A 144179-nucleotide genomic window follows, 5' to 3' on the forward strand; every position below is an offset into this window, starting at 1 on the left:
TATACCCAATTATAACATAAACAGCTTAGTGCCTACACAACAGTCATTCCCCATTCCCTTTCAAAAAGAAGTCTATTTATTATTACTACTATTATTATTATCACCATACTATTCTTCATAAGCAGGTAATTTAGGAGAGGCTGACTCAATCCCAGATGTAGGTTCTGACTAGACCAAGCTACCATGTTTACCCATTCCTCTTGCTGGGGAGTGGCTGAAGCTTGAAAATATGACAGAACTTCGGCCAATAAAAGAAAGTTTTCTAAGTGGTTTCCAGAAACAGTGGAAACTCTTACAAAGAGATAGTGGTGTTATGGTACATCTCTTTTTTGCCTAGATGTCTGCATATGGCTCCTAAAACTGGGGCAGCCATTTTGTATCCATGAGGGAGCTAGTCATAGAAAATGCCAACATTTGGAGACTAGCCAGGGAAGTTGAATGAGCTTTGGTTACTATAAACCACTGATTTAATGGACCCTGGACCAATGCAATGTTGAGACTTTTTTATTGAGAAAATAAATCTTCCTTACTGGTTTATTTGGGATTTTGTCGTTTGTGGTCAAAAATATTCTGAGAAACCTGAAATAATAACTATTAAGTAATCAACATACCTGGTTTTCCTTTCAAATTATGATCAATAACTTTGAATAGACATTACGTACCACTGAGCACTGAGCAATCCCATATCATTCTTAGTAATTTTGCTTTTCTACTGGCTCAAATTGCTATTTTATACCATCTCGCCCCTGCCTTTTTTAAAAAGATTTCCTTATTTTCTTAGCTCTGTTCTTACTGATTATGTTATCAAAATCAAATGTGCAATCTCTCATTTTTTCATGACTAATTTTTCAATCCTATCAGTGTCTGTGTTCAACTTCCCCTTCCCTCTTGTTGCATCTAAAGAAAATTTTGTGCTCCTATAAAATATCAAGCCTCCCCCATTGAATTCAAGATCCCCATAATCCTTTCTTTCTAAAGGACTTTGGTTCCTTCTCTAGGTTCCATTTCTTCACTCTTGTTTTCTATATTGTAACTACTTGATCTCAAACTCAGGATTAAACTTACTTTTTCTGGCTTAAGTCTCCATCATTTAATTGATAGGAATCTAGTAAAGCCACCAATAAATTTCATGTTCCTAAACTCATTATATACTTCTATGTCATGTTATTAAAACTTTCAGAAGTATCTGATTCAGTTAACCACTCCATCTCTCCTAAAGTATTTTCCATTTTCCTTTCTCAGCCATCGTGTCACTAACTTATGGTTTTTCCCTTTTACAAAAATTCTTTTGTGTATCCTTCTCCACTAAACCTTTGAAAGTTGAAGTTTCTCTGAGCTCAGTCTGGGGCCCTCTACTCTTCTAAATCTATACACTCTCCCTAGGTGACTGGTGACCTCATCCATCTCTAAGACTTTTTCAAAATCAAATATTACTTGCACAGAAACATACCGACTCTTTTTCTGCAGTCTGTAATCTAAGAACATGCATAACAGAATTCTTTACAAACTTTGTACATTGAGGTTCCTTGGACTGTGATCTTATGACTTTTATTCTCTAAATTTATATAATCTCCCTAGGTAATTTCATTTTCCACCCCAAAATAAGTATTTTCTTTATGTTGATAATGCACAACATTTTTATCTCCAACCAAGAGTCATGGATTTAGATATCATTGCATTTTGGCAATACTCAAATTCCTATTTTACTACCTCTGTGTTCCTGACCCAGACCCAACTGTCTACTTGAGATCCTTACTTGCCCATCTCATTGAAATCTTAAGGTCAACATGAGCAAAATGAAAATATTGATTTGGTCAATATTGGTCACCTCCCCCTCCCCCACAAAATACTTACTTCAAACCTAATCTTCTGTTAATTTTCCGGATCTCAGTTACAATACTACAACTGACACAATTACTAAGGCAAAAAACCTGGGATTCGTTTTGACTTCTCCTTTTTTTATCTCCCCCTCCAATCTATCAATAGGTCCAGTTGGTTTATATGTCTAAATCGTATCAAGTATCCTTTACTTAATCCATTTCATTTCTCACCACCTTAGTCCCATACACCACCTACTTATTTCAAAAGCCTCCTAACTAGTTTCTCCAATTTTCTCTTACTTCACTCCAGTCTAGTTTCTATCTAACAGCCAGAGGGATCTTTTTAAACACAAATTAGATGAGACAACTTCTCTACTTTAAAAACCTTTCCATAGCTTCCCATTTGCATTGCAGTTATAATAAAATCCAAACTTCTTGCCAGGCCTTTATAACTCTGCATAATCCGGCCCATGTTGGCTTTCTAACTTTGCACTAGTCTCTTCTAACTCGTTAAACCCCAGGCAGCCTGGTATTCTCTCAGTTTCTATAATGGTTCGAATTAGTTTCCATTTAGGGAACTTGACATTGTAATTCCCTGGAATGCTTTCCCACCATTTTTTCACACATCTGTCTCTTTTCATTCCTTTAGGTCTCATTTTAAATGTACCCTCTTTGGGATGCATTTCTTAAATTCCATGCTAAGTAGCTTACCCTGCCCCTACCAACACTTGTCTAACATAGCAACTAGGTATTTCTTTCACAGGACTTATCAAAATCAGTAATCGTTTTACCCATGTTTGTCTACTGGTATATTGTCTGTCTCCCTTATTGGAATAAAAACTCTATGTGAGTGGAGATCTTGTCAGTCTTTTCACCTTTAGGCAAAGTGACTAGCACATAGTAAGTGCTTAACAAAATTTTGTGGAATTAGTGACTAAATATTGACTCAATAGACTCAATAAAGTTATCCATGGCCCAAAGAGAAATGTGAGCTGATAAACTTGTTTACATAAGACCTTTATAGCTCTCCCAGAAAAATCCTGAGATACTTTCTAACTGCTAAGTCTTAAATTTTCATGCAACTTTAAAAATATTTTAATACTCAGAATTATTTATATTTAAGCCATATCTCATTTCAAAAAGAAACTTCAAATCCCTGAAGTACCTTTTCAAAATAAATACAGAAAAACTTCAAATTGAATAAAAACTTGGGAGATTGCTTCAAAGTGAAAATAATCTATAAGAGCAATAAGTATTACTATTCTTGAGAATTACAACTATTAGTGAGAATTGGTTTCATGTAGATACTATGCAAATAACTAGTACTTGTACTATTCCTATATGGTTGTCACAGTAAGCTTATGATGTGGTATTATTATCCCAGTTTTTCAAAATAGGGATACTAAAGTTTATAAAAATTAAGTAATACCCAGGGGCACACAGCCTGTGGCATATGAACTCTGACTACTGAACCTACTGTGTTGCATTTGCCACTCTGCTATGTTGCTTAACCAGGAAGGAAAATACAATAAAAAACAGGTGTGGCAGGGCTTCCCTGGTGGCACAGTGGTTAAGAATCTGCCTGCCAATGCAGGGGACATGGGTTCCAGGAAGATCCCACATGCCGCGAAGCAACTAAGCCCGTGTGCCACAACCACTGAGCCTGCGCTCTGGAGCCTGCGAGCCACAACTACTGAAGCCAGTGAGCCACAACTACTGCAGCCCACGTGCCTAGAGCCAGTGCTCCGCAACAAGAGACGCCACCGCAATGAGAAGCCCGCGCGCAGCAACGAAGACCCAACGCAGCCAAAAATAAAACAAAACAAACAGGTGTGGCAGATTCTACACATCCACTTGCATCCTTTTTAGCTTGCTTTTCTGTAAAATAGAGGCTGTAAAGCTAAAAACTACAATCCCCAGACTGCTTTGCGATACCAAGCAGAAGTTTGGCAATAGAATGAAGCAAAATGAGTCAGCCTTCGGGCAGGGAGATCCGATCTTCTGGCATGTATAATCAGAGGTATGTTTTTCTGGGGCAGCTGGAGAAGTTTCTGTTATCAAGTTCCTAGTGTTATAAGTGTTAGGTGACAAGCCATGGTAGCAGTAATGTTTCTCTGTGAACAGGTTTTTCTCTGGCTCTTCTGGGGATTTTATGAACTAACTATTGCTAATTATATTATTTAAAATGCATTGTTCTGCACACAAGCACTGCGACTGATTCAGTAATTGTTACTACAAATAAGTAACAGGGACTAAAATATGGACTTGACTTAATGGAGAAAGTGGAAAGATGAAACGTCAACTCTTAGATACTTGACACTGGAAAATTGGTCACACTTCAGATACAATGGAAAATATTTGGTCAAATTGTTATCTGATGAACTTTGTTGAATCAAACTATACACTGACTGAGGCTGTACTGTTGGGAAGAGTGAGGACTGATTGGAATGTTGGCTAGTGCTAGCTCTATTGCCACCTTTAAGAAAATTCTACAAGAGCTAGATGAACCCAGGTGAGAGGTAGATAGCTTGGAAGCACAGATGGGAGGAAAGGCCACTTTCGTAAGAGAAACACTCTCTTCCTACAGTCTAACATCTATATTGGCAGAGAATCCCCTAACTTGGGGCCTAGAAACAAACAAACAAACATATTTCACACCCTAAATAGAAGCCATCGCAATGGCAGCAAAGCAGCAACCTTAGCAAGAGATAAAACTGGTAGGCAGCCAGGCAAATGCAACTAGTATGAAGGCAAAAATGCGATTAAGGATTTGGCCTTACCCCATATACATTATTTTAAATTACTCCAAGGCAATGACCATTAAGTTAAGGGAGGGGGAATGGGCAGAATGTAAAGGCTATTCAGTAAAGAGAATATTCAAGATTAAAAACCTTCACTAGGTAAGATCTTTAGCTACAGTTACATCTACAGGATACTGACTGGACACAGGTAATCTCCTAACTTTCGGACAAAACAGTAGGTGACCAAACACCCAGTCTAGATTGCAAAATCTTGTGACTGTCATTGCTCCACTAAAAAAGGTATGAAACAATTCCCAGTCTCCCCCAACACACAATAATAGGCAATTGCTTTTGAAAAGTACAACAGCCTGAAGTATCAGATCTGTGCAGCATCTCAGCAGAGCCAGGGACCATAAAAACGGAATGAGTACAAGATTGGCTGACCCAGAGCTTACTCTGCCACTAGTTCAGGGAGTCCTTGCTATTCTTATCAGCAGAATTTGAAAATGTCTATGGATGTTACTTCTCTGTATTTTCTTAATCCTATCTTTTTCCAAATGGAAGGTTTCATAATTGTTAATCTATACTTTCTCCAACATTGTGCCTATTTTGGGGACAATTTACCTTTTAGTTAATAAATTGCCAGACAGCCAGGAACTACACATGGCCCTGCTGGTGAAATTACCTATCATCAAGATTACATATCTTAAACTTTGATTTGGATGCAGCAACTAGAAGAGAGTTTGAGATGTCTTCATTGGAAAAGAGGTGGCTCTATTCAAGATAGCAAATGTTGTTAGTTCCCTACCAAATACCCATTCCCTTCTTCCTCATTATAACTCCTATTTTTTGTGTGACTGATTTGACTGATAGGATATAGCAGGAGTGACGGTCAGGAATTTTTGAAACCAGGTCATATGAAACCTTTTAGTTAGACAAAGTTTAGTAACGACATGCTCCAGTAATATAGAAAATAGAAAATGGTCCTAATGAACTGATATATCAGGCAAAGGAGATTTCCAGGAAGAATGTTGAAAGTGCCAATTGTTTTCTGTTAGATGAATAGGATAAGATACAGATAGAGAAAGAATGAGCTAAAAAAGACAATATTCAGTGTTTTATAGAAGAATTTAGAGAGAAAAGAAAAGAGATAGGATTTATTGGGCTCAGAAATAGAACTGTTTATCATCTCCAGTCTTTGTAGGCAGCAAGAGGTTTCTCAAAACAAGAAATGTCTTCAGGGCAAAACTCAAACCCAGAATATTTCTAATAACACGTAACAGGAGAATAAATTTCAGTTCAATGGTGCCTTTACTGACACCTCAGAAACATTTCTGGTAGGGCCTTAACCAAAACAAAAAAGCTTCTATGAATATCACAGAGTGTCTTACAGAAAATAGGGCTCCTAAGAATATTAAGGATATAATTCCACACTATTGAGTCTTTCAGCCTAAAATAAAAGAAAAAGAATTGTGGGGATGGCTTTTGTCTAATAGAGTGAACCCTATTAAAACTGGACTGAAAGGAATAGAAGCAATTCACAATAAAAAAGAGCCCTTGGGGACTCCAACCTTCTAAAAGCAGCAAGTAGGCTGAGAAAGCTACTCAGCAGCAAACATAGGCCAGTTCTAAATGAAAAGAAGGGAAGTGCTAGAGAGCATAGCCAGAAAACTAGAAGGCAGACCCAAGTGTCAGACTCATTCTCAGGAAGCAGGACTCAGCCTCAATCAAGGAACTGGTGACATGTGCTCAGCTAGATTTCAGACTTCTTGTGGATGAGTGACTGCTATGTGCCTCCTGTCAGACAGACCCCGCTCCCTTTTAAAATCGGAGTTGTTGGTTGCTTTGCAAATTTCATACCCTTGTATCACCATTGTAATACTGTGTTGAGTAGATAACTTACTGAGTTTACTGAGCAGATAACTTGTCTCTTTAGTTCCAAGATCTTCCATTAGAGAAAAATCATGCTTGAGAAACTGCATTTGAGAAACTGGACCCTCACCATCCCCTGAACATCATTTAAATGACAGATCCTACACTTTAAACCAATGTCATAATGGAATACAACTTGGGAGATATTGTAGAGGAATAAGTCTATTTTGCATGTGGAATGAACGAACATGAATACTGGTAGCAAGAGAACAGACTGTGGTAGGTAGTCTTCAGAAATGGTCTCCACTGATCCCTTGTCTCCATGCCCACACATGCTGCTCCTCACATGACAGGGGAGGCTGTAATTTCCTCCCCTTGAATCTGAGGACACTTTAGTTATTTTCTTGACCAGAATATGTGTCAGAGCAATATTCAAAAACACCTGAGACCAGGTCATTAAAAGTCTTGCAGCTTTCATTTTTAACACTTACTCTTGGGATGTTCGCTCTCAGAACCCAGCTGCCAGGCTATGAGAAGCCAAAGCCATATGTAGGCATTTCAGCTGAGTTCCTGGCCAACAGTCAGCATCAACTCAGCCACGTGAGCGAGTCACCTTGGACTCTGAGCCCAGTTAAGCCTTCAGATGCCTCCAGCACCAGCCACAGTCTGACTGCAATCACATGAGATATCCCAAGTAAGGACAGTCAGTTGAGCCTAGTCAATACACAGAAGCGTATGTGATGATGATAAATTGTTTTAAGCTACTAAGTTTTGAGGAGGTTTGATGTGAAATAATAGACGGTAGGAACACCTCTTATCAGGACCAGCCATGTTTCTTCTGGTCTTTTCCTCCTTCCTTTTGCAAACAAAGGAATGATGCCTACAGCTGGAACAATCATCTTAAGCCCATGAAGGAAATACCAAAACATTTTTAGAGACCTTGACCCTGAATTCCTTGAGCTATAAATGAAGCACTATCAACCACAAACTTCCTGACTTCAACACATTAGGAAAAAGAATCTCCTATTTGGGCTTTTGGTTACACACAGCCATGTACACAAACATACTCCAGGGATGAGGTGAATACACAAAATGGTACCATAACGTGTTGTACTTCGCTAAACAGAGGCTGCTGGTTCAGCTTTGAGTTTTGTGGGCAAAGAAAAAGAATCAGTCACACAGCTACAAAATTGCCAGAGTATATAAAATAAAAAATCAAACTAGCTGTTCAATGGGAACCCAAACATTTCTGATACTGAATTGAAGTAAATATCTCTCATAGATCCTTGTAAAAAAAAGATATGGTGTGATGCAGTATACAATTTACTCATTGTTAACAAGTTAAATATGACATATCTTTCACAGCTATATATTTTTATAACATCTCTCTCATAATGCCAGACAGTCCAAAGCAATTCTACAAAGTGAAAAACAATGAAGTTTTACAGTTGTTGGCGGTCCAAATTAATCTAAGAATAAAATTCAGAATATAGAGAAAGTGGTGGCCAGTGATTTCTACTATCAATCTTTATAAAAACCTTCTTGCTACTAAGCTGTTGATAAATCAGTCTGATAAAATCCAGCAGTATAAGTATTGCATATAATTAAAGATAGACACAAATGCTGATGTGGAGATAGAGTTAGCATTTTCTTAAGAAAACTGAAGAGCCTAGTTAGGATATGTACCTAGATAGGAGACTCTAATTCAATCTGGAGATTGGCTGAGATAGTAAGCAGTAACAAAATAAGGGTTTTCTCTTAGAACATTTCTGTTCATTTCACAACAAAAATGGCAAACTAATATACTAATGATCAAGCCCATAGAGTATATGTCCAATAATTTTAACTTGGAAAAAAATTAGATTGGGTACTGCCAAGTGTCCTCTTGGACTGTATGTATATATGAACATGGTGTTGATTTGGATACAGGAGGTGAGGGAAATGCTAAGGCTGACTTTCCCTCTGGTCTCTGTACTAGCAACAGAGTGACACTGAGTGACATTTATGACACCTTTATAACAAATGTATGGAATTTCAGAGCATAGATGTGAGGCAATAAAATCATAGTATGACCTTATTTTCCTACTGTTTGTCTCCCTGTGCCTCAATTTCCTCAACTCCTCAACTTTATTTTATCTTTTTATTGTATATACATTTATAAACAACCTTATCCTTTCTTTGGAAACTGAGATTTACATTAGTAAAAATAAATTTCTTAAACTCATATTCAGTAGGCCATTCTGCTACTTTATAGCTGTTTGATTTGGAGCAAAGTCTTCAAATTTTCTGAGCCTCAGTATATTTGTCTGCAAAATGAAAATAATAATCTGAAAGAGCTATTGTGAGGACTGAATGAATTAACAAGTCTAAAGCATTTAGCACACTTGTGTTGTTAGTCTGAACTGTTAGTTATATGTGGAGAATAAGAGACTGTGGAAAACGAAATCTGGAAGACAACTAAGTTGAGGAAAATGATGGAGCCAGAATACAGTACAAATCTGTTAGTCTCTGAAGCTCTGCTCTTAATCGTGATGTGGTTAATCTTCAGATTGGTAGAGGATCTCAATCTGAGATTACAACAGAATCTTTTATGGAGCTTTCTAATTGTACAGATACTTAGGCCACTCCCTATGCTGATATAACATGAATTCTTGAGTGTGGGATCAGCACATGTATATAGTTTTTAAAATTTCCATAGGCTAGGAACCATCATACTTTCTGCAGAAAAGAAATCTCACTCTTTAACACTTCTATAAAGAGTCCCTTTGGTCCTGCTAATAGTTTTGACTTTCAGGTCCCCAGATATATTTGTTTTTTATACTGTGTACATCATAAAGGAGTTAAAAGTAAATAAAACTGCGAACAGATATCCAGAGTGGGTTTTTTTCTAGGAATAATGTTAAGTACCTTGATAGGCAACTAATTCAGGAACAGTAAACGGTGGACCTTTATGGATGCTAAAAATAAGTTTGATTGATCTACCCCTCAAAGTCTATTTTACCAGAAAGTTGAAAAAAGAGAAAAACTCAAAACTATGGGATATTGTGAAATTAAATTCACTTATCCATATCTTGAAAACAGAATATTGAAATCCATTAGAAAGATGAGCCAGAGAATTGGGATGATTACTTTTTGAAGCCCAGCTTGCCATATTCCAAGAAAGAAATAATTATCAACAGAAATGATATAGAGTTTATCTTCTCTGAAAGCCTACAACTTTACCTTAGATCTTAGGATTTGTTAAATCCATAGCTCTGGGCATGGTGTAATGCAAATCTGACAAGCCAAGGGCATCTAATTAAAGGTCACATGTTTGTTGCTTAGAAACAAGTAAATCTGCAGGCTTCTTGGACCTCCTTGACTACACTGGTGCTTGTCTACCTAAAATTTAGGTCATTTATCCACAAGAAGCTATTAGCCCACATGAAGCCTACTGGGTAAAATACAGTTGGAATTTTAGGAAGGGAGATTAGACCATGCACAGATGAAGAGTAACAACAGAGTCAGTGGGAAATATACGTAAAACAAAGAGATAAGAGCTAAAGTCGGAAGCTTAAAGATTGCCATCCTTCCTGTTTTGGAGATAAAGGATTAAAAAACAAAACAAAAAAAACAGCCTAATCACCCTATGTAAAGAACTTTCTTCAGGCTAGTGGGTGAACCGAGTCAAAGGATAAAATATATTCCTAATCCTTTTTAAGTAATGAAAATAGGTATGGGGCCAGGTTGCCCTAAAAAGGACCCTGGCAGATTAAGAGGAATAACTATCAGAGATGTTTGCTTACTTTGCTTCAAATGTCTATTTGAGAAAAACTCCCTAATTTTGCCTCATCCCTGATGACATGAGTATTGAAGGAACCTGTATAATTAGAATGGAGAGAAATCCAAGTAAAAACACATATATTTAGAGTCAGATGAAAAATAGAGCCAGAAACCTGGCTAGAGATCCTATACTATGCTCTATAATAGGATCTTTTAATGAAATACGCAGCATCCATTGTTTCTTAACCAGCCAGACATGAAAGTTTTGGGGAAGGTCCCTCTTCTATCTTCTTCCCTTCTGCCTTTACCTCTTGCCTTGTAACATGCTATTGATACAGGCAGGCAAAATATATTATAGACTGTGGATTTAAAAATGTTCAACTTCTGATGTAGGGACTGATGTGAAATTACAGGGACTATCAAACATCTATCTTAGTAAGTCAAGCATAGCATCTATACTGAGAATAATTTTTGCTGGATTTTTATAAGTCACTGAGGATAAAGCTGTTTATGAAAGCCATCCTTGAAAGTGCTGGGATAGGCTGAGGAGTATTGGGGAAATAAGTATTCCAATCACACATGTTTATGAAATGGATTATTTTAACTACACTCATCCCTTCAATAATTTTTCTTACAAGTTCTTTTACCTTACAACATGAAACAATTTTTCCTTTATTGCTTCACTTTAGATAGTAAATTAGGTAAAACTATATTGAATAAGCAAATATGAATAAAACTAAAATTAAAAGAGAAAAAAAAAAGAAAGAAAAAAAAAGAGGATAGTTGATTAAAGGTAATAGATTATATCCTTGGTAAACAACTAAACTCCAGAACCAGCAAGAAGCTGATAAGGTGTAGGTTGAGTACCCAACCCAAGGATTTGATTTCACAGTAGTAGTTACTTACCTAATAATTATAATTATGAGAAATTAGGCAGAAAGAAGTGACTTGATTTTCTAGCCACATGCAGTGGTTGGTCAGGCTTCCAGATCAAGTGTAGAACAGCTATATACTCCAAACCTATTCTTTCCCTCCATTTACTCCCCTCCTGAGCTGTGAATGCAATTACACTAGTTTCCATTGATCTCTAATTTTGGTTAGACTCTTACTAATAAAACAGCCAAAAGGAGGTACAAAAGGGAAAGGAGAATAGTTAACATGTTTTCAAACATCAAGATATCAGCAGCTATTTTATAATGTGTATTTAGCTTTGTAGGTGAAAATCCTAACCATTTTATCAGCATGCTTGTTACACATCTAATGAAAATTTATTTACATAGCTAAATAAAATTTTGTGTACTATCTGGCACTTTAATCAAAGTGTGACTTATGATGATGATTAAAATAGATTTGCAGTTCAGGAATGACTACACGAACATAATGAAATAAGAGCGTTTTTAACCAACATGTCAGAATTTCACATTCAGTTAAAAGATATTCTTTTTAAAGTAGTAACCTAGAGAAACTATATATTTCTTATAAAGTTGCCAGTTAGCATGTAGGTAAAATGCCAACTAAGTTGGCATTTTAAGTGGCCAAATACTCCAACTTACCTCATTGCTAGAGGATTACCTAACCTTGCCTTGCTGAACTCTAGAGTGGCTCCAGGGTTTGTTTTGGCCAATAAAATGTAGATGGAAATGAAATATATCACTTTAGGGCAGAAGCTTGTGAACTAGCATGCAGTTCACCACATCTGGACATTTAGCTACGAGGCAGTATTCCAGGCAGAGGTTTCTCCATCAGCCTTGGCCCTGGAGAAAAGACAATGAAGAGCAGAATCACAGTCCATAACAAATGGGCAGGGTAATGAGAAATAAATCTTTGCTGTTAGTCCACTGTGATTTGGGGACCATCTGTTACTACTATATGACTAGCCTATCCTGACACACACATTTAAATTACCTCCATGGCCCCTCTTGGCAAAGGAGTTTGTGACCCATACTTTTAAGTTCTCCTCTAATTTTTAGAATGTGAAAAACTGAAGCTCAATAGTGTTAAATACATGTTCAGAAGATAATGAAGTCAGTCTCTGTATCTAGGTCTGTCTGACTCCAAGGTGTATACACATACTTTAATTCCTTACTCTCCTATGTCATAATGTGATGGGAATGTTTTCACCGTTACTTTTCTCTCTCTCACAATACTGTAAATATATTAAATATATATTAAATATAATTAATATATATTATATATATATATATATAAATTAATATATATTAAATATATTAAATGGCTTTGAAATTCACTGGTTTCAAAGTAGTATCATAATTTAACAAGGAAGTTGCTAAAATACAATAACTCTTTTTGACAGATTTTTCTAGAAATCAAATAAAATACATATGTTAATATGTAATTCTATAGTGTTGTGTTTATCTTGTAAACACATTCTGTACCACTTTAAAAGTATTTTAAATCATATTTATTGTTTTGCATACAACTCAGACATTTTTAATATTCAAAAAACCCAAATGCAAAGTAATAAATTTGGCTTCTTTTCCCCACAAAAATGGGAAATACATCTTGGTAAAGAAATTTTTAAATTGTTTTTACACACCAGTTGTTTGTTGGGAATTATAGTTCCAGGAAAAAAAACAAAACAAAACCAAACCTTAACTGGCCAAAAAAAAAAAAAAAAAACTGATTAGTATGTAAACAGTTTACAATAATAAGGTAAGCAAGAAAGAAAAACTGATCAGAAAATACCCTGCTTTAAAGTAATTTTCAAATTTCTATTATGGTACAATTTATTCCCAACAACTCTGAGCCCATTAAGAGCACTTCTACACAGAGAAATACATAACAAAATGATACAGTATTTATTGCAACAAGAAATTAATTAAAGGTTATCATAATATATGTAACTTAAATACCCCCCCATTGATAAAGTGGCTTTTTATTCTTTAAACATAGAAATTCTGCTCTTCATTGTAGAAAGATGAAGTCCTCTCATCAAAAGGCACATTTTTATCTGCAAGGAAAATAAAAATACTATAAATGCCCATCCTGGAACAAATTTAAACACATGTAAAAATATTCCCAAAGATTTGAAATGACAGAAGATAATGAAAGTATTTAAGGAAATGATAATGAATGGCACCAATAAAACACATGATTACTTTGTCTATATTAATTATATCAGATAATATTCTTCAAATTATAATTCTAACTTTTTCAAAGGAATTTCATATATAATTATTGTGGGTAATTAAAGGCTATTTCATAGTCATACTAAAGTTATATCCTTATATAATATTCATAAACAACTTTAGTTGACTTAAGTATACAATGTAGTTATTTATGTATAGTTTCTATAAACACAATTCTTAACTGATCCTATGTCTAAACCTTCAGAAATGAGGATTAATTGAAGTTGCAGGCCTGGAAGTATATTCAATGAAACAAATAAAAAATGCTTTTAATATTTATACAGAAGATAAGGTTTTCTCTAAACTATATAATGGGCAAATTTGCCCATTTTCTTACCTTATTGACTAGTTTATGGTAATATGAGGCTATATTTTCATCACATATTTTTATAGACTTTAATTCTAATTATACATCAGGCTTTACTGCTACTTAATCCAAACCATAGATTCCAAGAAACTTCTGCTAATAAGAGCCATTACAACCAAAAGCACGTAGTCCAACCAAAGCCAAAGGTGTGCAGATTTTACTAACTTAATAAAGCGTCCTTTATAATCATCATTAACACATAGAACTTCACTGGAGATACCTATGAGAATGAGTACTACTCTCTTCCAACTTATTGTTTTGTCTGAATCTTTAGTAAGCAATCTATAATAGACCTCTAAATGATTAGATTATTACAAGCTAATGAGATTCTAATAAATTTTAATTTGAGGGTAAATTTAAGCTTTTTAAAAATATATATTGAAGGTCATTAAAAAACCTGCTACTCATGAACAATAAATAATTCCTCGGAATTCATGCCTATATTTAGTGACCCCCAACTCCAAACCCAACATTTCTCTTTTGCCAGTTGCCAAATTTAACCTTCAGAAAATACTCTGAATAGCCAGAGTGACATATTATAAGCTGTCTGCTCAATATTTATTATCTCCTTTTCGTTTGCTAATAAAAATACTGATTTTTTTGTGAGCAAAGTAGGGTGGCGGTCTGTTGGGGGGAAGGGGAGAGTTCTGAGAAATTTTGATTTCCTGATAAAGAGACAGATGTGGCTTGGGTTCTTGCCTCTCACTATTTTGTTTTCTGGAATACAGATGTGATGGCTAAAATGGAAGCAGCCATATAACCACGATAAAACACATCAGAAAAGATTTGGGAAAACTGCATAGATGTAGAGATCCTGTAATCAAACTGCCATTGAATAGATGCCAGGAGTCAACTCCTGCATACTTCTTATGATAGGAAAAGACTTTCGAGTCTCTGTAATTCTAGGTTCTCTACTACTTGTAGCAAGAAATAGTCAATCTAACAGAAGCAGAAAGTAGAATGGTGGTTACCAGGGACTGAGGGGAAAGGGAAATGGGGAATTGCTACTCTAAAGTGTATGAAGTTTCAGTTATGCAAGATGAATAAGTTCTAGAGACCTGTTAAATAACATTACACCTAAGGTTAACAATAGTGTATTATGTAACTAAAAATTTGAGAGGGTAAATCTCATGTTAAATATTTTTACCACATGTTTTTCTATGAGGTAAAGCAAGTCTGTAGTATCAATACATTTTATGGAAACCTCAGTGTGAGTATTTTTCAAGCTTCAAGAATGTTCTGTCTCTACACATTATGCAATGATACAATAAAAAAAGACATTTTCAAGGACAAACTAAGAGCTCACTGGGAAAATCTTAAACTATCAAAATGGCTATTAAACCAAATCAAGTTTGAAAGGAAAAACTGTCCTAGTGTAGTCAAGAGTATTGTTATTCTTTGTTCATTTAAATACATTTGCAAATATTAGATTACTGGAGTTTTTTTTCCTCCCTGGTCCTTTTAAAGAAGAGATAATATCTTTGGATTTTAAAGAATGAACACTATCTGAGAATGATGGGAAAGGTTAATGCCTTAATAATTGTGTTTAGGACTTTTTCTGTCCATAAACTTGAGGTCCTTGTCCCTGTACTGTCCTGCAACCCCATTCACATAAATCAACCTTACAGGTGGCTATGCTCTGCGTCCCACGCCCAACTATCCCACTATATACCTCAGAGAGTCTGCAATCCAGACTATCACGGCAGAATATAAATCCTGAACCAAAGCAGTAAGTAAACATTTTATTAAATAGATCAACTGCTATATGAACAGAAACTTGTGATTCAACTGTTCTGTAAGTTTCCATTTGACAGAATTAGTTTAGACCAGATCAGTCAAACACTTTTGCCCTAGGTCTGTACTGTCCAACACAATAGCAATCTGGCAATTTAAATTAAAATTTCAATTAGTTAAAACCCAATAAAATTAAACATTCAGTTCCTCAGTCACACTAGTCAAATTTCAAATGTTGAAGAGCCACATATGGCTAGCGGCTATCATATTAGACAGGGCAACTCTAGACCATGTGCTGAGATGAGAAAACAGCATTACCAAACAGAATTTAATGTTACATATCATTTGCTGAAATAATATACAAATTATGTTCTTAACCAATAAGGACACTGTGATGATGAATGGAGCAAGGCATTTTCTTCTAAGGCTCAATGTCCACAAAAAAGTAAAACATACAAAAAACCCCAAAACCCTACATGAAGGTTCTCTTTTATTACCTGTTTAAATAATGACAAAGACAGCATAGTTCCCTTTAAATGGGTAAACTACAGACTATCCTACTAGTAACACACACTGGACATCCTTAAATACCAGTTTCTATCTAAAATAAGCATTAGTACTTTGACATATTCCTATACATATTCTATTTACTTTGAATAACCTTAGTGTTTATTCTGATAAAATGTTATGCTCCACATTGAAAGTAGTGATTTAGAAATTAGAACTATTTTCAAATTGATAACTGTTTGAATAAGATCTTCTTAATGAGAGTTTCTGGTTAACACACTTATATCAAATCTGCTTCCTGACTGTGATATGCTGATGTTAATAACCAGAAAATACTTTGTAGCCAAGTAACATTGAGCACAAATGTAATGAACACATACAATACAATACTAAATTTAATGAAGCAGAATGGAAGTAGCTAAAAAGCAAATATAGAGTTTTTAAAATTACATACTTGGCAGAAATCACTAGAATAGCCTTGAAGTGATAGCAGTACTAGCTTTTAGAAGCTGCTACCAAGATTGCCAAAATGTCCTTTAGTGTACATCAATATAAAATAATAATAATAACTTTACTGTTCAGCAGAAATCAAACAGAATAACAAGGTATTTTTGCCACTTGTTTTGTGTTGTAAAGCACTGTTTTAAACTGCATTTTTGAGACTGCTTATGAGTATTTACTTCCAACATTTTTTTAAAGAAAAATGAAGGTAATTTTTAGTTAATATACAGCTGTCTCTGATTACTCATCGGTTTTTCTATCTGAGAGAGCTAAAACGTCCTACACAATTGTTAAAGAATTGATATTTGGTTTTCAGTTTTATAATTCCTTTGCACAAAATGTTTCAGTAACCAAACAAAAGAAATTACCTCTAATATACAAAATTAGGATATCAATAGCAAATTCAAGAGAAGTCATATTAACTAAACTGCTTGAGCTATTTTTTTCCACATACCTACAAATTTTCCCAATTTGACTGTATTAACCTCAATGCTTAAATCTAGTGGTAAGGATGGTTAACTCCTCAATATCCATTCAACCCCAGATAATAATTCTGAACTAATCATGGTACTTCCATTTTTCTTGCAAGTGTTTAGTTTAGGAATGATCACATAACCAATGATATGAAAAACAAAAACAAAACTCTGTTAAACAGAGTTTCTGGGGAAACTATTCTCATTCCTAAGGAGGAGACACAAGATAGCTGGTCCGTAACTTCCACTGAAAATTACTATTCTGGGCATGATTATAGGAACTGCTGGCACCATCCTATTATTGGCCTCAGAATGAAGCCCGCACTTGAAGATGGTCAGAGTCAAAGGGATCACAAAGAACAGAAGCCAAGAGCCCTGATGTACTGTGCCTGGAGTTGGCCCTACCTGTTATAACTTATTACATGAAATAATAAACTTCCTTCAGGAAATTTAGGTTAAACCATATACTAGCAGTTTCATATGGTTCAATCTAATGCAAAGAAAGTTAAAAATAAGTACTCCAAATTCTAGCCACCAACAATTACTATTAAAATTTTTATGTATTAAAAGCCACATTAAAAATACCCCTCTCAGAGCTGACTACAAAAGGATAGTTTTATACTGTGATGAAATTTTAAGCAAGGAAATTAATTTACCTCTCTGGAAATGACTTGCTTCCCGTTATTTTGTGGATAGAATTTGGAAAATGAAGATGAACTAATTTTAGAAAGCACTTTTAAACAATGAAAGAACCATCAGTAAGACATGATCCAACAAGAATCACCAGCAGTTATACTGTAGACTAATATGATTCTGCACTGCAGTTGGCAAGGCAGGCAAATAATAATATTTATATTCCTAATTTTGGGGGTCCCATTTGAAAAATGAACAATAGCGAGTGCTTGTACAGAAGACAGAATGAACAGACTTTAGAATTATTCTTTTTATGGGTATAAATCAAATAAATATTTGAAAAATGAAATGAGATTTCAGCAGGAAGAGAAGCCTAGATTACTTAAACTCTCTGAGCCTCAGTTTTCCTATCTTTTCCCCTGCAGAGCACAGGCTCCGGATGCGCAGGCTCAGTGGCCTGGCCCATGGGCCCAGCCGCTCCGCGGCATGTGGGATCTTCCCGGACCGGGGCACGAACCCGTGTCCCCTGCATCGGCAGGCGGACTCTCAACCACTGCGCCACCTGGGAAGCCCCAGTTTTCCTATCTTTAAAGTGAGAGCAATAGAAACTACCCTGCAAGATGGTCTTGATGATTTCATTGTTAAGGAGCCTAGCACAGTGTCTGGTACATCCTGCACTAAGGCAGGTATTACTATTAAGTGATTATTATAATTACACCTATTATAGTTCTGTTACCCAACTCTGTCCAGGTTTCCCCCTGGCTCAGTGATAGGACCCCTGCCTGATTTTATCCCTCTAAAGACATTCTCTCTACCACTGTCATACATTCCTTTGCTTTTTTCTACCATTTATATGACTGCTCTGGGAAGCCTTTCCTGAAAATCCTCTTTCAGGGCCTACGAAGACCTTGTGATACACTCTCCATATAAGTATTGATTTTTCCCTTTTATTGAGAGCAACAAATGGCATTAACCATGATTATCAGCTGTTATTAAAGTGAGTTACAATAGGATCTATACAGATAGTCCCCAACTTATGATGGTTTGACTTAACAATTTTTTTTTGACTTTATCATGGTGTGAAAATAATATGCATTCAGTTGAAACCATACTTCAAATTTTGAATTAGATCTTTTCTCAGACTAGTATTATCTTTCCTCTTTTGTGATGCGGGGCAGTGGCAGGGAACCATGGTTCCCAATCAGCCATGTGATCACAAGGGTAAACAAATGATACACTTAAAACCATTTTGTACTCATACAACCAATCTGGTTTTCACTTTCAGTGTGGTACTCAATAAATTACATGAGATATTCAACACTTTATTATAAAACAGGCTTTGTGTTAGATGATTTTGCCCAACTATAGGCTGATATAAGTGCTCTGAGCACATTTAAGGTAGGCCAGGCTAAGCTATGATGTTCAGTTAAGTTTGGTTTATTAAATGCATTTCCGACTTATGATATCATCAGTTTACACTGGCTTTATCAGGACATGTCCCCATTGTAAGCTGAGGAAGATCTGTGCATCTTTCCCATAAGATAAATTTGAAATGTTGAATAAATTGATGGCATAATGCATGTTTAATATCTAATACCAACATTGGAAGATCAGAGAAAGTCCTGCCCATTGAATCTACTTCAAATGAAGTAATAGAGTTTGGACTGTATATCTCAACAGAAAATAATCTCTAAGTTACAGAAGGTAATAGGAATACAAACACACCTCTATCCACACTTCTCTGAAACTTCTGTCCATTACTAGAAAAGAAATGAGTCTACCTTCCTCAAAGTGAGAGACAGAAAAAGAGGTCGATGTGTGCATAGACCTTGAAAAAAAATCACAGTAGAGATCTAAAATCAGTGTAGGTGTTATTTAATGCTGTTTGAAGAAGAAAATAAAAGGGGAATAGAAAAACTGGTCTTTGCTTCTTGGCACCCTGAAATATCCATCTTATTGCTCATTTTAAAAGGTGCAAAAGTAGGTCGGGCTTAGAGAAGAGCAGTACCTCTGGTTTTAGCAAGGTCAAAAAACAATAATTGGGAATCCTAAGTCTAGCTCAGACTTCTTTGTTCTGTATTTCTGGCCTATGTATGTATATCTATTGTTAATGACATGAGGCTGGGCATTTTGTCCATTTTTGTTCACCACTGTATCCCCAGAGCTTAGTAGAGTGCCTGGGGATACATGGCAGATAGTCTATCATTGCTCTTAGTGAAAAAATGAATCCATCCAATTTGCTATGTCCTCTGGGATATCATAGGCACCTCCAATATTCATGGTTAAAACTGACCTCACACCCTTTGATAATAATCCCACTCCTATAAATTTACCCTGAGCATACACCTCCAATAATATAAAAATATGTATGTGCAGGTTTATTCATTGCAGTATAATTTGTAATTGCAAAATCATTGAAAACTACCTAAACATCAGAGCATAGGCAACTGATTCAATAAATCATGATACATACACAACATGGAGTACTATGTAGCTGTGAAAATAAAATCTCTATGAACTTACGTAGCATGACTTACAAGAGATACTATTAAGTGCAACCAAAAAATATAAAAGAATATACACTATATGCTACCTCTTGTGTAAGAAAGAAGAGAAACATAAGAAATAACATATTCCAACCAACTTTCATCAAAAGAACCACAGGAGGACAAACAAGAAAATAATGAAGTTGATTATCTACAATGGGTGAGATGGGAAGAATGGAGTGGAAGGGATATGAGGGAGTGCTACTTCTCTGAGTGTGCCAGAGAGTGAGTGGGTGTATATTCTTAAAATTTTTTGGCATAGTTTTTACTTTTGGAAGCATGTTAGTGTTTTTCATATTTAAAAAAAACAATAAAAATGGGAAGGACAGAATAAATCTAAAACAGAAGCAAGCAAATGACTTAAATTATATTTCAAATGACTATTACAACCACATAGAAGAGGGGAGAAAAAAAAGAACTAAGCCAAATTACTTGCTGTATCTGACTACCCTCAGTCCTGGGCAGGATGAGGCTCTGAGGAGAAAACTGCAAACAAATCCTAAACTCTTCTTGGTAGATTTGATTATTGTAGTGCTCTAGGCAAAGCAATTCTGAAACTATATTAGTTTTATTATAAGATTGAGCAAAGAAGTAAACATATTGATGTTGCTGGGAGCCAGGATGTTGCTGGGAGACATTCTTAACACAATGAACAAGAAAAATGCCACTATGGAAAAGGAAGAAGGCAAGAAAGAACCCAGTGGGGATGGACTGGAATGGCAGAATGGGAGGTGTGAAGTAATAATATCTAAAGTATGCACATATATGCAAATATGCATGTATAAGTGTGCACGAGTGTGTGTGTGTGTGTGTGTGTGTGTGTGTGTGTGAGCGCGCATGTGCGTTTATGTATACATTTCATAAGCTTGTCTGCTGACAGGGCCAAGAAGAAAGGACGCCCAGTAACAAAGAGCTCACCTAGTACCCAAAGGAACTAAGCCTCCTTGGAGAAATGGTTGATTCCATGGCTGTAGCAGGGTAGGTACAAAATGAGCCTGGAACACCTTGTTAGGCCAAAATGTAAGGAAGTGCTTAAAAAAAAAAAGGGAGCAAATCACAAGTGCACAGAAGCCAGCTTGAAGAGGCTCTCACTGGCAAGTACATCAGTGAATTATAAACCTTTGAAAAAAGAGAAAATCATGATTCCATAATGTCAATAAGTAGATAGATAGGTAAGTAGGTAGATAGATAGATAGATAGATAGATAGATAGATAGATAGTTAGATAGGCACACGGATAGGTAGAAAAAGAAGAAATGAGGGTAAGCTCTTGCTTACAGTACAGTGTCCATGCTGAATGGTAAATATGGAGGAAATGTTGTGGTTGGAAAATCATTATTTTGCAACTATCATAGTGAAGATTAGATCAGGCAAGAATCATGACAAATGGGTACTAAACCTAGGGGGAAATGTTGATGATAAGCAAAATATTTTCATGATTTTAAAATGTCTATTTATTAGTTGCAAAGGGGAAAAAAACAGTGCATACTAGAGAAATTAGACAAAACCTTGAAGAGGTACATCACAATTACCACTGCTACTGAAGGACAGATGGACACTATGTGTCTCCAGATACAATATCCTGAGAAGGATGTAGAAAGATCTATGTAGTATTTCCACCAAGAATGCATACTCTGAATCTAATTATAAGGAAATACCAGAACATCAGTTAAATATAAAATGAGAGGGATGCAATCTTCCAGATCTATATTATGTGAGGAAAGAGAGAACACAAGAGAACAAATAAAGTAAAATGTTAAGGAAAGGTGATTCTAGATAAAAAGTTTAGGATACTCTTTGTACTATTTTTATTCCTATAACTTTTCTGTAGATTTGAAATTATTCCCAGACAGAAAGTTTTTTCTTTTTAAGTAATGTATGAACATATGCTCTTTGAAGAAAAAAAATCAAATAACATAGAAGTATATAGAATGAAAAGTAAAAATGAAAATGAACTGTCAACCCCCCAATCTCACCTCTTCCCCACTAGAAGCTAAGCTTCACAAAGTCAGGATTTAAAAAATTTGTCTTTTCTATTCTGTTGCTTTAATGTGTTCCAAGCACCTAGACTAGTGCCAGGCATTAAATAGTTGCTGTATAAACTAGCTGCTACATCATTCATTTATTGGATGAATGAATGAATGAATAGGTAAGTACACTTAACAGTGTGCTGTTCTCCTCACTTAATCTAGACATATGTACGTTAAAGTTTATTCTAAGTTTTTTAAGTAAATGGTATCATAATACTAAAAAATTCAAGCTGATTTCACTATCAATTATCACTGATAATTATCATTATCATTACTCCCAAAACTGCTTCTCCATTATTACCATTTCTCTCTCTTTCACCCCCCAAACACAATACCTAAATCTTGTTGATAATACCTTTCAAAGCCTCTTGAATAATTCACTCCTCTCTACTTCTCTTGCTATCACCTAGCACAGGCCACCCCATGTACGTGTACCATCTAACGGGTCTTCTTCCTGGTCACCTTACTTCTTATCTTACTCTTCTCCAATTTATGCACAGTAATCTTCCAACTATAGCTTTGATTGTTTTCCCTGTCTTAAAATTTTCCAAGTGTCTCTTTGTAACCTGTAGAATAACTTCTAACTGATTAACATGGATCACAGCCTGCCTTCTGATTCTTTGTTCTGCCTTACCCTCTTCCTTTTGCATTCAAAGCTCAAAAATCATTCATCCACCCATTCATTTATTTCACACATATTAATATAGCATATATTTAACTTCTTTGAGTTTCTTGAATACACTATACTATACTCTTTTGCTTCTGGTACTTTGTGACTGCAGTTCTGTCTCCAACTCCTGCCCCTGTATCCACCTTTCATTTAGCTAATTTTTACTCATGTCTCAAGTCTCAGTTTACATGTCACTTCCAAGAGGCTTTTCTGGACCATGTGTTTTTGGTTAAGTGTTCTGTGCCCCCACTATTGGTTCTCACACCACCCTATTCTTATTCTTTCTCTGTTTATGTAACTCTGATTAATGTCTAGCTGCCTAATGGAATGCAAGATTCATGAGAAGCAGGGCATAAGAGAGAGATAAATATGGGAGAAAGGTCTGTGATGAAGCAAAATACAGAATAAAAGATGGCTACAGGTAACTATATCTCATGGAAACTGTCCCCTTCTTTATGCCCCTCCTACCTTCCCTAGTTCTGTCCCTCTTCATCACTCCTAGGCCACTTTCCCCACTACTACAACACAGATCTCGTTATCTGATTACATATATTTCAGTCAAGCGGCATCAATAGTTCTCCAATGATAGCAGGGCACTACCAAACTCCTTAAAAGACTACAAAATTCTTCCGGGCTTCCCTGGTGGCGCAGTGGTTGAGAGTCCGCCTGCCGATGCAGGGGACACAGGTTCGTGCCCTGGTCCGGGAAGATCCCACATGCCGCAGAGCGGCTGGGCCCGTGAGCCACGGCCACTGAGCCTGTACGTCTGGAGCCTGTGCTCCGCAACAGGAGATGCCACAACAGTGAGAGGCCCGCGTACCGCAAAAAAAAAAAAAAAAAACTTCCTATTTTGCTAAAAAAAAAAAGACCTTGCCCATCCCCATGACTTGTCACAGCTGATCCCCAGGTATAACACCTTTCATGTATAAATACATGTGCACACAAAACAGGCTGCATTCCAGACATTTTCTGCTGCTTACATTCTGAACAGCTATCATTTTTCACAACTACTAAGCTCTGGGTGGTTGCTTCTGACTGTCAAGCACACTTAAAATAGACAAACTGGGCTTCAAATTCAGTTCCTCTTTGGAAACAACCCCGACTTCCTAAGTCAACAGCTTCCTTTTTTGTGTTCCCTTTCTGTGTGTGTACAGAAGACGTACCTCGTATGCATTTAGCTTTTTAAAATACTACAAATACCACACTCTTTAAATACTATAAAAACTTTGCTGAAAATTAAAGGAAAATAATTATATAAAAAGTGAGACTTCACCCCCCATCCTCCTCAATGAGCACCTTCTGTAGGGTGAGCCCAAGATGAGAGAAATGGTGAGGTGTTCCTTCAGTCAGTTTCAGTTCCCAACTGTATTTCACAATTACTGTCATTCTAGTGTGTAAAGATAAGTATCTATTACACACAGTGGCTCCTAAATGCATGCAAGCAACTTCATCAGGTTCACACCTAAAGAAGCAGTCAACAACTGGCAATATTAGACTTAATGGGCATTGTACAATACTTTATAGGCAATTTAAGGTCTTTCAGGGGGTATATTTGAATGTTCTAAATAAACTTTAGAATATTCTAAATAAAAACATTTTTATGTATTCTATTCATGTTTATTTTCACTAAGAGACTGAATCCCTAATGAACAAATACAGTTGTTTTGTTCATGTTTATATATCAGGTCTCTAATACTATTTTATGGCATTTCATGAATGTATTTTTATTAAATGAATGAATTACAAGCAACTAAAAGCTCATATGTATTTGATTTAATAGCCCAATTTTTGTTGAGTCTTTTTTTTAACCCCCAGATTTCTGTACTCTTTCTATATGCACCTGATTCTGGACTCCAGTTTTCCTTCATCCAACTAATTTCCTCCTCTATTTCAACATGTCTTTCCCTATTGAGTGGAACCTTTATTGCCTCCTTTCCTCATTCTATTTGCATTGAAACTAGTCTATATCCATATAACTTTGTTTATCCAAACCTTTTAGGAAAGGTCTTAACACTCAGTGAGAATAGATCTGAGAATAGACGTTATAGCCACACTGTCAGACCACTGACTATTAGTCCCACAATTCTGCCAAAAACACTGTTTACAAATAGAATAACCCAGACTAAAACCAAAATATTTTCAGAATGCAAAAAGAAAATCAAGTTTACTAATCTCCCTCCCTCCCTCCCTCCCTCCCTCTCCCTCTCCCTCTCCCTCTCTCTCTCTCTCTCTCTCTCTCTCTCTCTCCCACACACACACACACACACACAGAATTATTATGATGCAGCAGTTAAAAGGACCAAGCTCTTCAAGGAGATTTACAATAATGATTTCTTTGGGGGATGATATTCTATTGTTTACATCTCTTTTAGCAAAGCAATGTGAATGTGAGCTATTTGTTGGGTATCACAAAGAACTTCATTAAATAGAACTGAAAATAATCATTTAGGATACAAACTGTTAAATGAAATTCTACTTTATTTTTTCAGTTTACTTGTCAAAGTACCTCCTGACTCATGGAATTAAACTGCTCAACACTTACCTTCGAGGATGATTGACATCAAACAATGTGTTATCATCATCCTCATCATCTTGTTCTAAAGGTGTCAATTCCATGTTTTCTATGTTAGTGTCCAAAACTCCGTATCTCCTAGTCTTTCGGTTTCTTCTTCTCATCCTATTAAATAGAACATATTAATGAATAAAAATTATTTGAATATGGTATACATGATCTTTATACTTACTTGTAAACTAAAAATAAATTATCCCAGTTTCTGACATTGGAGGCATTCAATATCAGAATGGTTACATTTCAGAAACGAAACCAATTTACCACCTAGGATTATCAATTAAACAAAAGCTACTCCTGTATGTTTGTGTGCCATCACCATTTCTTCCGTCTGACATACCTCCTTCTCTTTCTGTCAACGTATAATGTTGACAGATAATCCCTCAAGTCTTAGTTCTGGTACAATATTTTTACTGAAGGCTTATGTTCCAGCCTTTTCCCCATCTCCTCCATGCCTTACCACTGTGCAGCGTTAGGTACTTTCTGCCCCACTATGAAACTGTATGTATATATGCACTCAAATTCTAGACTAGGTAGCGTACACTCCTGGCTGCATATCAGAATCACCTAGGGTATTTTAAAAAGCTCCTTACTCGGGCCGTATCGCCATACAATTAAATTATAATTTCCAGGGATAGGAACTAGACATCAATAGCTTATTAACGTTCTACAAGTGTCTCCAATGTACTGAAAGCCACTATCCTAGATCAATGGTTCTTGAAGTGTGGTTCTCTGGATCAGCAGAATCACAGTCATCTACAGCCTTATTAGAAATGCAAATCCTCATGCCCACCCGGACCTAGTGAGTAAGAAACTTTGAATTTGGGGCCCAGAAACCAGTGTTTGAACAACCACTCCTTGTGAGTTTGATGCAAACTAAAGATTGAGAACTACTGCTCTAGAGGAGAGAAAATATTTTAATATTTAACTATTATCTGTATATATATGAAGGCGTCTCATGATTTAGAACCCTACTGTCTGCTTCTCTCTCAAATAACTTGTTCTTTTCCTTCTAATTATTTATCTCAGTTTGCATTTATGTGTGCTACGTATGTATTTATTTGAGTGTTTATTTGCCTGTCTCTCCCACTAAGTTGTATGAGGGGAGAAGCCATGCCTATCATGTTCAGCACTGTATTACTACTTTGTAGCACAGTGTCTGATTAAGATTCTCCTTAAATATTTGTTGAGGGTCTGAGTGACATCATATTCTAGTTCAGTGATCCAAATCTGACCCTGAAATCAATGCCTATATCACCTCCAACGTAACAACCTCAACTCTATACACACAGAAAAATGTTTCACACAAGTATCTACGGGAGTTTAAAAACAAAACAGAAGATAGCAAGTAATAACAAATAAGTTTACTTAAATTCTGATTCACTTTGTATGAGGTAATAAGTGTGATAAGAAATACTACAACTATAGCACCAAGTATAGAGCAATACGAGCCTCTGTAAAAATGATAGTGGGGACCCCTAGGAGACAAACTGTCCCGTGTGTGTATATATATTTGAGCCTTACTAAGAAATATTTGAGTCTTACTAAGATAAGCATCAGGCATTGTGCTAGCTTCTGGGTATAAAGTACCTGGCTGAGTGATCAAAATTTACAAAGTATTACTAACTTTAGGTAAAAACCGAGATAATTTCCACTAATTACTGCCTAAAAAATCTATTCTATATGCCCACCCAAAGATGGTAGAAAAGGAAACCGAGGTTTAAGTATAGTATTTAGAGCTACAAATATAACCAGTGAAAGAGTTAATACTAATAACTGGCAAAAATGAGGTAGAACTGGTGATGGTATGAAGTATAAGCCTGTCTTTATATAGTGAAAAATTACATGTGTTTAGGTTGTTAAATTTACAAGTATATATATGTGTGCATGTTTCTATGCATTGAATATGTGTGTATGCTGATAAACATACACACACACACATACCTTATGTAGACCAGAAATCTAAACTTTTTTCTGTAAAGGATCAGACAGTAAATATTTTAGGCACTGTACATCACATATGGTCTCTGTCACACATTCATCTTAACTTCTTCAGTTATTATTTTGATTTTTTACAACGCTTTAAAAATGTAAGACACATTCTTGGCTCATAGGCCTTAGAAAAACAGGTCAGCAGACTGGATATGGCCTATGGGTCAGTTTGCCAATCTCTGATTTAGACTTATGAAAGTAATTCACAGAAGAACTAAGAACAGAAATGAAAGAAGTACTGACACTGGAAGTAGGAATAGAAAGGTACAGGGGAATTATAATTCACTATTGGTCTTTTTGAACCACATGATTTAATAACATTTGCACGCATTGCTTTGATTTTAAAAAGTGAATACATAAGAATGAGTGAAGCCACTTGGCAGCTTAAGTTAAGAATATTCAGAGTCATAATTTCTTCTCTTCCCTTTTGCCAGTCTGTTGCTCAACTTTCTAAACCATATGGCTTCCAAACATTCTGGCATTTCAGTCATGTGAAATTATTTTTGGAAATAAACTAGATTCTTTCAAGTCACATATTACATATCAAATAGTCAATATGTTAATAACCAGGTCATTGTCAGTCACAGGATACCTTGCCAAGTCTTTAAAAAGGAAATGATATGAACATAGAGTTTAAGGACTTTTGACATCTCAGCTGACACTCTTCTCCACTTCCAAGGTCATCATCATACCTTGAATGATTTTCCAATCTTTCAATGAGTGGCTAATCTAATCTGCCCAATAACACTGTTTTCTCTTTCTGTTTAAACATTTGACTGCATTGGTGTGAGCATTATCATTTATTTCAGCTTCTACTGTCTTTTAACGTGTATATAAATACCACTTTCTGAATCCAAACTCTTTAATAAGAACCTACTTCATATGCAAAGACTGTGTACTCTCAGGCACCAAATAAATAGGGGAATGCAGTTCAGTTAAAATGAATTTAGTATTTTAGTAAACATCACTAATTCATACAAGAATAAGTCAAATAAAAAACTATATATTGTTAAACAGAATTTAAACTTGAAACGCAACTTCCCTAAGAATGTCTCTAAGTCCAAGGATATAGGCGGTGATGGCTGCATGGTCATGACAGCTTTATGGCCATAAAAACATCAAATATAATAAAACACATCCATATGCAGTGATTTTTCTCAGGGAAAGCCAGAAACACTTACAAAGCTTTACAATTATTGGGCTGATTCAATGAACCGCCTACTTAAAATACTTAAAAATAAATACTTAAATAAATAAAATAAATAAATAAAATACTTAAATATAATACTTAAATAAATAAATAAATAAATAAATAAATAAAATACTTAAAAATAAATATGAAGTGAAAAATACAATACACATAAAAATATACTTAAAATACTTAAAAATAAAAATTAAATAATAAATAAATAATAAATAATAATAATAATAATAATAATAAATAAATAATAAATAAATAAATAATAAATAATAATAAATAAATAAAATACTTAAAAATAAAAATAAAAATTAAAATACTTAAAAATAAATAAATAAATAAAATACTTAAAAATAAATACTTAAATAAATAAAATAAATAAATAAAATACTTAAATATAATAAATAAATAAATAAAATAAATAAATAAAATACTTAAAAATAAATATGAAGTGAAAAATACAATACACATAAAAATATACTGAAACTTTAAGTAAAAAGGCTACTTCCATTTTTTAATATGCAGTGTACATTATTTTTAAACAAAAGAGAGGAGGATTTAAAATTCATGCAATTTTAACAGCTATGGCTCTTATCCTACAAATTAATGTTTTCATTAAGCTCATGATGCCCAATTTGTCCAAGTATGTTAATAACTACATACATATAATCATAGATATGCACAGTTTTCTACCAGACATAGTAAACGCATAACTGCAACATGAAAAAATATTTTGTTGGCTCTTCAGTTAACAAAAAAATTGGGACTTTATCTATAAATGTGTAGAGAGGAAAATATGGAAGCCTAAGAAGGCAAAAGAAAATAGCAATATGGTTTATTATTATATTGAATTATATTCATTCATCACATGGCGATCACAGGTAAATGATCTTGATTAGATACCTTCCAGGTATTCAAGTTATTATTCAAATAGCTATCTAAAATAGATGCAGATTCCTCTATGTTCCATTATACTCAGGTCGGTAAGAATTATTTCTGTTTAAATAACATGTAAAAGCTACAGCAGAAAAATAAAACTAAACTACTAAGTAAGGTTGATAAAATTTTATGTAAAAATGTATGGTGCCACATAAAATAAACACAACAGAATAAAACTCCATTTCATTTTACTACTCTGTGAAAGGGAGAAAACCAATCAATGTAACCTGCTGTAACTTGCTGTACCGATCTGATTTTCTTGTTTTAACTGAATGCCTGTAGGGTATTATTAAGTAAGGAATTATATAAGTAATATTATTTCTTAATTTCTTCTATTACGCATTCAAAACTGAGGAATATAGTATTTAGTGTATATTTTATAGACATACACTCTCCTATATGATTAGGCACAATGATAAAGCAGAGTAAATCTTAATAAAGGTACGACTAATGATACAGAATTTGTCTGCCTTGACTTTTTTTGGCAAGAAAAGTGAATTACTGATCAAGAATGGTTTTGGAACTCATTTTCTTTGCACTGAGACATAACTAAATAAAAATTGGTGAGCCACAATTTTAGTTATCTATGATATTCATAAAGAAATTCAACCCAATATATAACACACAGTAAAAATTATTTTATCTGAAATCTCTCTCATCTTCATCTCCCATTCACCAAACCTAATCACGTTTTTCAAGAAGCAGACACCAGTAAGAGATGAGTATGTTATGAGTTGAATTGTGTCCCCTGAAAATTCATATGTTTAAATCCTAATCCTTAGTTGCTCAGAATGTGGTGATGTTTGAAAACAGGGTCTTCACAGAGTCAGTCAAGTTAAAATGAAGTCATCAGAATGAGCCCTACTCCAACATGACCAGTGTCCTTATAAAAAGATGAAATTTGGAGACAGATATGGATACAGAGAGAACACCAAGTGATCATGAAGCTGGCCCATCTAAAAGCCAAGGAGAGAGACCCGGAACAGAACCTTCTCTGTATTAGTCTGCTCAGTTTGTCATAACAAAATACCATAGTCTTGATGGCTTAAACAACAGAAATTTATTCATCACCATTCTTGCGGCTGGGAAGTCTAAGATAAAGGTACCTGCAAGATAGGTTTCATTCTGAGGCGTCTTCCCTTGGCTTGTAGGCAGCTGTCATTTCACTGTGTGCTCACATGATCTCTTCTTCGGGTGTAAAGGAAGAGAAAGAGCAATCTGGAGTCTTTTCCTTTCCTTATAAGGGATCAGCTCTATTAGAGAGGGCCCCTCCCCTATGACCTCACTGAACCTTTTTTGCCTCCTCACAGGCTTTATCTTCAAGTACAGTCACATATGAATTTGGTGGGGGGCGGGGAACGTAAACATTCAGTCACTCCCTCATAATTCTCAGAAGAAACCGACACTGCCAATACCTTGATTTCGAATGTCTAGCCTCCAAAACTGTGACGTGATAAAATTTTGTTAAGTTCACCTAGTTTGTGGTACTTTGTTATAGCAGCCCTGGCAAACTAATACAGTATGCAGAAGATTTATCAGGGGAAAGGCTTCTGAAGGATAAAGAGGGAGGAAGCTGGAGACGAGGAGGAAATCCTACAGAGGGTGATACAGGTCTGACACCTGTGAGAGTAGAAAGGAAGGATGACAGGATAGGAACAGCAGTACCAGTGCAATGCAATTCTGAGTAAGTTTTGACCAGACCAATGGTATGTCCTTAAGCAAAGGTTGCCTATTAGAGAAGGGAGTCCTCTTTCAGTCACGATGACCAGATTTGGCTACATTCAATCATTGGCTGGAAGCAGGTTTAGGAATCATGGCACTGGCATGGATGTTGTGACAGATCCAAAGCTGTGGAAACTAGAGGCTATCCCCACAGCAGGGTCTCTTAAAGGGAGGTTTGATCAGTGTACTTCCACGGCTGCCACAATCACAAAGTCCAGTTGACTGAACTTCCTAAGAATCACTGAAGTTCACTTATAGTGCTTACCACTGCTACTATCTATGGCCTTAATTATTAAAATAGCTTTATAACTGTCTACCTCTGTCTACTCTGGTCACTCAGCAATCTCCCCTCTAAAATTACCAGTGGTTTCCTACTGCTTGGCAGTAAATGATTCTGTAATAAGGCCTATAAAGTTCAACACAGGATGGCTCATACTTTTCTCTCTAGCCTCACCTTGCTCTTGACTCTACATTCTACTTCACTTTCTATACTCCATTGACAAAGCCTTCCCTCATTCCCTCATAATAGCTATGCTTTCTCTGACATTGGCACCACAATATTGCTGTGGTACTGCCTATTCATTTTACAAGGAAGCCTTCCCTAATCTACCCAGCTAGGTCACAAGCACCTATTATTGGCTTCCATACCACCCATACACATATCCTTTGAAGAACTTATCAAAGATGTACTTGCACACTTATTTTTGTAACTTTTTATCTTCTCTATTAGACCATTAATTTCATGGGAACAGGAAATAGATCTGTTCTTATCCCTCTGCCTACAGCACACAAGGACTGGCATAAAGCATATGCCTAGGGCTTCCCTGGTGGCGCAGTGGTTGGGAGTCTGCCTGGCGATGCAGGGGACGCGGGTTTGTGCCCTGTTCTGGGAGGATCCTGCATGCCGTGGAGCGGCTGGGCCTGTGGGCCATGGCCGCTGAGCCTGCACATCCGGGAGAGGCCGCAGCGGTGAGAGGCCCGCGTACCGCAAAAAAAAAAAAAAAGCATATGCCTAATAAATATCTGTTAAATTATTTAACTGAAAATATTCAGATTCACAATAGGTCTTGCATTTTCTCTGTATAACAAAGACACCTACAATTTTATATGCAAATCATCACCTCTGGTATAAGAGAAGCCAGAAAGAACACCATCTCCAGAACCATACCACAGCAAAACCTAAGGGATCTAGCCAATTTTTATATTGTAATTTGGATAATAGCCCCCTGGCTCAGGACACACACACACACACACACACACACACACACACACACACACACACACACAGTGCTAGAATAATTAAGCATATTAAACATGCATTCACTCCAGGACCTCTAAGATACTCATTTAGGATGTTTTAGGTAGATTAGCCTACCTGCTTTAGCCCAGGTGATTCTCATATGCTACCTCAATTAGAACCAGCAATATTCAACTTGTATCCTGTGCTGTGGAGTTTCATTTTTATCTTTTGGGTATGTAAATTTACCATATTATAACATGTAGTTATTCTTCATTTACACACTAAATAATTGAAGTTTATCCTTTCAAAAGCCAAACTATTGTTTTTCTTTTAAAATCTCAGCATTCTACAGGGAGCCATATCCAACACTAGAGCTATCCATGCCTTAATATATAGGATAAAATGAGGTAATTCTACTCTTTTTGATCTCTCAAGGATCATTGTAATTATACCACTTTAGTGTAAAGCAATGGTGCTGTCATAAGTTATTGACTCCAAGTTGATAGACTACAGAACTTTTGAATCTTTTTGGCTTCTTTTCATAATTATTCTTGGGTCCTCTCTTTTGGCTTATAAGTTACCAGGCTCTGTCACTATCACAAGCTTGACCAAGTGCAGCACTAAATAGAAGATTCCCCAGCAAGGTATCCTGCCACTCTTCATCTCCCGTAACATGTTCACTGCTAATACCTAAAAGTTAAAAAAGAAAAGATCAAATGCATGTTTATCTATGTTTAGGTTATTGGAATGTTGCTTTCTCTGATAGACCCCTTTTCTAAACAAGCTCCCTGTAATTCAGCATGTACGATCAGTTCTTGTGTTTAGATCTGTCTCCCATTTGATGGTATTCTGGTAGACACCCCCAGGTGAAGTAAACCTTAAGTAAATGTCATATAGCTTAGCTATGAAGTATCCTACATGAAGGTGCACAGCACATAGCTCCCTTGTCATCTTTCCTCTTTGTCTTTATATAGATTTCCTAGCGTTCTCTTTTAGGCCCTAGAATTTGGGATGTGAAGACTGATAATTCTCCTGACCTCCACCTCTAACAGTTCAGCATGGGTTTATTCCCCAACTGACTTTAAAGTCTTATTTACAAACCAGCGCCTCTAAGATTCATCCTGCCTCACCTTTGACTGGCTCTATGACCAACATTCTAGCAGATTTCTCTTACAACCTCCTTTTTTCTCCTTGCTCCCACCCCATCTCTAGCCTTGTCAGACCTAACCTCTTGCTGATTATAGTTTAAGAGGTCAAACACCACAGAGTATGGTATGGGGGAAATACATTTTTTTTACAGAAAATACTGTAAAAAAACCCCAAATATATTACAATAGCAATTCTAGATACAGAAAAATTTCACTAAGAATATTACTATTTACCGAGTGTGCACATATGTCAGGCATTGAGCTAAGCAGCTTGCAAGCATTACCTGATGTAATCCTCACAACAATCCTATAAGTATCCTCATTCTAAACATAGAAAGTCAAAGCTCAGGAAAAATTAAATTTGGGACAGTAAATGGTAGAGCTAGGATCCAAATACAAGCAGGTTGATTCTCAAGTCTAGGTTCTTAAACATTAAGCTATATTGTCTTCCTAATGATTCAAAGTAATTCTAACCAACGTCCAAAATTAGCTACCAAACAGTCTTCTGATCCCTTATACAATGATCTTACATTATACCAGTCTGGATATATTGTTTTAAGTGAATTGCATTTTCGGGTTCATCCTTTCATGGTAAAAAGTAATGACTTGGTAGCTACTTACAATAATAAGTACATTTATGATGTTCTGGTTAGGCCATCTCTTAGTTTTGATCACTGTAACAGTATCTGCTTTTTGTTTATCCTAAAGGAAACTCTCTTCTGCCTTAACAGTACCATGATTTTGGTTAGACAGCAATTGAGCCCAGCCCTAAGAGATATATAATGATCATAATAATTGGTGCAACCAATCATGAAAATATAATTTCCCTTTTGCCAGTCATTGTCTAGGGCTAAGTAGATGAAGCAGTTCAGACAAATGAGACAGAAGGGGTTAACTCAAGTAGTGGGGTTTCTGGGAAAGATTTTTCTCCTTGATAAAAAAAGAACATAGGAAGAGAAGGCCTCTTTTCAGGCCCCCTTCCCTCTTTCCTATTTGAGATACTATTGTGTGGGAACATAATGCTTAAAGCTGAGGTAGCCAACCCATGGTGAGACAAGGAAAGAAAAAGCCAGAATCCTTGATAATCTCACAAAGTCACTGAACTAAGCCTAAGCCTGCTCATATTCATGATAAGAATCAACTACAAAACATGTCCTTATGTTAAAGTCACGTTTAATTGGATATTCTATTACTCACAGGTAAAAACCTCCTAACTGATAAGGGCGTTGAGCATCCTAGCTTCTCTGAGTTAGGTTACCAGTGTTCCATCACCCACTTGTATGTTTCCATATGATTCTCTTCATTTTAAGAATCTGGATTTAAAGGTGGCCCATATGATAACTTGTCCAACTACTTCTTTACATAGTCCATATTCAGCACCATTCTATAAACACTTCCCAACGACTGTGTCATACACGCAAATGGTTTACTGATGTGCCAAAACAAAGATCTCCTTAGCCCTTTGGAGTAGCTAACAGGGTCCAACGTAGACAGAGATCAGGGCAAATAGTCTCAAGCATTTACCCTACATGAATATCAATTTCTAAGTGTGGCATGGCACGAAAAAGGTGGGGGAGCACTACCCTGGCCCAAATTCCCCAACAAATTCACCTCATTACTTTTATCTCCCAGAACTGCACATGATAAATATTGTTTAAATACAGAAAACCCCATTATCATATGTAGAAGAACAGACTAAAGAGATAGCTTTAGAAGCACGAAATCATCTGTGTGAAACTTCTGAAAATTGTAAATCACTATAGAATTTAAGGACTCTTTCATTCAATTACAAATAAATAAATAAAAAGAAGCACTCTCAGAAGCCTAGATTTCTGTCCTTATTATAAGAGAAAATGGAAAAGATCCATGGAAAAGACCAGAAAAGAGTGATAAGAAAAATAATAATCATTATCACTAGTAAAATTCATTGAGCAGTTATTATGTGCCAGGAACTGTGCTAAGTACTTGGTATAGGTCCTTGAAACAATCCGTTCTGGTAAATACTATCATTTTCTCTATTTTACAAAACCTGAGCTGAACTTTAGAGCTGCTGTGTAACTTACTCAAGAGTACACAGCTCTTGGGATTAGAACTCAGAAAGTCTGACTTCCCATAAGACTATACTGAAATGGGGTTAAAATAGTAAAAAGGATCAGAAGCCAATAGAGGAAAATTACTCAAGAATTAAATGATTGGTAACAAATGCAGTAGAGCTATTCAGAATAAAGACCCTTCTGGTATAATAAAGAACATTTGGTAGCTTGGAGGTGATTAGTGACCTTACAGACTGCTGGTCAAATTGCATGACACTTTTTGAGCCACTCATAGGGACTGGCATTTTAAACCGCTAGGCTAAAAAATATCTAGCAAGGTGGGTATGAATAGTTCATATTCCTCCTTGATTCCTAGAGCAAAGATGGATCAGGGAGGTGTAAATATGTTGTTTCGGTGATAGTATTCTTTTCTTTTTGCACCCATATTCCTTTATTGGTAGTATCTCTACCACAATAAACTGTCTGGTGAGATGATAATTAAGATTCCCACCACCTCTGCCAATAGAGAGACTTAATTTATTTCTCCTTCCATGGAATTTGATTCCTAAGCTGAGGGACAAAGAAACTGAAAACTACTGCATATCTATACAATGGTATGTTCCTGCAAAGAAACCTGTGTGGTATTTTGATGTCTTGTCTCCTAAGCTGACTTAGATTCTGCCTGTTCCCAGAACCGATTCTTCAGTTTCTCTTTAACTTTCTGAGATCTCAACATTCTTCCAGTAAATCCCCATTAGTTTAAGTTAGCCAGGCTTGTTCTGTTTAACTAAAATAGTAACTGATATAAGCAGTAATCTAATATTCCTTTAATATTAGAATGAAGCATGAAAGGAAAAGTGTACAGGAGGAGAAAGATGGGGAATGTTATTTCTTTTGAAAAACGTAATAAAATAATTGTTTTCCCTACCCAAACATTTATTTTCTCAGTCTAATCAAACTTAGTTCATTTACTAAATGTCTGAGTGCAAACACTGTACTTAGCCTTGGATAAAAAATGATAAGTAGGGCTTCCCTGGTGGCGCAGTGGTTGGAAGTCCGCCTGCCGATGCAGGGGACACGAGTTTGTGCCCCCGTCTGGGAAGATCCCACATGCTGCAGAGCGGCTGGGCCTGTGAGCCATGGCTGCTGGGCCTGCACGTCCGGAGCCTGTGCTTCGCAACGAGAGAGGCCACAACAGTGAAAGGCCCGCATACCGCAAAAAAAAAAAAAAAAAAAAGAAAAGATAAGTAAATAGCCTTTGTTCTCATGTTTTTGAGTCTTCCCCAGACTCACACTGATCCCCGACAAGAACTAAGAACGCTCATTCATTAGGCAACTACTGACTCAGTGCCTACCCTATTTTGTACATAACGTTCAGCACTGGGGATATAATAGAGAATGAGACAGCCTCTTCTCATAAAGACTATGTATTAATCTTAGGAAGCCTACTCTGTTCCTTCTCTCTATATATATTTCAATTTCTACAGAGAGAATCTAATTGTTATTTGGAATATTTCCAGACTCAAAGTGAAAGTTATCTCTAGTTACACATTCATTATAACTGAATTAGACTAAAGTAAAACAATATGGACGTTTCATGGACTTCAACTACTTTACAAGTAAAATATTCTGTGTTTTCACATATCAGTTAATGAAATGATGATTTTGGTCCATTCTTCCCCCTTGGCACAAATAAATAATGCTGCTTTGTTGTCACAACTATTTTGGAAGTTGGGGGGTCAAAATGGGCATTCACCAAAATGAATAGTTTTCATCCTATAATCTGGAAGCAAAAAGCATAAGTTCTGAACATTGCCCAGACATTGTAAGCATCAGTCAAGCTTTGGACATCAGGTGGCCAACTAAATTTAGGACTTGGACTAAATGAATGTACTAGATGCTGGTTAAAGAGTCCAGTTTTTCTTAGCCATAGGTTCAGGATTTGGCTGTTAACACACAATATTAGTGAGTCATCCAACAGAATCAGACTGAAAAGACTGTACCCTTCTGAGCTTTACAGAAATAAAGATAGAAAATCAATGGCGATAAACAATTATATATAAGATTATACATAAGGCGGAAGCAAAATGAAAAAAGATCATCCCCAAAAAGTTATCATCAGCCCCATTATTTATATGTATATGAAACATAACACTTAGGATACTCTGGATATTTATAGAAAATATACAGACACCATTAACTAACAATTATATAGTGGGAAAAGTAATTACTGCTTCAATTTTCTTCTAATATTTCTTTATATCAAGAAGAAAGTCTCAGTTTAGTGGTAATATGTCTGTAACACCTCATTTTCTAACTTCCTCTTTAATAGAAAGTGGGCCTGGATTTGCTGGGTTTTGTGAACCAACAGTATATAACTCAAATAATATTGTTTCCACCAGTGGTTCTCAAATGTTTTGATCTTAAAATTCCTTTCTGTTCTTAAAAATTATTCAGGACCCCAAAGAGCTTATAAATATGTGGATTATATATATATCAATTATGTGGATTATTAATATGTTAATTAAACCTAAGAAAACTTTAAAATATCATTTGCTTTTTAAAATTAGAATAAATCCACTACATATTAACATAGTTTTTTGTGAAAAATACATTATCAAAAAGAAAACAGAAAAATGAAAATTGGCATAGATTTAGATTTTTTCAAATCCCTTTAATGTCTGGCTTAAATGGATAGAACTAGATAGAAAATGAAAAGAGAGAAAATAGAAAACAGCTAGATTTTCATATCTGCTTCTGCCTTCAATCATTTGCAATGTGTTGTTTGGTTGAAGGATATAAAGAAAATCCAGGTTCATGTAGATATGAGCTTGGAAAAGGGAGGTGCATTTTAATAGTGTTTTCAGATACTGGTGTTTATGCTATTTTGATAGTACACCAAAACTCAACAAGAAGTAGTTTCTTAAAAGCTAGTTGCAATGTGCAGTTTGAAACTGTATCAATGAACTTCTTGTGCCCTATAAACTTAGAATGTATTATTTTGAAAATAGTTTTGATCTTGCAGATCCCCTGAAGAGGTCTCAGGGAACCCTCCCACCCTCCAGGGTACCCTGGACCACATGTCTACCACTGGCTTACATTGTACTTCTTCAATCAGTTATTTAAGCCAAGGGATGTTGGTTTTCTGTTCACAAAATAATAAATAGATATGTTTAAAAGGAAACTTTCAGTTTAAATAAATCCACTTAAAGAAATATATGAAATAGTAGAGGGTAGGCAGTTACAGGAAAAAATGTGAAATAGTTTAGAAAACAAACCAGTGCATTCCTATAAACCTACCCTCTACTGTATTTATACAGGAGGAAACTACACAGTGCTTCCTCAGCTCTTCTCTTGGCTGGCTCCTTTTAACAGTGACGTCTTGGCTCTGCATGTCAGCTCTTCAGAGAGGTGGTACACAACTAACCCAGTTAAAGAGGCTTTATTATAGATTTCCAAATCAGTCTTACTACATAGTTGAAATATTTTAATATCATGATTGATGCCATAAAATAACTTTACTTCAGTAACAGTGGAATGTATCAAGTGGAAGTTACTTACAACAGTAACAAGTGTCACTAATTGAATTATATAATTCCTTTTCTACTTGATAAGGCATTAAGAGGAGTAGAAAAATAAGTGACAGTCTTCTACTTTTACTCATAACCTGGTACAACATAAAGACCTGGTCTACTTCATCTAAAGGTTGATCATAGTCTTAGGACACAGACATCACGTTAATGGGAAAAAAAGTCAAACAAAGCAAACAATGGATTTTACAATCATAGATGGTCATTAGACTCCATGGGACACAAATTAAACTACTTTAGTCTTCTAGGTCAGTTTCATCATATATAAAGTGAAAGATGTCATTTACATGCCCATATCTGTACCAAATCTGAAATTTAAGTAATTCTATAATCTAACATTCTGTAGTAAGAATAGGCTAAAAAAACTATTCATTTGTAAGTTTCAACTTTTGAATGACTTAGATTTATAGATGAATTCACTTTGCAAAGGTTTTTTGTGTGTAAGATATCAAATTTATCCATTTACTAATTCAAAGTTTTGTAAATTTAAAATCAGGATAGGATAGTTAGGATATTAAACATATGTACCAATATTAAAACAGGATCATATTTATGATATCCCCCCCTGATATCTTAGGAATCAGTTTTCCATCTAATCATGCAACTGGTAACACTTCGCATTGAAATATTTAGTGGCATGCAAAAGAATGCTAGATGTTTCTAATAGGGGCTATGACAAAGAGTGAATCATACAAAATTGTCAGTATTCCCGGTTAAAAGAGGTGGAATGTAAGAAATTTCATATGGTACAACTGAATTACTAAGGTGGTGGAGGGGGAAGATGGCAGAAGAGTAAGATGTGGAGATCACCTTCCTCCCCACAGATATATCAGAAATACATTTACACCTGGAACAACTCCTACAGAACACCTACTGAATGCTGGCAGAAGACTTCAGACCTCCCAAAAGGCAAGAAACTCCCCACGTACCTGGATAGGGCAAAAGAAAAAAGAATAAACAGAGACAAAAGAATAGGGACAGGACCTGCACCAGTGGGAGGGAGCTGTGAAGGAGGAAAGGTTTCCACACACTAGGAAGCCCCTTCGTGGGCGGAGACTGTGGGTGGCAGAGGGGGGAAGCTTCGGAGCCGCGGAGGAGAGCATGGCAACAGGGGTGCGGAGGGCAAAGCGGAGAGAGTCCCGCACAGAGGATCAGTGCCGACTGGCACTCACTAGCCCCAGAGGCCCAGAGGCTTGTCTGCTCACCCGCCGGGGCGGGCGGGGCTGGGAGCTGAGGCTCGGGCTTCAGGGAGAGGTCGGAGCTCAGGGAGACGACTGGGGTTGGCGGCGTGAACACAGCCTGCAGGGGGTTAGTGCACCACGGCTAGCCGAGAGGGAGTTCGGGGAAAAGTCTGGACCTACCGAAGAGGCAAGAGACTTTTTCTTCCCTCTTTGTTTCCTGGTGTGCGAGGAGAGGGGATTAAGAGCCTTGCTTAAAGGAGCTCCAGAGACTGGCGCGAGCCACGGCTAACAGTGCGGACCCCAGAGACGGGCACGAGACGCTAAGGCTGCTGCTGCCGCTGCCGCCACCAAGAAACCTGTGTGCAACCACAGGTCACTATCCACACCCCCCTCCTGGGAGCCTGTGCAGTCCGCCACTCCCAGGGTCCCGGGTTCCAGGGACAACTTCCCCAGGAGAATGCATGGCGCGCCTCAGGCTGATGCAACATCACGCCGGCCTCTGCCAGCGCAGGCTCGCCCCGCATCGTGCCCCTCCCTCCCCCCTGGCCTGAGTGAGCCAGAGCCCCTGAATCAGCAGCTCCCTTAACCCCGTCCTGTCTGAGCGAAGAACAGACGCCCTCCAGTGACCTACACGCAGAGGCGGGTCCATATCCAAAGCTGAGCCTCGGGATCTGTGCGAACAAAGAAGAGAAAGGGAAATCTCTCCCAGCAGTGTCAGAGCAGCGGATTAAAGCTCCACAATCAACCTGATGTACCCTGCATCTGTGGAATACCTGAATAGACAACGAATCATCCCAAATTGAGGAGGTGGACTTTGAGAGCAAGATTTATTATTTTTTCCCTTTTTCCTCTTTTTGTGAGTGTGTATGTGTATGCTTCTGTGTGAGATTTCGCCTGTATAGCTTTGCTTTCACCACTTGTCCTAGGGTTCTTTCTGTCCGTATTTTTATTTACTTTTTGAAAAAAAATTTTTCTTAATAATTATTTTACTAAAATATTTCTTTTAAATAAAATATTTTTTATTTTATCTTACTTTATTTTATTATCTTGTGTCTCCATCTTTCCTTCCTTCCTTTCTTTCTTTCTTTGTTTCTTTGTTTCTTTCTACTTTTTCTCCCTTTTATTCTGAGCCATGTGGATGAAAGGCTCTTGGTGCTGCAGCCTCCCAGCTCCATGTAATATCAAATGGCGAAAATCTCCCAGAGATCTCCATCTCAACACCAACACCCAGCTTCTTCAATGACCAGCAAGCTACAGTGCTGGACACCCTATGCCAAACAACTAGCAAGACAGGAACACAACCCCACCCATTAGCAGAGAGGCTGCCTAAAATAATAATAAGTCCACAGACACCCCAAAACACACCACCAGAAGTGGACCTGCTCACCATAAAGACAGGATCCAGCCTCATCCACCAGAACACAGGCACTAGTCCCCTCCACCAGGAAGCCTACACAACCCACTGAACCACCTTTACCCACTGGGGACAGACACCAAAAACAATGGGAACGACGAACCTGCAGCCCACAAAAAGGAGACCTCAAACACAGTAAGATAAGCAAAATGAGAAGACAGAAAAACACACAGCAGAAGAAGGAGCAAGATAAAAACCCACCAGACCTAACAAATGAAGAGGAAATAGGCAGTCTACCTGAAAAAGAATTCAGAATAATGATAGTAAAGATGATCCAAAATCTTGGAAATAGAATAGAGAAAATGCAAGAAACATTTAACAAGGACCTAGAAAAACTAAAGAGGAAACAAGCAATGATGAACAACAAAATAAATGAAATGAAAAATACTCTAGAAGGGATCAATAGCAGAATAACTGAGGCAGAAGAACGGATAAGTGACCTGGAAGATAAAAGAGTGGAAATAACTACTGCAGAGCAGAATAAAGAAAAAACAATGAAAAGAAGTTAGGACAGTCTCAGAAAACTCTGGGACAACATTAAACGCACAAACATTCGAATTATAGGGGTTCCAGAGAAAGAAGAGGAAAAGAAAGGGACTGAGAAAATATTTGAAGAGATTATAGTTGAAAACTTCCCTAACATGGGAAAGGAAATAGTAAATCAAGTCCCGGAAGCACAGAGAGTCCCGTACGGGATAAATCCAAGGAGAAACACGCCAAGACATATATTAATCAAACTGTCAAAAATTAAATACAAAGAAAACATATTAAAAGCAGCAAGGGAAAAACAACAAATAACACACAAGGGAACCCCCATAAGGTTAACAGCTGATGTTTCAGCAGAAACTCTGCAAGCCAGAAGGGACTGGCAGGACACATTTAAAGTGATGAAGGAGAAAAACCTACAACCAAGATTACTCTACCCAGCAAGGATCTCATTCAGATTTGATGGAGAAAATAAAGCCTTTACAGACAAGCAAAAGCTGAGAGAGTTCAGCACCACCAAACCAGCTTTACAAGAAATGCTAAAGGAACTTCTCTAGGCAGGAAACACAAGAGAACGAAAAGACCTACAATAACAAACCCAAAACAATTAAGAAAATGGGAATAGGAACATACATATCGATAATTACCTTCAATGTAAATGGATTAAATGCTCCAACAAAAATACATAGACAAGACAAGACAAGAGACCCATTTCAGACCTAGAGACACATACAGACTGAAAGTGAGGGGATGGAAAAAGATATTCAATGCGAATGGAAACCAAAAGAAAGCTGGAGTAGCAATTCTCATATAAGACAGAATAGACTTTAAAATAAAGACTATTAGAAGAGACAAAGAAGGACACTACATAATGATCAAGGGATCAATCCAAGAAGAAGATATAATAATTGTAAATATTTATTTATTTATTATTTATTATTATTTATATATTAATAATAAATAATATATAAATATATATTATTTATATATATTATAAATTTATTATTTATATAACAAATTATTATTTATTTATTATATTTATTATATATATAAATAAATAAATATAAATTATATTTTTATATATATAATATAATTTTACAATTATAAAAATTGTAAATATTTACCTAACATAGGAGCACCTCAATACATAAGGCAAATACTAACAGCCATAAAAGGGGAAATCGACAGTAACACATTCATTGTAGGGGACTTTAACACCCCTCTTTCACCAATGGCCAGATCATCCAAAATGAAAATAAATAAGGAAACACAAGCTTTAAATGATACATTAAACAAGATGGACTTAACTGATATTTATAGGACCCTCCATCCAAAAACAACAGAATACACATTTTTCTCAAGAGCTCATGGAACATTCTCCAGGATAGATCATCTCTTGGGTCACAAATCAAGCTTTGGTAAATTTAAGAAAATTGAAATTGTATCAAGTATGTTTTCTGATCACAATGCTATGAGAGTAGCTATCAATTACAGGAAAAGATCTGTAAAAAATATAAACACATGGAGGCTAAATAATACACTACTTAATAACGAAGAGATCACTGAAGAAATCAAAGAGGAAATAAAAAAATACCTAGAAACAAATGACCATGGAGACACGACGACCCAAAACCTATGGGATGCAGCAAAACAGTTCTAAGAGGGAAGTAGTAATACAAGCCTACCTTAAGAAACAGGAAACATCTCGAATAAACAACCCAACCTTGCACCTAAAGCAATTAGAGAAAGAAGAACAAAAAATCCCCAAAGTTAGCAGAAGGAAAGAAATCATAAAGATCAGATCAGAAATAAATGAAAAAGAAATGAAGGAAACGACAGCAAAGATCAAAAAATCTAAAAGCTGGTTCTTTGAGAAGATAAACAAGATTGATAAACCATTAGACAGACTCATCAAGAAAAAAAGGGAGAAGACTCAAATCAATAGAATTAGAAATGAAAAAGGAGACGTAACAACTGACACTGCAGAAATACAAAAGATCATGAGAGATTACTACAAGCAACTCTATGCCAATAAAATGGACAACCTGGAAGAAATGGACAAATTCTTAGAAATGCACAATCTGCCAAGACTGAATCAGGAAGAAATAGAAAATATGAACACACCAATCACAAGCACTGAAATTGAAACTGATTAAAAATCTTCCAAAAAACAAAAGCCCAGGACCAGATGGCTTCACAGGTGAATTCTATCAAACATTTAGAGAAGAGCTAACACCTATCTTTCTCAAAGTCTTTCAAAATATAGCAGAGGGAGGAACATCCCAAACTCATTCTACGAGGCCACCATCACCCTGATACCAAAACCATACAAGGATGTCACAAAGAAAGAAAACTACAGGCCAATATCACTGATGAACATAGATGCCAAAATCCTCAACAAAATACTAGCAAACAGAATCCAGCAGCACATTAAGAGGATCATACACCATGATCAAGTGGTGTTTATTCCAGGAATTCAAGGATTCTTCGATATAAGCAAATCAATCAATGTGATATACCATATTAACAAACTGAAGGAGAAAAACCATATGGTCATCTCAATAGATGCAGAGAAAGCTTTCGACAAAATTCAACACCGATTTATGATAAAAACCCTGCAGAAAGTAGGCATAGAGGGAACTTTCCTCAACATAAAAAAGGCCATATATGACAAACCCACAGCCAACATCGTCCTCAGTGGTGAAAAACTGAAAGCATTTCCAGTAAGATCAGGAACAAGAGAAGGTTGCCCCCTCTCACCACTCTTATTCAACATAGTTTTGTAAGTTTTAGCCACAGCAATCAGAGAAGAAAAGGAAATAAAAGGAATCCAAATTGGAAAAGAAGAAGTAAAGTTGTCACTGTTTTCAGATGACATGATACTATACATAGAGAATCCTAAAGATGCTACCAGAAAACTACTAGAGCTAATCAATGAATTTGGTAAAGTAGCAGGATACAAAATTAATGCACAGAAATCTCTGGCATTCCTATACACTAATAATGAAAAATCTGAATGTGAAATCAAGAAAAGACTCCCATTCACCACTGCAACAAAAAGAATAAAATATCTAGGAATAAACCTACCTAAGGAGACAAAAGACCTGTATGCAGAAAATTATAAGACACTGATGAAAGAAATTAAAGATGATACAAATAGATGGAGAGATATACCATGTTCTTGGATTGGAAGAATCAACTTTGTGAAAATGACTCTACTACCCAAAGCAATCTACAGATTCAATGCAATCCCTATCAAACTACCACTGGCATTTTTCACAGAACTGGAACAAAAAATTTCACAATTTGTATGGAAACACAAAAGACCCTGAATAGCCAAAGCAATCTTGAGAAAGAAAAACAGAGGTGGAGGAATCAGGCTCCCTGACTTCAGACTGTACTACAAAGCTACAGTAATCAAGACAGTATGGTACTGGCACAAAAGTAGAAATACAGATCAATGGAACAGGATAGAAAGCCCAGAGATAAACCCATGCACATATGGTCACCTTATCTTTGATAAAGGAGGCAGGAATGTACAGTGGAGAAAAGACAGCCTCTTCAGTAAGTGGTCTGGGAAAACTGGACAGGTACATGTAAAAGTATGAGATTAGAACACTCCCTAACACCATACACAAATATAAGCTCAAAATGGATTAAAGACCTAAATGTAAGGCCAGACACTATAAAACTCTTAGAGGAAAACACAGGCAGAACACTCTATGACATAAACCACAGCAAGATCCTTTTTGATCCACCTCCTAGAGAAATGGAAATAAAAACAAAAATAAAAATATGGGATGTAATGAAACTTCCAAGCTTTTGCACAACAAAGGAAACCATAAACAATACGAAAAGACAACCCTCAGAATGGGAGACAATACTTGCTAATGAAGCAACTGACAAAGGATTAATCTCCAAAATTTACAAGCAGTTCATGCAGCTCAACAACAGAAAAACAAACAACCCAATCCAAAAATGGGCAGAAGACCTAAATAGACATTTCTCCAAAGAAGATATACAGAGTGCCAACAAACACATGAAAGAATGCTCAACATCCTTAATCATTAGAGAAATGCAAATCAAAACTACAATGAGATATCATCTCACACCGGTCAGAATGGCCATCATCAAAAAATCTAGAAACAATAAATGCTGGAGAGGGTGTGGAGAAAAGGGAACACTCTTGCACTGCTGCTGGGAATGTGAATTGGTACAGCCACTATGGAGAACAGTATGGAGGTTCCTTAAAAAACTACAAATAGAACTACCATATGACCCAGCAATCCCACTACTGGGCATATATCCTGAGAAAACCATAATTCTAAAAGAGTCATGTACCAAAATGTTCATTGCAGCTCTATTTACAATAGCCAGGAGATGGAAACAACCTAAGTGTCTATCGACAGATGAATGGATAAAGAAGATGTGGCACATATATACAATGGAATATTACTCAGCCATAAAAAGAAACGAAATTGAGTTATTTGTAGTGAGGTGGATGGACCTAGAGTCTGTCATACAGAGTGAAGTAAGTCAGAAAGAGACAAATACCATATGCTATCACATATATATGGAATCTAAAAAAAAAAATGTCATGAAGAACCTAGGGGTAAGAGAGGAATAGACAGAGACCTACTAGAGAATGGATTTGAGGATATGGGGAGCGGGAAAGGTAAGCTGTGACAACGTGAGAGAGTAGTGTAAAATAGCTAGTGGGAAGGAGCCGCATAGCACAGTGAGATCAGCTTGATGCTTTGTGACCACCTAGAGGAGTGGGCTAGGGAGGGTGGGAGGGAGGGAGACACAAGAGGGAAGAGATATGGGAACATATGTATATGTATAACTGATTCACTTTGTTATAAGCAGAAACTAACACACCATTGTAAAGCAATTATACTCCAATAAAGATGTAAAAAAAAAAACTACTGCTAAAAGAACTTTTCTTCTTTTACATTTTATAAAATAAAGTACCCATATAATAAGGTCATTCTGCATTAGTATTAATTTACTCAAATAAAGATTGATTTAGAGGTTTGGTACTAATTTATAACTTATAAATGAAAGGGAGCAAGTACTTGGTGGTTTAAATACTCCCAAAGGTACCACAGGCTTTTAAGACATTCATCCTCACAGCCTTTCACTCAGGCAGGCACCCATGATACTGGGGGTGGGAAGAGGGCAACGCCAGGTCAAAAGATAGCCCATTTCAGGCCTGCTAGGGAGGCTCATCGAGGCTTCGCCTCACCTGACCGTTCTGACGACGAAGTACACCAGCACCGCGCCACTCACCACCATCAACACGGTCAGGGCTCGTTGGGTCATGGGCTTGTCGCCGGGGTTGGGGCTCACAGCGAGGACGCCACCCACCGGGCCTTCTTCCCCCGCTTTCCCGCCTGGGTCTTCGGCTGCAAGCCCCGCACTGGGAGTGCTGCTATTGACGCCCTCGGCGCCCCGTGGTCCCTCGGCTTCGGCCGGAGCGCGGCCCGGGGACTGGGCAGCTGTGGGGCCGGACGGCAGAGGTGGCAGGGTTCGCGGCCCACGGTCCGGAGGCATGGGATCCGGCACGGCCTCGGCCGCCTGCAGCAGTACCTCCAAGGGCCCTCTCAACTCAGGCAGCAGTAGCAACAGCAGGAGGGCGGAGGCGAGCAGGTGGCTGAGGCAGCAGCTACAGTGCGTCGCCTTCATTTTCCCCGGACCGCCCTCTCACCACGTGGGAGCTGCCGGGCCCGCCGCCCTGGCTCCAGGTGGGACCATGGGCGCAGTGAAGAACGAAGGGTGACCAAATCCCGGGCTAAGACCCGGCCACAGCAGGTGGCAGAAGCGTCAGCGGCTGCAGCTGCCGGGATAACCGGAAGTTCGTACATCTCAGCAGCCACTGCTACCAGGGACGCTTTCGGTTGCTAACATGCCGGGGCTGGCGCGTTCCGTGACGTCAGGCGCGCAAGACCATCTGCGCACGCGCCCTGCCAGAGGCGCGGGGAAGAGATCCGTGGTTGGCTCACAAGTAAGAAAGTAAGCAAAAAAAAAGGTGTTTAAAGTGTGCAGCAGCTCTTTGCATGAAGAAAACATGAGAGATTGGAAGCTCGTAATTTGAGTTCGTTGGTGCAGAACTGCAGAAACACAGCTAATCATTTATTAAGCCCTCCTTGACGTTTCCCTCAGCTCAGGTACAAATTTTAGACAGGTTTCTTCCTGCCTCTAGGTCCTTGACCTCTCTTTCCTTAGGGCATTTACGTTAGAAAACTTGTAACTGTACATTGATTCTCTGCATTTTTGAAATATAAATCTTTAAAAAAATTCTTGCCGGTGTTACAACCCAGGGCTGTCTTTCTTAAGGAACAAGGAGCCATCCTTTTGAAAAATGTCAACAAAGAAGATATCCCTATTCCCCAGTCTCTTTGGAAGGGTAGGAGCCTAACTTAGGCAGGCATCTTGTTTCAATTTGTAAAACTACCTCCTGCCACGAAGCTACGAGAAAATTTTACTTTTTCTTTGGGTAAGGCTAATTAGTAAACAGAATTGGCCTAAGAGCCTCCCTACTCTTAAAATCTCATAAGCTTTTTGTTATTTTCTGGTGAGTTGAGCTCAGAGTCCTGGCCCCTCTTCTCTATTGCAGTAATCTTGGATAAGTCTTCCTTGCCTGGTTAACTTTTTTTTTTTTTTTTTTTTTTGCGGTACGCGGACCTCTCCCTGTTGTGGCCTCTCCCATTGCGGAGCACAGGCTCCGGACGCGCAGGCTCAGCGGCCATGGCTCCCGGGCCCAGCCGCTCCGCGGCATGTGGGATCTTCCTGGACCGGGGCACGAACCCGTGTCCCCTGAATCGGCAGGTGGACTCTCAACCACTGCGCCACCAGGGAAGCCCTGCCTGTTTAACTTTGACATCAGTAACATGGAACTTTGGTTTGAGCAGATACAAACACACACCAGACCAGAAGTCAAAGTTAGTATTTGTTCTTTTAAAAACTTATTCATTCAACAAGTTGTTTAGACTTTCTACTTTCTTAGCACTGGGTCTGAGTATTGAATAGTAGGCAAGTAAGATATGATCCTTGCTCTCTTAGCACTTAGGTTCAAATGGAGATAACAGAATAAACACTTGCATTCATTCTGATTCTGAAGTGTGTGTTATAAATGACAAGTACAGAGTCCACAGTAAAAATTGTGTAAAGGACTATTGTAGGTAAGGTGGAGAGGATAGTGTCTTCTAGCTGCTTGGGGGTAGCAGAGCAATGCAGTTGCTCCTGCCACGTAGAATTGCAGGGACTAGGCCTCTTAATGCTGGGTTCCAGTGTGAGGAAGACCATCGGTGACACACCCTAATTTTAGCTTCCAACCTGGGCATTTATCAGTAATGAAGTGGCTCCTTGGGTTTCTTCTCTCCCTTATTCACAACCTTATTCAGAGTCATATGTGGAAGAGAGTTAGTATGTAATGCCACTCCCTTCCACTCCTCAAAAAAGTCCAATATTCAACAATCAAAAAACAAAAAAAGTTCATCATCATCTTTCTTTCTTTACAGTATCTCATTTTTACCATTTTGTTCTTTGTCTTGATTAATGGCATTATTCTTCACTCAGGTGTTCAGGCATAAAATCTTGGAGTCATCCTTTATCCTTGGCTTTCCACTGGCATCATTGCTTGCCAGTAACTGCAAAGTGCTAAATAATTCTGAAATAGCAGAGTTAAACTAGTGATTCCAAATAGTTAGAGCATATCATGTTCTAGTGTTTCTCCAAATGTGATTCTTAGCTACCTGAATCAGAATCAGAAATGGGATTTGTTAAAAATGCAGGTTCTAGGTCACTATTCCAGAAATTCTAAGCCAGAATTTTGGGGATTGGGGACATGGACTCTCTATGCATTTTTATTAAGCTCTCAGGGTAATTTTTATTTGCACTAAAGTTTAAGAATCTCTTCTCTCTCTCACCACCTATGTCCAAATGTTGTCAAATTTTCTCCATTTTCCTAATGTCTCTGTCACTAATCAACTCTTTTCTGTTCCCTGCCTCTGACAAGGGATTATTTTTATATTGCTAGAGATCTTAAACCTGCAGATTATTGTGTTTTTTGCATAATACTGTATTATTTGTAAAGTGTCATGAAACAGTATTTTCAATTCAATCACAGGAACTAGGAGCAAGTTTCCTGGGAGAAAATATTGTATTTTGCTTGTATAATATAAAGTGACAAGACATGTCTATTTAAAAGACAGATTGTCAAACTAAGTATAATTGGTGTTTCTGAATTTTTTCTATTAATAATAATGATATTTGTTCATTTACATGTTTTAATTTGTCTCACAAACAAGTTGTGCCAATCACCAGAGATTTAAAAACATATAGGGGAGAAAAATTATTAGAACAAGTAATTTATATCAATTTACTTAAATTAATCTGCATACTAGGAAAAGACCACCATTATTCTAATTTATCAGGGAACACTCCAGCTGACAGAACAACAGTCTTCCATGGAAATCTGTAAGATACCACTGGCCTGATAAGTAAAATCTAACCCTCCCTCCCTGCTCTAGTATTGAATAATAATTTTGAATATTAATTAAGCATCTATTGTGTACCAGATATCATTTTATCAAATGTTAAATGATAATCTTTGTTTAGTCCTTACCAGAAAAAAAGAAACTAAAACTAAACCATTATTCTATTTTACAATTAAGGAAACTGAGATCAAGGATAATCAAACTGGTAAAAATCAACATGAGTAAAAACAATAGAGCTGGGCAGTGAACCCAGGCAGTCTAGCAACAGAGGTGGGCTATTGCGTGCTGCATTTTATCTTCTCCTAGTTCTAGGTTTCCATGATTTGAGTCTAGCTTATTGTCTCAATCAGCTATTGCTAGATTAATGCTGCATAGCCAGTAACTATAAAGATATCAGTGGCATACAGCAAATAAACATTTATTTTTTCTCCTGTGTTTTGGTAAAGGTGGGATTGACTAATTTAAGTTGACCTTGTGAGTAAGTGGAAAGGGGATGGGGAATGGGCATAAGGAGAAATGAGGAGCCATGTATGTCTTTTTTTTTTTAAACAGTGAAAACAACTGGTTACCCAAAGTCCCACCTGATGCCCTTGACACACATCTCACTGGAGAGAGAAGGTATGTCACATGGCCACTTCTAGCTTCTGGGAATCTTGGAACTTTAATGTTAAAATGGGCATATTCTAGTCCCTGACAAAATTTGTTTATGTTAGCAACAAAAAAGAAGACAATTTATATTGATAGGCATTTCATTTTCAGTTCTATCTAATAGAGAACAAGGCTCAAATGAGTGTTCTCTGGTGTCAGAATTCCCTACCTTCCCTCTTCCCCTCCCATTAAGGAAGAGGGAAGGTAGGAGGTTGGCTCAACTGGAATGGTCATTCATAGCGACATCTGATAGATTGAGTCTCTTATACTTTAAGTGGCAGTTTATTTCCACATCAGGTGGGACTGTCTATACCCTGAAGTCCAAAAAGAAAAAGAGTTCAATATGAAAAGAGAATACAAACTGATCACAAAACCAGGAAGTCAAGAGAATGTACTAAAGAGCTCAAACGTGAAGGCAGAATTGGAATGTCAGAGGACAACTAAAGAGCAACAGTTCAAGAATAAGAATAAGAATAAGTGTTGTTGGGGTAGGTACCACATAACCAAGTAGGAATATGAATAAATATTAGGGTTAAATATCTAAAAGAAAATGACCATGTAAATGGGCTATGGTTCCTGAGAGGAAAGAAACAAGGTGAGCCCCACAGTTTCCCTGGATCTCTGCCTGGGGAAAATTTCCCAGCTATAGTGCATCAACCTGGAGTTCAATCAGAATGTGCAAGTCTCTCTTATCTGAAGAGGCAGAGGTCAGAGTTCTGGGCTTTTGAAGTGGTTGGGATCTGTGGACCAGGGCATTAAGAGAAAGAGTCTGTGGAGGTCATGAAGTTCATGTGGTGGTTTCCCACACACCCTTGACTGAGAGCTGGGCAGTACCACCAAACACAGCCACACAAAGTTAATAAGAGACTGGCTGTTACAGAGGTAAGAGCAGAACAGAGAGATTAGACATTAAGCAGTGCTGGTGACTTCGAACTTAGGGCCCAGACTTCCTGAATAGACCCTTTAACACCTCCTAACAAAGTGGGAATCAAGCTGAATCACTGCTTTATGATAAAAGCCACACCCAGAGAAAGGCCCTGTTTACACCCACTTTAACAAAGCTTAAAACCAAGCCCTAACGAGATTCTTAGAGGAGACAGTTTTGAGATTGGATCTCACCAATTTACAGGGACTTGGAAAACAGATAAACAGAAATTATACAGTCTCAAGAACAGAGATCTAAAAAGAGTCAAGAAAAAATGAACAAACCCCCTTGAACTTATGGACCAATACTACACAGTTCAATATATATGCATTGGAGCTCCAAAAGAAAAAACATTATAATGAGGCAATAAATATTTTTGAAAAATGATTGAAAAACTTTCACTTACAGTTCCAAGAAGGTCAGAGAGCAGTTAGCAAGATAAATACCAAGAAAACTGCATATAGGCATATCAGAGTCACACAGAGAGTCACAGATATCAGAGTCCAAATTAGAACGTCTTGAAAGGAGCCGTAGAAAAAAGATGCATTCATTACAGAAGAACAATAATATATATGAAGGCAGAGTTCTCATCGGAAACAATGAAGACCAGGAGCGGTAGCATCTTTAAGGTGCTAAAAAGAAATTAAAAAGTTATCCATCTTGAATTATATATCCAGTAAAATTGTCTTCCAAAAAATATGGCAAAATAAAGATATTTTCAGGCAAGTGAAAGCTGAGGAAACTCATTTCAAACAGACGGCACTACAGGATGTTTTTCAGGCTGGATGGAAGTGATACAAGATGGAAATTTCAATTTACAGGAAGGAGAGAATGGCAAGTGGAAATGGAAAATCACTGTGTAAATGCAAAGACCAATTTTTTAATTCTCTTCTAATTTTCTTAAAAAGAATTTAATGCTTTGCATAAGGCAACGTTTATGATGCATGTACATGTAAAAACATGGCAATAGAGCATAAAGGTAAAGGACAAGGGAGGTGAACTAAATGGAAATATACTTTCCCATTTGTGAAGTATGACATGTGACATGTGAAGTTTGAAATGTCAGTTGTGAAGTGGGATTATGAAGTAGGAAACTCCTAAGGTTAGAAGTGGAATGTTTATAAGTAGAATCATGCTGTTGTAAGGCTATAACATTTGTGAAATATGAGGTGGGAAATGTCAGGTGTGAAGTGGGGTTTATGAAGTAGGAAGCTCCTATGATTAGAAGTGAAAATTGAAGTGACACAATATTGATGCTAAATAGGCATTGTTAAAATAATAATAAGGAGAAATATCGTTAGACTTACAGCAACCAGCCAAAAATAATGAATCGAGTTATATCTATGGAAAGATAATATAAATATATAGCTACAAATAAAAATATATCTTTGTCAAGTATTTCTTACAGTGGATCATGAAGATGGCATTTTTTCTAATAATAAAAGTGATACGTTGATACTATAGAAGTTTAGAAACTTACAGTTTAAAGAAGCAATAATTCTACCACCCTGAGAATTTCCTTTATTCCAATATTATATATGTGCCTGTATGTATGTATATGTATATATACATATATAATTTTTTCTTGTATATTTAGTCCAATAAGTATATATAATTTTTATTCTATTTTTATATTTATGTCATAAATAATATTTTGTCTCAAATATCTTTGTAAACATGAATTTTAATGATTTATTATATGTAATCACTACGTTGGACAGTTTCCCTTTAGCTGGAGCACTGTTATGAAAAATATCACTAAAATATTATTTTATTTAAATATTTACTGCATCTCTGCCAGTGAATTATTTCTTAAGGGAATATATGCCAGTGACCTCATTTTAGGGTTTTAGGTAGACAGAGTCTCTCTGTCTTAAAGATTTAAAAAATAAATTTGTTGTGTCAGTTGTTTGAAAAGCAGAAGTGGATAGAGCTGAGGCAATACTAAATGGTGAATGGTCTCATAAGCTGTAACTGAGCACCCAATCCAGTGAATAATAACTGTGGTAAGTAAACCCAAGACTGTGGTCTAAGTACAGGCAAGAATACAGGAGGGTGATGTCTGTGAGTGGAGCCAGTATGGAGTAGGGTGATAACACCTTTGCCTCCCATTCATTGCCATCATCACTTGGGAGAAGGTAAGGCCTCATTGAGGAGGGTTATATTAATTAACATTTCAACCTGTGCAGCAGTTTAGTGTTCCTAAGGTGAGGGATAGTCTATTGGCAATGAACCTAAAAGGAGAAGTCAGTGTCAGGCTTGAGGGGAAAATAGAGATTATTTTGTGAGACAAGGCAGTTATGACTGGCTTTATATGTGCACAGTATAATCTTCCTTAGCACGAGTGTCACCAAGTGGGTTAAAAACTGCATTTATGGGGCAGTGGGAATTTACTGAGGCATGAAGAGACATTGGGATCATAGGGTCATGAAGTTTATAATCTGTAACAGATATGTCTGCAACTGTCTTCTCTAGGGCCTCTTCAGTGCAATATAGGGTGGTGGTTGATATTAGTAGGGCAGGGGAGGAGGTGCAGTTTATGTCTTAAAGCTGAGAAACAGGGCAGGCACCTCAGAAAATAACCAAATTCACCAAGGCAATTAAATATGCAAGCCTTTGTGAACAGATCTTGCCATTCTTTGATAGAGCTGAAGCCAGATTTAGAATTTGTTGGAGACAATATACTTGTGTTTTTCATTCCAGGAAGAGCATATGATATTGGGATAGTAAGCATTATATCTTAAAATGGCTCATTAATTTGGAAGGATATACTTGATGCCATGTAAGAGAGAGAAGTGCTTCCTAATGATCAGTTGCTTCTGTATGATGAAAACTGACTAGTTTTTAAATATTTTTATTTAAATACTTTAAAAATATTTTTAAATTTTTAAGAAATATTTTAAAATTTTAAAATATTTTTATTTGAACAGATATTAAATTTATATGGTTCAAAATTCAAAATGTACAAAAGAATATTTACTGAAAAACTGTCTTCCATCCCTATTTACCAGATAAACAGTTCCTCTCTCAGAGCCTAAATATTTTCAGTTTCTCATGCATTTTCCAGTGATAAACATATGTATACAAGTTATATAAAAGTGTCCTTTTTAACACAAATGAAATGGTAGTATTCTTTACATACAGTTTGGTACTTTGCTTTTCCGTTGGTGTTATTTTTTAAAATACCTTGGAGATCTTTCCATATCAGTACATCATGAGATTTGTCATACTGTTTTATTCAGGGCTGAATTGTGATTTTTGTGAGCCCTAGGTTCTTTTGCCTTCTTTGACCCCTTTCTCCATAAATAATAGTAATACTAACAGTAATGGTAATAGTAATAATAATAATGTTCTATTTTATGACTGTGTTGGTATAAAGATGAATATAATCAAGGTTGGGTTCATTATTATTTATTATTATTATATTTATTTTTTCTGATTTTAAAAGAAATTTAAATTAGCACATTTTCATGGGTCCCTAAAAGTACTGGTGAGCCTTAGGCACTATGTCTATTGTGACTAACTGAAAGATAAATCAGCTCTGGCTGATTTTATTATTACAAAGTTTTCCATAATAAGGACATTATTTTAATCAAGTCCTTGTTGATGAACAGTTAGGTTGTTTCCAAACTTTTTGATTTTTTTTTAATAGTAAGGAGTTTAAAAACTGTAAGCTAAACAGAAAGATGCAGCCAAACATAATAAGTATTTACATACTAATTTAGAATGCTACTACCTTGTAAACTAAAATTATTATTTTATTTTATTTTCCTGCATTTTTTAGCTGGCAGTAAACCAAATAGTCACCAAGTGCTAGTGGGGCATGTGAAATAGCACTTTTTGTTTCTCTGTCATGATTTTTATTTTCTTTTTCTTTCTACATACACCATCCCCTTCTCTTTGCCTCCTCCTCCTTTGATTCAGATTAATATTACTATTCTCTTTACAGTTCTTCCTTCTTTCCTATTGGTTCTTTAAGTTTGTCCTAAAGGCTTATTTATATTTAAACACTTTGGTAGAATTCAACGGTGAGGAAATGGCCAGTATTGTTAATATTTGAAATGTGCCTGCATAGAATTTCCCTGGGCTGAATTCATTGATAAATAGCCTAACACAAAAATTAATTCATATGCTGTGAAATGTCTTATAAACTAAATGATCAAATTGTCTTATATCCTTGATTCTCACAAGTTTATTAACTGTATTATGTCTTTCTCTTTATCCCATCCTTTATGCCTATCTCTTGACAAAATCATTTCTTAGGTATATATATTGGCTATCTTAGCATTAACATGAAACTCTTACAGCATACTTAGCTGGCTCAGTATGGCTTCTCTCAGTGAGATATTTTCCCAATTAATTTTATGTTTGTAGATCAGCGGTTAAACCTAAATGAGGCTGGGGGTGGGTAGGTAAATGCATATATAATCAACTAGGGATTGATGGTCCTGTCTAAAAGTAGATGTCATTTACTTTTAGTCAGTTTTCATCATACAAGACAAGAAAGCATAAGTTGATTTTTTTCTCAAAATAAACCATAAATTCATATATTTATGTGACATCACTTTTTAATTAGCAAGTAAAATAAATAAAAATATCAAAAAAACACTGTGCAGTCAACACTGCACACCAAATCAAATATATGTGTAAGCTGTAGAACTCATTGGTCGGCAGTATGAAACTTTTGTGTAAACTCTTCAAGGACAGGAATTTTTCACTGCCTTTGTATTTAACAAGTATGCCTGCATGTGGTTGGTGTTCAGTAAATATAGGTTAATATACAGAATGAATAAAAAGTAAGATTTCTAATTTTGAATAGTAGTAATAATGTTTCTTTTATTCATATACCACAGCTCTCTAGATAGAAAGATATAGTGAAAATTCTTCAGGTTAATCAAATTCCATTACTTGAAGGAAAAAAAATTAACACTAAATAGATTTTCATATATCTGTAGAGTCTTAGAATTCTTACATACTATATAGAAGTAAATGTAATCCTCTAAATTTTGTTGAAGAGAAGAGGAATGTCTAGAGAGGTTCTATAAATTTTTTAGTGGACAAAAATACTGAAGGCATGACTAAGCTTAAACCTCCTGATTTTTAAAATTGGGCCCTTTTGTACCACACAATGTTTTCTACTCTGTCACTAGTGCTATCCGTCAGCAAACAGTTGGATAATAAAAGGACTTACTTCCTACATCTATAAGGCGTTTAGATTTTTAAAAATTGAACCTTTTGTTAGTAAGGAAAAAAGTTTAAAATTAAAAGTAACTGTTTTTTCTTATTCTAAATGGAGTTAATATAACTACCAGATTTATGCAGCAAAGATCGATTTTATGAGTACGATACCATTAAAAATTATTTAAGCCATAATGAAATTTGTAACTGGTCTGAAAACTAGTTTTGCCATGGTTAATCATTCACAGTAGTGAATGATTCTTCCTGTTATATCAAGTAAACCCATCTAATTTAAAGTTGAAAATGATGTAGCATATCCATAACGCTCATCTCAAAGGATGACAAGAATCATTGAGCAAATATGTAAATCTGCAGCTTAAAAAAATTAGGAATTTTCCTTTAAAAATCATCATCAGATATATTTGCTATATAAATATTTTGTTGCAGTCCTAACAAGGATTCCTTATTATGCTAATAAAGATACCCAAGTAATTAATTAATTATTTATTAATCTTATAATTAAATACCCTAGTAAGGATATGCTAATCAGGCTTCCATGCTCATGATCACTACCAGCAATCAGCATAGGCATACTAAGAAGCGGAATATGGGAGATAGTCAAAGAAGTATTTCCTTCCCATGAACGCTATTGCAATTTCCAATTTTGATTTTGTAGGAAGGGTACAGTAAAATAAAACTATGATGGCAACCTACCTGTAACCTCAGGAATGCCCCAGAGTGTGTATAAATCTGCTGAGTGGGTCCTAAAGGTGGGGGAGGAGGAGATTAGCCTGTGCCTAAAACTTCTAAATGGAACCAGGTGGTACATCCACCCACCTTGGCATATCAAATAAATGATCACAAGCCACAAGCTCATGATGTAGCTCAGATATTTATCCAGCATCACTCTCCTGCTTATGCACTCTACTTATTCATTTACTTCTTGGCATACTTCTTGGTTTGGTTTTACTTATGTTTCTTTTGAAGACATTTACCCTACACTTGGCCTGCATCCTGGCTTAGTGCACTGCAGCTTCAAGAAAAACCTCTGAAAAATTATAGAATATGTATAGAACTATTAATTAAAATTTTCATACATCTTATTGGGTCTGTGCGAGAAAACTTCACTAAATTAGGTAAAGGCAGTTAAGGGAAGTAGAAACTAGGAATTCCATTATTTAATATCTGCACTGTTCCTATGTTTTTTAAACAAACAACTCTGTTTGGTGTGCATCACTGGAGGATACTAATAAATATAGCAGTTCTAAAAACATACACTGAACATCGTGTCACGTGAAAACTACATATTCTCTCACAACAGAAGAAACAATGATGAAAAGCCAATTCTGTACTTTAAAGTCAAGACAAATACAGCAGAGGGAAAAGAAAGGAAAACAAGTATCCAAGAATGATGTCAATCTCTGATGATGCTTTAATTATTATCTTGCTTATCACCAGGGGAAAAATACTTTCCATTCCTGGATATATCAGACCTTATTGATGAGAACTTTTAAAATAGATTTTATGCTTTAGTGTGATTCATTCATTCATTCATCCTTTGAATTTATCAAACCTGTATGAGCACTGCATGAACATCTTCAGTACCTCCTCTTTGGAAGATGCTTCACACTCACACTTCCATGGTCACTGGGCAGTCTGACCCCACTTTTGATCCACATCTGGCAAGTTCTAGGTGGGCACCTGACCCAAGGTAGGCCATTCATAATTCATTACAATGAATTTGGAACTGGCACTAAGATTGGTCTCATACCTGGGAATGTTTATTGAATGGTTAAAATGTAAAATCTCAGCCAAGCTTTCTGCGATGTGAGCTAGGGTGTAGCCAAAGCTGATATGAATATTGAAAAAAAAGTGACATGATAGGAACAAACAAGATGAGGAGTGGATAGTGACTGTAAGTTTGTTTGCTTTTGTAGGTTTGTTTGCTTTTGTTCATTTTGTTGTTTTGTTGTTTTTATTTTGAAACCTTAGCTTAACTTGAAGCTGCATTTACTCTCACATTCTTGTATGCATCTCATTTAAACAATTTATCTTTCAATGTAAAACTCTTAAGAGCAGAGAATTTTAGAAACACAAAAATCTCACTCATACAATACTGTCCCGTTTTGTTAAACGTATTTTGTGAGGGCAATATTTTTGTGTAAAATTATCTAAAACTCTGATTTGTCAATACATAATACAACTCAAACCCTCAAATTAGATAGTTCTGTAACACATCCTATCTAATATATTTCTAAATAATTTTAAACTGTGCAAAAAAATCGATTCATATATTTAAGAGCAACTTTCTTTGAACTTTAAACAGATGTATTTCAGAAAAATATTTAATTAGATGTCCTTAAGGAGAAAGGTAGAAAAAGAGGATAGTTGAAGGCAAGGAGCAGAAAAAAAAAACAAAAACATTTCAAGTTTCTAACCCACTAAGTTTAAATTCAGTAAAATGGTTTGCTTTAACTGGAGAGTTTTCATTATCATTTTTGGACTGCCTTCTATGAAAGCAAGATTCTCAGCAGTGTAATGCTACATACCTACATGTTAGGCTTCCATGTAAGAATGACTTACGTGCAGAATTCCTCTTTGAAAAATGGAAGTTGTATAGACTGTAGCTTTGAAGCTTCTGCCTCACATAGCTTAGAAACATAAAAAGTACATCATTAGGCAGTGGGGCAGTAGTCACATCTAAAATATTTAATTATTATTAACAATTTTAAAACTTTTAGCTATAAACTATAATATGCAGTGTTAAAGTGCAACACACAAATCTATATCATATGATCTGAAACTATCAATTACATAAATCAATTTATGGTTTAGCATTATTAGAATTATGTGATCTAATAGAACAAAAAACTATTATCCTATATCTCCAAGGTGGTTTAATAAACTCTCAGTATAAGTTGTTCCAGGAGTAATCCTCATAAAAAATTCTCCGAAGCAATTATTTTATTGGGTTTATGTAATGCAGACAAATCAAAAGATAATAGCTCAAACTCTCCTTTGATTATTACAACGTTTAACATTATATTTCACTGGAACCTGTTAAGAAATGATGTATTCAAGGTTTTATTTTTCAAGTGCTAAGAAAATTAAGAATATTTATAGAAAAACTTTAAGGTCACTACAGAGGTTACTGATTTTATTTATAATTTCCAAGTTTTCAGGTCAGAACAGTAACTTCCAATGTGAGTTTTTCAGCATTCTAGGATTTTTCTGCTTAATTGGAGTGCCCCAAAGTTTCAAGCAGTTTTCTTTTAAAAAATCAATTTTAATTCATTTAAATTAAATTAAAATTATTTTTACTGAATTGTTCATGCTGTTTTTACTGCTTAAATAACTTTATTTAAAAAGTGAAAAACAGTTACCAGAAACATATTAATGTACATTTTATAAATTAAGCATGTGTATAAATATCAACAGTAGAACAGTTGTTCTCTTAGAGAATGAGGCCCATCGCATAAGCATCACTTGGGGATGTGTTAGAAGTGAAAATTCTCAGGTACCAGTCCAAGCTATTGAGTCAGAAACTTTGGGCTGGACCCAGGAATCTGAGATTTTCCAAGCCCACTATGTGATTTGGAAGCATACTGTGTTTTAAGAACCACTACAGGAGGGTATTGCTACTAGGAAAAGATTAAAACAGATTAACAATTGGTTGTTTTCTGTAAGTTGAATCTTCCGATTGTAAAACTAGTTTCAGTCTTGGCTACACATTAGAACTGGGGAACTTTAAGAAATTCTCATGCCAGGGCCACAACTAAAACCAAGTAAGTGAGATTCTCTGGGGTTTGGGACTCAGGCATATTTTGTAAAGCACCCCAGGTTATTATAATGTGCAGTCAAATTTGAGAACCACTACATTTTGGAGTAAGCTCTTGTAAGAGTAGTGCCCTGCGAGAGCTATAAAGATATTTCCTAAATATTAATGCCACCTTTTGAGGGTGCTTAAATGCTGAGATATCACAGGTACCCTCTGCCTTGGGCATTCTGCATCCTTCAAACCATCTGGAATGGCCAAAGTTAATGCATCCCTAGATTTTTCTCCACCTCCCAGAATTTACTGGAAGAAAAAAAACAACAACAGAAATTGAAGATCACAGCTATAAAAGAAAAATAACACACTATGACCTAGACAAACCAGAATTAATAGAGCAGGTAGTTCAATAATTTAAAATAAACATAATAAATATCCTCAGAAAACAGAGAATGTTGGTAGCATGAAGGAGGAACAAGAAATTATAAAGAAGAATCAAGCAGAAATACTAAGTATTAAAAAAAAGAACTCTTGCCTCATTCTCTCTTTCCCATCACTGCCTATATTCCTCTGGAAAGTTATAATGAATCAGTTTTAGTTCTACCGTATTTAGAAATTGCCTTCCTCCCTCCCTCCCCCCTCCCTCTCTCCTTCCCTCCCTTCCTTCCCTCTTTCTATTTCCAATTTTGATGTTTGCTTTGTAGACACTAATAGATTTAATTAAATTAATTATTCACCATTGCTTCTTATATATCTGTCCAATGTAATGCACAAAAAAGAAAAGACAATATCTAATAGGCAGTATCTCTGCCCTTTAATCCTAGATGGCAATAGCAACCCCTCCCTCTGTATTGACAATAAAGAATGTCTTTGGAGATTGTCAGATGTCCCATGGGGGACAAAATCATCCCCAGTTGAGAACCACTGGTAAACAATATTCTGGCTTCTCTCACCATAGAATAATTTTGCCTGTTGCTAAATATCACATGATTGGAATTAGATGGTATGCATTTTGGTCTATCTTATCTAATCAACCCATCACTGTCCTAGAGTGTAGATCTATTTGTGCTGTTAGAGTGGATGTTTTAACCATAGTTCTGAGATTGATCTCTATTGTTGTGTTTGGCTGAATTTTGTTTTTTTTATAAATGCAGCTTTCCATTGTATGAATATACTACAACTTATTTAACCCATTCTCTTATTGATGGGCATTTGGTTTCTAAATTTGACTATTATGAATAAAGCTAATGTGACCATTTTTGTACATGTCATTCTGTGGATATGCATTCGTTTCTGTTGATGTTCTGTTGATGTTGCTGTTCATTAAATCTAAGAACTTCTATTATGAAAAGACACCACTGAGAGAGTGAAAAGGCACTCTGAGAGGAGATATTTCAATTCATATTTTCATCAAGGAACTCATATCTAAATATATAGAGAGAGCGCCTATAGATCTATAAGGAAAAGACAATCAAACTGGAAAAATGAGTAAAAAACTTGAACAAGTTCTTCACAAAAGAGAATATGCAATAAATGTATGAAAGGGAGCTCAATCCAATAGCCATAAAAGATATGTAAGTTAAAACAGTAATTGGATAACCCTACACAGCTACCAAAATGGCTAAACTTAGAGACTGACATTACAAAGTATTGGGAAGAATATAAAAAAAAAACCTGGATCTTTCACATTGCTTACTCTATGAGACATTCTCACTATGAAATATACAAAATGCTCTGACATATGTTTGGGTTGTTCTTAATATTTTGTCATTAGAAACAATACAGTAATATTCTTGTGCTTTCGTCTTTGCACTTCATTTGAGAATTGGTTCTAGATTTCTAGAAGAATCTGTTTCACTGTGACTTTGTAGGACTTTTTAATATATCATGGATATTAACTCTTTGCGGTACGCAGGCCTCTCACTGTTGTGGCCTCTCCCGTTGTGGAGCACAGGCTCCGGACACGCAGGCTCAGTGGCCATGGCTCACGGGCCCAGCCTCAACGCGGCATGTGGGATCCTCCTGGACCGCGGCACAAACCCGTGTCCCCTCCATTGGCAGGTGGACTCTCAACCACTGCGCCACCAGGGAAGCCCCTATGGATATTAACTCTTTAATGTTATATATGTTGAAAATATTTTTCTTCTTATATCACTTCTTTTAACTTTGTTTTAAGCTCTGGTAATATATAGAACTTTAAAATTTTACTGTCATATCTATCACATTTCTTTTATGACATGTTCATATCTTGGTTAGAAAAGTGTTTTATCTCAGGAATATTCAAAAATATTTTTCTAATACTATATTTTACATAAAATTCTTATTTGTTAAATCATTTATAGTTTATTTTTCATTATGATATACGGCCGGAATGATCCTCATATTATTATTATTATTATTTTTATTTTTTTGCGGTACGCGGGCCTCTCACTGTTGTGGCCTCTCCCGTTGCGGAGCACAGGCTCCGGACGTGCAGGCTCAGCAGCCATGGCTCACGGGTCCAGCTGCTCCGCGGCATGTGGGATCCTCCTGGACCGCGGCACGAACCCGTGTCCCCTGCATCGGCAGGCGGACTCTCAACCACTGCACCACCAGGGAAGCCCCATCCTCATATTATTTATTCCCTGTTGAAACGAAATTTTCTCTTTTCCACATACTAATTCCCCATATATGTATGTGCCCTTTTCTTAACTCCTCAGTTACTTTTTTCATCCGTTTGTCCATTATTGCATAATATCACATTTATTTTTATTTTCTTCCTTTTCAAAAATTTCCTGGCTATTCTTGAGCATTTGCTCATCCAGATAAGCTGTTGAATAAATTTGTTTTTCTCCCCCTAACCCCATAAAAACCCTCTGAGAATTTGATTGAGTTTGGCATTTACTCTGAGTCATTTTATATTTTTATGATATGGAATCTTCTCATCTAAAAGTACAGTATGTATTTCCCTTAACTTTTATATTTGTAACAAAAGATTTACAGTTATTTTCAGAGATCTTACACATTTCTTGTTTGGTTTATTCCTATGTCTTTTATAGTTTTTGCTGCTATTATGGATTTCAATTATTTTCTTACTTTCAAAACAATTTTTTGATAGTTTATGAAAAAGACATTAATTTCAGTATATTGATATTGGGCCTGCCACTAGTTACTAAGCTCCCCTAGAATATCTCATAGCATTTTTTTCTTAGTGTAATTTTATTTTTCCAATTTAGTATTATATTTTTGGAAATAATGAAATTTGCCTCATTTTAAAAAAGTTTTAATTCTTATTTATTTCAGTTGAAATATTGCTTCAATCATGAACGCCAGTGCAATGCCAAACTCTGGAATTCTCCTGATGTTAATGGATGTCATTGCTTCTGTCTTTTCCTTTTCTTTTCTTTTTTTCACTTAAATGATATTGGTTCTAGTGTACTACATATAAGTACACAGAGTTTTGCATTTGTTTTCTGGGTATGGGTTTATCATGATAAGTAAGTTTCCTTCAAGTGCAAAATTACTAAATGCTAAATCTTAACTAGTATGGTCAATTCTTTCTGCCATTCCATTCAGTGCATACATTCTCTGAAATTAGCTTTATGAGGGAAGATAGGAATCTCTCTATTCAGATGAATTCAGTTCCTGTTTGCCTCTCATTGTGGAAGACTTTTCTAAGATAAATTTTTGTTCTGGTGTTTAAGCGTATGTATTTTTCAATGACCAGGGCCCCTAAATGCAAAGCAAATATTTACTAAGCTATAATCTGCTGTACATACTGAGATATAGTATTGACAAGGTTTACAAACACAAAGAAACATGTTGTTATGAGCATTTTAAGGGGGTCTTCAGGGTAATTTCAAATATTAAAAAACAGATTTTTACCTTAGAGACTGAGTTCAGAACCTAATCCTCTTGTAAAATGCAAAGCCACTGCACCTTTGTGAATCAAATGAGTCTATGATTTTTTTTTTTTTGCTATGTTTGTTAGCATTAGGTGTCAGAGTTCAAATAGATTTCTAAAATACATTGGAGAGCAATTATTTTTTATTTATGTTCTTAAATATTTTAAATAACTTGGAATAAGTCAAGGTAGATCATTTGTTAACTTTTCCATTTATTTTATATAATTTGGTTTATTTACCTTTTCTACGGTTTTCAATCAGCTCTGGTAGTTTATGTTACTATATATTTCTTATATAACTATTTCTAAATTTAACATCCTAATACAATTTTATTCCCATATATTTTTTAATCTTATTCATATCTGTCATTATGTCCCTGTTATAATTGATAGTGTTTACTTTTCATTTCTCTTTGATTTTTTTCTTTGCTCACTAAGAGTTTGTCTATTTTGTTGGTCATTTCAGAATTCCAGCTCTTAGTCTTATTAACCGTGCTTTTAAAAAAAATGTGGTAAAAATACTTAACTTGAGATTTTTCATTTTAACAAATTTTAAGTGTACAATACACTGTTGTTGACTATAGGTACAGTGTTGTGCACAGCTCTCTAACATTTATTCATCTCGCTTAACTGAAACTTTGTACCTATTGATTAATTACTCCCTATTTCCTACTCCTCTCAGCTCCTGGTAACCATCATTCCAATCTTTGATTTTATGCATTTGACTATTTTAGGTACCTCATGTAAGTAGAATCATGAAATATTTATCTATGTCTGGCTTATTTCACTTAGCATAATTTCCTCAAAGTCCATCAATGTCATCACAAATTGCAGAATTTCCTTCTTCTTTTATATTTTAAAGTTGAGTAGTATCCCATTGTGTGTATAATACCACATTTTCTTTACCCATTCATCTGTCCATGGACATTTAGTTTGTTTCCATACCTTACCTGTTGTGAATAGTGCTGTAATGAATATGGGGGTGCTATTATCTCTTTGATATCAATTCTTTTGGACATATATACAGATGTGGGGGTGCTAGATCATATGGTAGCTCTATTTTTTAATTTTTAGGAACTTCATACTGTTTTCCATAGTGACTGCACCACTTTGCATTCCCACCAACAGTGTACAAGGGTTCCCATTGTTCCATATGCTCACCAGCACTTGTCTTTTTTTTTTTTTGATAATAGCTATCCTGACAGATGTAAGGTGATATCTCACTGTGATTTTGACTTGCATTTCCCTGATGATTTCTCATATATCTGTTGGCCATTTGTATGCTATCTTCTTTGGAGAAATGTCTATTCAAGTCTTTAGCCCATTTTTAAATTGAATTATTAGTTTTGTGGTTATTGAGTTATAGGGGTTCCTTATATATTTGGGAGGTTAACCCCTCTCAGATAAATGATTTGAAAATATTTTCTCCCAATCAGTAGGTACCTTTTCACTCCCTTGATTGTTTGCTTTGCAATGCAGAGATTTTTATGTTTGATGTAGTCAAAGTCCCAAAGTCATTTTTTTGCAGAATTAGAAAAAAACAATTCTACAATTCATATGGAACCACAAAAGACTATGAATAACCAAATTGATCCTGAGAAATAGCAAGGCTGTAGGTATCCGAGTTCCTGATTTCAAAATATATTATCAAGCTACAGTAATCAAAACAGTATGGTACTGGCATTAGAAACAGATTTATAGACCAATAGAACAGAATAGAGAATCAAGAAGTAAATCCATGCATATATGGTCACTTGATCTTTGACAGGAGCACCAAGAATACACAAGGAGGGAAGGGTAGTCTCGTCAACAAATGGTTTGGGGAAAAATGGGTATTCGCATGTAAAAGAATGAAATTGGACCCTTATTTTACATGATATGCAAAAATCAACTCAAAATGGATTAAATATTTAAAACCTGAAAATGTAACACTTCTTGAAGAAAATGTAGGGGAAAAGCTTCATGACATTGATCTTGGCAATGATTTTACGGTATGACATCAAAAGGACAGGCAACAAAAATGAAAATAAACAAGTGGACTACACATTAACTTTTTTGAGGGGTTTTACTTTTAAAATCCACCTTAATGTCATCCACCTAAATTCATCCAATGTATTTTATTGCTTTTTATCTACCTTCTTAAGGGCATAATTCATTTATTTTCAACATCTCTTTCTAATTAAATGAGTTACTGTGCACATTTTTTACTACATTGAGCTTTGGCTGAATCCTATAGGTATTCCATATAAAGTTTTCATCAATATTAATTTCAAGCAGATTTTTTAAAATTTAGTTTTCTCTTTTAGGAAAATTTATTTAGAGGATTGATTTTTTAAAATTCTCTGTTTTATATTAATTTTAAAAATATGTTTTATTATATACATTGAAATAAGGGAATGTTGACTTTATAGTTATTACTTGGAAATTTTGAGATTTTTTTTGTGGCAAAAGACATAACTGATTTTATAAATAATATTTGTCAATTTTAAAAGAATATATATTCAGGGTATGATATAGAATTCTAGGGATATTAAGGATGATACTTAAATTTCTTGTATCATTTGTCTCCTCAGCCTATTGAATTCTGAGGTAAATAAGTTATTGTCTCCTAACATGAATTCTTTTTGGATGGAGGGAGGAAGGGTGACAAACAGTCATTGTTTCTAATACTTTTGCTTTGTATATTTTGCTGCTATATTAAAAGAATTTATGTTTGTAATTGTTTATAATATTGTAGCTTTTCCCATTTTGAAAGCTTCACATTTGTTCCATTACTGCAAAATAAAATTTTTTTCTTGAGTACTGTGTCATCTAATATAAAACTGCCATCTTACAATATTTTTTGTTTACATTTATCTGTTATATTTTTGCCTATGTATTTATTTATTTGCTCATTTTTTGTTTTTCTAGTATAAATTACATTTACGTAGGTTTATTGATACTTTCCTCTTTTTCTTTAATAATATATAAAAGTTTAAAAATCTTATTTACACTTATTTTAATAACCTTTTATTTGTATTATTTATCCTAGTTGATTTTACATTTCATGTTTATTAGGCTTTCTTATGGGTTCTTGTCTTTTATTAATTTTGCTAAAATAAAACATCTTTTCATTTTTCCCTTTCATGATTTGAATGTTTTTGTGTCAAATTTGTATTTTCCTTGTGGTGTCCTTAATTTTTAGAAAACATAAATAGCTATAGATTTTGAGAAGTGTGATGCATTTCTGATCTCCCATCCTTTGTGTATAATCTGTTTTTCTATATCTAAAAATTTTTAAGATCAATTTCACGTTATATGTGTTCTGAAATGTTACTGTATGGTACAATGGTGGGATTTTTGTGTATGTCATTGTCACATTGTAATTTATTAAAAAGGTAGTTATTACGATTATTCTCACTTTTATAGTCTTCCCAGGATCTCAAAACTTCATATATGAATGTTGAAAATTTCTCTTATTATCCCACTGTAGCCGTGAAACAATGATTTCAGTCTGAGCTTTCATGTGCAAGAAGTTCTAGATGACAGGGTCTACAGGGGAAAAAGAGGAGAGTTGTGAAAATGAATACCTTACTCATGCCCTTGAAAACCCGTCAGTTTATTTTGGGAGATAGGCACGTAACTGACCTATTCAAATCCAAACGTATCAGTGATGAATAGTGATGAGCTGGATTTCTAGTCAGGAAAGAAAATAAGGACAGAAGGAAGAACATGAGCAAAAGAATAAGGGAAGGTGTGAAAGTGACTGGCATATTCACATACCAAACAATGATGGAGTGAATGCAAAGCCAAAAAGGCATGGAACTGAGTGGCAAGGGGTACAACTAGAAATAATAATAGATACGTGAATGAGAGGATTGGGAGTATGGGCTTTATCCGGTCTGCAGTTAAAATAATTTAAAGATTTTGTTCAAGGAACTAATATGAAAAGGTTTATGTTAACGAATGATAATTCAGGAAGTGAGTAAAAGATGATTTAGAGAGAGCTGAGATAAGAAAGTGTTGAGCAAGTGGTACTAGAAGAGAAAATGGAAGCAGGGAGTTTATTTAAACACAGTTTTGGTACCCATTTATCAAAAACCGTAAACAAGTTGAAGGTGGGTATTGTTAGAGATGGAGTGGTCAGAGCAGTCTCTTAGATTTCAAGTATGAGTGATTGGTGGATGCTGAAGTCATTACCTGAGTTTTAAACAAAGTGGAAAGACAGGTTTCATTGTATATAAAATTTGTTTGCGGAAGCAGTGGAATTTAGCAGTTAGATAGACTTGAATTATAATCACTGTACTTACCTTTACTGGTTTTTTTTTGACATTGTGCATGTTACTTAACCTGATTGTTAGTTTTATTCATGGTAAAACATGTAGAGTAATTCCTCTCAAGGGGTTTTTATGGAGATTAAAACAGCTAACATATGTGAAATGGATTACTATTTCTATCATAATATTATTATTACTATTATTACTGTTACTATTTTTGTGAATAATATACTTGAATTTTCTATTGGAGAACTATATAGATGTTCAGAATTCGGTAGGTGAATTAAAATGAACTTTGCACTCAGGAGAAAGTTTAATATTGGAGAAATAATTTTTGTAGTTGCTATCATGGAAGGGACTGTAGACAGACCATAACAGGAACAAAGATATTGTTCATCTCTGGGGAAGGGAGCAGATGAAAAACTAATGCTAAACCAGCCAGGTAAATAATAGTGATAAGAAGGAAAATCAAAATAGTACTGGCAGTTAAGCTAAAAGAAGACAGAATGTCCAATAAGACAGATATGACAAAGAAAACAAGGCAGGTGAAAAATAAAGTCTATTTGATCATCCAGAGGTCAATTTCATAGAGTTTCTCTGGAGTGCTAGAGGAAAAGAAATAGCAGTGCAGTGGATTCAAGACACTGGAAGGCATAAGCATGAAAAAAGTGGGTAGAGATTGTTCTTGAGAGTCTATATCAGAAGAGGAGGAAGAATGGAAACTGAAAAACACGAATTATTTCCTCCATTTTCTGAGTGGAAAGGACTGACCATGTTTGAAGGCCAAGGTGAGGGTGACAGTCAAGAGGCAGGTTAGGGATTCAAGGAGAGTGGTAAAGGTATAGTAAAAACCTGAGGAGAATGAGAAAGGAAGTCAATAAGAAAATGTTGATTTACCTCATTTATATAAATGATTATGTAGTTATATGCTCAAGCCAAGAAAGAAAAAGGTTTGTAACCGATAATTTGAATAAAATCTTAACACATGGTTTTGCATCTTATATTTCCTGTAGTCCCTACTAGTGTGTCCTGTTATAAGATGTATACATCTTTCTGAGGCTCTCATAATTGTGAACAAAAACCATAGAATACTCTTGGATTTTTAGATTTTGTTTTAGCTGCTTCTCTCTTATCATTTCTTATGCCTCACCCATCCTATATCTGACTATCCATGTTTCTAAACCATGCACATTTCACAAAGGTTATATTTTTATTTTCTGCTACAGGCATATATTCTGTAGAATATGTTATAATTCAAATGCAACCTTTGGGAAAAAAGGAATCAGTAACTCCTGTAGGTCACAGAAACAGGTTAGAGAACAGTCAGTGTAATTATCTGTTTTCTGCTGCTCAATACTGACAGAGTGGGCTAAATAACAATTACTGTCCTTGAGAACATTGGTCTTGTCAAATGCAGCATCTAAAAAAGAAAAAACATAGACAAAAATCAGTGTTTTCCTTGGTTTGTTTATTCAGCGGCCAATAGTTACGATACAGGATTAATTTTATTTTTGCGGTTCTTTTACCAAGTACAATAAAAATCCCAGTGAATAAACATAGATAATAGATATTCATTAAGTACAGTGATGTTTGTGGAAGCTTCACTTAATTCTAGATAAGCAAAATTATTGTACCATATAGTATTAGGAGAGATCTAAACTGTGATTGTATTGTTGGACATTTTTATTATGATTTTGTCCTCGCTGGTCCCTACTGCAAACAACAGAGCTAATTTGGATGGTATAAAACTGCATTTACCAATATTGAGCTATAATGATGTAACAATTTTCGATTCAGTGGTCGTGTCATATTTGGTCAATAGCCAGCAATTGCCATTAGTGAGAATTGAAGCACCTACACAAAGTGCCAGGTCAGTAAGAGAAACAAATCAAAGGAAGATGAAGTGATCCATAATGAGCAGGGAAAAATCAGTAAGATAAAAAAAGAGCCTATCTCTTAAAATGAATAAAGAAACTGGCTGATGTTTGAACTACATTTATGCCATGTAGTCACTCTGAGCAGTAAAGCTTAGCACAAAAATACTTCTTGCTTGCTGTAGTTCTCCCTGATTGTGATCCTATTCTAAAACTGTATATAGTGATTGTACCTGGTAATACATTGAAAAAATGTTACATTTATGCCATGTAGTCACTCTGAGCAGTAAAGCTTAGCACAAAAATACTTCTTGCTTGCTGTAGTTCTCCCTGATTGTGATCCTATTCTAAAACTGTATATAGTGATTGTACCTGGTAATACATTGAAAAAATGTATGTCTTATTAAAAAATCATGTTTAAAGAAGCAAACTTAAAATAAGGTCTACACTATGCAAAACCCTCTCTCTATAATAGTAAGCCACACACCTGATTGTCATCCTAGACATATCACTCCTAGTAGCTTAATTCAGATTGACTAAAGAGCAGCATGTGAATAGTGTGTAGGTTGGCCTTGAGGCTAACTTAATTCAATGTTTTGTCTTGAAGCATGTAGAAAACTTCTCAGGAAAACATCAAAGAGGAATTCATGAGTCCTTGAAAAGCTAAACTATTTCATGGATCCTAGGAGGATAAATGGAAACTTTGACAAGAATGGAGAATGTGGTACTTCAAAGGTGTAAGTACAATTGCTTTGCTACTCTGTTCAGCTTCTCCTGTTAAGAAAACTGCCTCAGCTTCTGATTAACAGTAAGCTTTTCTAGTAAATCCATTGCTTTAACTGGAGAATACACCAAAGCAAGGGAATTCAGGATTTTACGGGGGCATTCAGTACATCACTTCACTGCTCGAATACACTATTGCTTTATGTCTCCCATGGATGAGACAAAATCAGGAGGATATTCAGTGCCTCTAAAATCAAAAGGCAAGGGGCATCTTTTCTAATCATGGAGCTTCTGGGAAGGATAACGAAAGAGTGGGTTTTCATCTTCCTCTACTACCCAGATGACTTTATTAACTCAAATCTTTGGATTCCAAGTCAAGAGCTCTGTGGTAACCAGCCTTAAAAATTGCCCCTGATGCCTCCTGATATCCAACCCCTTTCTGTTAAATGACTAGGGTTAGGTTATTTGATGAATCAGATATGGCAGAAGTGATGGGATATCACTTCTGAGCTTAAGTTATAAGACAGCTTCCAATTTGGATTCTCTCTCTCTCTCTCTCTCTCTCTCCCCCCGTCTCCCTCTCCCTCTCCCTCTCCCTCTCACCCCCGCCCCCACTTCCCTCCCTCCCTCTCCCTCTCTCTCTTTCTCTCCCCTTTTCTGTCTCTATCTTATCGCCTGATTTGGGGGAAGATTTATGGAGAGTCCCTCATGGTGAGGAACTGAAACCTCTTACTAATATACTAATAGCCATGTGACTGAGCTTGGAAAGAGATTCTCCAGGCCCCATGAATCCATAGAGATGCAGACCAGCCAGCCAACAGCTTGACTGCAACCTCGAGAGAGACTCTGAGCCAAAAACACATGGCTAAGGATTCCTGACCCTCAGAAACTATGACATAATAAGTTTTTTGTCTTAAGGCACTAAATTTTGCAGCAATAGATAGTGTAGGCTCTTTCCGTCTACACTGGGACACAACCTTTTCATTTGTGAAATGATTTTTTTAAAAAATAAGTGATGTCAAAAATTCTTTCACTTTATGAATGTCACTGATTGAGTGGAGCCACACCCTTTCAGTAACCATGATCCAGGAGATTTAAAAGAAAAGGTTCTCTTCTTGTTTTCAGAATTTTAGTTGTCTTATTTATTTAGTTCATGGTGTCTGGCACACATGGCAGGCACTAAAGTTAGGGAATATCTCTATAAAAATTGTAAAGGTCTACATTCTGCAATTATGCATATTTATTATCATTCTTCGAGTAATTCTTCTTGCACTAGTCCATATGTATAAGTTGAAGATAATAATAGTACTGGTTTGTTGGAGAGATAAAATGAGTAAATATATATAAATTACTTCAGTGTCTGAAATTTTTGTAATTACTATACATGTGCCCCTTCCTGTGTTATCTCCTTCTCTTCATCCTGACAAATAGGGATATTATTAAAGAGACCTCGACCTGTAACTGTGATCCTCACTTCTAATCCAGAGTATATTGGCCAAGAATGTGTTCCCCTGAATGCCTATCATGATCTTGCTTCTTAAGATATTCAGCTGAACACGCAAGATTTTGGGCCTGTCCTTTGGCCAAGATCAATTTGGAAAATATTCAAATTTAAATATAGCCTACCTATTAACTAAGATCATTTAAAAAGCATTTTAACCACAAAAAGGAAATGTCAATAATTGTCAGTCCTTTTATGAGAAAAGGAAGCACTGGTTGATTTAAGGTGTACAGTGTCGATTAACCCAAAAGAGTGATAGAAAAGAAACATTAGCAAACTAGATTTGAATGCAGACTCTGCCATGTAAGAAAGAAGTCCAGAATATACCTTCAGTACACATTTTGGCTTAATATATATCCTTTTTTAAAAAAATAGATTTTTCTTATTGTAAAAATTACTTTAACAGTACTTTAACATTACAATAATTTAATCAGAAAGAATTAAGGAAGTAAAGTTATAAAGGAACTAAAGTCTTACAAATCCCTATATTGAACTTGGAAATAATCTTCCTACTGCTTGGTCTGTACATATGTTATATTTCATCCAATCTAAGGTACCATCAATTGTAGGATGCTCCATTATGGTATGATCCATTAAGAAAGAAAAAAGTATACACTGCCAATTAAAACTATGATAAAATGCTTGCCTATGACATATTGTTTTTATTTTTGTGTATTGAAAGGGCTTGTTTAGACATTTTAGCAAATACTTTAATCATATATCACACTTGTACATGCAGAAGAAAGAAAATATGAGCAAAACAAATTGGTTAAGATACTCCTAAACTGTCTTACATGAAATTGTATCTTTTATTTTTTTTGTCTCAGAGTGGTCAATGTACATGTTTTTCCACATTATATCTGCTGCAACTTCAAAAGTATAGATTATGCAGTGTTTCTTAAAACTTTTCTATTATCTTCTCTGAGATTTTCTTTTAAGCTACTGACACTCATTCTGCAAAATTTGATGCACATACACAGGCAATTGTAAATAAGTCAGTTTTGCTATCTCATCAAAAAAATAACAAGATCCATTCTAATATCAGAGATTTTAGGACAAAAAAATAATGAATCAATTAGTGTCCAGTCAGGAAACAGAACTAATGCCAAGAAATTCAGTAGAAAGAATTTAATACAGAACTGACCAAGATGGCAGAGTAGAAGGACGTGCTGTCACTCCCTCTTGTGAGAACACCAGAATCACAGCTAGCTGCTGGACAGTCATCGACAGGAAGACCCTAGAACTTGCCAAAAAAGATACCCCACATCCAAAGACAAAGGAGAAGCCACAGTGAGACGGTAGGAGGGGCACAATCACAGTAAAATCAAATCCCATAACTGCTGGGTGTGTGACGCACAGACTGGAGAACACTTATACCACAGAAGTCCACCCACTGGAGTGAAGGTTCTGAGCCCCACGTCAGGCTTCCAAACATGGGGGTCCAGCAATGGGAGGAGGAATTCCTAGAGAATCAGACTTTGAAGGCTAGTGGGATTTGATTGCAGGACTTTGACAGGACTGGGGGAAACAGAGACTCCACTCTTGGAAGGCACACACAAAGTAGTGTGTGCATTGGGACCCAGGGGAAGGAGCAGTGACCCCAGGGGAGACTGAACCAGACCTACCTGCTAGTGTTGGAGGGTCTTCTAGAGAGGCAGGGGGTGGCTGTGGCTCACAGTGGGGACAAGGACACTGACAGCAAAAATTCTGGAAAGTACTCCTTGGCATGAGCCCTCCCAGAGTCTGCCATCAGCCCCACCAAAGAGCCCTGGTAGGCTCCAGTATTGGGTTGCCTCAGGCCAAAAAACCAACAGGAAGGGAACCCAGGCCCACCCTCTTACATAGCCTCATCCACCAGAGGGCAGACAGCAGAAACAAGAAGAACTACAGTCCTGCAGCCTGTGGAACAAAAACCACATTCAGAGAAAGACAAGATGAAAAGGCAGAGGGCTACATACCAGATGAAGGAACCAGATAAAAACCCCAGAAAAACAACTAAATGAAGTAGAGATAGGCAACCTTCCAGAAAAAGAATTCAGAATAATGATAGTGAAGATGATCCAGGACCTCAGAAAAAGAATGGAGGCAAAATTCGAGAAGATGCAAGAAATGTTTAACAAAGACCTAGAAGAATTAAAGAACAAACAAACAGATGAACAATACAATGACTGAAATGAAAACTAGACTAGAAGGAATCAATAGCAGAATAACTGAGGCAGAAGAACGGATAAGTGACCTGGAAGAGAGAATGGTGGAATTCACTGCTGTGGAACAGAATAAAGAGAAAAGAAAGAAAAGAAATGAAGACAGCCTAAGAGACCTATGGGACAACATTAAAAGCAACAACATTCGCATTATAGGGGTCCCAGACAAGAAGGAGCATAGAGAGAGAAAGGACCAGAGAAAATCTTTGAAGAGATTATAATCGAAAACTTCCGTAACATGTGAAAGGAAATAACCACCCAAGTCCAGGAAGTGCAGGGAGTCCCATACAGGATAAACCCAAGGAGAAACAGGCCGAGACACATAGTAATCAAATTGGCAAAAATTAAGGACAAAGAAAAATTATTGAAAGCAGCAAGGGAAAAACGACAAATAACATACAAGGGAACTCCCATAAGGTAAACAGCTAATTTCTCAGCAGAAACTCTACAAGCCAGAAGGGAGTGGCATGATATACTTAAAGTGATAAAAGGGAAGAACCTACAACCAAGATTACTCTACCCGGCAAGGATCTCATTCAGATTCTATGGGGAAATCAAAAGCTTTACAGATAAGCAAAAGCTAAGAGAATTCAGCACCACCAAACCAGCTCTACAACAAATGCTAAAAGAACTTCTCTAAGTGGGAAATAGAAGAGAAAAGGCCCTAAAAAAACAAACCCAAAACAATTAAGAAAATGGTCATAGGAGCATACATGTCAATAATTACCTTAAACATGAATGGATTAAATGCTCCAACCAAAAGACACAGTCTTGCTGAATGGATACAAAAACAAGACCCATATATATGCCATCTACAAGAGACCCACTTCAGACCTAGGGACACATACAGACTGAAAGTGAGGGGATGGAAAAAGATATTCCATGCAAATGGAAATCAAAAGAAAGCTGGAGTAGCAATGCTCATACTAGATAAAATAGACTTTAAAATAAAGAATGTTACAAGAGACAAGGACACTGCATAATGATCAAGGGATCAATCCAAGAAGAAGATATAACAATTATAAGTATATATGCACCAAATATAGGAGCACCCCAATAGATAAGGCAAGTGCTAACAGCTATAAAAGAGGAAATCGACAGTAACACAATAATATTGGGGGACTTTAACACCTCACTTACACCAATGGACAGATCATCCAAAATGAAAATAGGAAAACAGAAGCTTTAAGTGACACAATAGACAAGATAGATTTAATTGATATTTATAGGACATTCCATCCAGAAACAGCAGATGACACTTTCTTAAGTGGGCATGGAACATTCTCCAGGATAGATCACATCTTGGGTCAAAAATCAAGCCTCAGTAAATTTAAGAAAATTGAAATCATATCAAGCTTCTTTTCTGACCACAATGCTATGAGATTGGAAATGAATTACAGAGGAAAAAACGTAAAAAACACAAACACGTGGAGGCTAAACAATATGTTACTCAATAACCAAGAGATCACTGAAGAAATCAAAGAGGAAATCAAAAAATAACTAGAAAAAAGTGACAATGAAAACACGACGATCCAAAACCTATGGGATGCAGCAAAAGCAGTTCTAAGAGGGAAGTTTATAGCTATACAGGCCTACCTCAGGAAACAAGAAAAATCTCAAAAAAACAATCCAACCTTACACCTAAAGGAACTAGAGAAATAAGAACAAACAAAACCCAAAGTTAGCAGAAGGAAAGAGAACATAAAGATCAGAGCAGAAATAAATGAAATAGAAACAAATAAAACAATAGCAAAGATCAATAAAACTAAAAGCTGGTTCTTTGAGAAGATAAACAAAATTGATAAACCATTAGCCAGTCTCACCAAGAAAAAGAGGGAGAGGACTCAAATCAATAAAATTAGAAATGAAAAAGGAGAAGTTACAAAAGAGACTGCAGAAATACCAACCATCCAAAGAGACTACTACAAGCAACTCTATGCCAGTAAAATGGACAACCTGGAAGAAATGGACAAATTCTTAGAAAAGTATAACCTTCCAAGACTGAACCAGGAAGAAATAGAAAATATGAACAGACCAATCACAAGTAATGAAATTAAAACTGTGATTAAAAATCTTCCAACAAACAAAAGTCCAGGACAGATGGCTTCACAGGTGAATTCTATCAAACATTTAGAGAAGAGCTAACACCCATCCTTCTCAAACTCTTCCAAAAAATTGCAGAGGAAGAACACTCCCAAACTCATTCTATGAGGCCACCGTCACCCTGATACCAAAAACAGACAAAGATACTACAAAAAAGAAAATTACAGACCAATATCACTGATGAAATTAGATGCAAAAATCCTCAACAAAATAATATCAAACAGAATCCAACAACACATTAAAAGGATCATACACCATGATCAAGTGGGATTTATCCCAGGTATGCAACGATTCTTCAATATATGCAAATCAATCAATGTGATGCACCATATTAACTAATTGAAGAAGAAAAAGCATATGATCATCTCAATAGATGCAGAAAAAGCTTTTGAGAAAATTCAACATCAATTTATGATAAAAGCTCTCCAGAAAGTGGGCATAGAGGGAAACTACCTCTATATAATAGGGGCCATATGTGACAAACCCACAGCAAACTTCATTCTCAATGGTGAAAAACTGAAAGCATTTCCTCTAAAATCAGGAAGAAGACAAGGATGTCCCCGCTCCCCACTCTTATTCAAAATAGTTTTGGAAGTCCTAGCCACAGCAATCAGAGAAGAGAAAGAAATAAAAGGCATACAAATCAGAAGTGAAGAAGTAAAACTGTCACTGTTCACAGGTGACATGCTACTATACATAGAGAATCCTAAAGATGCCACCAGAAAATTACTAGAGATAAACATGAATTCGGTAAAGTTGCAGGACACAAAATTAATGCACAGAAATCTCTTCTGTTCCTATAGACTAATGATGAAGAATCTGGAAGAGAAATTAAGGAAACACTCCCATTTACCATTACAACAAAAAGAATAAAATACCTAGAAATAAACTTACCTAAGGACACAAAAGACGTGTATGCAGAAAACTGTAAGATACTGATGAAAGAAATTAAACGTGATACAAATAGATGGAGAGATATACCATGTTTTTCGACTGCAAGAATGAATATTGAGCAAATGACTATACTACCCAAAGCAATCCACAGATTTAATGCAATCCCTATCAAACTACCAATGGCATTTTTTACGGAACTAGAACAAAAAAATCTTAAAATTTGTATGGAGACACAAAAGACCTCGAATATCCAAAGCAGTCTTGAGGGAAAAAAACGGAGCTGGAAGAATCAGACTCCCTGACTTCAGACTATACTACAAAGCTACAGTGATCAAGACAATATGGTACTAGCACAAAAACAGAAAAATAGATCAATAGAACAAGATAGAAAGCCCAGAGATAAAACCATGCACCTATGGTCAACTAATCTATGACAAAGTAGGCAAGGATATACAATGGAGAAAAGGCAGTCTCTTCCATAAGTGGTGCTGGGAAAACTGGACAGCTACATGTAAAAGAATGAAAGTAGAACACTCCCTAACACCACACACAAAAATAAACTCAAAATGGATTAGAGACCTAGATGTAAGACCAGACACTATAAAACTCTTAGAGGAAAACATAGGAAGAACACTCTTTGACATAAATCACAGCAAGATCTTTTTTGATCCACCTCCTAGAGTAATGGAAATAAAACCAAAAATAAATGGGACCTAATGAAACTTCTAAGCTTTTGCACAGCAAAGAAAACCATAAACAAGACAAAAAGACAACGCTCAGAATGGGAGAAAATATTTGCAAACGAATCAGTGGACAAAGGATTAATCTCCAAAATATATAAACAGCTCATGCAGCTCAATATTACAGAAACAAACAACTGAATCAAAAAATGGGTAGAACACCTAAATAGACATTTCTCCAAAGTTGATATACAGATGGCCTAGAAGCACATGAAAAGTGGCTCAATATCACTAATTATTAGAGAAATGCAAATCAAAACTACAATGAGATATCACCTCACACCAGTTAGAATGGGCATCATCAGAAAATCTGCAAACAACCAATGCTGGAGAGGGTGTGGAGAAAAAGGAACCCTCTTGCTGTTGGTGGGAGTGTAACTTGATACAGCCACTATGGAGAACAGTATGGAGGTTCTTTAGGAAACTAAAAATAGAATTACCATATGATCCAGCAATCCCACTACTGGGCATATACCCAGAGAAAACCATAATTCAAAAAGACACATGCACCCCAACGTTCATGGCAGCACTATTTACAATAGCCAGGTCATGGAAGCAACCTGAATGCCCATTGAGAGACGAATGGATAAAGAAGATGTGGTACATATATATAATGGAATATTACTCAGCCATAAAATGGAACGAAATTGGGTCGTTTGTTGGGATGTGTATGGATCTAGAGACTGTCACACAGAGTGAAGTCAGAAGGAGAAAAACAAATATCGTATACTAATGCATATATGTGGAACCTAGAAAAATGGTACAGATGAACCGGTTTGCACGGCAGAAATTGAGACATAGAACAAACGTATGGACAGCAAGGGGGGAATTCCGTGGGGCAGTGGTGGTGTGTGTGATGAATTGGGCGATTGGGATTGACATGTATACACTGATGTATATAAAATTGATGACTACTAAGAACCTGCTGTATAAAAAAATAAATAAAATTGAAAAATTAAAAGAAAAATGGAAAGGAAATAGGAAAGATTTCCAGAGAAGCAAAGAGTTAACTTGGAAGCCTAGGGGGAAAATAAAATGCAGGGTTTAATAGAGAACGACTTAGAAAAATGTTAGCGAGCTGAAAAGCAAATAGACGTAGGTAAGACATATAAAATATTTCATAAACTCTATTCTTGACAGTTAGTAATCTGGGCTCTTATATCTACTTTTCTATTTGAAGAGTAGGCTAGCTTAAAGTATGATGGTTTTATTATCAAACTCTGTATTATTCATTACTTTGTTGAAATATTTGTTAATGTTAATATTAGTTAATGTGGAACTTTTGTTGACCTTGTCTTTTATCACTGTGAGTTGGACTCAATCACGGTTACATATGCCTGTACTCTTTGGTTAAAAGTGACCAAAACTCAAAATAGATTAATTAAAAACGAACTTATTGGCCCAAGTAAGTCAAAACTCTATTTTTATTTATTTATTTTTAATGAATATTTATTGAAGTATAGTTGATTTACAATGTTGTGTTAGTTTCTGCTGTACAACAAAGCAAATCAGTTATACATACACATATATCCGCTCTTTCTTAGATTCTTTTCCCATATAGGTCATTACAGAGTATTGAGTAGAGTTACCTGTGCTATGCAGTGGGTCCTTGATGGTTAACTATTTTTTTTGTTTGTTTGTTTGCGGTACACGGGCCTCTCACTGTTGTGGCCTCTCCTGTTGTGGAGCACAGGCTCTGGATGCGCAGGCTCAGCGGCCATGGTTCACGGGCTCAGCCGCTCTGCGGCATGTGGGATCTTCCCGGACCAGGGCACGAACCTGTGTCTCCTGCATCGGCAGGCGGACTCTCAACCACTGTGCCACCAGGGAAGCCCAACTATTTTTTTTCTTAAACATCTTTATGGGAGTGTAATTGCTTTACAATGGTGTGTTAGTTTCTGCTTTATAACAAAGTGAATCAGCTATACATATACATATATCCCCATATCTCCTCCCTCATGTGTCTCCCTCCCACCCTCCATATCCCACCACTCTAGGTGGTCATAAGCACCGAGCTGATCTCCCTGCGCTATGTGGCTGCCTGCTACTAGCTCTCGGTTTCACATTTGGTAGTGTATATATGTCCATGCCAGTCTCTCACTTTGTCTCACCTTACACTTCCCCCTCCCCATGTCCTCAGGTCCTTTCTTTACGTCTTCATCTTCATTCCTGTCCTGCCCATAGGTTTTTCAGAACCAATTTTCTTTCTTAGATTCCATATGTATGTGTTTACATACGGTATTTGTTTTTCTCTTTCTGACTTACTTCACTCTGTATGACAGACTCTCGGTCCATCCACCTCACTACAAATAACTCAGTTTCGTTTCTTTTTATGGCTGAGTGATATTGCATTGTATATATGTGCCACATCTTCTTTTTCCATTCATCTGTTGATGGACACTTAGGTTGCTTCCATGTCCTGGCTATTGTAAATAGAGCTGCAAGGAACATTTTGGTACATGACTCTTTTTGAATTATGGTTTTCTCAGGGTATATGCCCAATAGTGGGATTGCTGGGTAGTATGGTAGTTCTATTTTTACTTTTCTAAGGAACCTCTGTACTGTTATCCATAGTGGCTGTATCAAGTTACATTCCCACCAACAGTGCAAGAGGGTTCCCTATTCTCCACACCCTCTCCAGCATTTATGGCTTTTAGATTTTTTGATGATGGCCATTCTGAATGGTGTGAGGTGATACCTCACTGTAGTTTTATTTGCATTCCTCTAATGATTAGTGATGTTGAACATCCTTTCATGTGTTTGTGACCATCTGTATATCTTCTTTGAAGAAATGTCTATTTTGGTCTTCTGACCATTTTTGTATTTGGTTGTTTGTTTTTTTGATATTGAGCTGCATGTGCTCCTTGTAAATTTTGCAGATTAATCCTTTGTCAGTTGCTTCATTTGCTAATATTTACTCCCATTCTGAGGGTTGCATTTTCATCTTGTTTATGGTTTCCTTTGCTGTGCAAAAGCTTTTAAGTGTCATTAGGTCACATTTCTTTATGTTTTTCTTTCCATTTCTCTAGGAGGTGGGTCTAAAAGGATCGTGCTGTGATTTATGTCATACAGTGTTTTCCCTATATTTTTCACTATGAGTTTTATCGTGTCTGGACTTATATTTTGGTCTTTAATCCATTTTGAGCTTATTTTTGTGTATGGTGTTAGGGAATGTTCTAATTTCATTCTTTTACATGTAGCTGTCCAGTTTTCCTAGCACCACTTACTGAAGAGGCTATCTTTTCTGCATTGTATATTCTTGCCTCCTTTATCAAAAATAAGGTGACCATATGTGCATGGGTTTATTGTGGGGCTTTCTATCCTGTTACATTGATCTATATTTCTGTTTTTGTGCTAGTACCATACTGACTTGATTACTGTAGCTTTGTAGTATAGTCTAAAGTCAGGGAGTCTGATTCCTTGAAGCTCCGTTTTTCTTTCTCAAGATTGCTTTGGCTATTCAGGGTCTTTTGTGTTTCCATACACATTGTGAAATTCTTTGTTCTAGTTCTGTGAAAAATGCCATTGGTAGTTTGATAGGGATTGCATTAAATCTGTGGATTGCTTTGGGTAGTATAGTCATTTGCTCAATATTCATTCTTGCAGTCGAAAAACATGGTATATCTCTCCATCTATTTGTATCACGTTTAATTTCTTTCATCAGTATCTTACAGTTTTCTGCATACACGTCTTTTGTGTCCTTAGGTAAGTTTATTTCTAGGTATTTTATTCTTTTTGTTGTAATGGTAAATGGGAGTGTTTCATTAATTTCTCTTTCATATTTTTCATCATTAGTCTATAGGAATGGAAGAGATTCCTGTGCATTAATTTTGTATCCTGCTACTTTAACCAAATTCATTAATTAGCTCTAGTATTTTTCTGGTAGCATCTTTTGGATTCTCCATGTATAGTATCATGTCATCTGCAAAGAGTGACAGCTTTACTTCTATTCCAATTTGGATTCCTTTAATTTCTTTTTCTTCTCTGATTTCTTTGACTGAAAGTTCCAAAAATATGTTGAATAATAATTGTGAGAGTGGACAACCTTGTCTTCTTCCTGATCTCAGAGGAAATGGTTTCAGTTTATCACCACTGAGAACGATGTTGGCTGTCCGATTGTCATAGATGACCTTTTTTATGTTGAGGTAAGTTCCCTCTGTGACTACTTTCTGGAGGGTTTTTATCATAAATGGATGTTGAATTTTCTCAAAAGCTTTTTCTGCATTTATTTAGATAATTTTATGGTTTTTCTCCTTCAACTTGTTAATATGGTTTAATCACATCGATTGCTTTGCATATATTGAAGAATTCTTGCATTCCTAAGATAAACCCCACTTGATCATGGTGTGTGATCCTCTTAATGTGCTGTTGGATTCTGTTGGCTCGTATTTTGTTGAGGATTTTTGCATCTATGTTCATCAGTGATATTGCCCTGTAGTTTTCTTTCTTTGTGACATCATTGTCTGGTTTTGGTATCAGGGCGATGGTGGCCTCATAGAATGAGTTTGGGAGTGTTCCTCCCTCTGCTATATTTTGGAAGAGTCTGAGAAGGATAGGTGTTAGTTCTTCTCTAAATGTTTGATAGAATTCGCCTGTGAAGCCATCTGGTCCTGGAATTTTTTTTGTTGGAAGATTTTTAATCCCATCTTCAGTTTCAGTGCTTGTGAGTGGTCTGTTCATATTCTCTATTTCGTCCTGGTTGTGTCTCAGAAGGTTGTGCATTTCTAAGAATTTGTCCATTTCTTCCAGGTTGTTCATTTTATTGGCACAGAGTTGCTTGTAGCAATCTCTCATGATCCTTTGTATTTCTGCAGTGTCAGTTGTTTCTTCTTTTTCATTTCTAATCTGTTGATTTGAGTTTTCTCCCTTTTTTGCTTAATGCATCTGGCTAATGGTTTATCAGTTTTGCTTATCTTCTCAAGAACCAGCTTTTAGTTTTATTGATCTTTGCTATTGTTTTCTTCATTTCTTTTTCATTTTTTTCTGATCTGATCTTTATGATGTCTTTCCTTCTGCTAACTTTGGGGTTTTTTTGTTTTCCTTTCTTTAATTAATTTAGGTGTAAGGGTAGGTTGTTTATTTGAGATGTTTCTTGTTTCCTGAGGTAGGATTGTATTGCTGTAAACTTCCCTCTTAGAACTGCTTTTTCTGCATCCCATAGGTTTTGGGTCATTGTGTTTTCATTGTCATTTTTTTCTAGGTATTTTTTAATTTCCCCTTGATTTCTTCAGTGATCTCTTGGTTTTTTAGTAGTGTATTGTTTAGCCTCCATGTGTTTATATTTTTTACAAATTTTTTCCTGTAGTTGATATCTAGTCTCGTGAGTTGTCATCAGAAAAGATACTTGATAATCATATCAGTTTTCTTAAATTTGCTAAGGCTTGATTTGTGACCCAAGATATGATCTATCCTGGAGAATGTTCCATGAACACTTGAGGAGAACGTGTATTCTGTTGTTCTTGAATGGAATGTCCAATAAATATCAGTTAAGTCCATCTTGTTTAATGTATCATTTAAAGCTTGTGTTTCCGTCTTTGGATGAGCTGTCCATTGGTGAAAGTGTGGTGTTAATGTCCCCTAGTATGATTGTGTTACTGTCGATTTCCCCTTTTTTGGCTGTTAGCATTTGCCTTTTGAATTGAGGTGCTCCTATGTTGGGTCCATAAATATTTACATTTGTTATATCTTTTGTTTGGATTGATCCCGTGATCATTATGTAGTGTCCTTCTTTGTCTCTTGTAATAGACTGTATTTTAAAGTCTATTTTGTCTGTTATGAGATTTGCTACTCCAGCTTTCTTTTGATTTCCATGTGCATGGAATATCTTTTTCCATCCCCTTACTTTCAGTCTGTATGTTTCCCTAGGTCTGAAGTGGGTGTCTTGTATACAGTATATATACGGGTCTTGTTTTTGTATCTATTCAGCCAGTCTTGTCTTTTCATTGTAGTATTTAATCCATTTACATTTAAGATACTTATCAATATGTTTGTTCCTATGACAATTTTCTTAATTGTTTGAGGTTTGTTTTTGTAGGTCTTTTCCTTTTCTTGTGTTTCCTGCCTAGAGAAGTTCCTTTAGCATTTGTTGTAAAGCTGGTTTGGTGGTGCTGAATTCTCTTAGTTTTTGCTTGTGTGTAAAGGTTTTAATTTCTCCCTCGAAGCTGAATGAGATCCTTGCTGGGCAGAGTATTCTTGGCTGTAGGTTTTTCCCATTCATCACTTTAAATATGTCCTGCCCCTCCCTTCTGGCTTGCAGAATTTCTGCTGAAAGGTCAGCTGTTACCCTTATGGGGATTCCCCTGTATGTTATTTGTTGTTCTTCCCTTGCTGCTTTTAGTATTTTTTTCTTTGTATTTAATTTTTTTATAGTTTGATTAATATATGTCTTGACGTGTTTCTCCTTGGGTTTATCCTGTATGGGACTGTCTGCGCTTCCTGAACTTGATTGACTATTTCCTTTCCCATATTAAGGAAGTTTTCAACTGTAATTTGTTCAAATATTTTCTCAGATTCATTCTTTTTCTCTTATTCTTCTGGGACCTCTATAATTCAAATGTTAGTACATTTAATGTTGTCCCAGTCATCTCTGAGACTGTCCTCAATTCTTTTCTTTCTTTCTTCTTTATCCTGCTGTGTGGTAGTTATTTCCACTATTTTATCTTGCAGGTCACTTTTCCATTCTTCTGCCTCAGTTATTGTGCTATTGATTCCCCTAGAGAATTTTTAATTTCATTTTTGGTGTTGTTCATCACTGTTTGTTTGCTCTTTAGTTCTTCTGGGTCCTTGTTAAATGTTTCTTGTATTTTCTCAATTCTTTTACCAAGATTTTGGATTATCTTTACTATCATTACTCTGAATTCTTTTTCAGGTAGACTGCCTATTTCCTCTTCATTTTTTGGTCTGGTGAGTTTTTACCTTGCTCCTTCATCTGCTGTGTTTTTCTGTCTTCTCATTATGCTTAACTTACTGTGTTTGGGGTTTCCTTTTTGCAGGCTGCAGGTTCATAGTTCCCATTGTTTTTGGTGTCTGCCCCCAGTGGCTAAGGTTGGTTCAGTGAGCTGTGTAGGTTTCCTTGTGGAGGGGACTGGTGCCTGTGTTCTGTTGGATGAGGCTGGATCTTGTGTTTCTGGTGGGCAGGGCTGTGTCCAGTGGTGTGTTTTGGGGTGTCTGTGACCTTGTTATGATTTTAGGCAGCCTTTCTGCTAATGGATGGGGTTGTGTTCCTGTCTTGCTAGTTGTTTGGCATAGGGTGTCCAGCACTGTAGCTTGCTGGTCGTTGAGTGTAGCTGGGTCTTAGCATTAAGATGGAGGTCTCTGGGAGAGCTCCCACCGATTGATATTACATGGGTCAGGAGGTTTCTGGTGGACCAGTGTCCTGAACTCGGCTCTCCCACCTCAGAGGCACAGACCTGACACCCGGCCAGAGCACCACAACCCAGTCAGCCACATGACTCAGAAGAAAAGGGAGAAAAAAAGAAAGAAAGAAGGAAAACAAATAAATAAACTAAATAAATAAAATATAGTTATTGAAGTAAAAAATAAAAAAATTTAAAGATAAAAACAATTTTAAAGTGTTAAAAAAGGAAAAAATATCACACAAAGAAGTATACACATACACAGTCACAAAAAGAGAAAAAGGAAAAATATATGTATATATATATATAAACATAAAGGAAGAGACTAACCAAATCAATAAACATATCAATGATAATAAACTAAATAGTAAAGTAAGTTAAACATAAAACCAGAAACAAATTAGATGCAGAAAGCAAACCCCAAGTCTATAGTTGCTCCCAAAGTCCACCTCCTCAATTTGGGATGATTCGTTGTCTCTTCAGGTATTGCAGAGATGCAGGGTACATCAAGTTGATTGAGGAGATTTAATCTGCTGCTCCTGAGGCTGCTGGGAGAGATTTCCCTTTCTCTTCTTTGTTCGCACAGCTCCTGGTGTTCTGCTTTGGGTTTGGCCCCGCCTCTGCATGTAGGTCACCTGAGAGCGTTTCTGCTTTGCTCAGACAGGACAGTGTTAAAGGAGCAGCTGATTAGTGGGCTTTGGCTCACTGAGCCTTGGGGGAGGGAGGGATACGGATGCAGGGCGAGCCTGCGGCGGCAGAGGCTGGCGTGACGTTGCACCAGCCTGAGGCACGCTATGTGTTCTTCTGGGGAAGTTGTCCCTGGATCACGGGACCCTCGCAGTGGTGGACTGCACAGGCTCCCGGGAATGGAGGTGTGGATGGTGACCTGTGCTCGCACACAGGCTTCTTGGTGGCTGTAGCAGCAGCCTTAGTGTCTCATGCCTGTCTCTGGTGTCCATGCTGATAGCCGTGGATTGCGCCCGTTTCTGGAGTTCGTTTAGGTGGTGCTCTGAATCCCCTCTCCTCACGCATGCTGAAACAATGATCTCTTGCCTCTTAGGCAGCTCCAGACTTTTTCTTGGACTACCTCCCGGCTAGCTGTGGCACACTATCCCCCTTCAGGCTGTGTTCACCCAGTCCTCTCCCTGGGGTCTGACCTCCGAAGCCTGAGCCTTAGCTCCCAGCCCCCATGTGCCCCGGCGGGTGAGCAGAGGAGCCTCTCGGACTGGTGAGCGCTGGTCAGCACCGATCCTCTGTGCGGGAATCTCTCCGCTTTGCCCTCCCCACTACTGTTGCTGTGCTCTTCTCCGCGGCTTCGTAGTTTCCCCACCCCCACCCCCCATCTCCGCCTGCTTAGGGGCTTCCTAGTGTGTGGAAAGTTTTCCTCCTACACAGCTCCCTCCCACTGGTGCAGGTCCCGTCCCTATTCTTTTGTCTCTGTTTTCCCTTTTTTCTTTTGCCCTACCCAGGTACATGGGGAGTTTCTTGCCTTTTGGGAAGTCTGAGGTCTTCTGCCAGCATTCAGTAGGTGTTCTGTAGGAGTTGTTCCACATGCAGATGTATTTCTGATGTATTTGTTGGAAGGAAGGTGATCTCCACGTGTTACTCCTCCGCCATGTTGAAGGTCTCTCTCCAAAAGTCTATTTTTAGATATAATTCATCACTGGTTGCATCTAGGTACTTACAATGTTAGTGGAATACTCTCTAAATTTATCTCACACTTATACAATACCTGAGATGAGAGCTATTTGGAATCAATTTAGACACCTCATTATTGATTTTTATACAGTACTCATATTTTAATACTTTTTTAATGCCTAAGTTTGCAAGGAAAAACCTTGACTTGCTGCTACTTTCACTTGAACTGGAAACGTGTTCTTCATAGAAAGGATAGAAAGGTACACACTCTCTTCTATGCAATTGACAGAAATGTATTTTCTTAAGTTTGGAGACAACTGAATTGATTATGTAATCAATAGTAAGAAAAATGACTTCAGAGCGGCTATTCCATAACCAAGGCATATTTTGGTTTTTGGTACCTGTCTTCCAATAATTTACTGCTTTGTATCCAGCAATTGACATGTAGTTTGGAACATGCACTTTGATCTTTTACTATTATATATTTGTGTGTGCTTTACTGGAGAATACATACATACACAGATATACCCTTTTTTACAAATCAGGAAGTATTACTAAAATGAGCTGCACATATTTTCTAGACTAATTTTCTTGTTGCCATCGTTTTTTGCTACACTATCTATGCACTCCTTTGATGGTATGATTTCCTCTGGAAATCCCTGTGGAGACCCTTTCAGGAATTCTTTTATATCCTATCTCTGTGCAGAGGAAGAAAGACCTTCTATTAAATTAGGCGTTTGTGTGTGTATCATTTTAATTTTCTTTCTCTCTTTTGTAAAGTGGTGTCCGTTCTACCCCCTGCCTAACCTATTAACTCCTGCTTGGTTTTGGTTTAAGCCACAGCACAGAATACGTGCACTAGAAACTTATTAGGGAGAATGACCTCAAACTCAGTACTGCTCAGTGTCTCAAAATCTTTGTGGAAATAAATAATATTTACAAAGGATTTTCTGAAAATCAAGTAGTCCATCCATTTTTCTTGCTCAGAGTTTCTTAACTTTGGATAAGGGAAGATCTAAGAGCACCTTAAAATTGCACATAAATTCTATGCATATGAATTTTAATGGGCTGTCTGTTATTTTCACCAGGTATTCAAAATGGTCTATAACTAAGAATTGGTTAAGAATCATCTCAGTTCATATTTTCAAAGCTATATTTGGATTAATACAAAAGACCGGAAGGCTACAGCCTACATACCTGGACTTCAGTTTTCCAGAACTACTGCATATGATTAATTATCCCTAAGTCAACTGTTAAAATTATATATATATTTTAAAAACAATAACAGAAACATACCACTTTGTCTAGTGAAGGTATTTATCTTTAGTGTCCGTGTAAGCAATGAATGTTCTTCTTTGAGAAACTGGCCTATCTTCATATTTTGGAATCTATGCCTCAAAGAACCATTTGTGTTTCCTCTGGCTTTACTATTATAGTGTACTGCCAAATTAGAGGCTCAATGTTAGCTACTGTACTCCAGGGCATGAATTTTTATAACTCTTGAATTTATTCTGTTGTCTTTACCATTATTTACCTTTGCCACAAATTCTTTACTTTTTTGATAAGCATTTTGTTGTAGTACGTATTTTTATAAGTTGCCCTAAATCATTTCCAAAATCACTGAGTGTACAAGTACAGATGAATAAATAAATAATAGTGACTGAGGCAGCACATAAATCTTTTTGTTTATTTCATATATTTTTTTCACATGGTCCACAGTTTTAAATTGCTTTCAGAAATGGCTTCTTTAATAACATACTTTTGGGGGGAAGCGGGGGAGTGCGATGAATTTTGGGAGATTGGGATTGACATATATATGCTACTATGTATAAAATAGATAACTAATGAGAACCTACTGTATAGCACAGGGAACTCTACTCACTGCTCTGTGGTGACCTAAATGGGAAGGAAATCCAAAAAAGAGGGCATATATGTATATGTATAGCTGATTTACTTTGATGTACTGCAGAAACTAACACAACATTGTAAAACAACTATACTCCAAAAAAATTAATTAAAAAAACACATACTTTTGTAGTTTTTGTTGTAAATATTTATTATTAAAGTTTAAAACCTACTAATGTATCCTTAATAAAGGAAGAAGAGCTAAGGGGCCAACAACGAAAAATGAATCCAAAGTATTTTAACCTGAATGGTAAAGGAGGGAAGCTCTTTTTTCTGCCTTAAGGTATAAAAACATTTTTTAGGCATCATTGCTTTAGGTAGATGTACTATTTTGCAGTCACTTGTTCAAAAGATCTAACAAAATTGAGTATATTTTCAGAAAATGTCTACTCTGTCTTCTTATAAACATAAGACATACATACATACACAGATATACCCTTTTTTACAAATCAGGAAGTATTACTAAAATGAGCTGCACATATTCTGCTTTGGGATGTATTTTAGTGCACACTAGTGTACTTTTGTGTATGTGTGTGTGTGTGTGTGTGTGTGTATAACTAAACTTTGTCTTTTAGTGAAATTGAAGTTATTTATATAGTCCCTGTTTTGCTTTCTTTTAGTTTTAAACTTGCATTTGTAAAAAGTTAGCAATACGTATTGCTTCTTTGTTGCTGTTTGTCAAAAATGGGCTGCTGACTACTGTATTATTGTATTGTGGTAGGGTGTACTGATGAATGGAAAACGAGTAAAAAAGGGAATTGATTTTTATTCTTATGTTCTGAGTAGGACTCCCCAGTCTACAATGCCATCTATAGAATTATCATTTGAACGTACATTTAGTGGATAAGGTAAAAGCCCAAGCCTAAGACACAGCATATCTAATAAGCAAACCCTAAAGATCAGCTGTAAACCATTTCTTCCCAGCTACATATTAATTGTGCTATAATGGAAACACTGAGGGTTAGCTTAGAGAAAAGAATGGGAAATCCTATTCCCATTATATAAAACTTTACCAGTGACAGGTTAGGTAAAATTTTTAAAGCAGCATAAAATGCATGTGTTTTAACCTCAACAAAAGGTACTATAACTCTCCTCTTTGAGTAGTCTGTATGCCCAAGCATATGCCATGTCCTCAGATAAGCTGAAGAGGTTTCCTTCATCATATATCTTATCCCAGTGTAGGCCTAGGCTAAGTTCTGTGCCTGGTACATGGTAAATGCTCAGTAAATACTTATAATATTGAATATTTGACACTGTTAGGAAAAAGAAAGGCCATGCACAGTGAGCGTGTGACTCAGAAACAGCTGTCTGGGAAGAAAAATGAAGTGCCCAGGTTGCCAAAAACCAAGTCTGCTGGAATAAAAGGAAATGTCTGTGTGGTAGCTCCTAGTCAAAGAGCTGATATGCATTGCTCCCTTTCACAGCATGGCTGATTTAGCACTGTGCTACAAGATGTGGTCATTGCTCTACTCAGCTTTTCCTAGAAACATCAGAGCTTGGCTGACCCTTATAGAAGGAAAAGGAAATGTGAACATCACTTCCTTCACAAGTTTGCAGTGAACTGCTAAAGTATAAAGACTTCACTCTTAATACACAAAGAGAAAAATTTGCGATAGTTTTTTTAAGGACTGCTAACATAGCCCGAGGGACAGACTCTACAAGTAGTCATCAAGTAGTCAGGGAAAAGTGGAACAAGGACACTTAAGACTGAAGACTTCAGTTAGTTTGAGAGTGAATATTTGAAGGAGGAGCTACTAGGAGCTACATTCTTTCTACCTTAGGAGAAACTAGGTGTTATTGTGTAAAGTAGTCTCTAAAATAAAATAAGAACTATAGAAGTATACATTTAGGGATACGGAATCAAATCAAAGAAGGTAAAGTATGCTTCTAGGTTCTTCTACTAACCCTCTTTGAGAGTGTTTGGCAATTAATCCCTTTGATTAATTTCTTCATGTCTCTGAATTACTACTTTACCTGTCAGGATTTAGCCTGAGAAGTAGAATCACTATGAGTGATGTAGAATAGAGATTTATTATAGAGGCTTTCACTTCACACAGTTGTTCCTGGTGCAGAAGTCTGTACAAGGCTGTTGCCTCTGCATCTTGTACCAGGTCTCAAGTCTCAAAAGGTCAGGTTAGTCCAGCAGTCTGAGAGAAAAGCTGAATGTGTAGCAGGGAAGAACTGAGAAATTTGGAACCTAAGAGGACAAACTGCAGCCCATGAGCCCAAATGGAGACCCAGATCTGTCTTTTATTGCTTCCAAATCTATAGTGCACGTAACCTGTAAGATAAGCTGGTGCCATTTGCCATAGAACTGAATACAAATCTTAAAGTTCATGGTTAGCCTGAAGTTCTTCAATAATAGCATTTTATCAGCTTACTTCCACCCTCCCCCCACACACTCTTCAACTCTCTACAGAGCATTAAAAAATGCCCTAAAAGGTTTTTTAAAAGGCTACTAAATCTTCATCTGAAATTGATCCACAATTATCTACAAGAAGCAGAATCCTTTCTGAGGGTACTTTCAGACTAAATTGGTTTCCCAAGAGGATGATTCTCAATACAATGAAATGGAATCTTTCTCTTGCATTTTTAGGATCTATGTGCAGCAGTGGTAACATTAAAAAAAAGGGTCACTGGTCATATGAAAAAGATGACTCTCCCCATCCCTGCTCCTTCAGAATTCGTGCTATATTTTCTAGCTATTTCTACAAAGGCCATGTCTAACAGATTAATCTCTGACAAATGAAGACCATCCATTCATAGTCATCTGGAAGACCTGTGTTGCACTACTATGCTGTTCAGGAATTTAGTGCCAGCTAACACAATGACTGGTTGACCAATGTAGTTTTGATGAGTACAGTAGTAATACGGTTTTTATTCTCCCTCTAAGGAGGAATGTTGGAGTCTGGCTCTTTAAAAATAACCAGGTTAGAATGAAGCAGCCATATGGTTGATTACAATGATGCTTTTCATTTTAGTTCAGTTTTGATTAAGTTAGAATCTGATACTGTAAGTGCTCCCATATAACAACAGAACAAAGTTTAGGCATTTCAGTCTTAGCATTTCATGTTTGTATATAAATGTTGAAATTCTAAAGATAATATGAAGGATCAAGCATTATATACCTTTAAACTTCTTGATATTTAAAAAGTTTTTCATATTTACATAATTCCTTACTGTAGTACTTACGTTTTTCATATTTATATAATGCCTTACTATACTATTTACTCCAAAATGATTTGAAGTTTGGTGAGAAATTGAGGAAAAGAAATTAACATGTAAATATTATTCCTTAAGAAAGGAAGTTATAAGACAGTTTATCTAATGCAGGTGAAACTGGAATTAAGCAATATATCTCTAGATGTTCACATTTTTAGGTTCAGTTCACATTAATAAGGATATTAAATAAAGAGATTCTTTGGTCACATAAAAGCTGATTTTCACTCTCCTTTCTTGCTAAGAACCAATGTTGTCTTTCGTAGTAATTTATTGTCTTTTCTTTGGTAATGTCTTCTCATAATATAAGAGATGTAGAAATCAAAAAGAAGGGGGAATCAAAGGAATATGAGATCTATGTACATTGCTGCAATGATTTTTAATTTGTTCAAATGTTTTTGTATGAAGCTTGCAAAAAACATTTTTCTAAATCGTGAATGCCAGAATAAAGTGCATCAACTTGCTACAGTTGTTTTAGATAGAAAAAGTTGTTATCATTAATTTTAAAGTTTGTATTGAAAAGTTGACTTCTGAAAACCATTGAATTATGTGCAAATCTTGAAATATAAATGTTATACTATTTTTGTGAGTGTCATAATATCACAATATTATGCCCATAGGTCTATCACATAGTATCAGGTGTTGATGTTGAATTACTCACTATATAATTTCATTTTTAGATATTGAACATAATTTAATTTTCTAATTAGTATTTTTTTAAAGGAGTATAATCTTTTATTTTTATTATTATTATTTTTTACATCTTTATTGGAGTATAATTGCTTTACAATGGTGTGTTAGTTTCTGCTTTATAACAAATTGAATCAGTTATATATATACATATGTCCCCATATCTCTTCCTTCTTGCATCTCCCTCCCTCCCACCCTCCCTATCCCACCCCTCCAGGTGGTCACAAAGCACCGAGCTGATCTCCCTGTGCCATGCGGCTGCTTCCCACTAGCTATCAACCTTACGTTTGGTAGTGTGTATATGTCCATGCCTCTCTCTCGCTTTGTCACAGCTTACCCTTCCCCCTCCCCATATCCTCAAGTCCATTCTCTAGTAGGTCTGTGTCTTTATTCCTGTCTTACCCCTAGGTTCTTCATGACATTTTTTTTTCTTAAATTCCATATATATGTGTTAGCATACGGTAGATCTGTAAAAAATACAAACACATGGAGGCTAAATAATACACTTCTTAATAATGAAGTGATCACTGAAGAAATCAAAGAGGAAATAAAAACATACCTAGAAACAAATGACAATGGAGACACGACGACCCAAAACCTATGGGATGCAGCAAAAGCAGTTCTAAGAGGGAAGTTTATAGCAATACAAGCCTACCTTAAGAAACAGGAAACATCTCAAATAAACAACCTAACCTTGCACCTAAAGCAATTAGAGAAAGAAGAACAAAAAAAACCCCAAAGTTAGCAGAAGGAAAGAAATCATAAAAATCAGATCAGAAATAAATGAAAAAGAAATGAAGGAAATGATAGCAAAGATTAATAAAACTAAAAGCTGGTTTTTTGAGAAGATAAACAAAATTGATAAACCATTAGCCAGACTCATCAAGAAAAAAAGGGAGAAGACTCTAATTAGTATTTTTATATGAAGCAGAAAAAAATATGAGGGGATTAAGAAAAATTTGAAGAGTTTTCAGTTACATTTAGAAAAATTTTCCCTGAAAGCTTTTCAGTAACTTTGGTACTCCAGGTATCAGGTTTGTCAGTTATGTTTGACTCTGGAGGTTTATTTGAGGAGCCTGTAGAGAATGGTAACCTTGACCCTCCCTGGGAAGCCCTAGTCTGTCAGGCAACCAGTTAGCCTTAGCCTGTAAGTCAGTCAATCAGCTAGTCAGTCAACCAGTTAATTTACATTTACTTGTTACAAGGTAGAACATTTTGGAACCTAAAAGAGAGCAGAAACCATTCTGGGATACTGCACAATCTTAGGCAAAACAGTAGGCTGTACTGTACACAGCACTAGGTCCAAAACTTAGTTCAGCAGGCAATCCATTTTATGATTTTTATCAAGTCTAGTTTTTGATCCATGGACTGTTTAATTAGCGTGTTGGCCTAAATAGCTCCTGTACCTTATAATTCTAGAATTCTATGATTTTTTCTTTATTTGTATCAATCCATAGAATAGTAATTCCCAACAATTTCCCACAGCTTTTCAGTGTACTATGAGCTCTTTTCATTGCAACAACTCAAAATGATATTGAATATCATTTCATTTTGTTAAGTCAACTTTACAAACTGTTTTTAGTGATATCTATCAAGTAGATCATTAAGTCGAATGGTTGGTGGTATAGAATTGGGAACAACTTGCTACAAATAAAAAGTAACATAGGATAATATTAATCCAGTGCTAAAGAAAGGTAATTTCCTTAAGAGGGTGGGTATTAGCCCTGTCATATTAAGATAGTAAACAATTATTAGCACAGCAGCACGATGCTATGTGTGAAAATGTGCATGGTAGAATAACTGTGAATGGTTTTCTAAATAGATACTATGACAACTTGTTATACTTTAGTAGTGATTACTTTATAATTATAATTGCCTTTCAAAAAATGTTGTATTGGGTCTTTTAAACTTTACCAAACAATTCAGGCATTCGTAGGGGCTTTTACAAATATAAGAATTTTAAGATTTACTATAGAAAGTTGGATAATGGAGCTGATACATAGTAAATACACCTCAAATTAGATGGAACTCTCTGAATCCAGTCTTAAAATTAAAAAAAACGTATCTAGAGACAGACCACTTTAAGTCCTCTCTGGCTTAGTGCAGGATGCTTTTCTGAATTTACTGTAAATAGGAATTGTATAAAAAGGAAGGCATGTGTCTACATTTTGTTATGGTACTTAACTTTGAGGAATGTATACTCCAAGTTGCTATGGTGAATAAATATTCAACTTGCAGTCATATTCAAATTTTGAGATTATTTTCTTGATAATTAAATATTTTCCTAACTTAAAAAATTCTTAAAACCAGAACTATTGTTTTTAAAAACATGTGAAGTTACTAATAAGTATGAAAAAATACCTTGGCTCAGAAATGGAAAAATGAAAAGCATGGATCAAATTGCATAGCACCTCTTTGTTAGTTTGACATGAGGCCAGAAGCAAGAGTTTATACTAAACGTTGTTTTTAAAATGCACCCTTTACTGTTATTTGATATTTTCCCCAAGCAAACTAAGATGTGAAATTTAATAATCCTTTATGACAATTTTATAAAAATGGACTGCCATGCTTAATTGATGACGAGCCGCTTCATCTGCCACCTCCAGACATTCGCTGTAAGTTATTGATACAGGGTTCACAGCCTCTATCCATCAGATCTTTGACTGCATCTGTGTCATTAACCTTTGGGTTGATCTGAGAGTGGCATCACCCGACTAACTGGCTGTCATGTCAGCTTGGCAGCTGGGCTTCACATGTTCTCTTTCACTTTGTCTCCCAAGAGCATCTGAACAGATAGGGACAAAGCGATGTAGCCAATTAATTACCTTGTGATTTCTAGATTGTCCAGCTTTTCTCCTGAGATAATGTCAGGAGGAAATAAAATCTAAAATATATGAGTACTTGATGCACTAGAAATATGAGTCAAAAGTCTTTGTGCCGTAGACACCCAGGTTCTGATTTCAGCTCCAAATCTATGTGACTTTTTGTAAGTTACTTAACTTCTCTGGGCCTCATTGGAAATTATTTAGAGGCAGAGACAGTGAATTTTCCTCCAGGATTTATTCTCCTTGTATTAGTTTATAGATAAGTCCTACCTGTTGGGGACAGATCTATCTTTTGGAAGTGTTAAGAACAAAAGGGTATAAAATAAATAAATGAATATGTTGCTAGTTTCCCCTCCCTCAGAGTCTTGGAAGAAGTACATGGGCTCTGAAAGTTATACCACCCTAACTTCACAGTAAATCTGCCTTGACCAATTCTGCCACATACACATAGGTTTTAGTGGGCCTTCTGCTCTCCTAGCTAGAGACATTTCTTAACCTGCCTTACTCTTGAGTGAGATCATCTGACTCAGCTCTGACTCACAGGAGAACACAAATGTTACATGCAACTTTCAGATTCTGTTCTTAAAATAACCCACTTACACCACCCCTCCCCCCCTTTTTTTCTTTTTCCACTGGCTGGAGAAAGCAGTACCAGAGCAATAGTTGGGCTTGGGAAATGGCACCGTCTTGGACTCAAGAGATGGAAGCTCTACCTTGAATCTGGCAGAACCCTCTTGGGATAACACATTCTGGATCACCCTATATATCTAAGTATTCTTTAAGAAAGAAATAAACCTGTATCTTTTTTTTTTTTTTAAGTCAACGTATATTCGGGTCTCTTTGCTAAAGTAGCTTAGTTTAAATCCTAATAAATATAAACACCTACATTCTGATATTTTTATGAGGGTTAAATTATATAAGCCATGTAAAATGCTTGCATGTGGTACTGTGCAAACACTCTCTTTGCAGATGGAATTTTTAAATTATCTAGTTTTGTTTGGACAGACAAGTAATCCTAAAATCTATAGAGAAGTTAAACCTCAGTGTTAATGGTTTTAAAAATCTCTATTTCTTTATCTTAGTAATAAATGTTTCACTGGTTTAGCATTTACAGGGCAAAGGTACTGCCCAGTATCATCCCATACTGTCTTCATATTTATTATCCTTTATGGATATTTTGATGAGTTTATAATGTATATAATAAAGTTTATAGGACATGTAGTAGGTGCTCAACACATGTTAAAATAGTCTACTTCTTCCCTTTCATCACATTCTACATTAGATATAAAATATAATGGCTTTCAAGCTCACAAATATTCACCCATTAGCCTTCGTATTCATTTGAGGAACTGCACCTTCTCCCCACATTCTAACAATATGATAAAAGGGAACTGTTGGGATCTTGCCTCTTTCTTCATAGCCCTTAATGGACTTGTGAATATTTCCCTAGGATTTCTAAAATATTGGTAAGAGAGAGGCACTCTTTCCTGTGGTTCTGCTATTTTAGAAATGTGAAAATTAAAGCTTTCTGTAGTTTTGTCTGCTGTCACACAGCAATAGTTTTGGTAATAATTGATTTAATTGTTCTAAATGGGCAAGACAAGTTTCACTCTAGCTTTTCTTGTAATTCGAGTCCATGAAACAAAATATTTCTCCTTGATTAAGGTGAATTAAGGTGGGTTTCTTTCACTTGCTGTGAAAATAATCCCTGAATAATGAGGAGCCTCTTTGCTTCAGTGCAGTGTCTCCCATGGGCTGTTGCTGGAACAAAGATCACTATGCCTGAATTCTCTGCCAGATTAAGTCGGCAAGTGCCCTGCCTTATACAAAGAGAGTTGTTCTCTAGGACACAATCCTACCCTCAAGGGGTTTACCATAGAGAAGAAATGATATGAACAAAATAAGTAGCTAAATAACAATACAAGCTTTAAGTAACTGTGAAAAGCAATAATAAAAAGAGATATGACAATGTAGCGCAGTGTTATCATGAATATAATTTCCTGTGGAACTTGAGGTTCAGGGCAATAAGCAAAGCAAAGCATATCATAAATCATTAAGAGAATATTTGTTTAAAACTTCTGTGGGATAGTACCTGCAGGCTATGCCTTCCCTTTTTCTGCAGCCTGAATAAGGTAAATAGAATTAGGTCAGCAGCCATGTAACAGAGCAGGACCCTATGGGGTCTTCCCGGGACAGGCCCTTCCCCCATATCCTCTGCTCTAGCTCCTCTCTGTTACCTAGATAACAGTATTTCCTGAGTTGTTTTACAGATGTGAAAATCCCCCACCAAATGGAAGATGTTAACTACTTGATGACCAGGTGCACATAGCCCCAGGCCTCCTGGAGCCTAAGGACTGATACCGTTAACCCCCGTGACACAGATGGCCCTGCAATAAACCTTTCTCTGCTCCAAACAAGGACGTTTTGGTTTGTTTGGCCTCACTGTGTGTCAGGCACATGAACTTGTGCTAACAGCAAAACCATAAAATCTGAAAAGATATGAAGCCTCTAAAGGCTTTTCTCTCCCGCTCCCCACCACCCTCATCACTCCTCCCCTCCCTGAGTATACTGCCTTCTTTAGCTCTCCCTTAAGAGCTAAGCTCTCTCCTTTTCCTTGCAGAAAAGGCTGCGCAAGTCTACGCACTGGCCCAGCAGGATGTAGCACTATGTGCATCCCCAGAAGCATAAAGGTTCTAGAGTTTACTGAATTAACTGTGCTGCATAATATTCAGTGAAATATAATTAAGCCTCACATTTTCTGTAACTCCTTGGTTGTAGTTTTTATTTATCGTTCCAGGCCTTACTGGGAGTGCTGGGGAAATTCTTCTGAACCACAATACATTTGTCTGGGTATTTGTTTGCATACCTGCTCAAAGCCTTTCCACAAGTTCTGAATATTTTTCCTATATGTCAGCTGCTCACCGAGTTTCCCTCATGGGTCACATCTGTAACACCCACTTCTTTTATTCTCTTATAAATGAACTGGTCATCCAAACCACGTTATCGACTGACTTAGAATGTTTATCACCATGATCACGTTGATTAATTTGCTAACCTCAGGGATTAAGCTGTCTTGACTGTTAACAGTGGTTTGAAAAGCAAGAATTTGTCACTTCCTTTGGTTGATACTATGTAGACTGCTTGCCATATGGCCTGGGCACACATGACCTAGTTAAGAGAGGCAGAGCTACATGTTGGCAAAAGAATAGGAGGCCTTGGAGCAGGAACTGTATACTTAGACTGACATGGGTTTAAGCTAGGCCCTACCACTTAGTAGCTGTATCACCCTAATCAAGTTACTTACTATCTTTAATTTCTTTAAGTTTCACCAGTTGTAAGACTAGCAAACACAACTTACAGACTTGTGGAACTTTAGAATGACAACATTCATAAAATATTTACCAGGTCTATAGTGAGCACTCAGTAGTAACCATTAGTTGTGATTGAGATGACAGTGAATATGAATAAGCAACAAGTAAATGTATAAATATGATTCTGTGATACTTTTTATATTGTAAAATTAATTTAGCAAATTAAAGGAACCATTTGGGGGCTTAGTTTGAAAGCTTAGTATTCCTCTAAAGAAAAAAAAATGAGGACAAGATTCATCCTTAGATAATTTTAAACTAAAGTTATTCTAAAATTTAATCCAATAAACAATTACTGGGTTTGGAATAAAGTCATTCTAAAATGTAATCCAGTAAACAGTTATTGGGTGTTGTCTGTGCCAGGAAATATGCAAGCATCAGTAATACAAAATTAAGTATAGTTTAGTGATATAAGCATACTGATTGAGCATGTACATTAGATAACCTGAATGTAAAAGTGAAACAGATAATTGTTCAGACATGAAATAAGTGTGTGATATTTTCTAGTCTGCATAACTGTTTATTTCATTTATACCTTCATATTTTACTAGTTGTGGTTTTTCAACATATAATTGAACTTCTACAGTAGGAAAGGAGAAGCATTTTAATTTCCATCAAGATTTAGTATATGTATTTTTCACTGCAACATCCATGCTCTTACTATTAAACTAGGATAAATAATGTGTAGAATTTATTGTTTGATCATGATTGCTTACCTATGCAAAATAAAAATTGGAAGAAATTTACTTGTGTATAGATAATTAATCTTGCTCAATTGTCTAAAAATAACATCTATATGGATAACTGATTATGGTACTTTCGTTCCTCACTTATTTTCTCATCCTATAAATTTTTATCTTCAACTATTCAGTTATTGGGAGATAACATTTTGTGATTTTAAAAAGGCAGCTAATTTTATGTAAATGTTTTGGTTCTTGATATGTAAAGATGTACAAATACAAAATAAAAGGTTTGATTCTCCCTGTGAAAAATAAGGGAAGAGATGTTCTACCCTCCCTTTTCTTAGATATTTGCTTTAGAAAATTTATAATTGTAAATACTTTCTCAGTCTCTTTGAAATGTATGTAAACCTTTTTAAAGTTAAATAAGTCTTTTGTCAGTTTTACAATTCTGGAATATCTTTCTGTAGGACCTAGGAACCATACCTTTGAAATATAATCATCAAGGAAGGTAGCACCCATATTTCCCAGTTTCTGTGAGAGCCCAACCATGACCAAGTTGCAAAACTACCACCTGTCATAGAGGTAAGAATTTAATTTGCCTTTGGGTAAATCCAGTTAACGAATATAATGGATCATCTCAGGTGAATTTAGAATGAACTGTGTGTGACAATGGTGCTGTCAAGTCCTCTTACTTGAACAATAGTTATTGTTTACCTTGGGAGCATGTATGGAATGGGTTGTGTCTGCTTGGCTGTATAAAAGGGTGAGATTTCTTTCTGCCTTTGAAATCTCTTAGTGAGTTACCTGTAAGGCTCATCATGTTCTGGCTTAATACTCATTCAAAAATAAAATTATTTTCTCTCACTTCTGCCTTCGTGAAGCCATTTTTCTGGCTCAGCAGATTTTTTAAAAATTATATTTTCCCAACAAAGGTGACCACAAATATTCACTCATTAAACCATTCATAGTTTTTTTTTTCATTCATAGTTTTTAAAATGTTATTTAAGCACTGCTCAACAACTATTTGAAAATAAATAAAAATCTGTATACATGCACATATGTATTAAGTTGAATCATTTAATAATGTTTTGTAAGTGAAAAACAGTAGAATATCAGCAGTTTCATGTGTTATAACCTAAATTATATGCATTTAGAGAAATGTGTGGAAGAACCTACAGCTAACTGTTAATATCAGCTAATTAGTTGGGGAGAGATTATTACATTTTCTTTTATGTATCTGTCCTCATATTTTTTGACTTATTGCAATAAGTTTGTATTACTGTTTTTCTTTGTTTACAAAGTAAATTGATTTTTAAAAAGATGCTAATTGCACTTGCAACATAAGCGTCATTAATCAAGGCAGGGACAATTCCCCTTTTACATTTTCTTTTAATGTCCAGCTCCTAATGTAGTGCTACACAAATATTTGTGAAAGGAAAAAAAATGAAAAAAAATGTGTAAATGAATGAATGACCATAGCCAGAGAGATTTTTGAGGGAATAGTGAAGACTTAAATAAGCTATACTGAAATCGTTGACAGGTGTTTGGGGGTAAAAAAACAAAAAAAAAAAACAGAGGCCGTATATAAATAAATAAATACCTTTTGGGAAAAGTTTGGCCAATAATAGACTCGGTAAAGTGACTTACATTGTTCAAAAGAGAACCTTTTGTAGTTGTGAGTTCTCAGAGCATATTTGCATGCTTATTAACATCATTGTTGGTGGCAAAGAGGTTGAAGATAGAGAAGGAGACAGGATAACTAAAAGCTAGAGATCACTGAGAAAGCAGGAGGAGGTACTGGTCTTAATTTGGTTCATACAGAGTTCTTCCATTATTCCAAAAAAGAAGAAAAGGTTGCAGAGGCAGGTCTATTTGTGCATCTGTTGGAAGATTGGGAGGATCTTGGCTGATGATGACTTTTCTGTCTCTGCGAGGCCTGGAAATGAGATATGATGCATCTGTTTTTCATGTTGCAATTGCTCTTTCTGAGTCCAATATCTGTACAAACAGAAGTAGTACCTTACATGCTTTCAAAGCTACAAGTTTTAGTGGTCATTTGCATGCCCAGCTACTAATTCTGAAGAATGGTCATTGTGCCTGAGTGCCTAGGACAGATGGTTTTTCATCTTTAGTTACATATTGCCAAATAAACTCTCCCCCTATGGACAACCCTGGAGTTGATCACAGATCATCAGCCCATTTTCTCCTTTCCTCTTGTTGAGTTCCCATTTGGGGTCCTTGGTTCCTTTCTTCAGTCAGGACCACCAAAGGACTTGAAAAGAAGGGAATGAATTCTGGATCCCTTTTCTTCCAGAGACTCTGTATTAATTGGGGTTCAGTCAGGAAACCAGAAGTAACTCCAGGTATTTCAAACAACAAATGGCTTAATAGAGGGGATTAAAAAATATTAGAAGGTCTGGGGTAGAAAAGATTAGGGAAGCCACTCTACCATTGAGGAAATCAGGAAATTATCAAGTTATAGGAAACCACTGCCATTGATTTCACTGCCCACTGTACTGAAGCAGGTGAATCTTTGGAGGACACTGGGAAGTTGCTGGAAAACTCTTGATGCTCAAGCCTTAGTAATTGCCAGCCACAGCCATGAGAATAATAATTGCTTTTACTTTTTGCTTTTCTTCCAGATTTACCCTAGCTCCTCTCATTGGCAGAATCTAATCTAGGGCCATAATGACAGTAATTCTTGAAAATGCAGTTCCCAGGCTTCCAGCTCCTATGATAAAATGAGAACATAGAAGGGGAAAAATAAGCTGAGTGGCCCACACAATTCCACACAATCCAGCACATTCCTCAGCCAAATTACCTACATCCTTTCCCAGGGAACAGTTCCCACTTGACCTACAGTAAGAGGTGCTGAATATGTGTTCTTGCTAATTTGGGTGAGACCCTAGTAGAAACTTATGCCAAAAATTGATAACCTTAGAAAGTTGAAGCTAGTCAAGCGTTAAAGGGCTGGGTTGATTTGCCTCTAACTGCCATTATCACAACTCTCTTAGCAGTAGCCCCAAGGGCATAGCAAATTAGTGTAGGAGTCATTCGTAGGGCTGCCAAGCAGAAACTCAGTAATATTTCTATGCTTCCTCTAACTCCCACTAAGTTGTTTGAAAACCGAAATGGGGAAAAGGAAGTACCACTTTCAAAGGATCACTAAACAGTTGCATTCAGAATAAGTTATACTTCTCAATCTATGAAGGTAACTCTGTTGCATGTAATAATTTAATAAAGACAATTTATAAGAAAGTTTAAGATAAAAAAATTTATAGATGAGATTGCTTTGAAGATTAACTTAAAGCAACCTGTGAACTAACATTGGTAAAGAAAGTAGAAATTTAAGAAAATATGAGCAGGATGCAAAGACTAAAATTACAGTATATTCACTTAAGTTATTATACTGAGTAGTCCACAAGGAACCATTACAGTTAAAATTAGTAATAAAATTTGGAAATGAGAATATCATAATAAAATCAGAGTTTTATGAAACCATGATCAACCCCTTCAGTTTTATGAAATGTCAAGAATTTTTTATTTCTGGATTTAAATCTGAATGTCTTAGATAGCCTGCTACTTATTTCTTCCACAAGAATATTGGCAAGCGTATCAAACAACTATCTTGCTTTGTAGAAACCTCATTTTATTTCTGTTTAGGAAAAAGTCCAGATTCTGGGAGGAAGATAGTGGTCATAACAGGACCATTAGATGCTTAAATTGAGGCTGATGGAAAAAGAAATGGAAGACTTAAAACATATTCTTCAGTTTTAGGAGAAACTGAAATTTGAGGCCATGCTTGGCAATGCTTGAATTTCAGTCTTAGTTAAATACACAGTTTAAGACCTCTGAAATACAACACATACAGCTTTAAAACATGGGAATGGCAAAATAAAAGTTCCTTATTTCTCACTTCTTTTATTCTCACAGTTGAATAAATTTTCCATTTTTTTTTTGTCCTCTGCAGTCTAAGAAATGTGAAAATCTGGTTTTTAATAAAGCATCATTTATTAAACACTGAGGATTTAAAAAGTACCTTCTCAAAACACTGAGAGTTTCTTTATTGTTAATTGTTCTAAAATCTTCTCCCAGAGATTTTGTAATTTAAAATTAAGAGCAATTTAACCTGATGTATATGTGATGTGATGTATATGATGTATATGATAATATATATCACACGTATCTATGCACTGCCCATTCTATTTAAAAACATTTAGCAGTAGTAGTTATTATTTTAATTTAGTTGCTTTAGTAAAATATTTTAATTTTGTGCAAAATGCATAAATCAAAAGGAAATTCATACTATTTTTTTCTCTCACATGACTATAAAAAGACACGCTGCTCAACCCAGAAGAGTATTTCTAGTTTCACCTAGTGATGGTATATATTTCTTCCAATAAAACTATGTAGAATTAAATAAGTTTTGACTGATAGATTAGAAAATCTAAGTTAAAAAATTGAAATTAAATATTAAAATTTGGTAAGATAGTGAAGCTTAAGAGTTCTTTGCCAAGTGAAATGAACACAGCATTGAACAGTGTTTGAACATCTCATGATTCAACAAAAGTTGAGGAGGCTAATCTGGCTAGAGGAATGGGCTGTCTCATTGGAGAGAATAGTGATTAAAATATTCAGATATGTGAAGGCTTCCATATTGATCTTTATTTCTTTCAAGGCTTTATATCATTTGCTGTTTGTGCCCTACACTTAGTACTTGTCTTAACTTATCCTCTGATTTATATATTATTTTACGTGAAATCTCTGCCTTAAATAAACTCTTATAGGCCATGAGCCATATTTCATACTTCTTTGTATTTCTCAATTGTGCATGGCACAGTGCATATTATAGGCATGCAATAAACATTGCAACTGGCATGGTTGATGATGGTGATGTGATTATGCTGGATAGGTAGATTAAAACATGATTGGGGAATTGCTTGAATGCCAATCTGATAACATTAGATACAGTTTTTTACCTAAGGGTAGAAAAGAATTATGGAAGATTTAGGTGATGAAGTCAAAATTTTAAGGAAGAATCTATAGTCGCATACATAATGAAATCAAGCTCAGTGGGGAAAAGAAAATCTATTGACAGGAAATCCAGTTTAAAAATGTAGATTAGTTGCCTGAGGAAGAAGAAAATTAGCAATTCAGGCTTTTTAGAAAATCATAAATGAATTAAGAAGAACTTGAACCTCAATGACATTCGTGACAATGAAAATAATGCAGTGAATAATGTGAATTGTGACTCCTGACGTGAAATCAGAGTGTTTATATGATCAGAATCCCCCAATTTCTAATATATCAGTGCTACTGTCACCTTTGCTATATTGCAAAGAATGTAGAATATGTGTGTAGGACTGCCTCCTTGTCACTAATGGCTGTCTCACCCTCAAATGTAGCATAATGGGTTGGAATATTTGTGGTTTGCAAATACATATTCTTTTGTCCTTTAAGCTAGAGAGTGAAATGTACTGAACAAACTGTTCTATAACACTTTTATGTTAGGCTTGCAACCTTGGGATCTTAGCACACTTTGTGTTACCACTCTGGCTATGATAGATATAAGAAGAGACTAGAGGGAGGAAGAAGAATGGCTCCATTTCCCTATGGCCAATTGCTAGAGCCAGCCTAAGATTCTGCTTGCTCCCTCTTTTGCCCCCAGATTGTTTCTAATCCTTTTTGCATTTCCAGTGAAACATCAACTCCTAGTATGGAGGCATTACCAAGGTCGATATGATAACTTCAGTCACTGAAGAGGAGAAAGAATCTCAAAAAGAGGCAAACAGATAAAAGATTCAAAGAGAGAACAAAGGAGTAAGAATTTTTACCATATTCAAACTCCATTTGCAATCTCTTTACTCTTCATACCCAAATTTTGCCATTTATTATTGCATCTTAACTGTGTTTCTCTGGTGTCTCCATTTTGCCCTTGATAGGGTGTAGGCTGTGAGAATGGAAAAGGACTCTAAATCCCATGTATTATGTAGTTTCTTAGTTCTTATTCTCTCATCTACAAAAACACAATTTTTTGCACACTACTTATAATACTTGATACAATTTTAAAAATTAAGTAACTTTTAAAACTTTGGCAATTTTATTTCAAAAGTTGATTTCATATCATAAATGATGGGTTCAGGACATGCTACCCCAAAATATGACACCTTAGTATATTGAATACTTTAAGTTGAAGGAGTTTGAAAAAAACAGCAGAAGCAGAAAGGTCTCTTTAGCTTTCCCCTGCCCTTCTCCCCTGAAACAGGTGGCAAAATCCTCATGTGAGAGGTGTCCTCCCTATATCCCAGAAGAAAGGAGCACCCTTATCTCCGAAGACAAAGGGATGCCAAAAAGAATTCAAACAGGCCTTGCTAAGTTTTCCCCAGTTTACTGCACTTACTTCATACCCTCTGACCTATCATATTTCTACATGACTGCCCACTCTTCATCAGCTTAGCATAAAAATACTGAGGTCTGTTTCTTTGAGTCTCCATTTCCTAATGTAGACTTCCATGTCATATAAAACTTATATTAAATAAATCTGTATTCTTTTCTTCTATTAATATGTCTTTGTCAATTTAATTTTCAAGCCCAGTTAGAGACCCTAATGGGGATTGAGGAGAACTTTTTCCTCCCCTACACTACCGTAAAAAATATACTTAGCATAAAAGAGAGCAACAATAAAAATGTATAAATTAAATAGTATCTCTGTAATAACCTGAAATAATTTTGTGGATCTCTAGAGGTACATGCACCACACTTTGGGGAGCATGGCATTAGAGGCTAGAATTCATCATGAAAGAGTTTCAAAGGCAGAATTATCAAGGTATTTGGTGATTGATTCTGGGTAAGGAGGGCACAGTTGGCACAAATAATAATTAACTGTAATATTTGAGTAAACTAATAACAATGAAAAAAGTGAAAATACCAAGCATATCATTAAAGATTATAAACTGGTATTTGTGCAAACAGCAAGGAAGGAGATATAGGTTTAGAATTCATTGATTGATATTTGATGATCCAAGAAAGGATGTTCTAGTTCTCTTTCACAGGAAGAATGAAGAAAGAAACAACATATAAGCATTTCAAAATGGCATATATGTATTCCTGAAAAACTTTACATTCTGCAGAACTGTACCCTGCAAATAAGTCTTACATGAAAGATAAGACTGGGTCAAACCTGTCAAACTCTTTGCAACATTGTAACCAGAGCACTAGCATAAACAGAAACAATCCTAATTTTAAAAGACATTGACAGGTTTTTAAAAAGGCAAATTCCTAATAAATAAATTATACTGTAAAAATAAGATTTTTAAAAGAAACCAAAAAAGGGAAAGTAGCTTGATGGAAGGTATATAGAGAAGAGTGTAGAGTTACATGATGGGGAGAAGTTGGTAATAAAGACAAAGCAAGTGGCCAAACTGAGCCAAGACAAAGAATGTGTGATGATAAACACTCCTCAGTGGCTTGCTGTCATTTAGCCCCTTGTGGTAGGCAGAATAATGGACCCTCAAGGATGTCCATGTCTTAATCCATAGAACCTGTAGATGTATTACTTCACATGGCAAAGGGAAGTTCTTACGTGTAAAGACTTTGAGATTGGGAGATCATCCTGGATTATTTGGGTGGCCCCAATCTAATGACACAGGTTCTTAAAAGCAGAGAAACTTTCCTGGCTGTGGACAGAGGCACATGTGAATATGAAGAATGGTCAGAGAGATACAACATTGCTGGTTGTGAAGATGGAGTAAGGGGACTCAGAGCAAGAAATGTGGACAGCCTCTAGAAACTGGAAAAGGCAAGAAAACAGATTCTCCTCTAGAGCCACCAGAAAGGAATGCAGCTCTGCAGGCAGCTTAATCTTAGCCTAGTGAGATACAAGATTTCTGTCAGATTACTGTTGCTGCTAGCACTACTAATACCACTACTACTACCACTGCTATAGATCTGTTAAGACAATAAATCAGATAAGATACAGATTGTCCAGTTAAGTTTGAATTTCAAATAAGTGATAAATAATTTTTGTTTTAATATAAGTGTATCTCATACAGTATTTGGAACATATTTATACTAAAAAGTTATCCATCATTTATCTAAAATTCAGATCTACATAGGCATCCTGTATTTTTATTTGCTCAATCTGGCAACACTACTTGTTCTAAAAACTCTTAACTTTAAGACACTTTTAATATTAATATATTTGAAATCAGAAGGAATCTTTCAACTTAGGTATTTGATGTGTTTCACTGTACTTTTCAAAAAACCTCATTAAATTTATGGTGTATCTTACAATGTATGGCATCTTAATATCATGGAAATACGTATGAACTTTTCTTGAAAAACGTCACCTCTTTTTTTTTTAATATTCCATATGTTTAACATTTGTATCTAATTGGTTAATTGATTTTTACATTTAATTATCTGAGAGTACATTTGTGTCTATTTTTTATGAACTACTTCTGGGATATTTAAATTTAATCCATGATAGCAGAAAATATTAAGCAAAAAATTTTATCCTGTGATGTGCTAAGATATGCGGGTAAGACAAATGTATTTGTGTTTGTGTGAGGCAGCTGCTATTTAACATTTGAAATCATGATTAGGTTCCAAGAAGAATCTGAAAAAGAACTGAAAATATCAAATAATAAGATGAACTATATTTTCAGTGGTAAAGTATGTTGGAATTATAATTTAGGATTCCAGAATCCATTTATCTATTCCTTTCCCCCCTCCCTTGCTACATGTTACAAAAAGTAGTAACAAAAAGTTACATCCATGAAAGAATAACAAAAAGTTTCATCCATGAAAGAATAACAGTTTTGGAATAAAAAACATCTAGGTTTGAACTGGGGTTTACTTTTGGCAAGTTCCTTGCCATCACTGAGCTCTATTTACCTTTTCTGTAAAGCAGGGATAATGACAGTGTGCCATTTTGAGGAGACAATTCTCCTTTTTTTTTTTTTTTTTTTTGTGCAAGGTCTGGGCTTTCTGAACAAAACTCACTGGAAAACTTTGTTAAAACATGATTAATAGCAAACATGCCTTGAAACCTTAAGATGGTGAACTGCTCCAAAGATATTTAGACTTACCTCCCTTGGAGCCATTTGCTGTTGTTCCAGCTTGGAGGGCTGGGGACTTTCCACTCCCTTCCCAGGCAAAGATTTGTTTACATCCCAGCTTGAAGGCCTCTCTCTCTCTCTCTTCAAGGGAAGGAGAGACAGATGTATTAACTGCCCTATACAACTTCTGAGTATCACAAATTAGGGCTCCTCCTCTGTGGTGCAACCCCACTGCAAGCACAGGGTAACATCAGGCTCTCACCACATTGCCCAGTGAAGGCTGCAGTTTGGGGGACCAGCACTAAAATGCTCTGTGCATAATGAAGATCTGTTCTCTGATCCAGGGGCCTTATGTATCCCATTAAGCACAAAATATAAATATATAACTTAAACAGTCATTTGTCTCGTTTCCTACGAACCTAAAATTTATTCAGCAGCAATATGCCCAACCCAGAGCATAAAGCATGTTTTGGTGACTAGCATGAGCTTACATAAACTCCTTTTCCTCTGGTTAATTTAGGGATAGGTTAAATAAGCCCAAAGAGATTAAAGGAGAAATCTGCCAAGTTGATGATAGTTCTGTGAAAGATTTTCCTCCTAAGTGAGAAAGAGCCATACAAAGAGAATCCCTTTCACTCCAAATTACGGTATTTTGAGCTTGTCATATGAGGATGTGATGTTTGGAGAGGCAGCAGACATGTTATGACTATTAGAAACAAGTCTGAAGAAGGAAACTAATAGATTGAGGGTGAAAGAGCAGAAGAATGTCAAATGAATGAGCAAAAGAGCAAAAGAATGTTCTGGATGGCATCTTTAAGCTGTTGAATCAACCCTGAACTCATTTCTTTGTATATTTAAAAAATATACAGTAACTGCTCCTTACAATTCAAACAAATTCTTGTCGAGTTTTCATTTATTTAGAACTAAAAGCATTCTAAGTAACACAAGAATCTAACTCAAGGAATTGTGAAGACTAAATGAAAAGAGAGAAAAAGTAATTAGAATATATATATATATATATATATATATATATATATATGAGATTATGTATATATGTGTGTATGTATATGCTGCCGCTGCTGCTAAGGAGACTCTCTCAGGTCCAAGCACCCGTTTGTCTATAGTATAAGTGTCTATATCATATCATACCATATCATCATATATCATATCATATCATATCACAAGTCAAGGGCTCCAGTTTGGGAGGGTTTGTGAAAGAGGGGTCATTGAAGCACAAGGACAGAAAAGATGGGGCATAGTGGTCAATAACGGGAACATTAGAATAAAATATAAAAGTAAAAATTTAATTAGAGCAGTTGTTCTTGAGTAGAACCCTTTATATTCTTAACAATTGTGTAGAACTCCAAAATGCTTTTTATATGAGTTTTCTATATCAGTATTTACTGAATTAGAATTTAAAACTGAGATATTGAAAAATATTTTTTGAGTACCTTATTTTAACTTTACTATACTTTATTTAAAAACACATTTTATATACAACTTTTTCCCCAAAATTAAAAAAAGAGAAAAAGGTCTGTGTTTATTTTTTGTTTGTTTTTGCAAATCTCTCTGCTATCTGGCTTCTCATATCTGCTTCTGCTTTCAAACTGTTATATAAAAAAAAAAACAAACAAAATAACAAAACAAACTGTTATATAAATTTGAATGAAGTGTAATGAAGAAGTTTTGGCTTTACATAGATACGGACTTAGAAAAGGAAGGTGTATTATAATACTCTTTTAAGATAATTGTGGGTTTTGTTTTTTTTTTTTTTGGAACTACACATGGTTTCTTAAAAGTTGATTGTAATGTAGAATCTTGACCTGGCAAATATTTCATAGCAACAAGTGTGAAATACGTTGATCTGTCTTACACCTTAATTATTCTTTACCCATGGATAATTTTGTAACCATGCACTGACTAGTAAATATTGATTAACTGAGTTATGTACATCTTCTAAAAGTTGACAAATTCGTTGTCACATTTGTTAACATCATGGGTGTTCTTATCAGAATGTTATTTAAGTATTGGGAAACTAGTTCACAGTGACAGACCTACATTTTCCAAAATTCTAATTTTTTCTTGAAAGCTTGACATTTATCATCACAACAAATATTATCAGTGTTTTCCTTGAAATGGAGTCCACTTCATTAATTTTTGAAAAAAAAATGACTGTCAAAACATGTCTGAATAATTATAGTATGTCTGTCAGTTGTGTTTTCAAGTAAAAATGGTGTTCCACTAAAAAGACAGCTACTTGAGCTTGTATTTGAGACAAATTGCACAAGTGCTTTTACTTGAGAAAGCCATCATACTTCAGAATGTAGAAGTGTTTTATCTACATCTATTTTGTCATATAGATGATAAAAGAGGTATGTTATGCAAAGGTCTGGTTTAATTAAATTAAAATTTTACTGCTTCATTAAGAACACTGTTATGTGAAAGTCAATGTTTTTCCCTTTTTTTTTTTTTTTTTTTGCGGTATGCGGGCCTCTCACTGTTGTGGCCTCTCCCGCTGTGGAGCACAGGCTCTGGACGCGCAGGCTCAGCGGCCATGGCTCACGGGCCCAGCCACTCCGTGGCATGTGGGATCTTCCCGGACTGGGGCATGAACCTGTGTCCCCTGCATCGGCAGGCGGACTCTCAACCACTGCGCCACCAGGGAAACCCAATGTTTTTCTTTTTTTAAAAAAATTATGAGTGCCTGGCAATAAAGAATAGAATGACTACTACACTACTGATATAATTTGGTGCTGGTATTGAATATTTTATGTTAAAGTGATAGCATTTTTACCCTCATTGTTTTTGTATCATCAATGTGTATGTCAACCCAGTAAAAAAGGTAAATTATGTCTTAGTATTATTATGGAATAATTTTGACCTCATTGACCCCTGAAAAGTTCTTATGGACTGTTTTTGGCTCCATTTACTGTACTTTGAGAACAACTGAATTCTAAAAGGGTGGGATAAAAATGTATCAGTGTATCTCAATTCTCCCTAAAATCCTGATATGTGCTACTAGAATGAAGACCTGACATCTAGCTCATTAAAAAAGAAACCTGTTTATTTGGGTTCATCAGCCATCCATCCCAATAGATAGGTTTATTTGTGTCATATTTTAGATTCCACATATAAGTGATATCATATGGTAGTTATCTTTCTCTTTCTGACTTACTTCACTTAGTATGACAATCTCTGCTTTTATCCATGTTGCTGCAAATGGCATTATTTTGTTCATTTTTATGGTTGGGTAGTATCCCATTGTATTTATGTACCACATCTTCTTTATCCATTCACCTGTTGATGGACATTAAAGTTGCTTCCATGTCTTGGCTACTGTGAATAGTTCTGCTGTGAACATAGGGGGTGCATGTATCTTTTTGAATTAGAGTTTGTCTGGATATATGCCCAGGAGTGGGATTTCTGAATCATATGGTAATTCTATTTTTAGTTTTCTGAGGAACCTCCATACTGTTTTCCATAGTGACTGTACCAACTTACATTCCCACCAACCGTGTAGAAGGGTTCCCTTTTCTCCACATTCTGACTTGTGTGAGGTGGTACCTCATTTGATTTGCATTTCTCTAATAATTAGAGGTGTTGAGCATCTTTTCATGTGCCTATTGGCCGTTTGATTGCTTCTTTGGAGAAATGTCTATTTAGATCTTCTGCCCATTTTTCGATTGGGTTTTTGATTTTTGTTGAGTTGTATGAGCTGTTTGTGTATTTTGGAAATTAAACCCTTGTTGGTTCCATTATTTGCAAGTATATTCTCCCATTTTGGTCAGGTTTATTTCTAAGTATTTTATTTTTTTGGTGTGATTTTAAATGTTTGGTGTTTTTTTAATATATTCCCTTTCTACTGTTTCATTGTTAGTATAAAGAAATGCAACCAATTTCTTTATGTTAATCCTTTATGTTAATTCTTGTATCCTGCTACCTTGCTGAATTCACTTATCAGTTCTAGTAGTTTTCATGTGGAGTCTTTAGGGTTTTCTGTATGTAGTATCTTGTCATCTGCATATAGTGACAATTTTACTTCTTCTCTTTGGATACCTTTTATTTATTTATTTTCTTTTTCTTGTCTGATTGCTGTGTTTAGGACTTCCAATACTATGTTGAAGAGAAGTGGTGAGAGTGGGCATCCTTGTCTTGTTCCAGATTTTAGCAGGAAGGCTTTCAGTTTTTCACCATTGAGTATTATATTGGCTGTGGGTTTGTCATAAATAGCTTTTATTATGTTGAGATATGTTCCCTCTATACCCACTTTCATAAGAGTTTTGATCATGAATGGGTGTTGAATTTTGTCAAATGCTTTCTCTGCATCTATTGAGATGTTTGTGTGGTTTTTGTCTTTTCGTTTGTTGATTTGGTTTATCACCTTGATTGATTTGTGTATGTTGAGCTGTCATTGTGAACTTGGGATGAATCCCACTGGGTTGCGTTATGTGATGTTTTTTATGTGTTGTTGGATTCAGTTTGCTAGTATATTGTTGAGAAGTTTTGCATCTATATTCATCAAAGATATTGGCCTGTAAATTTCATTTTTGGTGGTATCTTTGTCTGGTTTTGGTATCAGGCTTAATAGAATGTCTTTGGGAGTGTTCCCGCCTCTTCAGTCTTTTGGAAGAGTTTGATAAGGATTTGTGAAAGTCCTTCTTTGTATGTTTGGTAGAATTTGCCTGTGACGCCATATGGCCCTGGACTTTTGTTTGTAGGGAGGTTTTTTTTGTTTGTTTGTTTGTTTTATTACAGATTCTGCTTCTCTTCTAGTGATTGGTCTGTTTCTTCTTGATTCAGTTTTGGTGGGCTGTATGTTTCTAGAAACTCGTCCGTTTCTTCTCGGTTGTCGAATTTGTTGGCATATGATTGTTCATAGTATTCTCTTATATTTTTTTGTATTTCTGTGGTATTCATTGTTATATTTCCTTTTTCATTCCTTATTTTGCCCATTTGGATTTTCTCTTTTCTTCTTGGTAAGCCTGGCCAGAGGTTTGTCAATCTTGTTTACCCTTTTAAAGAACCAGCTCTTGGTTTTATTGATTTTTTCCTATTGCTTTTTAAAATTTCTATTTATTTCCTCCCTGATCTTTATTATTTCCTTCCTTCTGCTGACTTTAGGTTTTGTTTCTTTCTCTTTTTCTAATTCTTTTAAGTGATGGGTTAGGTTGTTTAGTTGAGATTTTTCTTAGTTTTTGAGGAAGACGTGTATTGCTGTGAACTTCCCTCTAAGAACTGCTTTTGCTGCATCCCATAGATTTTGTATGGTTGTGTTTTCATTGTCATTTATCTCAGGGTATTTTTTAATTTCCTCTTTGATTCACATTGACCCATCGATTTTTTAGTAGCATGTTATTTAATATCCATGTCATCATTTTTTCTTATTTCTTTTTCTGTGGTTAATTTCTAGTTTCATGCTGTTATGGTCAGAAAAGATGCTTGAGATGATTTCCATACTCTTAAATTTGTTGAGGTTTGTTTTGTGCTGTATGTGGTCAATCCTAGAGAATGTTCCATGTGTACTTGAAAATAATATGTATTCTGTTTTTTTTTGTATGTAATGTGCTGAAAATATCAATTAAGTCTAACTGTTCTATTGTATCATCTGAGATCTCTGTTGCCCTATTGATTTTCTGTGTAGAAGATCTGTCCGTTGATGTCAGTGGGGTGTTAAAGTCTCCTACCATTATTGTATTCCTGTCAATTTCTCTCTTTATGTCTATTAGTATTTGTTTTATGTATTTGGGTGCTCCTATATTAGGTGCATATATGTGGACAACTGTAAAAGCCTCTTCTTGTATTGATCCTTTTATCATTGTATAGTGGCCTTCTTTATTTTTCTTTATGGCCTTTGTTTTGAAGTCTGTTTTGTCTGAAATGAGTATTGTGACCCCTGCTTTCTTGTCATTTCCTTTTTCATGAAATATCTTTTTCCATCTCCTCACTTTCAATTTATGTGTGTTCTTTGCCCTAATGTGGGTCTCTTGTAGGCAGCATATTGTAAGTTCTTGTTTTTTAATCCAATCTGCCACTCTGTCTTTTGATTGGAGCATTTAGTCCATTGACATTTAAGGTAAATATTGGTAGATATGTACTTATTGCCATTTTAAACCTTGTTTTCCCATTGATTTTATATTTCTTCTTTGTCCCTTTCTTTTTCTTTTGGTTTTTCTATTTGTGGTTTGATGATTTTCTTTTGTATTATACTTATGTTGTCTTCTTTTTGGTTTTTGTGGACCTATTATATGTTTTTGAGTCGTGGTTACCCTATTTTTCAAGTATGTGAACCCCTTCTTATATCTACTTGCTGTATAGTGGTAGTCATATAGGCTCAAGCACATTCTAGGAAAAAAACCCTACATTTTCTTATTCTCCTGCCACACATTTTATGATTTTGATGTCTTCTTTTACATCTTCATGTTCATCCGTTTGCTGTTTCCTGTGTTTATCATCACTTTCACAGAAATTATTTGACTTATTTTTTTAAATCTGTGTACCGGCCTATTTAAGTGATTTACTTTCCAGTTGCATTTTCTCATTCTTATTGATTCTTATTTCTGTTCTATTTAGAGAAGTCCTTTCCATATTTCCTTCAGGATAGGTTTAGTATTGCTGTATTCTTTTAGTTTTTGCTTGTCTGAGAAATTCTTTCTCTCTCCTTCTATTCTAATGATAGTCTTGCTGGGTGGAGTATCCTAGGTTGCAGATTTTTCCCTTTCAGGATTTTGAATATATCTTACCACTCCCTTCTAGCCTGTAGCATTTCTGTAGAGAAATCAGCTGACAGCCTTATGAGGGTTCCCTTGTAATTAACTATTTGTTTTTCTCTTGCTGCCTTTTGAATCCTCTCTTTATCTTTAACTTTTGCCATTTATATTATATTATGTCTTTGTGTAAGTCTGTTTGAGTTTATCTTGTTTGGACCCTCTGTGGTTCCTGTACCTGGGTATATGTTTCCATCTTTAGGTTTGGGAAGTTTTCAGCCATAATTTCTTCAAATACATTTTCGATCCCCTTTCATCTTTCTTCCCCTTCTGGAATCCTTATTATGTGTAGATTGGCACACTTTATATTATGCCATAGGTCTCTTATATTGCTTTCTTTTTTTTTTTTTTTTCAATTTGGCTTTCTGTCTGCTATCCTGATTGGGTGATTTCCATTGTTCTATCTTTCAGGTTACTTTTTTGTTCTTCTGCATTGTTCATTCTGCTATTCATTGCCTTTAGCTCAGCTTTTGTCTTGGCAAGTGAGTTTTGTACTTTTTCTTGGTTTCTCTTTATAGTTTCTAGTCCCTTTTTACAGTATTCTGCATTTCTGTCAATGGCCTTTCTTAATTCCTTCAGTATTTTCATTATCTCCTTTTTGAAATCAGTGTCTGTTAGATTGAAGAGGTCTGTTTCATTGTTTGTTCTCTCAGGGGAATTCTCTTGGTCTTTTAACTGGGAGTGGTTCCTTTGCTTCTTCATTTTACTTATACTTCTCTTACTCTGTGAGTTTAGGAGAAACAATTATCTACTGTTGTTTTGGAGGGCTATTTATATGTGAGAGTATCCCTGTGTAGCTTGTGTGGATTTAGTTTTTTGGTGCAGGGCTGTTTTTAGTATGGATGCCTATCACGTCTTTCCTCAGCATGTGCTGGCTGTTATCCTCTTGATAGGGGGTGTGCAGATGTGGTGGTTGGTGCTCCGTCCTGGGGTTCTCGGTGGTGGTGGCAGTTCACATGCACCCCTGAAGCATGTGATGGGAGTGGAGGTGGCTTGCAACCGCTCCTGGAGCTCACGTAGGCAGTGTTCTGCTGCCTGAGACCACACACGGGGAAATATGCTGCAATAGCAGGTCCTGTCCCTCTCCTTATGCACCCCCCCCGAACAATGGCTCCTGGCCTCTGAGACAGCTCAGGCTTCCTCCATTAACCCTCAGTTGAGGCTGCACCAGACTCCAGCCCCTGCTGGAGTTTTCAGGCAGCCAACCCCACTCCTCTCCCCAGGTCCAATCTCTGAAGCACAAGCTTCAGCACCCAGCCCCTGCCCACACAGGTGAACACGTCCCAGGCTGGGGAATATTGGGAGGTGGCACTGACTGTCTGTGCAGGTCTCTCTCCATTCTGGCTGCTGCAAACCGGTTGCCGTGTTCTCCTCCAAGGGTCTAAAGCTCTCCCTCTGTCCCGGCTGATCTCCCCGCTGGTGAGGGGCCTTCCAGGGTGCAGGAACCTTTCCTCTTTTACAGCTCCTTGTCAGGGGCACAGGTCCTGACAAGATTCCTTTGTCACTTTCTTTTTTTCTATTTTCTTTTGTCCTACCCTGTTACATGGAGATTTTCTTGCCTTTTCAGAAGTCTTAGGTCTTCTGCCAGTGTGCAGTAGATATTCTGTGAGAATCATTCCACATGTAGACATATTTCTGATGTATTTGTGGGAGGTGGTGAGGTTCATGTCCTACTCCTCCACCATCTTGATTGCTCCCCTAATTGTACTTTATAAAACATTTTAAATTATTTTTGTAATATGGTGTTGTATAAGTAAGTAAATAAGTAACTAAGTAAATAAATAGATAAAGTGAGTTCCAACAACTACATTTCACATACTAGTCTGTTCTCATTCCCATTTTATCCCATTTTTTCCTCTGATGGCAATTTCAAATGGCACAAAGGGTCTAATTGTGTGTCTCTGATATTTATGTATGAAGACTTATGTACCAGACCATGATTCTCATGGCTGTATGACCCCTGAAAATGAAACAAGCAATGGCATTTTGGGGATAAATGATTGTATGCACACTGAAAATATGAGATAGTACTATAACCAATCCTCAGGAAAATTAACCCATGGGAACATGAAATCTTCCTAGTCACTAATTACATAATAATTTTTCTTTCATGTGAGAATTAGTAGAGAACACCAATACCTTTAGATGATTGGTCTTAAACAATGTATGCTGAAGGCCACTGCAAAGAACATCTGCATTTTATACTAAGGAAGAATGAATAATGCTTTTAAGTACTATACATTTCTTTGTATATTTAAATGTCTGCTTAGAAGATTCTAAGGTTTAATTGGAACTCTTCGTGTGTATTTAAGTAAATTTTAACTTTAAAAAAATTTTGCCTTGTCTTAGAGGAGTACTTTTCATTTTTTCACTGTTAAGTATGTTAGCTTTGGGTTTGTCACATATGACCTTTATTCTGTTGAGGTATGTTCCTTCTATACCCATTTTATTGAGAATTTTTTAATCACAAATGGATGTTGAATATTGTCATATTCTTTTTCTGCATCTATTGAGATGATCATATGATTTATATTTTTCATTTTATGTGGTATATCGTTTTGATTGATTTGCAGATGTTGAACTATCCTTGCTTCCCTGGAATAAATCATACTTGATCATGGTGTATGATCCTATTAATGTATTATTGAATTTGGTTTGCTGTTATTGAATTTTTGGCTAAAGATTTTTGCATCCATGTCATCAGAATTATTGGCCTGTAATTTTCTTTCTTTCTGTTATCCTTGTCTGGTTTTGGTATGTTCATTGCAGTGTTGTTTACAATAGCCAACATATGCAAGCAACGTAAATGCTCATTCACGGATGAATGGATAAAGAAGATATGATATATATATGTATATATGTATCATATATATGTATCTACACATATATATTTGAATACTATTCAGCCATAAAAAGATGAAATCTTGCTATTTGCAACAACATGGATGGACCTTGATGGTATGCTAAGTGAAATAAGTCGGAGGGAGAAAGGCAAGTACCATATGATTTACCATATGATTTCATTCATATGTGGAATATAAAAACTAATTAAGTAAATAAGTGAACAAACCAAACCAAATAAAAACAAGCACATAGATATAGGAAACAGAGTGGTGGTTACCAGAGGGGGCAGGGCATGGAGGGAGGGCAAAATGGATAAAGGTGATGAGCAGTATGGTGATGAATGGAAACCAAACTTTTGGTGGTAAGCATGCTGTAAATATATACAGAAATTGAAATATAATATTGTACACATGAATCTTATATAATATTATAATCCAATTAAAAAGAAATTAAAAATTATAAAAAGCCTTCTGCCTCAGGAAAGATATTGCTCCAGTTCGAGCAAATTCTAAAATAGTTTTGGACCAAGGATAAGATACCATCACATGGAAATGTTTTGGCAGCACATGAAGAGGTATTTAGTGTCCTTTCCTGTATCTCCTTTGTTGTATTTCCTTTCCTGTATCCTACACACTGCCAGTCTCATTACATAGCAAGTATATTCCAGAATGTAGTGACTGGGAGATGAATCATGGAATTTGAGAGAGGAAAACAAGTATCATAAGGAAAAACAGTGCATCCTTCCAAAGAGTGCAGGAACCTTTCCAAGGTTGTCATTCATACATGAAAAACTTATTTAAAGAATTTAAATATAAATCTGGGAGTGTCTGAAAGGTATTGACCTCTTGCAGAATGTAACATTTTCCTTCTTTTTTCATCTTCTTTCAAAGACCTATAATATTTAATGTGAAATTAGCAAAGCCTGCTCATTCTTATTCATTATTTCTGGATATGGTATATTGAGAAAAAAATAAAAATATGTTAATGTATAAGAGTCTCATATTTCTATAGAAATTCAGTGATTACCTCCACAAGATGTTTTTGCCCTTAGTGTTGCTATTGTACAGCATGACTTTAAAGCTTGTATATGGGAGATTTAGAACAAGTGTTCTATAAAGAAGTGATTTTTTTTCTCGATTTGCTAGACTAGAAAGTGCACCCCCATCCACCCACCCATGGTACAGGGAATATTTCAGATTATTTCATTTTCCCAGATATCAGAACATCAAGGGAAAAAAAAACCCAGGTACTAAAAAATTAGTCTTAAAATGTTCTGCTCATGATTAATTGCTATAATGCATTTTTAATTTGTTACGCTAAGGTTCTTCTTAGAGGTCAGAGTTTTAACTTTTATGAAAACAACCTTATTGAGTTATATAATACAAATCATAAAATGTACCCATTTTAAGTGCACAGTTTAAGAATTTTTAGTAAATTTAAAGAATTGCACAGCCATCATCACAATCCAGTTTTAGAACACTTCCTTAAACTCAAAAAGATTCCCTGTGCCCATTTTCAATCCTCATTCCCACTCACATCCACAGGCAACCACTAATCTACATTCTGTCTCTAAAGATTTGCTCTTCTGGACCATTCATATACATGGTCAACCATACACTATGTAGTCCTGCATCTGACCTTCTTTAGCTTCTTTAGCTTAGCATAATGTTTTTGATGTTCATCCCTGTTGTAGCATATATCAGTAGTTTGTACCTTTTTATTGGTAAATAGTATTCCATTATACGGATATACCACATTTTTTGTTTAGATAGTCATCAATTGTTGGGCATTTGAATTTTTCCCACATTTTGGCTAGTATGAATAATGCTGCTATGAACATTCACATGCAAGTGCTTGTGTGGCTATATATATTTTTTTTCTTTTTTTTTTTTCACACACATCCCATATATATTTTTGTGGGTTAGAGACCTAGGAATAGAATTGCTGCATTATATGATAAATTTATGTTTAAATCTTTAAGAAACTGGCAAGAGGCTTTCTCTCCAAAATAACTGCACCACTTTACATTACTACTAGCGATATATGAGGGTTCCAGTTTTCTACTTTCTCACGAACACTTGTTATTGTATGTCTTTTTGATTACAACCATTCTAGTGAGTGTGAAATGACATCTCACTATGGTTTTAATTTGCATTTCTCAAATGGCTAATGAGATTGAGCATCTTTTCATGTGTTTATTAGATGTTCATAAATCTTCTTTGTTTAAATGTCAGTTCAAATCTTAATTGTCAGTGACTCTGCAAGTTGACAGCAAGGTTCAGGACCTTGTTGAATTCACCTTTTAAAGCTTCTGGTTAGTTAGCCTCCCAGTTTTTTCCTGGTAAAATGCTACTTTACTCTTCAGTGAGATAAGTGGACCTTTTTATGTGATACTGTGATATCTTATATTTCTCTTTTGCTTACAACAATTAGGGAGAGAAGCCTAGTTTCATAATTCCATATTCTCCTGCAGGGCTCTGACTTTACTCTGACCATGTTACAGTTTGTAGGCAAATAATCACGTATCCCTGTCCAAAAGTGGAATAGAGTAGCACAGAGTTCAGTGCTGCATGGTGATTCTTGTGTTGGTCATTCATAGCCCTGTAGAATTTGAATTAAGAACATTTGTGTACTTACGTCACCTCCTTGACTTGACCCTTTACCTGGTTAGAACTGTGATGTCTACAAGACTTGCACACATAAACTTGAGGACTTGAACCTGGATGCTCCTCACTCTTTGCTTCCCAGATTTCTACACAACACTTCTATTCCTATTTCCAGAAATAAGACAGGAGCATACTACTTTTTTCAAGAGTGAGATTGCCACTTTATTTTTTTTTATATATATTTTGTTGCCTGGAACCACACACCGGAAATACTAATTTAATGTTTATAAAAGGAGTTTGCATCATTTTGACAAGACTTTGTTAGATAATATTTCAGAATTTCTCCCCTTGCCCTGTCCTACTGTGATATATGTATATCACACAAGAGACATTTGGCCTACTGTGTTACCAATAGCTATGTAGTAGAGTGGAGTAGAGTACAGTTTTATGATTCCACTTTTTACCATCACAGAGTAGCTGCTATTAGACCTGTTTTGCCACAGTAAATAACTTCAAAACTGGACAAAATATTTGAGCTGTTTCCAGACATTGAATAAACAGGTGCCATGGGAGTGCAATCATTGAGAGAAAGGAAACAAGTGAGATTAGCTGCATGATCACTCTGGTTTTCTGCCTGAATGCATGTTTCTGACTATAGTTCAGGGAGAGGAAGCCCGAAAGTATTCTCACCAAGCTGAGGATACAAAGGTTATTTGTATATAACTTAAGGCTATTGAGTTGGCTGGAATTTACAGAGCAGGGTATCAGAGAAAAGATACCTATGTAAAGAAGGAGATTCAGAAATCTGTATATATGACTTGCCTTTGGTCTTTGGCTAAATACCAAGCTGAACATGTGCAAATTGAAACTCAAAGAGGATGCATAATGATACCAAAAGATACACATCTATTAGGGAGTCGTGAACTGAACAACTCCTGCAGCTTGCACAGAACAGATGTTCTACTTCCAATTAGCCAGTGTGGAGAGAATTCATTTCATATGATAGGTAGCAAAGAGGCCATGCTTTAAGAGTAGGGCTATTCTAGCCCTCAGCTAAAGGCTGCTTTCTATTTTAACTAACAAAGATTTTTTTTAAAACCTTGGAAAGTTGAAAGATATGTGTAAATAAATTAACTGTCAGATTAATAACAAATCTGACAAAATAAACAAAATAGTGACAAAATAAACAAAATAGTAACAAAATAAACACTATTAAGGAAAAGAATAACATCTAAATAATCAATAATATAGTATTCATAATGTCCAGTATACAGTGAAAAATAGACATGCAAAAAGCAGTTAATGAGGTCCATAATCATGAGAAATATTAATCAATAATGAAAGTGACAGAATTAGCAGATGAATTTATAACAGCTATTAAAAATTAGTTCACATTTTAAGAGCAATTTTAAAGGGCAATATTGACAATAAAATTTAATCCCCCATGTAAACATTGCAACTTTTCCAAACCTCACATTAAATAAACACATAGTAAATATAAACAAACAAACAACACATGCACACATACATACAAAAATACATATTTTTGGCTGAGAGGGAACATGAGAACATTCCAGGTAAGAGAAAGATCAGAGTAGGTGATAGGAAATTAACCTGTTCTATAAGATTGGTTGTACAGTGTGCTTAAAACAGTAAAAGATGAGGTTAGAGAGTTATTAAGGAGCCAGTTAGTATAGATTTTGAAACCAGATTAATGGGCTTGAATTGGCTCCAACTATAGGAGCTGTCAACCTAAAAGGAATAGAGTGCCAGATATTTCTCCAGCAAAGATGAGTTTTTTTGGGATCGTCGAGAATTGCCATTGTCTGCAACCATGGCGAGCCACATGGAAAACCCCACACAGCAAGGAAAGAACTATTTTATAGACAGGGAGGGCTGTTAGGAGGGCTATAGTAAACAAAGAGTCCATGGCTGAGTACTTGCCAGGGAAGAAGAAACATCTTTCTTCTTTTTATTGGGCTCTGCCATCTTTGCCAGGCACGAGGGCTCTCCCTTCTGGTCTCCTGACTCTATTTAATGGAGGTTTCTGTTTATTAATTTTTTAACATTCCCCCTTTTGATCAAGATCTTGCTCTGAAAGCATTGCTGATCATGTCAGATTTTCTAGTTTTAGCAACTTTTTGCCCCTGTGTCAGGAAGGACCTTTCTTGGGTGTAGTGTCTCACATTGGACCAAAGGTGCGTGGATTGGAAATCTATTGAGGTCACTTTGAGTAACAAGGAGGGGTAGGAGGGGGAACTATAAGGTACATTTTATCTAAATTCCATACGTTATCATGATCATAGATATTAGAGAGCATCTGAAGTATTATGTCATCATCAGAGGTTTGATGATAAACTTCCAACAGGACAGATCTGGATATCTTGGGAAAGCTTTCTCATCAGATATTGTCTGCTTCAATTTCAGGAAATCTTTCCTTTTACATTACCAGATGATGTGCAGGTCCATTTAGGGTTTGGTGCTTTCTTTAGGTATGTCACGTGAACCCAAGAGTCTATTCCTTGGAGTTTGGCAGCACAAGGATTGGTTAGCAGTACCTGATAGTGGTCTCTCCAATGAGGTTGAGGAGAGTTCTTCTGTTCTTTTACAACAGATAAAAACCCCAGGTTGCAAGTTGTGATGCTTAAAGTCTTCATCTTCCAATAACACTCTATGAAAAGATTGATCATGGTTATTTTATTATTATAAAGCAATTAGCCCTTTGCAATATTGAAATAGCCCTCCTTTTGTTAGTTGTGTATCAAGAGAAGCAGAACCCAAGTGCATTGGGTGTCCTGTGACTATCTCAAAGGGTGAGAGTTCATAAGTTCCAAAAGGGATGGTTCTGATATTTAGGACAGCAATGCTTTCAGCCAAGGTATCTGTGGTGGTGGTGGGGGGCTCTGTAAATTTTGCCAATGGAATCTTAATAATGCCTTCAGTGCGTTTGACTAAACCAGAGCACTGAGGGTGGTAAGTGCAGTGAAAGTGTTGTAAAACCAGCTAAACAACACAGGCTTGTCAAAGCACCTGGCCAGTAAAATGGGTACCTTGCTCACTGTGAAGTGCAAGAGGAACCAGGTAGGGATAATGCTTTCCAAAAGGATTTGAGCCACAGAAGAGGCAGTAGCCTGTCTGCAAGGGAAGGTTTCAGTCTAGTATGAAAACATATAGACCATGACTGAAACATATTTATATTCATGAGACAAAGGAAGTTGTATGAAAAGCATTTGCCAGACTTTAAATCGTCCATTGTGCAGTTGAAAATGTCCAGGAGCAGTAAAAACAGGCTTCCCTGGGTTGAACTTCAGACAAATAGGTTAATTGAAATAGGTACTTTTTATAGCCTTCTTAATGTTTCCCCACAAATATTGATTCATGAATACTATCATTTTGTTAGTAGACCAAGAGTTTAATGTATATTCAGGGGTGAGGAGTGAATTTTAGAGTCTTCAATAGGACTGGGTTGTTATTTGGTCCAAACCAGAGCTTTATCGTTTTTTTTTGTTGTTTCGTTTTTTTTGTTATATTCACTAGTTATATTTTTTAGATTACACATATAAGTGATATCATACAGTATTTGTCTTTCTTTTTCTGACTTATCTCAATTAGCATAATACCCTTCAAGTCCATCCACATTGTTGCAAATGGCAAAATTTCATCCTTTTTTATGGTTGAGTAGTATTCTATTGTGTGTGTGTATACACACACACACACACACAACACACCACATCTTCTTTATCCACTCATCTGTTGATGGACACTTAGGTTGCTTCCATATCTTGTTAATTGTAAATAATGATACTATGAATATTGGGGTGCATGTGTGTTTCCCAATTAGTGTTTTTTTTCCTTTTCTTTTTTTTTTTGAATATGTACCCAGGAGTGGAATTGCTGGATCATATGGTAGTTCTACTTTTAATATTTTGAGAAACCTCCATAATGATTTCCACAAAGGCTGCACCAATTTACATTCCCACCAACAGTATACAAAGTTTCCCTTTTCTACACATCCTGTCAACATTTGCTATTTGTGTCATTTTTGATGATAGCCATTTTGACAGGTGTGAGGTGACATCTCATTATGGTTTTAATTTGCATTTCTTTGATGATTAGCGGTGTTGAGCATCTTTTTATTTGCCTGTTGGCCATCTGTATGTCTCCTTTGGAAAAATATCTGTTCAGTTCTTCCACACATTTTTTTTTTAAACACCTTTATTGGAGTATAATTTCTTTACAGTGCTGTGTTAGTTTCTGCTGTATAACAAAGTGAATCAGCTATATGCATACGTATATCCCCATGTCCCCTCCCTCTTGCATTTCCCTCCCACCCGCCTTATCCCACCCCTCTAGGTGGTCACAAAGCACCGAGCTGATCTCCCTATGCCATGCAGCTGCTTCCCACTGGCTATCTAATTTACATTTGGTAGTATATATATGTCAGTGCTACTCTCTACTTCGTCCCAGCTTACCCTTCCCGCTCCATGTGTCCTCAAGTCCAGTCTCAATGTCTGTGTCTTAATTCCACTGCTACCCATAGGTTCATCAGAACCTTTTTTTTTAGATTCCATATATATGTGTTAGCATACAGTATTTGTTTTTCTTTTTCTGACTTACGTCATTCTGTATGACAGACTCTAGCTCCATCCAGCTCACTACAAGTAACTCAATTTTGTTTCTTTTTATGGCTGAGTAATATTCCATTGTATATATGTGCCACATCTTCTTTATCCATTCATCTGTTGATGGACACTTAGGTTGTTTCCATGTCCTGCCTATTGTAAATAGTGCTGCAGTGAACATTATGGTGCATGACTCTTTTTGAATTATGGTTTTCTCATTGTATATGTCCAGTAGTGGGATTGCTGGGTCATATGGTAGTTCTAGTTTTAGTTTTTTAAGGAACCTCCATACTATTCTCCATAGTGGCTATACCAATTTACATTCCCACCAACAGTGCAAGAGGGTTCCCTTTTCTCCACACCCTCTCCAGAATTTATTGTTTGTAGATTTTTTGATGATGGCCATTCTGACTGGTGTGAGGTGATACCTAATTGTAGTTTTGATTTTTATTTCTCTAATGATTAGTGATATTGAGCATCTTTTCATGTGTTTGTTGGCAAACTGTATATCTTCTTTGGAGAAATATCTATTTAGGTCTGCTGCAACCTTTTGGATTAGGTTGTTTGTTTTCTAGATATTGAGCTGCCTGAGCTGTTTGTATATTTTAGAGATTAATCCTTTGCCCATTGCTTCGTTTGCAAATATTTTCTCCCATTCTGAGGGTTGTCTTCTCATCTTGTTTATGGTTTCCTTTGCTGTGCAAACTTTTAAGTGTCATTAGGTCCCATTTGTTTATTTTTGTTTTTATTTCTATTTCTCTAAGATGTGGCTCAAAAAGGACCTTGCTGTGATTTATGTCATAGAGTGTTCTGCCTATGTTTTCCTCTAAGAGTTTTATAGTGTCTGCCCTTACATTTAGGTCTTTAATCCATTTTGAGTTTATCTTTGTGTATGGTGTTAGGGAGTGTTCTAATTTCATTCTTTTACATGTAGCTGTCCAGGTTTTCCAGCACCACATATTGAAGAGGCTAACTTTTCTCCATTGTATATTCTTGCCTCCTTTATCAAAAACCAGGTGACTGTATGTGCATAGGTTTATCTCTGGACTTTCTATCCTGTTCCATTGATCTATATTTCTGTTTTTGTGCCAGTACCATACTGTCTTGTTTACTGGAGCTTTGTAATATAGTCTGAAGTCTGGGAGCCTGATTCCTCCAGCTCCATTTTTCTTTCCCAAGGTTGCTTTGGCTATTCGGGGTCATTTGTGTTCCCATACAAATCAATTTTTTGTTCTAGTTCTCTGAAAAATGCCATTAGTAGTTTGATGGGGATTGCACTGCATTGATAGGGATTGCACTGAATCTGTAGATTGCTTTGAGTAGTATAGTCATTTTCACAATGTTGATTCTTCCAATCCAAGAACATGGTATATCTCCCCATCTGTTTGTATCATCTTTAATTTCTTTCATAAGTGTCTTATTTTTCTGCATATAGGTCTTTTGTCTCCTTAGGTAGGTTTATTCCTAGGTATTTTATTCTTTTTGTTGCAATGGTAAATGGGAGTGTTTCCTTAATTTCTCTTTCAGACTTTTCATCATTCATGTATAGGAATGCAAGAGATTTCTGTGCATTAATTTTGTATCCTGCTACTTTACCAAATTCATTGATTAGCTCTAGTAGTTTTCTGATAGCATCTTTAGGATTCTGTATGTATAGTATCATGTCATCTGCAAACAAAAAAAGTTTTACTTCTGTTTTTCTGTTTTGGATTCCTTTTTTTTCTTTTTCTTCTCTGATTGCTGTGGCTAAAACTTCCAAAATTATGTTGTATAAGAGTGGTGAGAGTGGGCAACCTTGTCTTGTTCCTGATCTTAGGGGAAATGGTTTCAGTTTTTCACCATTGAGAATGATGTTGGCTGTAGTTTTGTCATATATGGCCTCTATTATGTTGAGGAAAGTTCCCTCTATGCCTACTTTGTGCAGGGTTTTTATCATTAATGGGGGCTAAATTTTGGTGAAAGCTTTCTCTGCATCTATTGAGATGATGATATGGCTTTTCTCCTTCAATTTGTTAATATGGTGTATCACATTGATTGATTTGCGTATATTGAAGAATCCTTGCATTCCTGGAATAAACCCCACTTGATCATGGTGTATGATCCTTTTAATGTACTGTTGGATTCTGTTTGCTAGTATTTTGTTGAGGATTTTTGCATCTATGTTCATCATTGATATTGGCCTGTAGTTTTCTTTCTTTGTGACATCCTTGTCTGGTTTTGGTATCAGGGTGATGGTGGCCTCGTAGAATGAGTTTTGGAGTCTTCCTCCCTCTGATATATTTTGGAAGAGTTTGAGAAGGGTAGGTGTTAGCTCTTCTCTAAATGTTTGATAGAATTTGCCTGTGAAGCCATCTGGTCCTGGGCTTTTGTTTATTGGAAGATTTTTAATCACAGTTTCGATTTCAGTGCTTGTGATTGGTCTGTTTATATATTCTATTTCTTCCTGGTTCAGTCTCAGAAGGTTCTGCTTTTCTAAGAATTTGTCCATTTCTTCCAGGTTGTCCATTTTATTGGCATAGAGTTGCTTGTAGAAATCTCTCATGATCCTTTGTATTTCTGCAGTGTCAGTTGTTACTTATCTTTTTTCATTTCTAATTCTATTGATTTGAATCTTCTCTCTTTTCTTGATGAGTCTGGCTAATGGTTTATCAATTTTGTTTATGTTTTCTAAGATCCAACTTTTAGTTTTATTGATCTTTGCTATCGTTTCCTTCATTTCTTTTTTATTTCTCTGATCTGATCTTTATGATTTCTTTCCTTCTGCTAACTTTGGGTTTTTTCTATTCTTGTTTCTCTAATTGCTTTCGGTGTAAGGTTAGGATGTTTATTTGAATTTTTTCTTGTTTCTTGAGGTAGGATTGTATTGCTGTTAACTTCCTTCTTAGAACTGCTTTTGCTTCATCTCATAGGTTTTGGGTTGTTATGTTTTCATTTTCATTTGTTTCTATGGATTTTTTGATATCCTCTTTGATTTCTTCAGGGATGTCCTGGTTATTTAGTAGCGTAATGTTTAGCCTCCATGTGTTTTTTTTTTTTATAGTTTTTTTTCCTGTAATTGATATCTAGTCTCATGGCATTGTGGTCAGAAGAGATACTTGATAGGATTTCAGTTTCCTTAAATTTACCAAGGCTTGATTTGTGACCCAAGATATTGTCTCTCCTGGAGAATGTTCCATGAGCACTTGAGAAGAATGTGTATTCTGTTGTTTTTGGATGGAATGTCATATAAATATCATTTAAGTCCATTTGTTTAATGTATCATTTAAGGCTTTTGTTTCCTTATATATTTTCATTTTAGATGATCTGTCCATTGGTGAAAGTGGGATGTTAAAGTCTCCTACTATGATTGTGTACTTTTGATTTCCCCTTTTATGGTTGTTAGCATTTGCCTTATGTATTTTGGTGCTTCTGTATTGGGTGCATAAATATTTACAATTGTTATATCTTCTTAGATTGATCCCTTGACCATTATGTAGTGTCCTTCTTTGTCTCTTGTAATAGTCTTTATTTTAAAGTCTATTTTGCCTGACATGAGAATTGCTACTCCAGCTTTCTTCTGATTTCTATTTGCATGGAATATTCTTTTCCTTCCACTCCCTTTCAGTCTGCATGTGTCCCTAGGTCTGAAGTGGGTCTCTTCACTTAGACCCTCTCACTTAGAGTGTCTAAGTGAGACCCTCTAAGTGAGACCCTCTCATTTAATGCTCTCACTTAGTAGAGAGCATTAGTATGGGTCTTATTTTTGTAGCCATTCAGCCAGTCTATGTTTTTTGGTTGGAGCATTTAGTCCATTTACATTTAAGGTAATTATTGATATGTATGTTCCTATTACCATTTTCTTAATTGTTTTGGGTTTGTTATAATAGGTGTTTTCCTTCTCTTGTGTTTCCTGCCTAGAGAAGTTCCTTTAGTATTTGTTGTAAAGCTGGTTTGGTGGTGCCGAATTCTCTTAGCTTTTGCTTCTCTGTAAAAGTTTTAATTTCTCCATCAAATCTGAATGAGATCCTTGCTAGATAGAGTAATCTTGGTTGTAGGTTTTTCCCTTTCATCACTTTAAATATGTCCTACCCCTCCGTTTTGGCTTGCAGAATCTGTTGAAAGATCAGCTGTTAACCTTATAGGTATTCCTTTTTATTTTATTTGTTGCTTTTCCCTTGCTGCTTTTAGTATTTTTTCTTTGTGTTTAATTTTTGATAGTTTGATTAATATATGTCTCAGCATTTTCCTCTTTGGGTTTATCCTGTATGGTACTCTCTGTGCTTCCTGGAATTGATTGACTATTTCCTTTCCCATGTTAGGGAAATTTTCAAGTATAATCTCTTCAAATATTTTCTCAGATCCTTTCTTTTTCTCTTCTTCTTCTGGGACCCCTATGATTCGAATGTTCGTGCATTTAATGTTATCCCAGAGGTCTCTGAGACTGTTCTCAATTCTTTTCATTCTTTTTTCTCTTTCCTTTTTTTTTGCGGTATGCGGGCCTCTCACTGTTGTGGCCTCTCCCGTTGCTGAGCACAGCCTCCGGAAGTGCAGTCTCAGCGGCCATGGCTCATGGGCCCAGCCGCTCCGCAGCATGTGGTATCTTCCCGGACCGGGTCACGAACCTGTGTCCACTGCATCAGCAGGTGGACTCTCAACCACTGAGCCACAAGGGAAGCCCCATTCTTTTTTCTTTTTTCTGCTCCCTGGCAGTTATTTCCACCATTTTATCTTCTAGCTCACTTATCCATTCTTCTGCCTCTGTTATTGATTCCTTCTAGTGTATTTTTAATTTCAGTTATTGTGTTGTTCATCGTTTGTTCTTTAGTTCTTCTAGATCCTTGTTAAATGTTTCTTGTAGTTTCTCCATTCTGTTTCTGAGATTTTGGATCATCTTTACTGTCATTACTCTGAATTTTTTTTCAGGTAGATTGCCTATTTCATTTTCATTTATTTGGTCTTGTAGGTTTTTACCTTGCTCCTTCATGTGTAACAATATTTTTTTGTCATTTTATTGTTTTTTGTTTTGATGGGTTGTGCTGTATTCCTGTCTTACTGGTTGTTTGGCCTGAGAGGTCCAGCACTGGAGTTTGCAGACAGTTGGACAGAGCTGGGTCTTGGTGCTGTGATGAAGACTTCTGGCAGGCCTCACTCTGATATGCCCTGGGATCTGAGGTCCTGCGTTACACTAGCGATTTGGACTCAGAGCTCCCACCACAGGAGCTCGGGCCCAACCGCCGGCCTGGGAACCAAGATCCTGCAAGCTTTGTGGCGCGGTAAAAAAAAAAAAAATTAAAAGGAAGAAAGAAAGAAAAAAGGAGCAGTACAATATCTAAGAATAAAAAACAAAATAAAATTAGAAAGAAAAAATACATTAGGGAAAATAAAACTATATTTGAAATAACTGCAACAAGGTAAAATAAAACCACAACAGAAGAAAGAACAACAAAAAACAGGGGTTGGGGAAACAAGCCAAAAGGAGAGATTGCTAACAAAGTATAAAGAATACCATAAAATTAGAGAAATAAAATATTTATTAGGAAAAATAAAAATATAAAAAAATCAACAGCAGTGAATCAACAAGGTAAAACAGGAACACAATCTAAAAGAGTAAACAAAAGAAAAAAAAAAAAGCCTTGGCTATGGGGGCAGAGTTTAGGTGGGGGCTGGAACTTAGGCATTGGTGGGGTTTAGCATGGGGTGGGACCTAGGTTTATGGGGATGTGACGTTTGACCGTGGGGTGGGGCCTAGGCGGGGCAATATTCAAGTGTGGGGTGGGGCTTCTGCTTAGGACCTTCAGAGAAGGGCAGAGGCAGCACATGGAAAGGAGAGCCTCTGGAGTGTGGAGTTCCAGAGTTTGGAGGTTGGGCCCTGAGTGAGGGTGTGTGGGTGGGGTTTAGGGCCAGCTTGTTGAAGAGGGTCTCCGAGTGTGGAGGTATGGCCCTGAGTGGGGGTATAAGAGAGGGGATTGGGCACTGCATTGCAGGAGGGAGGCTCCAAGGGCAGAGTATTAGGCCTAGGAGCCCAACAGGCTTCCCAGTACCTAAGTGGCCCCCACCGTCCCCCAGGGTCTCCCCCATTGCCGCTGGACCCCTAACCGTGGGTCGGTCCCGCTGGGTGTAAGAACTCCTACCTCCCCCAGCCACCCCTCAGGGGTGCCAGTCCTGGAGGTCTGGCCTTTACTTTTCCTCCCCCTTCCTTCCCTCCCATTCCCTCAGGACCCGCGCAGCTTGAGGGGTCCTAGGTGGGCAGAGGATCAGGCCCGGGATCTCAACAGGTTCCTGTGGGTCCAGGTGGGCAGGGGAAACCTGGACATGCTCCCTTTTGATACTCTGCCCTCCCAGTCGTCCCCCAATTTACCCCTTCGGGTGTGGAATCCCTTTCCCTCCCCCAGCTGCCCCTCAGGGGTGCCTGTCCCTCCCTGCCTCCACTTCCCCTCCCCCTTCACTCCCCCCATGCTCCACATTCTACCCAGTCACTGGGGATTCCTCACGTCCCTTAGGTGTCCGTGGTCCCCCACCAGCGCCTGGTAGCTGCCCTAGTTGTGAGGAGACGTGAATTCCCCATCCTTCTAGTACGCCATCTTGACTCTGTCTCAGAGCTTTATCTTTGAATCAAACCAAAAATTATTGAATTTCTAGTCTTGTGTTTTTCTTTTTTGAAGCCAACTTTTGGGCTTCTCTAGCCAGTTTTTCTAAATTATCATTGGGGTAAATAACCCTTTGGATGATGACAGAGGTTTGGCTACTGTTGGTCCCTTTAAGGGAAGCATTCCTTATGAAATATCAGCAAAATGATTTCCCTTAGCTTCTAGAGAGTCAAGTTTTAGAATGCCCTAGAATCTTAATGCCCCAGGTAAAAGCATTTTTTCTAATAATTCCCAAACATAGGGGCCGTTTTAAATTTTTTCCACTGGAAGTAAGGAAGCACATGGCTTCCGTGACATTCCAAAATTATGAGCTACCCTGAAAGCATATCTACTATCAGTATAAATATTGCATTTTTGTCCTTGGCTAAAGTACAAGCCCATGTAAAAGCATATACTCTATCCTCTTGGGTGGTTGTAGCCATAGGTAAAGATGCTGCCTCAACATCAAAAATAGTGCCAGTTAAATACCCAGCACAATATTTGCCATTGTCACCTTTTAAATAAGAACCAACAGTGGACCATGACAAGTCAGTTATCCAGAGGAATTTCCTGTAGATCATCACAAGGAGTCAGGAGGTGGTCCATCACTGTTAGTCAGTCACGAGAGACTTCACTGGTGATGGAGGAGAGAAGAGTAGTGGGGTTAAAGTTTTTTACAGTGTAAAAGAGTTATGTGAGAAGCAGTTAACAAAAGGACTTCATGGGAGGTAAGGCAGCTGACTGAGAAATGTTGAGTGTGATGAGAATTAAGGAGAGCTTCTAGTGCGTGAGGTATAAAAATGGTTAAAGGCGGGCTTCCCTGGTGGCGCAGTGGTTGAGAGTCCACCTGCCGATGTAGGGGACACGGGTTCGTGCCCCGGTCCGGGAGGATCCCACATGCCGTGGAGCGGCTGGGCCCGTGGGCCATGGCCGCTGAGCCTGTGCGTCCGGAGCCTGTGCTCCGCAACGGGAGAGGCCACAGCAGTGAGAGGCCTGCGTACCGCAAAAAAAAAAAAAAAAAAAAAAAAAAAAAATGGTTAAAGGGGATGCAATAATGATTTTCTTGGTGGTCTTAACGAAAAGGGCAGAGGCAGTAATGCGTCCAAGCCAAAGGGATTGTCCTCATGCCACAGGACCCAGTTGCTGGAAGTAATACTCAATGGATCAATGGTGGTGCTAGTGTTTTTGAATGAGTACCCCAAGTATATTCCCTTCATTTTCATATAAAAAATGAAATCTTATCATTGGGATGCCCAAAGGTAGGTGAATTCATCAAACTCTCCTTTAAGGCCTTGAAAGCTATGTTGTTTGGTTTTCCTCATAAAACTGGGTTGGGAGTATTGTTTAGTAAAGCATACAGAGGTTAGGCATAAGACAGAAATTTGGAGTCCAATTTTTTTTTTTTTTTTTGCGGTACGCGGGCCTCTTACCGCCGTGGCCCCTCCCGCTGCGGAGCACAGGCTCCGGACGCGCAGGCCCAGCGGCCATGGCTCACGGGCCCAGCCGCTCCACGGTACGCGGGATCCTCCTGGACCAGGGCACAAACCCACGTCCCCCGCATCGGCAGGCGGACTCCCAATCACTGCGCCACCAGGGAAGCCCTTGGAGTCCAATTTTGGCAATAACCTGTTAGCTCAAGAAAACCTTGCAGTTGGTGCTTAGTTTTAGATTTTGGGAAACTTAAGACATCATGAACTCTATCTGGATCTATCTGGATATCAGTTCTTGTTCTGATATCAGATGCCCTAAATATCAAACCTGGGTTTGGGCAAACTGCGATTCTTCTTTAGCGAGCTTTTGTCCCTTTAAGTCTAAAAGCTTTAGCAATGGGAAGCTGGCTTCCTGTGAGGAGGCTTGAGAAAGAGAGCAAAGTAGCAAATCATCGGCACTTTGCAACAAAATAAGACCCCTAGGGAACTCTATATCATTCAGATCAGCCTTCAGGATTTGTGAGAAATGAAAAGGACTCTCAGTAAAACCCTGAAGTATTACTGTCCAGGTGAATTGTTTTTCTTCCCGAGTGAAGGCAAAAAGGTATTGGCTAGCTTCATCAACTAGAATACTAAAGAATGCACTGCATAAATCATTTACAGTAAATAATTTGCAACCAGTGGGAATGGATGTTAGTAGCATATAAAAGTTAGAAACAACAGTTTCAAGGCATAACAGTGTTGTTTATTGACCAGAGGTCTTGGACAAACTTCCACCCTTGGCCCTTAGGTTTTCTCACCAGTAAACTGGGAGTGTTACAAGGGCTAGTACTAGGGATAATGAGTCCTTGAGCCTTGTAATATTCTGGGCTTTATGCCTTGAAGGGCTTCTTTACTTGTAAGGTATTGATTAATTCTGGGAAGAAGTTTTGAAGGATGTATTTGAATCTTGATGGGAGGTGTGCTGTGAATTTCACCAATATCAGGTGGAGATTTTGTTCAGAAGGGAGATGATAGCTGATTTGATAGGGATAAATGGTGATTGTTTCCAGAATCAGCTCTAATACTCTCAGAAATAGAACAACAACAACAAAAAAGTCAATGGGTCATTTAATTCACCTGGTTCATTACTTTGATGATTAATTTCAAATTCTAGACTTATTTCCCCTTTTGGGAGAAATTCCAGCATGATACTTCTCTAAGGCATCTCAGACTAATAAATGGATAGGGGTAGAGAAACCAAAGAGAAAAGGGTGTGTATTTCTCAAAGGGCCTAAACAAAAGGGAATATGTCCATAGACAGAGACCACTTGAGGTTCAGTAGAGATTCCCACTATTTGAGCTGTTTTAACACTCATAGGCAGGGGAGTTTTATGGTAGTGGGGTTGAGCACTAGAGTGTGTTTCTGGTGCCGATTAGGACTGGAAGAGATCCATCCCAATCTGGAGAAATGTTTTTCCAAGTCAATTAAGAGGGACGACTGGGAAGAGCTCCTGTACTTCCTAGGAGCCCCATCATTGAGAATTGGGAGGACACTGGAAAGGCTGGTTAGAAGGCTGAAGGCACCTAAAATGCTTAAATTTGTAACTGTCTCTTTTCCAATGTCCTGGCTCTTTGCAATAATAGCAGGAAGTAGGAGGGTTTTGTTTTCACTTAGGAGCATTCATTTGCTTGAGTTGAAGATGAAGAATTTTGGCATTCTTCTTTTTAGGTGACTCATCTAAAGTGGGAAAGAACTGGTTTACCAGATGAACTACATCTGGAGTGGACATAGTTTTCCATTCCATCCTGGTCCTTTTTACTAGAAGGGAAAGGTCCTCGTTCAGCCCATTAATAAATATAGAATTAAAAGCTACCTGGGTGGAATCAATATCAGAAAAAAGTCCAGAATTTTAAAATAATCTGAAGTCAGTTGTAGTAGTCATGAACAGATTCATCAGATTTTTGTGTTCAAGCCTAAATTTTATTCCAATCAACGGGCTTTGGAAAAGCCCTAGGAATTGCCCGAAGATGTCACTTAGGATTGCCTGAGCCTGGATCATATAATAAATTAGTGGGCTTGTCTCCCATTTGTAATTCTAGAAACTTTTCAGGACTCTTCCAATTAACAGTTTCCATCCAGTGCTGGGCCTGGGCTTCACAGACAAGCATATGAACTAGCTGATATGAGTCAGAGAAACTGGGTTGATAAGTTTGGATGACTGTATTAAATTCCTCAGCAAATCTGTGAGGATCATCAGTTACTTTGGGAAAATCTTTGACTATGGCTTATAGTTTAGCATTAGTCCAGGGTACATAAGAAATTAAGGGTTTAGCTTCTGGATCCCCAGAAGGCTTAATTTAAAGGGACAGGTTCTGACAAATTTAGAGGAAAAAGTATTGGGCAGAGTTTCAGAAAAAAAGGGAAAGATCAGCAAGATAATTTGTATGCGTGACCAGTGGGTATAGAGGAGGCATAGGTAGTGTAAAAGAGGAAGAAGAAGATGGCACCAAAGTCAGAGTCGAACCTCAGGGAGCCACGGGAGAGAGACAAGATGGCACCAGAGGTGGAGCTTGAGAAGAAGAAACCAAGGAAGAAGAGCCTGAGTCTTTAAAACCCATTTTATCTTTCTTTAATAGTTTGTTTGACTCTGTGGATCTTAAAAATCTTATTTTGCAAAGGCAGAATTTTAGACTCCTGATAACTTTTGCAAGCCTCAAAATACCAATCAAAATAGGCATAAGAGTCAATTCTAGAAAGTTTTGAGTTATTTAATACAATTCAGTTTTAATGAAATTAAGTTTGGGGATTTCAAAAGTTCCCCATAAAGACCACTGATATTCCAAATTTGTTTTGGTCATATTGGTCCATTTTGTTATAAATGCACATGAAGAAGGACAGTGGTTTTTAAACATAAAATAGGCTGTATTGTGGGTGCCCTTAAAAAATTTAAATAACTGGTATCCCATTTCTCAGACATTTTTCTCTAGAGTTAAGAACAATTTTCAAACAGTTCAAATAGCTCAACTCAAGCAGCTTGCAAGCTAATACTAGCCAATTCTAAGGAAATATCGAAGCCAAAGGCTTTTCAGCCAGTTTACAGAAAACAACCCCTATTCCAAAGGAATGGGTGCATAGCTGAATTGGCACAGTTTCTGTGAAGCAGTCCCTGTTCTGGAAGGAATAGGCCACTGGCTTCTCAGTCAGCTTTGGCTGAAACAGTGATCTCAAAATCAGACCAAAGTGCCAAAGGAGCATTTGCATACAGAATAATACCTTAACCAGAAAGATGAAACCTTAAAATTGATCCCAAATAAAGCCTGAAGAGTTTCAAAAACAAAGAGGATGTGAGCTTGGATCCAGGAAAAAGATGTAGGTTCAAACTCCAGGCTCAGCGAGAAAAGCATTGAGTGAGAATGGGCTCAATTGTGGGAACTGCACCTGTTTGCTCACCAGACCCAGTGCCTTTGGGAGTCTTCTCTGTTTCCTCTACAGGCCATCAAAATGTTTACCTGACAGACAGCCAAGTATTTCTCCAGAAAAGATAAATTTATTCAGGATCAACAGAGAATTGCAATTCAAGGTCTGTAACCATGTTGAGCCACATGCAAGTTTCCACAGAGCAAGGAATGGAGAACACTTTTATAGAGAGGAGAAGGAAGTTGGGACGGCTAGAGTAAACAAGAGCTCATGGCTTTTCATTGGTTAAGTCCTGCCAGGAAAGAAGAGGAGTGTTTCTTTTTCCTGTTGGGCTCTGCTATCATTGCAGGGTGTGAGAGCTCCCCCTCTGGTCTCCCGATTCTATTTAATTGAGGTTTCTGTTTATTTTATTTTGTTTTTTACATAGGGACTCAGGAAGTATCTTGATTTATCCAATTTTTAATGTGTGATAGGTCTGAAAAATGTTATACTGGACAGGTGTTTTGCCGAAAGCCTTACTTTCGGTTTCAAGGTTCATAGGATTCGCTGGCAAAATAACACTCAGTTAAACAAGAATTTAGAGAGAGTTTATTGAATTAACAAAGATTACAGTATACTAATTAAGAAAAGAATAGTATAACTAAAAAAGAATAGTAAAGACAGAGGTTTATACATCACCAAATTGGAGAAGCAGCTACATCCAGATCCAAGCAGTGCTGCAAAGTCCCTTGAACAGCAATCTGGAGTCCCAGTTGGGAAGGTTCCGGGCTGTGAGTCCACCCCATGGATGAGACTTCAAACTGTAGTTCTGGGGGCTTCTGTTTATAATCCCAGGCTGCAAACTGATATCATCAGTGTGCATGCAAAAATGAAGCTCTGGTTCAATATGCTGTTGGTTCAATGCAGCTCTGGTTCAATATGCTGTTGATTTCACCATGTGAGTCACAAGATTTTCCAGACCCGTGGGGACTGGCCAGGTCCCCAGGGCTCAAGAAATTCCAAGACCCACTCCCTTTCTAATTGTACATGCTGCTTGAGTTGTTAGTAACAATTGTTAGGTGTGCAAGCAGGCACCCAGTCCAGGCAGGGTCACAAGGTGGTCAGAGGCCTTCTTCTGCCTCTGAAGCCTGAACAGGACTACTTTACCAGTTTTCCCAACAACAGTGAGAACTTTTTGCCATTACTACAGGGTAGGAAAAGGTATTTGCTGTGTGTGCATAGAGACCCATGTGTGCCCACATGTTTAAATTGAAAGAGCTATACAGTTAAAGAAATTTGTCATCTGATGCACTCTGACTGAATACAATACAGAGAAGAAAGGACTATTTGCTCAGTTACTTCTTCAGATTATTGCTTCTAGGCAAATTAGTGGAATGATTTCCAGTCAAGACTCAGGATCATCTATGTCAGGGAATAATCATTATCAACAATAAATGAATACAAGCCATGCCACGGAAAACAGTTGTCCCTTGCTATCCACCAGGGATTGTTTCTAGGAGCCCCCTGACGCTATAATCCAAGAATGCTCAAGTCTCTTATATAAACTGGTGTAATACATTGAATACAGTTGATCCTCTATATCTGCAGGTTTTACACCACAAACTCAACCAATCAAGGATTGAAATTGTCTTATTGATATTTTAACTTTGACTTTCAAATTTATTATAAGGGGGGCCAGCAATTTTATTATTGATAGTGATTCAACTTTGAAGTGCACATTTTTCTGTTATACTTTTTGTAAGCATTATGTCAAGTTAAAGAATATCTTGAAATTTTAAGTTAGCAGTTGTAGCTGCTTAACTGTTTGAATCAGGATTTTATCTATATTGTGCAATCCAAACAAACAAAGACATTAGGTGTTAGGCTAATGTACAGTAGCAACCATCATTTAATAATCTTAAAAGATTATTAAACTTTTAACTCTAAACAGCTTCAATTTTCTCATTAATTGAAATGATAATAAATATATGTTATCTTAAGAATAAACTTATACTACTTACCATGTTTATATTTTTATATATTGAGATGCTATACAGATTTTGTTTTAAAAAATTACTCATTTGCTAACAACATTTAAAACCACTATTCTGAGTTATTAATCAAAAGCGAACCTGAAAAAGAGAGGTAGCACTGACAGAGGGTTAGGAATTCTAGGATAAATCTAATTTTAGACATTTAAGGTTTGATGCAGTGACATTAACCTACATAATAGAATATATTTGTAGGTTACCATTATAGTTTTCCAAGAAAAGTAAATGTGGAAAAGGTCCCCAAAGAAGTTAAAAAGGAAGGAGAATACAAAGAACTAAGTTTAAGTCTTGAAGGCATCTCACAATTGAGAGAAATACATAGAGGAGAAATTGCATAGTATATATTGAAAAAATTTACCTCACAGAAATCCAGTTTGAAATACATAGAGTACATTTGCATTCATGCTGTAAAGCAAATATTGTTATTACAATTATGCCCTAGTTTGAAATCCCTGGTTCAATGTACCAGTGATGCTCTTTCCATTGGGAGGTGGATTCTATTTCTCTACTCCTTTGAATATAGCCTTGGGTCTTGCTTTGATTAATGGAATGTGTCAGAAATGACACATTTCTGTGCTGTGCAATTTCTGAGCCAGTCACTAGACCTTGTATTCTCTTGTAATGTAGGTATCTCATGTGAGGAAGTTCAACCTGATATAGTCTCCTTGAGGATAAAAGACACCTAGAGAGAGGCCCAGGTACTCTAAATGTTGCAGATGAACCCAACCCCAGCCAACTTCTCAGCTAGATGCAGCAGCATTAAGGAGCACAGTTGAAATAGCACAGGAATTACCCACTTAGATCAAAGATTTGTGAAAAATAATACACTGCTGTTTTAAGCTACTGCATTTGAAGTGGCTTCTTATGTAGCAAAGTGTAACTGTCACACTGGGCAAAACAGGTTCTTTATGTTATTAATTTCACTGAATTTCAAATTCACATGTGTCATATTCATAACTATGTGGTTTAATGAACAGTGCGATATTGTATAAGGTTTTCTGTGGTAGTTGAAATTAGTAGAAATGTTAACAATTATTCACTCCTGATGTGTATGAAGGCATATTACAGCTAAAGCTTAGGGATCAACTAAATTTTCTAGAGGAAAGAATGAAAGGTTTAGAGATAAAGAATCAATTTAAGATGACAATTTGAGAAGAATTTACTAGCTGGGTGATTTTGGTCAAGTTATTTCATCTCTCTAGTTCCCTATTTCTTATTTGGTTAAAAAGCATATAATTCCCAAGTTTGTAAAATAAATAAACATACTTAAGGCACATAATTCCCAAGTTTGTAAAATAAATAAACAAACAAGCAAGCAAATAAATAAATATATATATAAATATATGTTGTTGTTGTTTCTGTGTCTGTTTCTAAACTGTAGTTCGGCAAGTCCCTTAGAATTTGTTGCCAGGATTTCATTTCCTTTGTTTAGCATTATGTGTAGTTGAATGTAATCAATGAGCAGATTACTGAAAATACAGCCCCAAATGTTTTACTGAAAAATATTTTAAGATGATTGAAACAAGTTTTATGACAGGTTATCCATTTCAATACTAAGTTATAATATCATTTTATTCACATTAGTGTTAAAAAGAATAGAATCTGAGAATTAAATAAGTGAAACTAATGTATCTCAATGACACTGACAGCCACAAACTAAAACTATGAATACTGAGTGAGTAGATGAAAGCTGTATAAGTAAGTAAATAAATACGATACATCATCTATTTGCATTTGTTAAATAATATCATATTCATGTGGTAAGAATTCTTTGCCACAGACTTCTGGGTGTGGTATTTTATTCATTCATTGCCAGCATGATAATCAATCATCTTTGACATATGTGACAAGTCAAATAAGGAAGAAAAAAGTACTTGCCAAAATATTGCTCACAAAGAGATGACACCAGAAATCCTTAATGTTGTCAATTTGAAAAATTATGTCAATCATAAGCTTTGATTTTGCTGCCTGTGTTTATTACAATGTTTGGTATGTAATTTCATTTGTATGGCAAAAATCATTCTTTCATTTTTAGATATACCATATAATGTAGCACATTTAAAATTTTCACTTTTATTAGAATTTTCACTTGAAAGTTCAGGGGATAAAGGAATTTAGAATAATGACTAGAGGAATTGTGTGGAGTTGAGATACACAAATATTATTAGTCTCTTTGAACTACTTATGAATGGCTTATACGCTGTTGAAAAGTTAACTAAATTAGGGTCTATTTTGTTTTATGATATTACTTGTTACGTTTAAAGACACTAGCTATTTCAAAATCGTAGTTGTCAATGGCAAAGAATGAAAATAACTTTTTGAAAAATATATGCAAAGAATTTTATTTAAAATAATTTTAGGTCGATAGTGGAAATAGTTAAATAAAAGTATTTAGTCTCATAAAAACTCAGTTTTGTTTATAAAAGTTGCTTAGCCCTAATTTTTAAAAAAATTTCACTTCATAAATGTTTTACAGCCATATTTACCTATAGATTAAAATAACATCATGAATTTTCATGCAGTCATTTGGGTTTCTTTCTTAAGTTTATTTCTACAAGAAAAAAAAGAGGAAAAAATGGAAGAGATTTATTATATTCCATTAATTTTCTTTAAGGCATATCTAATATTCTTGCCTGCTATGAGAATGGTACTGTGTTTATTTTTGTACTAATTTAATTCATATAGTCAAATCAAAATTTCTTGATTGGAAAACCACTATTTCTGTAGACCAATAGCTATATGTTTCTCTCAGTTTAGAAAATTATGTTAGACAATAATTCACTGTGCAAGAGATTTCAGATGCTTTTCTCAAATTGACATACCAAAGTACCTTAATCAATAGTTTACATTCTTAATATCAATGAGATTGTAGTTATTCAATGATATGAACTGTACTCTACATCACACATATATTTAATATGTTTAATCAATCATTAAAACCTCATGTTGTAGAATGAGGATGAGATGAGAAAAATCCCTCCAAAGCACTGTCAGCCTTCATGGAGTGTAATGCCAAAGCTCTGAAGGCTGAGACAGGGCAATGGAGAGGAGAATTTACTGGATCTCCCGAGGTACAGAAAGTAGAGCAGAGAGATATCACCAGTCATCCAGATAGCTCACATACAGGTTTTAATGCAGAGAAGAATCCTCAAGGTTTGAACACTGATGGCTGGGTTTTAGTATTTAATTCATTGGAAGCAAGGTTACTCTTTGAAGAACACTATTCAAAGTAACTAAGAAATGTCGTATGATACATGTGATGTTAATCAAAATGCAAATATACATATGTTTGAATAAGGAAAGTTGAATAGCAAACTGAATCTGAAGTCAGAAATTCCCAGTGTTGGTTTTCCAAGGACTATTTGGCCACTGGAAAATCAGTTATTCTTTTTAGACCTAAGTTTCCGTGTCTGTAAAATGAGAGATTTGGACTTAGTGATCTCTTTCAACCTTAAAATTCTGTGATTCTTTGTTGACCTATGTCTCTTACCTTAAGTTCAGATTGGTAAGTCATATTTAATAGAGAAATTAAATGATAAATCCTTATTATTCCATGAAGTTAAATTAAGATAAAGATATAATAGTAATAGAACTATTATTATTATTTCTTGAGCATCC

The 144179-nt window shown here is 36.3% G+C and overlaps 1 protein-coding gene and 1 long non-coding RNA gene across 3 annotated transcripts; one reads left to right on the top strand and one right to left on the bottom strand.

Annotated features, from left to right (window-relative positions):
• Positions 1-12569: 12569 nt before the first annotated feature.
• Positions 12570-48103, bottom strand: FAM174A (family with sequence similarity 174 member A; the record flags this gene model as incomplete). Of its 2 annotated transcripts, XM_082835408.1 has the most annotated exons (3): positions 47565-48103; positions 25347-25481; positions 12570-13166 (listed from the first exon to the last, which is right to left on the bottom strand). In XM_082835408.1, exons 1-3 carry the CDS (start codon positions 48002-48004, stop codon positions 13163-13165), a joined length of 579 nt encoding a protein of 192 aa, XP_082691534.1. In that variant the 5' UTR covers positions 48005-48103. The 2 variants fall into 2 exon arrangements, with proteins under 2 accessions (XP_082691534.1, XP_082691535.1); XM_082835409.1 differs by lacking the exon at positions 12570-13166 and having other exon boundaries at positions 25343-25481.
• A 282-nt stretch (positions 48104-48385) lies between these two features.
• Positions 48386-101781, top strand: LOC309960520. The gene is made up of 4 exons (XR_014326134.1): positions 48386-48486; positions 51370-51435; positions 71961-72090; positions 101669-101781. It is a non-coding gene; the product is annotated as an uncharacterized lncRNA (long non-coding RNA).
• The last annotated feature ends 42398 nt before the right edge of the window (positions 101782-144179 follow it).

Source organism: Leucopleurus acutus (genome assembly GCF_964270905.1).
Source record: "Leucopleurus acutus genome assembly, chromosome: 3".
Taxonomy (NCBI): Eukaryota; Metazoa; Chordata; class Mammalia; order Artiodactyla; family Delphinidae; genus Leucopleurus; species Leucopleurus acutus.